Source organism: Ursus arctos, unplaced genomic scaffold (assembly GCF_023065955.2).
Source record: "Ursus arctos isolate Adak ecotype North America unplaced genomic scaffold, UrsArc2.0 scaffold_5, whole genome shotgun sequence".
NCBI classification, from domain to species: domain Eukaryota; kingdom Metazoa; phylum Chordata; class Mammalia; order Carnivora; family Ursidae; genus Ursus; species Ursus arctos.
Window position 1 is genome coordinate 37,117,684 of NW_026623067.1, and position 121,896 is coordinate 37,239,579.

Sequence of the window (121,896 nt, forward strand, 5' to 3'; positions counted from 1 at the left end):
TGGTGTTGACAGGTCCCCAGTGCCCTCCCAGTTAACAAGGACCACCTTTCCCTTCCCCCACCACCCTTAGGGCTCTAGAGGGACTCCACCTACTCTGATACTGGGGGGTGGGGGGAGCTAGTCAATCAGCAGACACCTGCCCTGCACCCAGTGATTAGTTCAGGGATGGACACATGACCTGCACGTGGCCAATTCGGTTGAATCCCAGGGTTTGGGTTGGAATTATTGAGGGGGGGGGCGGGGGAGTCTGATCTGGTAGTTCTCACCACCACTGAGAACTATCCATGAATGAATCCACCAAAGGGAAACTGACCCTTGTATTTGAAGCCAAATCCTCCTTGACCCACAGAATGAACCAGTAGGTTCTAATTTTGCTTCAGCAAGTGTGTGTTGGGTTTCTGTCACGTGCCACCTGAAGTCCTTACCATTTAGCACATGCCTTGCCCATTTCTGCCTTGATGACTTTGCTCCTGCATTTTTTTGTTTGGAATGCCTTCCTCGTGCCCTCTCCTGACTAGTCATGCCTCTGTGTCAAGGTCCAGCTCACCTCTTCTTCCCTGGATAACTCACTTCCATTCTCTACCCATTCTAGCCCATCTGAGTGATCTTCGAACCAGTCCCTCCACCTCTGAGCCTTAGTTTCGTGTTCTATAAAATGGGGATGTTGTGAGGATTGAATGAGTCTGCATGAAAAAAAAGTTACTTAGCACAGTCAGTTCAGAAGTGTTTACTGCACACCCACTCTGTGCCCAGAACTGAGGTTCAGCTGTGAAACACCCCCAGTTACGGCATGGTCTCTTGCCCTCAGAGCAGCTGAGGCTGGAAGTTGGGGCAGCGGCCCCAGCTGCAGTGGCCAGTCAGGAGAGTGGGGGCCGCCCTCCCCAGTCTGTGGGCACTTCTTTCTGTGCACAGCACCGCCCCCCCCCCCAGTCCCTCTTCCTTCCAGGGCACTGGGGGCCCTGGGGCAGGGGGAGGCCTGGTCATCCCCTCCCCCTTCTTCTCCTCTCCCTGTTGTCCCTTGGAGCCAGTACCGCTCAGAGTTAATCTCCTCGCCCGTCAGGGGGTGACAGGAGGTGTCTGTCATTGGGAGCCGAGGCCGTCAGCCTTGCTGGCTAATTGGGGCGCAGGCGCCGGGAGCACGGGAAATGGCCGGAGGGAAGGAGCGGGAATGAGGGAAGGGAGGCTGCCCTCACCTCCTTCCCGCCAGGCTTGGGGCTGATACACACAGGGCTCCTCAGGGGAGGGGAAGGCCAATCAAAGGAGGAAGGGGCTGTGGGATGGGGACTCTGTGACCTTGGGCATATTGCTATTCCTCTCTGGGCTCTTATTATTCATAATGACAACAGCTCGCCTTTATTGAGCAATTACTGTGTAAATCACTTCCCAGCATGCCTGCCAGAAACCTCCACTGGTTTTCTATGGCGCTTGGAATTAAAGCCAGACTCCTTCCAAGGTCCTTGAGGACCCCCATACCCAAACCTTTGCCCTCCCTGCTCCCTCTCTGTAGCCACAACAGCCTCCCCACAGGGCAAGCTCTTCCTGCCTCAGGGCCTTTGCACTTGCTGTTTCTGCTCCATGGAACACCCTTCCTCTGCCTCTTAGCGTGATAGACTCCTCCTCATCATTCAGTTCTTGGCTCAAGCATTACCTCAGAGACAAGGTTCCCGAGCACCTTATCCAAAACCCACCCTCCCCTATCTCCTTTTACACCGTCACCCTATTACATTATCCTAGTTATACTTTCACGGTATTTGTGATGATGTGAAATTCTGTCATTTATGTATTTGTGGTTTATATTCATTCTCCCTCTCTAGAATGGAAAACCCTGAGAACAGGGGACCTTGTCTCTGAGATTTACTGCTGAAACCCCAGTGCCTAGAACAATACCTGGCACATGGAAGGCACTCAATAGTGAATAAGTAAATGAAATTCAGGCATTTTATTAAGGACTTCGTTCAACTTACTTCTCCCCAGAATTGTAGAAAGTGGATATTATTTCCATCTGAGGTGAGGAAACCGAGGCTCAAAGAGATTCTGTGACTGTAAGTTCTGAGAACTGGAGTTGCCCCAGGACTGTGACCCTAGAGGTATAAGGATCGTGGGGATGATTTTGAGGGGCTCTGCCCGCCCAGCCCCTCGGCTGAGCATAGGCCAGTGATGGGGGCATGCACAAGGAGAAGAGGCCAGGGGCCAGGAGAGGCCACACCAGCCTGGAAAGTTCTGTTCAGCTGAGGCCAGCCTTGGGCACCTCTCCTGGGTATGGGGACTTACTCCATTCAGGCAGCTATAACAAAAATACCCCAGACTGGGTGGCTGAAACAACAATCATTTTATTCCTCACAGTTATGGGGACCAGGAAGTCCAAGATCAAGGTGCTGGCAGACTCGGTGCCCAGTGAAGACTGCTTCTCCGTTCGTAGCTGGCTGTCTTCTTATTATGTCCTCCTGTGGTGAAAGGGACCAGGCAGCTCTCTGGGGTTCTTTTCATAAAAGCACAAATCCCATTCATGAAGGTTCTACCCTCATGACCTAAACACCTCCCAAAGCCCCTACTCCCTAATACCATCACTGGGGCTTAGGATTTCAACATATCAAGTTTGGGGGGACACACACATTCAGTTTATTACAGAAGTAGAGCCCAACATGCTGTGCAGTGAGGTGGGTACAAGGAGTTGGTGGTGCATGGGAGACCATCTCACAGTACTAACATTCCCCTGCCGCGGGGCAGGGGTGAGGTGTGAGCTGTGAGTTAGGGTGGCAGGCCAGGCCTCTCAAAGTCTCTTTCTCCCATCCTCCCTTGTAAGCCCCTTCCTACCTGGCAGAGTGCCAGCTGCTGGGCCTGGCATTCAAGGCCCTCGCCTACCTTTCCCTTCTCTTCCCCTGCTGTCCCCGACACCTTGAAACAGTCCCTGCCCACCTGCCTTTAGTCACAAGTCTTGTCACTTTCTCTACCAATCCTTTGAAGCCCAGCCCCTTACGCTGCCTTCTCCAGGAAGGGCTCCCAGGGGAGTGTTTGTGCACGGTTGCTGTCGGTCTAATGCCTGCCAGGCTATCAGCACCCTGTAGCATCCTCAGCGCCCATTACATGCCTGGCACAGAGCCACCCAGTAAGTACCCGCGGCCTCCTATCCATCCATGGATCCCAGGTGAGCCCACCATTCTAAGTTCCCTGGTCTCTGGTTCCTCTTGAGCTTCTAGGTGCCTCCAAGCCTGAAATCTCAACCTGGAGTGGGGGCAGGGACACATTTGGACTGTAAGATGTCTCTGCAAATCAGTCCTCAACTGCTGACACCTCATAGCCAATCAGACCCCAAGACACTCCTTACAATGATGTCTGGGTCCAATGAGGGCAGGTTATTGGCCTCTATTAACTCATGTGGGTCATGCCTCCAGAGCCAATCACAGCAGCTCCCTCCTCCTGTGTTTCCATGTCAGGATCTCTCAGGAGGTCCTGACCTGGTTAAAGGTCCAGGCTGAGGCTGGGCTGTGCACACTCTCCCCTCCTCCTCCACGATCAGAGCCACAGCTTCCTTCTGTCCAGTCCTGGCATCAGTTCTTCCTGTCCCTGGCCTCCCATCTACAGCCCAAGTAGCCGTATCAGGAAAGTGTATAGGTGTGAGGTGGGCTGTCAGAGAGGCAGGCTGGCCCTGTGTGAGGGGAGGCTGGGTGTGAGGATCCCACCGGGGCGGCAGCAACAGCAGCAAAGCCTCCTTTCCCTTCTTCTCCACCTCTGTCACCACGTGGCAGGCACCCGACCCCAGATGTTTCCTGCTGCCTGGCTCTGTGTGTGTGTGTGTCTGCGTTCGTCATGTGCGTGCACACTGGTGTCTGCCACTGGCTCCCCTGCCCTGACCCACTACTCTCCCCAGGAAGGGATGGAAGGGAGGTGGGGGTGAGGGCAGGCAGGAATCTTCCCACTCCTGGCCCCACAGCACTGGAAATAGGCAAGCATAGGTGGACTCTAAATGGGAACCCTCAAACCGCCCCCCTTCTGGATCAGTGGGTGTGTGGGGGGGACAGCAAGAGGGGGAATAAGGTACCAGGGCCTGGCCTCTGTGCCTTTTAATGTAATGTGAACAGCATGCAAAGCAGATGCAAATATTATGCAAACTAGAACTTTTCTTTTTCTAGTCAACAGCTCTGACAGACTCTGAAATGGGCTACGGGGGGCCCAGAACCCAAGGGGAGGTGTGGAAGTGAGGGCAGCCATCATCTCTGTTTTGTCAAGAGCATGCTCTGTTCAAGCAGTACCCGAGCACCTACTGTATACCAGGCAGCAGGGTACATGGTATACTGGGCTCCTGAGGATTCAGATGAAGACTAAGGCATACAGGGAAGTTTAGGGAAGTGAGACAAAATCCAGCTCCACAGGAATTTGATTGAAGGCCTTTCAGAGACATTCTAGCACTTTTAAATTTATTTATATTTTTCAGAGGGGGCAGGGGCAGAGGGAGGAGGAGAGAGAGAATCTTAAGGAGGCTCCATGCCCAGCGTGGAGCCCAACACAGAGCTGGATCCCACAACCCTGAGATCATGACCTGAGCCAAAACCAAGAGTTGGATGCTCAACCAACTGAGCCCCCCAGGCACCCCGAGACAGCCTAGCATTTAATAGCATGTGAGACCAGATAGCAGAATGGTTAAATTCTCCTGTTCCGACCTCAGGTAGGCCTGGGTTTGATTCCCAGCTCCACCGCTTAACTTCTCTGTGATCTCAGGCAAGGCACTTTACCTCTGTAAATTTGCTTATTTGCTCATGAATTGAGAACAGTAATAGTATAGACCTCATTGGGTGGTCGTGAGGACTCAGTGACATGTATGGACCAGGGCATGGTGCCTGGCCATGTTCCCTGGGAAAGTGTCCCTAAAGGGGAGCTGTGATTATAGGAACTGCTTCCCCAAGGGAGCCTCCCACCCCTTCACCCTCTCCTGCCCTGCTGAGCTCCTAGAACACAAACCCCCATGACCAAGCATCTGTCTGGGGGCAGGGCTTAGGTTTGCTTTTCTCTGTCCACAGCGCAGCCTTGTCTGGAGGGTCACTCAGCTGATTGAACGAATGATAACTGAACGGTCTCAACTCCTCTGGCACGCAGGGAGGGCAGGCCAGGATTGAGACCATTGAGGGGTTCAGAGGGTCATCCCAGGGTGGTGGGTTGGGGTCCTGCGATGCAAAGGGATCCCAGCAATAACTTTAGTGAAAGACCACTAGGTGAGTCTCTTTTTAACGATCCCCACCCCCTCAACTTCCCTCCAAACAAAGGTGTTGGGGGGAAATGGGAGGAGGCGGAGCTCCTGCTTTCAGCAAATGAAAACAAGGTCAGAGGTTGGGTGGAAGGCCAGGGGATGGTTCTGGTACACAGAGGTAGGTGTATGTGTGTGTTGCAGGGTGGGCCTGGGGTGGTGTGGGGGGTCAGGGCAGAGCTGGTAGAGTAGGAACAACACCCGTAGTAAGAGCCAAATTTATTGAGAACCTAACATCCAGTAACCTGTCCTCTACCCCTTTGCTCCCCTCCAACTCCATCCTCTTTTTCCTCCTCCCCGCTTCTACTTTTGCCTTCCTCTGATCTATACAGTAGCCAGAGGGATCTTTTAAAAATTTAAGTCAGACTGCGTCACTCCCAGCTTAGAACCCACCAAAGGCGCCCGTTGTACTTTGCATAAACCCTGACCTCTCACCTGGGTGCCAAATCCTGCTCCCTTTTGGTTCCCCTTCGGCCTAAGGTCATGTGCAGAGGGATATGTTCCACACCCCCGCCTTTGCCTGGCTGGCTCCGGCCGATCTTTCAGGCCTCAGTTCAGACGTCACCTCCTCAGAGAGGCCCTTTTGACGACCATAGCTAATATGGTCCCCTCCCCACGTCAGTCTCACATGACCTATTTTAATATCTTCATGGCTCTTCAGACTCTTTGAAATGATCTTGTTCAACTGTTTGTTTACTTGATTATGGTCTGTCTCCTTGAATTAGAATGTAAGTTCTGCGAGACTGTTTTCTGGGACCCCCCTAAACAGTGCCGAGCACTTAGTAGGCACTCAAAAACAAAACAAAACAAAACAAAACAAAACAAAACAAAACAAAACAAAACCCATGTGAAAGGATGTGTGCTCCGGATCAAGAAGTCCAGGCCCCTCTCTACCTCAGTTTCCTTTTTCTGTTGGGTTCTGCCTCACTTGGCTCAGCCTCCCCAGGAGCGCTCTGGATGAGATCAGAGATGGCAAAAGGCTCCCTCCCGGGGAGGGAGGGCACGATGCCCGCCTGAGGATGAGGTCAGCGCGGCGGGCACTTCCCCGCTGTGCAGGAGGCCAGCAGAGCCGGAAAGATCCTCTTGGCTAGACCCCTGCCCCGGCCAGGGATCCTTCGACGGGCAGGGGAGGGCCCGCAACCCCTTCCTCCGTTGGGAAGCTCCTCCCGGTGGGGCCTCCTCTTTCCCCCCCTCCCCGGGGAGGCAGGTGGAGCTGCGTCTTCATCTTTGTTCCCATCTGGAGCGCGTTTGGCGCGGCGTGGCGGGGGCGGGGCTGCGCCCCCGCGGTGCCCGGAGAGACGGGCCCGCCCGCTTATCTGATCTGCGGCTAATTGAAACTCCCTGCTCGCGAAGGTCAGCTCGGTCCCCTGACAGCTGCCGAGCCGAGCCGGGCCGGATGGAAAACCCGGGCTGTGCAGGGCCCGGCGGGGCGCGGTGGGGAGGGGTTATGGGGGGCTGCTTCTGCGGCAAAGTAGACAAAGGCGGCCCCTCCCTCCTCGTGCGCGCTGCTGGGGGTCCCAGAGGTAGCGGCCTTCGCCCTCACCCAGCGGGGCGCTCCGGCCGGGTCACATGGCCAAAGGCCACAGAGGAAGGGGGGCGCCCTTAATCCCTCCGCGCCCGCCCACCCCGCTCCCACGCCGGGGCCCCGTCTGGGGTCTCTGGGAGAGTCACCCCCAACTTCCTGCCCCTACCCCGCCTCCACGCCCCGGCTCTGAGACTTCCTGCCTCCCCGGCTCCGGGCAGCTCAGGCTGTGGGAAGCCGGCGGGGCGGGGGCGGCCCGGTCCCCTCCCCCTGAGCGCTCGACGGGGCGCTGGGGGTCCGGGAGGAAGTGTGCGCGGTGGGGGGCACGGCCTGGCCCCGGGGAGGCCATCCGGTGGGGCAGGTGCGGTCTTAGCCCTGGGAGGGAGGGCAGGCAGGCTTGTTGTTAATGGTGCTGCTACGGGGGGAGGGCACGGCGGGGAGCCCCGTTTCCAGGGTTCCGGGTGCGGATGTGGCTAGCTTAGGAGACTCCAACCCCGCCCGCCGCGCCCTAGGCGGGCCCAGGCCTTGCGCAGCCTGCACGCGTCCCCTCACCTCCCACCTTGTGCGTCTAGGCTGAGGTGCTGGGAGCTTCCAAGGTGTAACTCCCAGCCTCCTGGCCGACCGCGCCCTTGAGCAAAGCCTTTCGGGCCTCGGCTTTCCGAGCCTGAAAAAAAATAACCCCAACCACAGTTACCATTTTTCAGAACATCTTGCCAAGCATAGTGTTAAGCGTTTAACGTACTTTGTCTCAAGGCTCACAATTCCATTTTGCTGATGAGCAAGCTGAGAGGCAGAGAGGTTGTGACTTGCCCGAAGTCACATAGCTAGTAAGTTACCCAGGAGGGACTCGGCTGACTCCAGAGTTCTTAACCACGGGTGGTCTCGTTTTAGCAAGAGCTTTGGAGTTGTGCGCCTATATAGGTCGATCCCCCAGGGTATTCACAAGCTCAGTGAGCCCCTCGGCGGCGTTTTGCCGCACACGTTCCCGTCTTGGAGCTAGGCACGTGTTTCTTGGCGCATTCCCGCGTGCTAGAGCCCGGGGACAGAGGCACAACAGCCTAGCGCGCTGGTGCCCAGGTGCGCGGTTCCCGGTTGGGACCCGGCAGAGTCATATGGCCTGAGCCGCGGGCTGACTGGAGCGGGGGCGGGGAACTCGGAGTAGAGTCCACGCGGGCCGCGGCGCCTGGGAGGCCGCAATCCGGGCGCCTGCAGCCGGCGAGGCGCGGGGTGACGCGCGGGGGCCCAGCTACCGTGACCTCCTCCGCGGTTTCCATGGAGACGGTGCACTATAAATAAAAAAAAAAAGAGGAGGAATTTCAAACCCGTTTTCTACGGCGCTTGGCGGGAGGGGGGAGGAAAGCTCTCTTTGAATCGAGTTTCCCATTTCACCTTCCCAGGCGGTGGGAGCGCTTCCCCCGCAGCCCAGCCGGGAAATTGCCGCCCCTCACGCCGCGTGGCGCCCCCCGAGGAAGCTAATTAGCGCTGCCCGGGGAGCTGGGGACTGGGGACCTGGCCCCGGGGGGCCGGGTCCCGCCTCTTGGGGGGGGGCGCCTACAAATTGCCACCCCCCCATCTCTCCAGGCACGCACGCAGCCCGGCGCGGGCCAGGGCACAGGGCGCAGGCGGGAGGTCGCATCTGCAGCTTTGGCGCAATGAATCAGGCGCGGCCGCCGCCGCCGCCGCGGAGCGCGTCTGGCATCCGGAGTCTCCCGGGATCGAAAATAATTTGGGCAAAGCGGTGGGAGGTGTGTGCGCGCGCGCTCCGAGGGGAGGGCGGGGGAGCAGGCCGGGCGGGGTGCGCGGGGCGGGGGGAGGTGCCATCCGACAGCCCCGCTGTGGTGAGAACAGAGTTGACACTTCTTTCCTTTCCACTTACTGCGGCAAGTACGAAGAGGAAGCTTAACCCTCTCGCTGCTTGGAAGATTAGAGACGCCGCGAGCGCCCTCATGAGGGCGCGCCAGGGTTGGGGGCAGGTGTGTAGGCTCTTTTGAGACCCGTCCTTGCTGCCTCTCGGGTTGAGCATTCTGGGTCCTTAGACAGGCGTCCCCACCTGAACATTCCTCAAGGCATCCTCCCCGGGGCTTTTCTCGACCCTCCTTTTATCTTCTCCAGATCTGGCTAGTGTCAGCGCTATGGCCTCAGTTTCCCAACCTATGCCAAAGGGTGGGGGTTCTTCTGTAGCAGTTTCCCTGTCTGGCGATCTGTTTTGTGACCCTCTGGGTTGGGCACTGGGCAGAGGCAGGGGTAGGCGGTTAGGGCAACGGGTGCAGGAGTGGGAACCCCACCCTCCTACATCTCCCGCTCGCACTCTAGGCGCCCTTCATCAAAATGGCCGGGTTCCTGTTTTTGCTTCTGACGGCAGAAATGTCACCGCCGCCGCTGCATTAAGCACACTCGGTGGGAACTCGGTTTGGCTCCAGGAGCTGGCGCTCAGCCCTGCCAAGCTGCCTGCTGCAGGGGGTTGGGTGGGCCCGCTGGCCAGTTGGCCTGGCTGGGGTCAGCCTTTGTGTGGATTCCCACCTTCCTGCCTCTCCAGCATCCCCAGGCTTCCCCTCCCTCAGCTGTGCTCACGTTTCTTGGGGGAGGGGCGCATGGGTTAAGACCCTTGAGGCTGTTTGGCTTAAAGGTGGCAGGGACAGATGATTGTGGCAGAACTCCCTTCTTCCTCCCCATCATCCCCATGGTGGGAAGCCCCTCTGGAATTCAGTCATCCGCCCACTGGAGGAGGTTTGCCCATGGATGAGAAAGGGATAGCCAGGCCTCAGCATCCTCAGCCTTGTGACCTGAAGTTCCCCCTGCAGGACCTAAGCAGGGGTGCTTTCCACTTTCCTCTACCTACTTTCCAGCCAAGAGATCCCTTGAGAATCCAGGGATTCTCAAGCCTTGGTGCACAACAGACCATTTGGCCTTGGGAGCTTGTAGATATGGGGAAGGAGGAGATGTGGGGAGTGTGTAGAGAGTCTGATCCGTTGGTGTGCGGTGGTCCTGTCACTGCATGCTTCACAAGACCCCGGGGGAGGCCTTGGCTCTCACTTTGAGGCTTGACCCCTTATGACCTCACCCAGGAGTCAGAGCTGGGAGTCCCACAGAGATCAGAGGTCATGGCAATTAGCACCCTCACTGCACAGACTGGGAGATTGAGAGAGGAGAAGGGACTGTCTAGGGTCACCCCATAAGGTAGGGGCTTCACAGTTAAGAGTATGGGCTCTTGGGGCGCCTGGGTGGCTCAGTCGGTCAAGCATTTGCCTTCAGCTCAGATCATGATCCCAGGGTTCTGGGATCGATCCCCACATCTGGCTCCATGCTCCGTAGGGAGTCTGCCTGTCCCCCAGCTCATGTCCTCTGTCACTCTCCCTCAAATAAATAAATAAAAATCTTTAAAAAAACAAAAAAGTACGGGCTCTCATGGCTCAGCCGCTAATCAGCTGCGCGCTGGAGGACAGACGAGCTGAACTGCCTGTGCCTTGGTTTCCTCAGTTGTAAAATGCACGCTGACGGTTACAACACATCGAAACGACATGTAGCTTCCGAGGGGCACCGCGTGGCAAGTGCTGAGTGCCGGTCCAGCTGCCTAGAAACTGCATGATAAAGGTGAGCCTTGATTATCATTGTTAGCTCTGTTAGAACCAGGACTGGAACTCAGGTCTGCGGTTCAGATAGTAGTTTAGGGGCACAGAGCCGGGCCCAGCTGTCTCTGGTTCCCCAAGTCTGGTCGTTCAGGGACTCCACCGGGTCCTGGGCAAGGAAGAGTGGGTGTGGGGTAGGAGGCAGTCCCCTGGGGGCGGTCTCATCTGTGGGTTTCCACCCCCCGCCCCACTCCCAAGCCCTAGTGCCTGTGCACGTGGCTATCCTTTTCCAGTCTCGGGAAGTCTTCCCGTCCCACAGCTCTAGCAGTTACAGATGCCCATCTGCTGAGTGCTCGAAGCCTTGCCCCTGCTGGACCCACGTCCAGCTACACTACTCCCTCCTCCTCCCCCCTCTTCCTCCTCCTTCTTTTTTCAAGTTTATTTCTTTATTTACTTATTTATTTAGGTAATCTCTACACCCATCGTGGGGCTTGAACTTACACCCCCAAGATCGCATGTTCTGAATGGGCCAGCCAGGCGACCCCCAGCTATACTTCTTTGTTGGATTCTGTGCTGGTGGGGAAGAGGCCAGGTAGCTGAGCCACTTCCCAAGGGATGGTGGTGGGACAGGGAGTGTTGATGTTGGGCATTTTGGGGGCAGGAACAGGATGGGAAGAAGGTGCCCAAGTTGGAAAGGCCTTTGGGGATGTGGGATCCCACCTCCCTTTGGAGCTGAATGAGGATGTTGGACAAAAATGTGCCCAGAACATAGGGCTAATGTCTGCTTCATTCAGGGCCTTTGGGCCTCCTGGTTTCTGAAGTAGGGATTGTGGTCAGAATGCTAGAAGGACTTCCTGTAAACCAGGGCTGTGTTCTGGAGAGGGTCCTCAGGTGGTCCCTGGACATAAGAGGATTCAAGTCTGACTTTGGGAAGGGGGTGTATGTTTACCTGAGGCTGGGGGATGGTTGAGATGAGCTCTCAGAGCTCCTTCTTGGGCCGTAGTCAACAGAGGGCATTAGCTTTGGGCCCTGCTGTGCTCACACACAACTGCCGACACATCTACCCCTGCTCATCCATACTCATCCAGTTTCACAGCAGCCCGTATATGCTCATGCATCCGCATGCACATCTGCACACACACGTGAGAACCCCACACGTGTGACACACGCATGTGCACCTGTGCAGGAACACACACAGGCGTGCACCCAGATGCACAGGAACTAACATGCCTATGCTCGTGGGTGTCCCGATGTCCCCATGCACACATCAACACCTATGTGCACACGGACGCCTACCTTAACACCCATGTGCGGACGCGTGAGCGCGCCTGTGCAAACGCCTGGGCATTTGCTCTCCCATCGGCTAATTCGTGTGTATGTGGATTGTCTGTTTCCCACAAGGACATGGCTTCTTTGCCAAGTGTCCCGGAGGACAGAGATTTGTTCAACCGTGCCTAGTGCTCAGAAGGTGTGCAATACAGTGTTATTGGGAACAGGTGAGTAAATGGATGTGTGGACGGGAACATGTGCGTCAATAATAACCAGATAGTAAACGCAGCCGCCCTTTACTGAGCATGCGCTTTGTGTCTCATCCTGGGCTAAGTGCTGTCTTCACAGATACCGTCTCATGTAAGCCTTGTAGCGTCCCAGGAAGCAAGTACTATTATAATTTCTCTGTAGGCCTATGGGAACTGAGGCTCTGGGAAAGGGTCGTTGCCGGTATTGGTGTCCCAGGGCCCCCTGACAAAGTACCACATGCCGGGTGGCTTCACCCACAGACCTCTACTGTCTCACAGTTCTGGAGATGAGAAGTTCAAATCAAGATATTGGCAGCCTCCTCTTAAGGACTGTGAGGGAAGGAACTGTTCCAGTCCTCTGTCCTTGACTCGTAGATGGCCGTCTTCTCTCTGTCTCTTCAAATCGTCTTTCCTGTGTGCGCGTCTGGCCAAATTACCCCTTCTTGTAAAGACACCAGTTGGATTGGATGAGGGCCCACCCCAATGACCTCATTTTAACCCTATTATCTCTGTAAGGACTCTTTCTCCAAATAAGGTCACATTCTGAGGTCCTGGGGGTTAGGGACATCAGCATATGAATTTTGGGGAGGACACAATTCAACCCATAACACTACGCAAGGTCACATATCGAGGAAGTAGGGTAAGCAGGATTCGATCCCAGGTCTGGAGGGGCGGAGCGCGTGGTTTCTCCTAGTCTGTGCGGCAGTGAGCGCGTGTGTGCGTGTCCTAGTGGCCGCTCTGTAGTGCTCCATCTCCCACCAGCACGTGGGCATCCAGTGCCTGCTGGCACGAAGGGGTCGGCCCCTCGAGGCGCTGCCTCACTGGCTTGCCAGTAGCTTTAATGCTCCTTTGGCCATGATGTGGGCACCCAAAGCTATCCCCCGCGACCCTGGTGGCCACCTGCTGCCTGCCAAGTCCACATTGACAGGAGTGCTTGGAGATGCTCACAGGGGGCCAGGGGCTGCCTGACTCCCCCCACCAGCTGCCATCTCAGATGCTGCGGCCTCATTTCAGAGGCTGCTGGCTTTGAAGTGCTCAGCCCAGTCAGGCGGGAAGCTGGAGCCAGTGTGGGGGCAGGGGGCAGTCACGAGGCTTTCCTGCGTCAGCTGGGGCAGCTAGGACCCGGCGGGCCCTGCGCCGACCTTTGTCCACAGCCTGAACCTTTCCTCACCCCCTCCTGCTCCTCTGAGCTTGGCTGGAGGTGCTGAATAAGAAACCCGGCCCTCGCCCTCGGGCCAAATGAAGGAGAAAAAGCCCCCAGGCTGATGGGGGGGGTGGTGGTGTAGCCTCAATCCTACAAGGACCCCAGACTTGGGAGGCATGGCCTCTGCCTTCAGGGATTTTTCAGTCTGAAAAGTCCTAGTTTGAATTTCTGAGTCTCAGTTTGCCCATCGGGGGAGTAAGGGTGATAGTCCAGTTTGCTCTGAAGGTTCTGGGCGTTACTGTGGTACAGAGGGACCAGGATTAACATGGGCATCTTACCCCCTGCATAGCTAGAGCTTTTGGGGGGGGGGTAGTGATGATGATGACGATGACGATATGGTGATGGGTAATAGTGAGCACTGACCGCGCCTCGAGCTAAATGCAAACTGCATTCTTTGCTGAACTATCTCATTTAATCCTTTTGAGAAGTCCAGGAGGCAGCTGCCGTTGCCATGGCCATTTGCTAGGTGAAGAACCTGAGGTTCGGTGAGGTGGACTTGCCCGAAGTCGCACAGTGAAGGGAGTAGACGTTCAACCCTGCTCTTATGGTTTCACAGGCGGTCCTGCAATTGCTTGAAGTTGGGGGTCCCCAGATGGAAGGCCTGGGCTGAGACTCGACCTTGGCTGGTAATGGTTCTGGTTTTGGGGTCCCCACTCTCTGAGCCCTACCTCACCTTGGTGGGGGTAGGGCTGAGGTATGCTCATAATGATGGTGATATGTATCCTTCATCAAGGCGAACCAAGCACCTGCCTCCACACCTTTGACCTTGGTCCTCGCAGCAGTCCTGTGGGAATTATTCCTTCTTTACAGATGGTGATAGAGTTGGAGTCAGTCTCCAGAGCAAGTCAGAAGGGGTGTGCGGGTCTCAAACTCAGGTCTCCTGACTCCGTAGGGATATTCTCTCTGCTAGAGGCAGGCAAGTGTCTTTGGGTCGTTTCAGACAAAGTGTTCCCAGTTACCTTCCGTACCCTGCGTTGCTGGAATTGTGTCTGAAGGTAGAGGCAGGTAAGGAGAACTTGTGGGTTCCCAGGAACCAACTCCCAGTAGCAACCCCGATGTTAATAGTTGACATGTAACGAACCCACACTCCGTGGCAAGTGTGATGCTTACGTGCATTTTCTCAGCCTCAGGATCCTTCTTAACAGATCCTTCAGGTGGCCCCTGCCAGCCAAGATGAGTAGACACACGAATTCAATTCAAATAAGCCAATATTAGGGAGCACCTGCCATGAGCTAGGCACTGGGCTGGGCCCAAGGGCTGTAGGTGAGATCAAGGGCAACATCTGGGAGGCAGATGTGAGACATTGTGATAATATAGGGGAACAGCAAGACTGTGGGGGCACAGACACTGGGGCTAGGAAAGAGTCCCCAGAGGAAGTCATGTTGAAGCTGAGAACTGAGAGTTAATAGGATTTAGTCAGGCAAGAAAGGGTTGGGGGGAGGGGGAGAGTTCTAGGCTGAGAGAACAGCCTAGAACCAGAGGTCTGAAGGTGGCAAGAGAACAGCCCATCTGATGAATTTAAGGAGCCTCACGGTGGCCTAGGGGGGAGTGGAAGAGGGTAGCAGGGGCTGCCTAGGGGCATTGATTCGGGCACTGCAGGCCAGGGTAAGAGGTCTGGTTTCCCCTGTGTGGTGTGGGATCCCCTGACCCAGATTCCGTTCCGGCTTCCACATGGCACGTTCCTATCTCCAAGACCCTGGCTCATCAGTCAGATCTGCCGATACTCTGAGCAGTAGGTGGAGTAGGGGTCCCTGTGCCCCTTTTATAGATGAAGAAACTGAATCTTAGGGGTGAAGGATTGGTCCATTTTACCTGGTAAGGCCGGTAAGAGGGGCACTGGGCCCGGGCCCCAGACGCCTTCAGGCCGGTACTGAGCCAAGGGCCTAGACTATTTGTAGGACATCATTGTGGATTCTGGGGTGATGGTTGTGGTGTGGGGTAGGGGCACAGTCCGGTTTGGGGAAGCCCTGGGGCTGTAGAGGCAGGGCGGGGATTCTTTCCCCCCCGAAGTTCCAGGCCGGAGCGGGCTGCCGCCACCTCCCTCTTGCCGTCCATCCCCAGTGGCTGGCGGCGGGTGAGTCAGCCTGGATGAAGTCACCCGCTTCCACGCAGCCTGCGCCCCCTGACCTGGGAGGCGCCTGCCAGGGGCACCAGCCGAGCCAGAGGACAAGCTGGGCAGCTCTCCAGGTCGCTCCCTTGCTGTTGATTTAGGGGGGCTTGGAGGTGTCCGGAGCCATCAGAAGCAGCTGGATGTCTGGGGCTGCGAGGCCCATAAGTCATGCAGCCACCCGCCGTTCCCTGCAGTGCTCCCCGAGAGGTCTATGATGAATCGCCGGGGACTGGGCTCATCAAAATCAGTTTATGCCAAAGGGAAATTAATTTCTGTTTCTCTGAGATGGGGTGCGGGGAAGGGAAGGGCAGCTCCAGAGGCAGGCCTGTGACAATGCTGCAGGGAGGGAATGGAATCCTAGCGTGGCCACCGTGGTCCCTGGGCTAGAGGCCCCGCCCATTCCACAGAGCGGGTAACTGAGTCTTCAAAGGAGCCTCTCAGTCTTGGGAACAAGAACCCAGATTTTGTTCTTTATTCATTCTTTCTCTCCTCCTCCCTTCTCTATTTCTGTATTTATCGAGCGCCTCCTGTGTGCCAGGCGCTGCTCTGTGGCGGAAACACAGCAGTGCATAGGACTAAGTCCTGCTTTCCTGGAGCATTCCTTCTGGTTGGGTAGGACACACAGACTGGTAACAGACATATGGACAGTGTAAGGGGAGAGTGCTTGGCCAGCATTAAAATAAGGTGACGTGACCGACTTTCCCAGCTGATCCAGTGTCAGGGAAGACCTCTCTGAAAAGTTAGGTAAGCTGATACTTGAGTTTGGGGACGAAGGTAGCCCAATAGTCGTTAAGCAAATTTTCTCGAAATCCAGCTCTGTTGCAGCTGGGGCTGCGGTAGGAGGAGAGTGCGTTTCAGAGGAAGGAACCAACTCTTGTAAAGGCAGGGATCTTCCAGCCAAGCCCTCCCCTGTGAGGCCATGTGCTCAGCCTGGGGCCTGGCTGTGTCGGTGGCTGGGGGGCAGGCTGTGTACATGGCTCCGCTTCCTGGAATGTCTGTTTTACTAGGAGGAGGTGCAGTAATTGAATACATTATTTTTATTAGAAACAAGCATGGATTGCTCATAGGGAAATTCATAAAATTCTTTAAAGATGAAAGAGGAGATGTCAAAGAAACATTGGGTGGGACAGCTGGCCAGGGCCCAGCGATCTGTTTTCACTGTTCGTGAGCCCTGGGGCTGATCTGTGGTAAGTTATGAGCCGTGGTGCCAGTCTTTTCCTCGCCCAGCTTTGCTGGAGTCCCTCTCCCTGTTAGGAGCCCTCAGTGGCTCCCCAAGGCCCAGTACCAGGAACAGCAGTTGTCAGCTTTTAGGCTGGGCAGAGTGCCTGTCTGAGTTCTCAGAACAACGCTATTAAGTGGTTCCTTTGATTATTTCCATTTTGCAGATAAGGAAACTGAGCCTCAGGGAAGGGGAGAGACTTTTCTAAGGTCCCCAGCTGGTCAGTGGCAAAGTCAGGATTCAAACTCACAGCCTGAGTCATTCTCTCTGCGGCTTTGCCCGTAGCTGCATCCTTCTCTTCCTTGGTCTTGACCCACTTTCCCATGATCCTCTGCTCCACCACCTGAGCACATGGCCCCTCGACTGCTCCCCAAACATGCTGCACAGGTTCCCACCTGGGAGCCTTTGCATGTGCTGTTCCTTCCGCCTGGAGTCCCTTCCCTCTCCATCTCTTTGTTGTAACCCTAACCATTCTTCACGGTTTAGGTCAGCTTCTTCCTCACCCCCCCAAGTCACGTGTTTATTCTCACAAACACAGAGGCTGCCCTTTATCTCTTATGTCCCTCAGTCCTATTGGGCTATTCTCTGGGCCCTTCTCACACGTGGTTTGTGTGCCCAGGGATTGGAGTATGACAGTCCAGGATTTAGATTCTCGTCTCATTTCTGTCACGTATTGACTCTGTAATCTTGGGCGGAAAACAACCTTTGTAAGCCTCAGTTTCTTCATTAGGAAAGCGGGGCTATAGTGGGGATCACAGAGAGGATGAATTAGAAGCTCAGCTCAGGGTCCAGTTAGCACTGAATAAATGGTGACTGTTGCTACGTAGCCGTTCCCAGCCTCAGTTTCTTCTTCTGTAAAGTGGGGGAAATAGGGAAAATACAGTAATTCAATGCTCCCTTGTAAGGTGGTCGTCCTAAAAGGGCATCGCGAGCGTCTGCCCCGCAGCCAGTTGGCGCTCAACCAGAGAGGGCAGGTCTAGCGACTCACCACGTCTCTTTCCCTCCCAGGCGCAGCCCAGGGCTCTGTGGCTTGGAGAATATTTTTTTCAGTAGAAGTTGAGGTAAGCTTACGTTTCCGAGGGCTATGGCCTCCCTCAGTCCAGGCAGCCCTCATACACAGCCTGGTGGGAGAAGGGGAAATGACTTGGTGCCCACAACATCTCTATCATCCCCGTCATCCTCATCATCATTACTTTTTTGATATGGGCAACTGGTATTTTCTTCATTCGATGTAAAGCGCTTGGGGCGAACTGCTGCTCTCGGTCTGTAACCTAGTATTTAAGTACAGTTAGTGGCTGCACGTGCAGCTTCAAGCAAAAGCCTCCAGTTCCTTCCAAACAGACGGCTGCCTGGAGTCCTTCCTAAGTTGCAATTTGGGGATGCCCTCTATCAAGCCACCCCACTACCCCCAGCCTTCCTTGGTTATGAAGCAAATTCTCTGGAAACTGCGTTTTTGGTGGCTGGGGGTGGGAGTGAGGGAAGACCCCAGCTCCTCACAGAAGGAGGCCTTGTCTTCAGCCACCTTCGCAGGGGAGACCAGGTGTGAATGACATTAGCAGAAAGCTGGGCTGACCCAGGGGCAGGCTGGGAAATCTACTTTGAGGTGGGGGAAGGGGCTCTCCTTAGAAGGCCAGTGGGGCCTCCTTTCCTAAAGGACTGCAACCTTTCCTACCCATTCTTCGGGGCACCTGTCAGTTCCCTTTCAGAGCTGGGACGACTGAGTGCCAGTGGTCCTCATCTTGGGGCTATTTCTCTAGGGAGCACGACTGATGTGACTTCAGAAGTACAGAGACAGCCAATGGCAGGCGTGATTGTGTCTCCTTTTTGGGCCACAACCAATGGAAATGGAGCTTTTCAGAGAAAGAGGCTCTGTCCAGAGGGCACCTCTTGAGTGTGGAGGTCTCTGAAGACTGGCTGGTCCCCTGGCTGCCCAGGTGTCCCTCTCTACTAGTTGGGGTCTGAGCATCAGTTTGTAAACATTGGCGAGGAGCTGGGGAAACTACCCAATAGTTCAGAAAATCGGATTCAGTTGAGAGAAAGGGGGCAGCAGACCCTGTGAAGACTCTATCTTTTTGGTTCATGGTGCCTGAGAATTTTAACGGATCCTTTGCCCGGAGGGACATGGAGATGTGGGAGCAGCTAGGCCTCCAGGAAGCCGGTAGCCTCTTCCTCCCCTCTCCAGTGTTCCATAGCCCCACGTACCTGAGGACGACCCAGGCTTTGCAGTGAGTGACAAAGCAGATGGTGTGTGGTGTCAGGAGGGGAGAGAACTCCTGGGGCCTTTATGGGCAGTCTCTACTGCCTCTGCCCTTGGGCATTGGGGGTCCAGCCATCCTTACTGTGTATTCAGTTATTTAGTCAACAGTGTTTTTTGAGATCCCCCATTGATCAGGTATTGTGCTAGGTGCTGGACTGCTTGACCGCCACCGCCCCCCCACCCCAAAATATGTCCTCAGGAAAGCTCTTAAGGGGCTCACCAACAAGAAAGATAGGTCTGAGGTTGGCGATGCTCCCACAAAGGCCCCTAATCTGGTTACGAAGCAACAGTGGACTGCCTGGGTTCCTGTTATGAGCACCACTACTTACTAGCTGTGTGACCTTGATAAAGTTCCTTAACCTTGCTGTGCTTTACTTTCCTCATCTTTAAAATGGGAAGAATAAGAGGTGCCTGGCTGGCTCAGTCGTAGAGCACGCAGCTCTCCATCTCAGGGATGCGGCCCCACGTTGGGTGTAGAGATGACTTAAAAGTAAAATCTTAAAAAAAAAAAAAAAGAAAGAAAATGGAAATAATAATAGGACCTACCTCAAAAGGTTGTTGTGAGGATTTAATGAGTTAATTCCTGTAAATATCCCTTAGAATAGTGCCAACCACGCAGTAAGTATTCTGTAAGTATTAAATAAAAAATAAAAACTGCTGCCACTTAATGAGTAAGACTTGGCAAACAGACAGATGGGAAAGAGTGTCTTCGGCAAAGAGAACAAAGGCCTGGATGTGAGAAAGTAGGCTCCTCCAAGAACTCTGCTCTCTGTCACCTGGTGGGGGTGACTGATGGCTGGTTGAAAGCTGGGGCTGGTCACTCCTCTCCCATCCCGTCCACTGCCACGGTGTGGTCTTGGGGCTGGTCAGGCTTGGCTGGAGGTGCGGCTGCGTCCACTGTCCCGGCCACACCCTCTCACCAGGCCTCTGGCGGCCCTGCCTGCCTGCGAGCTCGCTCTGGCTAGGCCCTGCTGGGCATTCCTTGTGGGCATCTGGAGCTCCCTGTTTGTAGGGAAGCCCCTGGGGCAGGAGGTTGGGGGGAGGTGCTCTCTGAACAACAGCCTAAAGGGAAATGAAAACTTGCCCAGACTAGGAGAGGAGGGAGGACGTTCCAGGCCCAGGGAACAACCTGAGGGAGAGAACCCCACTCAGAGGAGAAACAAAGACTTTGGGGTCCAGCTTAAGCTCTGGGCTTAGGGGGCCCTCTTTGGATCCGTTTTATCAGGACGTTTGGATTGTCCTCACCTTGCCCTCTGGCCCCGGCATGGGTGGTGGCCTCCGAGGTTAAAGTCCAGTCTTGTTCCAGGGCCAGCCCAGAAGCCGGGGGTAGGGGTGCCAGTTGCCTGGGTTCCTCCCTCCCACTCCAGAGCCAGGAGGGTTTGGCAAAGCAACAAGGCAGCTTTTGTGTCCCTCCATGGGTCTAGGCAGGTCTGGCCCAGCCTAGGCTGCCGCTGGTTTCAGTGCCCTGTGATCCTGTCCAGGCGGTGCAGGGCGGGGCTGGCCGGGCGTCCTCAGGGTTCCCAATGTGGCTGCCTTGTGTCCCCTGCACCCCGCCAGGGCTCCCCAGGGGAGGATACCTGTGCCATGGAGTACAGGGGTGTGGGGGGGCTGGCAGCGAGGACCAGAGCAGGTAGTGGGTGGGTGGGAGATGTGCACAGAGGCGGGGGGTGGGAACTGAGTGCATGGGAAGGCTCCCGTGTGCCACGGCATGTGCCTGGGGGGTACCCCGGGGTGAGTCCGTGAGTGCACCCTGGGGTGAGGATGTGCTTCTGAGTGTGAGGGTCTGGGCCGCGGCACATGAGCAGCCCCCAGCCTGCTTAGAACAGAGCACTGCTGTCTCGCAGCAGCGGCAACAACGAGGCCTCTCTCTTGGCACATAATGTCCCCTCTGTATTGTCTGCTGTGCAGTGGTGACGATAATTTTAAGGCCTAAATCCTTTTCGTGGGGGTGGGGCGGGGGTGGGGGAGGATGGAGGCGTCTGGGGAGGGCTGGAGCTTCTAGGCGGGTTTCAGCCTGTGTGCAGGGAGGTCTGTTGTATGTTTGAGGCCTCTCCCAACATACTGACAACCCCTACAGGGGCAGCAGAGAGAAGCAGGGACTCCCAGAAGCCTCTGCCAGACCCCCCCCCCCCCCCCCCCCCCCCCCCGCCAAGTCACAGCCTTCCCGCTCTTCTGCTTAGACTTCAAGGCCTGGGGCTGGGACCTCTTCAAAGGAGCTAGTTCTGATAGCCCCTTTCCCTCACTGCCTGTGTCTGCTGATCCAGATTTTCTTCATGTCTACCCCTAGTCTCTCCTGCTGTGGAAGCACTAGGCCAGCAATTGTCAATCTTTTTGTTGTCAGCACGCCTTTACAGGCTTAAAAATATCGAGGACCCCAAAGAACTTTTGTTTACGTGGGTTATATCTGTCAAGATTTACCATATTAGTGGGGGGCCTGGGTGGCTCAGTCAGTTAAGTGTCTGTCTTTGGCTCAGGTCGTGATCCCAGGGTCCTGGGATGGAGCCCGCTCCTCTTCTCTCCCTCTGCCCCCCCCTTCATTCTCTCTCTCTCTCTCAAATAAATAAAATCTTAAAAAAAAAAAAGATTTACCATATTAGAAATTAAAACTAAGAAAATTTAAGAATGCGTATTCATTTATTTTAAAGTAACGGTAGTGGTTCATTCCATGTTAATGTAGATAATATACTTTCATGAAAAATAACTTTATTTTCCAGAACAAAACAAAATTAGCAGGAAGAGTGGCATTGTTTTTTCATTTTTTGCAATCTCATTAGTATCTGCCTTAATAGAACAAACAGCCCCCTTGGGGTTGGAGTCTAGTATCTGCTCTTGCTTTCAATTTATTGTAGTATGTTGTTTTCCTGTTGTTGAAGTATAGGAAGAAAATCTGGCCTCACACACGTCTCTGGCTGGAAAAGTGAGGAGTATTTTCGTAGCCTTTTCAGATAATTTGATACTACACCAAAACTTGACAAGTGGCGGTTTCTTAAAGGTTAGTTGCCATGTAGAATCTGAAACCCTGTCAGTGAACTTTTCATATTCTGTTACATGAAGGTCCATTTGTCCATCTTGCACTTTAAAGGATCTCTTGCCCACGCATGATTTTATAACACCATGCACTGGTCATTTAGAGAACATTAGTTCATTGAGTTATGCAAACCTCTCAAATGTTAACCCAGTTCATTATGTATAATATTTAATAATCGCATCTATCCATAGCACCACGAATTTCATCAGAAATGATTCAGGTGGGGCGCCTGGTTGGCTCAGTCATTAAGCATCTGCCTTCGGCTCAGGTCATCATCCCAGGGTCCTGGGCTCGACCTGGCATTGGGCTCCCTGCTCGGCGGGGAGCCTGCTTCTCCTCCTTCCTCTGCCTGCTGCTCCCTTTGCTTGTGCCCACTCTATCTCTGTCAAATAAATAAAAATAAAATCTTAAAAAAAAATGTATCAGGAAGCAGTCAAGCTTTTGGTGACCTCTATACGTACCCCCAAATTCAAAATTTTGCTCCAAGAAATAGAATTTTATCATTGGTAATAAGTACTGTAGTTATTTTCCTTGAAGTGACAGGCTCACTTGATTACTTTAGAGAGAATATCTGCAAATACCCAAGTCTAAAGTTTGTCCGACTTTCTTTATGGGGTTCCATAAAAAAAGCAGCTAGTTCAGCTTGTAACTCAAACAACTGCACAAGCGCTTTTCCTGGAGGCCACGATCACACTCTGCTATGTTACAGAAGTGCTTTGTGTGAATTTCCCACACACAACATTAAAGAGATGTGTGCCCAAGGGTTGAGATTTAATACAGTTACTAATTCTATTGCTTCACTTCAACATTCTCCTCCTCCTCTTCTTCTTCTTCTTCTTCTCCTTCTTTTTTTTTTTTTTAATATTTTATTTATTTATTTGACAGAGATAGAGACAGCCAGCGAGAGAGGGAACACAAGCAGGGGGAGTGGGAGAGGAAGAAGCAGGCTTATAGCAGAGGAGCCCGATGTGGGGCTCGATCCCATAACGCCGGGATCACGCCCTGAGCTGAAGGCAGAGGCTTAACCGCTGTGCCACCCAGGCGCCCCTCTTCTTCTTCTTTTTTAAGTAGACTCCATGCCCAACGTGGAGCTCAAACTCACGACTCCAAGATCAAGAGTCACATGCTCTATCGACTGAGCCAGCCAGGCGCCCCAACAAGGACATTCCTAAGTGAAACGAGCTATTTTTTGTTTTTTTAATGGCACCACTGACAAATATTATGACTCCTGGTGTATCTTGGTGTTACCCTCTTGGTTTGTGCTAAGGCACCAGTGGTTTTACCCAGCATTGCTTTTGCAGCATCAGTGCAAATCTCCACATGGTAAAAAGGTCAACTAATGTCTTAGTATTATTAGTAAAATAATTTTGACTTCACCTACCCCTGAGAAGATCTTGGAGACTCCCAGGGGCCCGTGGGCCCTGCTTTGAGAACTGCTGCACTAGGTTATCTGGCCTCACTTTGTTCCTCAGTGGTGATGACTGCGTCTTGTGTATATGTCACTGACTAGGCCACTGAGGTCCAGTGGAAGCCCACAGGGGGCCTCATCTCTCATTCCAGCACTGGAGTGAAATTTTTTTTTCCTGGCAGGCACTGGGGGGACTTCTCAAGGGAGGCGGCATGGATCTGATGAATGAGCAGAATGCCAGAATGTGGGGGGTGGGCACCTGGGAGTGCATTCTCAGGGAAGGGAACAGCATTGGCAAAGGCCTAGGGAAAAGAACACAGGATGAGGCCCCATAACAAGGGCCTCGAATGCCAGCCCCAGGCAACGGCGCCATGGAACCCTGTTGACAGGTGAAGCAGCCGATGAGATGTGCCCAGAGATAAGGAGGGCCCTGGTCCTCACCAGCTGGCTTTCCCAAGCCAGCTGGCCTCAGGGTTGTGTCCTTAGGGTAGGGTTAGCATAGGGCTATTCAGATAGACTTACCTTTCGTGAGCATGACTGGATGAGTGTGGTCTCCTGACTAGAATTCTCTGCTGGAAGGTGTCTCCACGGGTTTCTGCACTGACTGTCAGTTTCTCTTTTCCTTTGTTTTGGCTTTTGTGGTGAGAGTGCCTAGCCTCACCCAGCTTCTGGAGCCACGCACGAACGTGCCGGTGACTTGGGCAGAAGTGGCTGCGGAAGGGAGGGATTGGCAGTGCGGGGGTGTCTGTGTGTTACGAGGGCCTTGGCCCCCATGCCGTGAAAGTGGGGTCTTCAGAGCTGACCCTGAACAAGGGACTGCCTCCTCTCTCCACTCCAGGCCCGGCCTGCCCTTCTCCTCCTCCAGCGGGCCTGTGTCCCTGCCCTCCCTTGTCCCCCTGAGCTGCGAAAACTCAGGTCCCGGCCAGGTCTGACACGAGGAGCCAGACCTCAGTTTCTTGCAGGACAGGCCTCTACGTCCTGCCGTGCACATCTGTGCTCCTGGGCTAGGGGCCTGGGCCTCTGTGGGCGTGCCACACACGTGTCCACGGCTGTGCTGTGGGAGCGTGTAGGTGTGTCTTGTGCCGTGTGTTTGTGACTGTCGCACATGATGTGCTGTGTGGCACACGTCTGTGAGCTTGTACGCTCTGCCGTGTACGCTGAGTCGTGCGTGTGTTTGCTTTTGTGTCTTTCGTTGGGTGGCACGTATGTATACAGTTTTGTATATCTTTGGGGGGTGCGAGGGTCACTGTGGTGGGTGTGATTTTGTGTGATGGTTTGTCAGTGTCGATCTTGGCCCAGCCCCAGAAGAAGGCCTGCTGAGGCGCTGGGGGTGGGGACTGTGCCCTGACAGGGAGCCCACAACCAGGAGGTCTGACTGGGAAAGGACATGTCCTCACTGGCCCAGAGAGCACTGCAAGCCCTCAAAGAGCCCCTGTCCAGCTTTCCTGCCCCTGGCCAGGCAGGATGGGTGGCTAGGAAAGGGGCGTGAGGGAACGCAAACAACCTTGGCCCACCTCCCACACCTTGCTGGCGCTTGAGCCTGGTGGTGGTGGCCCGGTGCCCTGGGCCTGCCCTCCCGAGGCTCCAAGCCCTGTGTGTTGTGGGGGCTGGGCGGGGGCCAGAGACACACTCAGGTTGGCCCTTGTGGCCAGCTTCAGCTCATAATGGACCACAGAGGCAAAGCTGGTCCTGGGCATTGTTGGGCCCGGGGCTGGGGCTGCGGGGAGGACCAGCCCCACTGAGCCAGCCCTGACCCTAAGTTCATTACGTGTGTCATTCATTCAACAGATATTTATCGTACGTGTGCTGTGTTCCGGGCCTGGCTTTAGGTGTTGGGAATACAGCAGTCACCTCGCCGAATCAGCCGGGAGAGGAGAGACTGCTGCTGTGTGTCTCACAAATGGAGAAACAGATTCCAAGAAGTTAAGTGAGTTGCCCAAAGTCACAGCGACGCTGAGGTTTGAATCCAGGCCTGTCTCCTGCCAGAGCACCCCTCCCCCTGCCCTTGATTCTCACAGTTACAGTCTGTGTGTCCACTGAGCTAGGACCAGCAGGGTGAGGGGCTGGGCAGGGGATGCTTGGCTAGCCTCGAGCTCCAGGCCGTATTGGCTGACGCAGAAGAGTGGGTACGGCAACTGAATCGGCTCCTAGGCGCTCTGCGGGGAAGGCGGTCTGCCTGGCGTGGTCCCTGCAGGTGGTGCCTAAAGGTGATCGGGTAGAGATTCAGGTGTGGGAAGGAAGGGGAGGGTACACCCTGTGTCTCTAGGATGCATGGGACCCGAGGGAACACCTCGTCGCTGGCTGTGTGACCTGGGATGCTTCACTCTGAGCCTCAGCTTCCTTATCTGTGAAGTGGGCCCAATAATCGGCCCTCCTAGTGGTACAATGCTCGTGGCCTGGTGCCTGGTGCACAGTAGGGCAGCTGGGGGGATTGGGCAGAGCTGGAAGTCGGCGGGGCCTCCCCAGGGCTCTCTGCTCAGTCCCAGGAAATGGGTAGGGGGTAGGGAGGAGGAGGAGCAGATGTGCCCACGGCTCACAAGAGCAGCCACATTTAGCCACCGAGTCGGGATTGAAATATTCCTGAGGGAGAAGAACCCTCAGGCTTCAGGGCTGCAACAGCTCGTCAGTGGGGAGCGGGGAAGGGATGTTGTCACCATCTGCCTCGTGTCTGTCTGCGACTAAAATAATACTGGGGTGAGACTCGCCGCAGGCACGGGCCCAGCCGCAAGGTTCCCCGGAAGAGGGAGGGGCCAGGGGGTGCTGGCAGGCTCCTGGGGTGGGGGATCAGCCTCCTGAGCGCAGGGCCAGGGGACCCCCAGGACCTGGCTGTGGTCTGCTCCAGAGGGGAGACAGAGCGTGTGCTGAGATCCCAGGAAGCAGGGGCAACAACAGAAACAAAACAGGAGGGACAGACAAATCGCCTGATTCAGCTTCCATGAACTGATCCAGAATATTGAAACCAGAAAACGTAGCAAGAATCTATTTTAATTTCAGCCGACGTATAAGTTTTGGGTCTATGGTTTACTGTGGTTTTTATTTTGAATCAAATATGGAGAATGTTCCATAATCTCCTCAGAGCTCAGGGCTCTGGGGACTGAGTGCCTGCCTTTCCCACTGGGCACACGAGTCACGTGCCAACTGCCTCTGGGCGTTGGTACCCCCGGGCCTGGGCAGGTGCCCCCATAGATGGGGACCTGGCCGGGAGCCTGATGCTCGGCCTCTGGGCGGTGAAGCAGTCACGTCTGGTCTTTTGCTGCGGGTCTCGCCAGACACGAGCAGTTGGATATTTTTGTTTTTACAGAGAGAACAGACCCATGACCTCAGAGGTTTATTTTAACAGCGGAAACACCCTAACTGCGGGTTGCTGTGTGCTGACACCGTGCGGGGCTGTCCGGTCAGCATGCAACACTTGAGCACCTACTGTGTGCCGGCCGAGAGCTGGGATAGCCGGGGCTGCTCTCGCACACGAGGCCAGCCACCTGAGTGCCTGGGCGGGGGCGGGGGATGTTACCGAGGGGGGCATGATATGGCATGAAACCATGCTGTTGTCCTAGAGAGGTGACAGATGCACTCCGCCTTGAAGAGGAGAAAGGTGGTGACAGCAGAGGGGAGAGGGGAAGATGCCCCAGGCAGAGGGAACCTCGAATACACAGACCACCACCCCTCCGTGGCTGTCTCTGTGGCAAGGGTTTGCATGTCTTCGCTGCGACGTGGAGCCTGTCCTGTGGGTCTGCTTTACATGTGTTTCCCAGTCAGTCCTTACCAGCTTCTCAGGAGGTCGGTACGCTTAGTGCCCATCTTGAGGGGAGGACATTGAGGCTCAGAGATGTCTCTTGCCTGGCCTCGAGTTACAGTGTGCCAGCCCTGCACAGTGCCTACTGTGCCCTGAGCCAGGGTGCTTCCTGGACGCACACTCCAGAATGTCCCCGGATGGCTGGGGTCTCTCATCTCCATCTGGGTAGAGTGACCAAAGGAAACTCTCCAGGCTGTGTGAGTGTGTGTGTACGTGGGGAGAGGGTTGCAGGGGGGAGCCTGGAGACCCCTGCTTTACAACCTTTCATAAATCTCTTTAGCCTCTGAGCCTCAGTTTCCTCATCTGCGAAATGGGGCTGTAGCTGCTGTGCAGGCTCCTGGAGAGGATTAAAAGGGAAAGCAGGTATGAGAAGTCCTCTGTGAGCTCAGTGAGACTCCACTCGGGACTGATTCTCCTCCAAACACCAGGAGCTGTCTTCCCAGAACAATCCAGCCACCAAGATTTCCCTGCAGCTGACAGGCTCCCGCCACCACAGCAGCCACCACCGTGAATTATTCAGGACCCTCCAGGCCTCCGTGGCAGCCCCTCCCCTCCCCCTGCACACCAGGCTGTCAGCACCAGCCTCTGAGCCTCTGCCAGGGCTCTGCTGACTCAGGGCCCCAGAACTTCAGCTTGTTCAGGTGTGGCAGTGAGTGTGACACGCTTCGAGAGTGTGAGCGTGGCTGAGCATGAGAGAAGGATAGTGAGTGAGTGGTTGCGCACGAGCGTGCAAGCATGCAGGTGTGAGCATGTGCTGGAGTGTGTGATTCACCTGGCGTGGGCGAGGCTAGCAGTATCTGGAACTGGGCCCTCCTCAGGGGCGGGGAAGCCAGGCTCAGGGCTGGGGTCCCTCTGGCTAAGAGCACACAGTGACCTGGGGGTCAAATTCCAGCCTAGAGTTGGAGGGGGCAGCTCCCCTCTGCTTTCAGAGTCCCTTAAGGGTTGGGGATGGGGTGGGGGAGGTTTGGGAGAGGGCGGATCACGGGCTGGGGCTAGAGTCCACTACCTTGTGGGGCTCAGACCATTGTCAGACTATGCCTGGTGTGTTTCATTTCCTGATGACTTGAGACCCTCAGAGGACAGGCAGTTCCGTCTCGCTGTCCCTTTCCTCCCTCTGAGCCAGGGGAAGCTGAGAGTCCCTGGGGGTGAGAGGTGGGCGACTGGTCTCTTAGATCTGTGGCCAGATGGCTGCCCTCCAAGTCTTAGGGGGACTGGCAAGGGGGCAGGTGTGCACTGACACTCTTGCTGGAGGGCCCCCACCCAGAGGCAGGAAAGACAGAGCAGACTTCTGTCTGCTTGACCTCCACTTCTCCCTCCGCACTGGCCTTCCAGGAAGGTTACTCTCTGGCAAGATGGGGCCCCTGGGGGGGTAGGAGTGGGACTGAGGAACTAGGAGCCTGCAGTGTGGAGGTTGGGGGTGGTCTGTGCGCGAGCTTTGCTGTGAGTGGTGAGGTCTGTGTGTTGGTGTGAGGATGTGGGTGGCTGTCTGAGTTTGTGTTTGTATCTGAGAGTTTGTATGTGTATAAGCACTGTGTGTGTGACTGCTTATGTTTACCTACCCGTTTGTGTGTGAGTACCTGCTTGTGTGGCATGCGTGTGTGTGGAGGGGGGTGAGAGCTGATCGACAGAAGGCCAGGTGGGGGGCCACACTCAACCGCACAGCTTCATCCTTCCTCGGGCCCTGGTTGGTGTGGCCTCACATCCTGTCTGACTGGCTGGGACCGCGTCCCTGGGAAAGTGATCGCCCGGCTTGGGCTGGAAGAATCTCAGGGCTGCATGGGGGCCGAGCTGCAGGTAGGGTAGTTGAGGCAAGTGAGAGACTTGATGGCTGCAGGGGACAGATACAGATAAAACTGGGAAGAGAGGGAGGGTTGCTGGAGTCTGATGCCTGGGTCCATGTACAAGCTCCTCCCCTCACTGGAGTGAGTTGGGCAAGTCCCTTCCTTCTCTGAGCCTCAATTTCCTCATGAAAACAATGGGGATCATGGTGGTCAGGAGACCTTGGGGTGCAGGGCCCACACACTAAGCATTACCCACCAAATATCCTATAAGCCTCTCTTGTGGCTCTGGGAAGTTGGTAACTGGGAGGCCTGGACACCGGCCTGTCAAAGGCTGGGGAGATGGTCCCTCCTCCCTTCCCCAGGCCCAGAAGGCCTGACTTGTCCCTAATGCACCCTTTCCATCAGAGGGACATGTATGCATGTACATTTGGAGGGCTCATAGAAGCATAAGTCCGTAGGTCACCCTGTCCATCCCCCTGCATTTTGGGAGGGTCAGTCCCCAGCCCCCAGACCAGGGAGTATTTTCTCTTCCCCTACTCCTCCCGTGGTCTGAAGCAGGAATGGAGCAAGTCCTTTCCGTCCCCTCTCTGGCCTCACTTTCTCCCCTCTGTAGAGTCAGGCAGGTAAGGTGGAGTGAGTGAGGTGATGGAGCGGGAGGACCGAGTATGCCTGCTGCCAGGGCCTGAGAGCGAGCTAGCTCCCCTAGCGCCCCGCACCCGCTCCTCTGTGGAGCTGTGGCCCGGGCAGCTGTCCACTGGGCTGAGCGGGTTAGCAACACAAGACAGATGGCGAGGGATTATCTCCGCTTCTCAGAGTGCAATGGCGGCCGTGGTTGGGGGGGATGGAGGGGGGAGGCTCTCACACTCTCCCTGTGTGCGTATACATGCACACTCACAAATGCACGCAAGCACGTACAGTTCCCCACTCCTGCCGCAGACACAGCCTGGCCTCCTGATATTTATGAGGTGGGCAGGGAGATAGGAGGAGAGATGAGATTCCGAGAATTGGTGAGAACCGTGGGACTTGGCAGTTTTGTCCTTATCCCACTTGACTCCTGGACCAGCAGGGCCTCTGAGTACGCCCTCCCAGGCCCCGCCTGGACTCTGCCCTGCTTTCAGGGTTTCTCTGTAACTGCCTCCACTAAGAATGGTATGTTTAGGAAAGCACAGACTTACAGAAAAGCCTGAGGCTCAGAGATGTGTGAGCTGTGCCCAGAGTCACACAGTAAGGTTGGCATGTTAGTAGGCTGAGCTCTGCAGCTTGACAGGTGTCTGGGCACTGGCTCTTCGGTCCCTGGGTCTTCTGCAAACCAGCACTTGGTGCTGCCCAAGGCCCAACAAGGGTGTGTGCATAACCTGTCGTAGGAGCAGCGGCTACACTGGGGACTCAGGCATGACCTCTCCTTCACATATAATTCAGGCTCTGGTGAAGGCTATTTGGAGTTGAGTGACAGAGTTGGGTCTCCAGGATATGTCACTGGGAAAGAAGTAAGGTGGGGTTAGGGCCCTACAAGAGTGAATTCTCCCACCTGTCCCCCAATTTGCCATAGGCAGACAGTGGTGGGGCTTTCTCTTTAGCTTCAGCCACAGATTCAGTTCCCCCACCCCATCCTCTCTTAGATGCCCTCCCCTCCCCCCAAGTCTGAGTCATCTGTGCTGGGCCCCAGGGAGGGGTGTGCGCTGTGAGGCTGGGCTGGATTTGCACATGGTAACCCCAGGGGACCCTTTTCCCAGCATGGGCAGGAGGAGGAGGGCAGAGCAGAGGCCTCAGGACAGAAACTGGTTCTCCTCTCATAGCTGCCAAAGTCCAGACCTCTTCTCCCTCCCCTAGAGTGACTCAGGGCCTATTGGGCCCAGGAGTGTGGATTAGGGGCAGTGCAAGGCGGCCAGGGTGGCCTGGTCCCACTCTCTGCAGAGTGAACCCACTCCTCTGGGCCTCCCAGGCTTCAGCCTGTCATAGGGCTCACATGGGTTCGTGTGTGCCTGTCTAGGATTCAAGGTCAGTCTGGCCTGGGGGTCAGCCGGGGAACCAACTCGTCCTACCTTTGAAGCTCCATTATTTGAGAACCTGCAGAGCTTGGTGACACAATCCACACTGTTCCTGTCACAGACAAAACTCTCTGCACCACAGGCTTCCCACTCCCAAGCCAAGCCAGGCCTTCCTCCTTCCCGCTTCCAGTCTGAAATGACCTCTGACCACACAACTGGGTATCTGGAGGTGGGCACATGGAAGCGTGCGGGGTGGAGCCCAGGCGCTGGGTTCAGGCCAAGCCCCACCTCTCTGACCATACAGCCTCAAGCTGATTATATGTATCGTGAGGCTTGGGCGACAGACACCATGTCTAAACTCCCTACCTCTCCTTAGAGATTGGTCTGGGGCGCCCTACATGAACCCGAGGGTTCTGAGCTTCCCCCTATCTCTCATCAGTGGGATTTTTCTCTTCGTTTTCTTAAGGTTTCAAAGTAACATTCTAAAGAGGCACCGTGAGAGCCAATCAGAGAGCCTATGTAAATGAAGGCTCGCTGATTGGCTGTCTCCTTCACGCCCTTTACGAAACTTCAACTTCATCAACTCAGCAAAGATTTTTGTCCTCTGGCCTCTCGTGCCCCGCAGGAGGTGGGGGTGGGGGTGGTCACCCGGGCCATCCCCCTGCTGCAGGGAGCCCGGCCCGCCAAGTCGGGCCGCTTAGGGCCAGGAGGAGGCGAGTGCGCTGCTCCGGCGGGGCTCTCGGGGGTTTATTCCGGCACAGAATCTCCGCGGGGGCGGCACGGGGAGTGAGCCCCCTCCTCTTTGTAGGACCGCTGCAGAGCGGGCTGCAGGGCGCGGGTATCGAGCTTGGCTGGACCGGATCGATATCCGCCTGCTGGACTGATGCGCCGGGGAGTCGGCTCGACAGGGTGGGCTCTGCGGCAGAGTGATGGCTGTGCAGGCCTCCTCCTTCCGCCATCCTCTTCACCCGCACTCCTGGGGAAACCGAGGCGAGAAAGAGGTGTTGGGATGGAGGGTGCGGCCTGGGGCAGCGACTGTCGTTCTGGGTCGCAACCCTCACGGTGGGGGCGGAGTTAGCCCGGGGCCGCGCCCCGCTCCCCAACTCCTCTCTTCTCCTACCCCCACGATCGCCCACGGCTAGAGGCGGTCCCCGCCTGTATCTCGTCCCCTCGTCCTATCCTTCGCTTTCCTCCCACTCTCTTTGTGTGTCTCCTCTCTGGCTCTGAGGTCTCTCCCTCCCTTCTCTCTCTGTGGGTGTCTCTGTGTCTATCTCTACATCTCAGTCTCCATTTCTTTCTCTGCCTGTCTGTCTCTGTCCCTCGGTCTGAGCGTAGGTCTCTCTCGCATCTTGCTCATTTTCGCTTTCTCTCTTTGTCTGTCTTTTCTCCCTCCCTTCAGTCCCCCCTCCGCCCCCCCAACACACACCTCACATCCCTGTTTACGACATCCCCAGGGTTGGCAGGTGGGCGGGGCTGCAGCAGAGAGGGGGTGAGGGAGGGAGACGCAGCCTCCCCTCCAGCTGTTAACCTTCACGCTTCAGGCCTCTGCGGATGGCAGAGGAGGGGGAAAGCCCAGCTGCCAGCTTGGCGGAGGTGACCAGGCGGGGGCTGGGGGCTGCCCCTCCCTCTGGGCTCGTCTCTGGGGAGATCTAGGGCCGGAAGGAGTGCAACGGAGGGCGCCTCCGGCATAGAGAGGCTATTGGCTGATGAGTGGCCTCCCGAAGGCTTTTGCTGGCCGGGCGGGTGCCCAAAGGGGGCTCAGAGCGGCGCCGGCCCTGCCCGCGGCCGGGCCGGACGTGGGGGCCGGCGTGAGAATCCCGCCCATCTGTGAGCCGGCCTCACGCCGTCAGACCCAATTTATCTCGCCGCCAAAGTTTCACAGCCATCTGCTCGAGTGGAACGGCTTCCAGCGCTGGCCCCACCGGGCCCCCCAGCCAGCGCGGGGATGTTTTCCAATACGGCAGTATCGCAGCCCCCCCACCCCAAAGCAAGGAGGGGGTGTAGGGGGAGGCGGCAGAGCGCGGTACGTGGGGCTGGCAGGCAGCCCTCTCCGGCGAGCAAGCCGACCCTGAATTTTAAGCGATTGATCAGGAAGCGCAGGCCGTTCCCATCACTTAGAGCAGCCAAATGCGACGGCGCAGGGATTTCAAGGGGCCTTTGCGGAGGCAGTAATGAGGTCACCGTCACCGCGCCAGCCGGCGGGAGGCGCGGGCGGGGGGGGGGCGCCTGCGGGGGCACATGCCTGTGAACACAGCCACACCTGTATCCACATAACCCCTGAGGCCCCAGTACTGACCCAGGAGAACTCAGCCTTTGGATATGAGCTGATCACTAGCCCCCCTAACCTCACTAGCACCGTCAGAGAGACCAAGCTAGGACCTAGTCCCTGTCCCATTCATGATCACCTCAGACAGCTTCAGCATAGGAACCCCAGACCTCCTCCCCTCCCCGCTATGTGACTAAAATACAAACGTTTGGGCACCTGCCCATCGCACTTCTGAACAAGCCTGCAGAGACAGGTGTACCCCGGGATCCAGGTAATCACACAGGTGCATACATTCCGATTACACACCTGACCTCAATGCTCACGCCGTGGTACAGTCCTACCCACCCCCCCCCCGCCCCAACACACACACAAACACGCACACAGGAGCTCCACCATTCTCAGCCAGTACCAAGGGACATAGGAGCCCACACACACCCCTCCCCAGGACATGCACATGTGCACACTGGCTCCCACGACCCCCCAAGCTTGCTGCTGTGTCCGCAGGGTGGGCGCCTTCACTGCCTGCCAGGCAGCTCGGGTGCAGACCTCAAAGAGAACAAAGGCCGGGCGGGTGGGAGGGAGGGGGGCTGAGCCCCCGGCCTCGTCCTCCTTGGCGATGCTCGTCTGTCTCAGCTCCGTGGCCACTGCATCGAGCGGCTCTGATTGCCGAGTAAATCACCGCGATGATCTGAATAATTATCGTCTCCTGAAAAGGGGGGAAAAAAAAAAAACCAACAACACAACACAAAAACAAAACAAAACAAAAAAAAAAACACAGGGGAATAAATAAACAGAGGAGAGAGCAGCCACCTGATTTCTCAGAGCCCTGGGTGGGGGGGGGGAATACATTGGGGTGGGTGTCACTGGTTCCCTGCAGATCCTAAGGGCTTTCTTGGGATGCAGAGCAGGTGTGGATGGGGTGGGCCCCAGGGAAGAGTCCTTCCACAGAGGTGGCATGGGATACCATACCCTCTTTTCATTCTTCTCCTCAGGCCAGCTCCCATGCCCACCCCACCCCATCTGGCCTGTCTCTGCTTCTCACAAAATCAGGCCCGCTTTCCCTGCAGAGCTCCCTCTCTTCTGCAGGGCTTGGCTGAAGCCCATCTGCCCCCTGGGACACCCTCTCCCTTCCACTTCAGTTTGCCTGACTCTCCCATTTCTGAAGGATGAACCCTGTGCCACTTCTTCTGGGAGGTTCTTCCTGACTGTCCAGCCCTCCAGCCTCCTCCCCTCCTAATGTTCCAGTGTCTGACTCCATATAGCCTGACTGATTTGGGGGTGCTCACCCAGTCTCCTCAGCTGGATGGAGCGCTTTGGTAGGAAGCAGCTAGGTTTTAAACAAAATGACGATAATGACAAGAGCAGCTCCTGCCCTGTCCTGAGCATTGTTTATGAGCTGGCCTCATGCTAAAACATCCTTTCACCATGGATCCTCCCCGGAATCCTGTGTGTACTAGTCCCATTGGGGAAACTGAGGCTTAGCTAGAGTAAAACTTGGCCCTGCCCTTTTCTCCAGGATTAAAATGCTCTTCATTGGGGCCCTGGCTGCCTCAGTTGGTAGAGCACAGTTGGCGATTCTTGATCTCAGGGTTGTGAGTTCAAGCCCCATGCTGGGAATAAAGCTTACTTTAAAAATAAAGAAAGAAATTAAATAAAATGCTCATCATCTTCTGGATCCTTCCCGGAGTCCCCCGATCCTACATGTTGGAGGAGCACCATGACATGAATACCTCAACCCCATCCTGCCCATTCCTTCTCCCCCCCTTGCCCCCATTTTCCTGTCTTCAGGAGGTGTGCCATCCATGCATTGTGACCCCCGACCTCCCAAAGGGCACAACCCTTCCCCACAGCCCCAGCATCAAAGCAGGGGCAGCTCAGTCCTATGCTTCTCCTGCCCGAAATGGTTCCAGATGTGGGGCCTGCAGGGGCCTGCCGAAGACGCAGGATGATGTTTGGCACACGGTGAAGTTTCTTCCTGGAGGCTGCCCGAGGGAGGCCCATCTACCTCTCTCTCCTGGCACCTGGTCAGTAAATGGGAGCAGAACGTGGTTTAGGGAGGAGGTCTCCCAGGAGGCTGGGGCAGGAGAGAAGCTGAGCCCATTGTGAGTTTCATTCTACCCTCCATGGGGGGCAGGCTGTTGGATCTGGGACCTGGGGGCCATATCCATAGCTGGTTCTCCAAGCTGGACAAAGAGGCCCAGAACTTAATGGTTTAGCTCCCCCACACTCAGAGCAATGCCCTTATAGATGGGGGAAACTTTTTTGAGTCAGGGGTCCCAAATTGGCTCCTGGCTAAGGGTGCTGTGCAGACCTCTCCCACAGGGGTCCTGATTCAGGGACCCAAGTGTTGCGAGGGGAAAGGGGAGGGGGATGAAAATCTTTGTCCCTGGGTTGGGTACAGAAGAGACAAGTGAGACATGGTGTCGACCTAGAGAGATATCCAGGTAGTCCTACTTCTGTGTGTGGGAGAAGATGAGGCAGGGCCCACCCTGGCTCTGGGAAACCTCAGCCTCAACTCCGCAGCTTCTCTGGAGCCAAGGTCAGTCCCTCCTCCCTGGGGGGAAGGAAGAGGTGGCCAGTGTCCATGGTGTGGTTCATAGGTAGCCCCACCCAAACACCTCTGTCAGCTACTCTTAGCCTCAGAACAAAACAGGATGTCTTGGCTCCCTGCTTCCTCCAACAAATAGATATTTCTTTGGCATTTGCTATGTTCTGGGCCCTGGGAGCACAGTAACCTGGGCATCAGAGAGTACTCAGTAGACGGGCAGGCATACTCACCCACCCAACACATACACACTCTCCTCCCCTTTTCCCCCGGAGTGTGACCACTGGGAACTCTGGGAGAGGCAATAATGAATGTGTTAAGACCTCTGGAATTAGACAAACCTAGATTCAGAGTCTGGCTCTACTACTTGTTCGCCGTGAACATGTCAATGAGCCTCAGTTTCCATCTCTGCAAAGTGGGAATTCTAGTAGCCCATGTTTCCTAGCATGTCTGTGAGGGTTCAGGGAGATAATCAGGCTGAAGGCTGTAGCACAGAAGTCAGGCCATGGTGACTACTCCGGGTCCTTAGTCATTAGAGAGGGAGGGAGGGGGGAACTTCAGGTCGCTCCTTGGCCACACTAGGGCACCCCCTCCATGGCATGGTTGGCGTCCAGCCTTGCTGTTCAGGGTTGGAGGTTGTTGGTCTTGGAAGGTCATCTGAACTGCACGGACCCCCACTCTCCTGAAAGCTTAGTTCTCCTATCCGTTCCAGCTTCTCCCTCCTGGCCTGGCCTGGCTCTGGCTTACTCTCTGCCTGCCCCTAATTCCCTTTCTCTGTGTGTCCCCCCATAGAGCTCTGCCCCACACAGGAACATCCCTCTGCCCCCACCCCCATGTCCAGCTCAGCTCATCAGGCCAACCACACGACAGTCGCAGATACACGCACTCACACCCGGGTGCACCCAGGCAAGGGGACATGAACAGCCACGAAGTGGCGGAGAGACACAGCCACGCACACCCTCGTGCTCGAGAGCACACAGGCACGAGGGCATCTGCCCCCACACACAGGTGTACACACAGCGCGAGTAGGTACAAGCAGGTCCGTACAGACACGCTCAGTGGCAAACGCCCAAAGACACGCGAGCATATAGCACACGCACGAATTCACAGGCATATGTGCTCATCACCACGCACATGGAACAGACAGGCACAAACAGGTACATAGGGACACACACACAAGGACACACAAGCATGTCTGCACAGTATGTCACACACACGCATGTACACACACATAGGCACACACCAGCTCTCTCGCCCCCGCCCCCCGCAGGGAGCTGGCTGCCCGCCAAGCTCGGAGCTTTCTGCTGGGTGTGCACAACCTTTCACAGGCTCTAATTGAGTCGAGGGTGATTTATAACACGGCAGCACCCCTGCCCGAGTGGATTACCCCCTCCTGCTGCAGCCCTGGCCAGAGCCTTCGGCCACCCCCACCCCAATCCTCCTCACACTGGGTCACACACACGGGCCCCTTAGAGGGAGAAGGGGACCTTCCCTTCTAGCCACCAGCTCCTTTCTTTATTCTTGCCTTGCTCCTGGGCCAGGCACTGGGCTCTGAGAGGTTTTGCGCCCCACCCCCCAAACCTGTTACACGGGCCAGCTACTGGGAGACTGGCCACAGCCTCTCTAACCTGCCTGTTTAAGGACAGCCAGGACCTTGACTGCAGATTCCATGTGCTTCCTGAGCTACAGCAAGAGAGACTGGATTTAGATATGAGAAGGGACTTCCCCAGTGAGCTGGGTGTGTGGGGGGGCTTTGGTCACAGAAGCTGGGGGAGCCTGGATTGAGGGTGGTGGGGGAGGCAGAAGCCACTGAGAATCTTGTTTCCTGCTTCCCCATCCTTTTGGGTAACTGAGCTGACTGTCACCCCCCTCCCAGCTGTCCCCATGGCCTGTGCGGCTGGGCTTGTGATTAATCGCATTAATTAGGCCTTGAGGTTTGGCTCATAAAGTCCCCATGTCCACCTAAGAAGAAGCTGCAGGGAAGGTCTTTGTCCTGGTGTGTGGAGGGGAGTATGAACCCTGACCCCTCACCTCTAACCCCAACATGGACTAGCAGCTTTACCTTGGCCTATTAGCTCAGCCTGAGAGCTATTTCATTCATCCTCCCACAGTCTCCTGTGTTGGATGCTGATGTTGTTAACCCATTTGACAGTGAAGGCACCCAAGACTCAGGGCAACTCCTTGCCCAAGTTATACACTTGGTTCATGGTGGAACTGGGATTTGAAATCAGACAACAGAGCAAAGAATGCCTGACCCAGAGCCTGACTTTATGATGAAGCCCTATTCAGCCCCCACCAGGACTCCTGGTGCTCAGTGTGCTGGGTTTTGGAGCACGAGAGGCTTCTTGGAAGGGCTAGCCCTCTCCATTCTCAGAACTGGAGTTAGCTTACAGCATGAGGGACTCAGATTAGATTTAAGAGGGACCTTCCTGGCAGTAAAGTGATTGGGAGCCAAGAGAAGTGTGTGTGTGTGTGCGCACACACATGCGCCCGTTTCCTGGGGAGATGTGCGGTGGAGAGTCTGGGCTGGCCCTAAGGGAGTCCACGTGGTAATGGCATTCAACATTTAGTACTTGCCTATTGCCTATTGACTCACACAATCCCTTGGAGAGGAGTTGAACCCCATTTTAGAGATGAATAACACTGATATTCTGACAGTTTAAACCATCTGCCCTAGCCTCGTGGATTCAAGGCAGCTGCACCCCCACCCCTTCCCCCACTGCCATGTTGTCTGGCTTCTGTGGCCCCGTGACCCCACTTCATCTCTGTCTCTGCTATGGGTCAACCCAGCCCCTGGCCCTCCTGAACCTACTTGAATACATTTGAACAGTTGTTAGTGAAGGTGTGAGATGGGTGGCCTTGAGGGCATGGGGTGTGTTTCAGGGACTCCGTGCTTGGATGCATGTGTCACTGTGTGTGCTTAATGTGACCCAGGTCTATTTGTGTGTTTTGGGATGCCGTGTGGCTGTGTATCGATGCATGTTTGTATTTGTCTGTAGATCTCAGTGCATATCAGTGTGTCTCTCTGCATGGCTTGTGTCATGTGTTTGTCTATCTCTGTGAGTTTCCTCGCCGTTCCTTCAGTGTGTGTGTGTGTGCACGCGTGTGCGTGTGTGTGTCTTTGTATGTCTGTCTCAGTTCCAGCTTTTGTGTGTGTCTCTAGGTGAGTCTCTGTAGGCCCTGCTGGGTGTGTGTCTGTGTGGTTCCGTGTTGGTTTCTGCAAGTGACTTTAGGTGTGACACTGTGTCCGTGTGTCTGTATCTCTGTGTGTGACTGTCTTTACTGTATCTGTGTGTATGAGGCACAGTGTGTGCGTGTCACTGTCTGTGACTGTGTTTCAGAGCTGGGACTTGGGTGGGCACAAAATTTCTCAGTAATCAGGAAAATTATTTTAGGGTAATATTTTTCAAAAATCACAATTAATGCAAAAAATCCATGATGAAAAAATATACAGCTAGTGAAGACAGGATCGGTATGTGTTCACGTCTGCGTGACTGTGTGTGGCTGTGACTGTGTGTCCTCCCTCCCGCTCCCCGCCAGGTGAGCCCACCCCCCCTCCAGTCACGCTGCGCTGGGCTGAGCCGCGGTAATTTCCGAGTCGGCGGCGGCTTTGTGTGCACTGGCCGCTGTCTTGGGGGCGGGGATGGAAGGGAGGGTTATTTCTCCCCCCTCTTCCTTTTTATTGGGTCATTAACAACGGCCCGGACTGCCGCTGCGCCCCCCCTTTCATGTCTGCCGCGCCTCCCGCCATTATCTCCCTCCGCCGCGCGGCGTAATTCGATGCCAATCAGGTTTGGGGCGCGGAGGCAGCCGGATCAAAGACCCGGCCGCGGCGCTGGAGGGAGTGGGGTGGGGGGCAGGCTTTGCTCCCCGAGGTCGCGGCACCCACCGTGGGTCCCGCCCCAGCGTCCAGGGTCAGACGGAGGAGGCCCCGCCCAACCTGGGGGGGGGTGTCAGAAAACCGCGTAGGGTGACGAGGTGGTGGGTGGCCGGACCGGAACCGCCTGGACTCGTTGAGGGGCATCCGGGGCGGCCCGTGGGCTGCAGGTTGAGGGTCCCTCCCTGGAGGGCGTGGCCTTTAGGCGGAGCCTTGGAGGAGTTCGGTAACAATTGAGGAGCTAGTAGAGAAATGTTATTCGAGGCGGAGGGACCAGCTTGGGCAAAGGCTGGAAGGCAGGAACCAGCAGGGTTTAGGAACAGAGAATTCTTCCGTCTGGGCATGTGTGCTGTGTTCCATGGACACGGAGCAACGGAGGGTGCTTGAGAGGGGAGGCACAGAATCTTAGGTGGCCTTCAGGATAATTTATCTGATGATGTCTTCTGCTCGCTGGAAGCTCTGCCCACTTCGTTTCTTCCTCTGGGAAATGGGAAATGGGGAAGCTATCAGCTCCGCCGCCCCCGCCCCCTCTTCCACAAGAGATTAGTGAGAAGGTGAACATGATAAAACAAACGCACCTCACATTTATTGAGCACTTACTGTTTGCCAGGCTGGGGGCCTCAGTCTGGATGCATCTGCATAACCAGCTCTACAAGGCTGTAATTCACTTTACAGAAATGCAAATTGAGGCACAGAGAGCTAAAGTAACCTGCCCAAGGTTCTATAGCTGGTGAAGGGCATGGTTGAGAGTTGAACCAGGCTTATAGATCCAGAGCTTACAGGAAGAGGGTCTTCCCCTGGGAGGGTCCCTGCCCCAACCATCTGCCCTATGCCCATCCCACCCATGCCTTGGGGAAGGATGGGGGCAAAAGTTTTTGAGCCGCCTGCCACCTGTGTGGGAGACAATGGTTCCACAGTGGGCTGGGTGAGGAGTGGGACGAGAATCACAGCCACTTCCGTTGCTTACAGCCCTAGACCTGGGGCAAGTCACTTGTCACCTCCCCCAAGTCGGCTTCATCTGTAAAATGGGGTTAACAGATTTCTTTTGTCCCTGAGGAATCAGTGAATGAATGCAGCAAAGGGTGCTTTGAAAGTAAGATGCAGAATAAATCAGAGTTTTCATTATCACCATCAGCCAAAGACTTGGAGGGTGGGTGTCTGCCAGACAGTCCTGACAGAGGGTGGAAAGTCCCCTTCTCCCCCTAAGAAAATGCCAGCATTTAGTTCTTGGTTCTGGAGAGAGTGTTCCCCTACCATGACACCCGAGACACAGGGAAATAGATTCTTCTCTCCCAAATAGTACTGGGTCTTCACAACTCTAAGTATATATCAGACCTGAGAATGTTCTGAGCAAACTGCAGTATACATAACACATGCTTCTGCTCTGAACGGAGCACAAGGGTGCCAGCCAGCAAGGGTCTCCACCTCTGTCCTCTACCTCTCAACCCTCAGATCTGGGGTCCGGTAAGTGGGTACTGGGAGTTGGGGGGAGTGGGGAGTCAGGGCCCTGAGTCCTTGGCGCCTTCTAAGTAGTTTCCCCGAGTAGCTGCTTGGGCTGGGTGAGCGCAGGCACTGGGGAGGTAGATGTGGAAGGCCCACAGCGAGAGGCTGTTCTGGTGCGGGAGGCCTGTGAGGGCACAGTTCCTGCACACGGGAGCACCCTCTTTTCCTAGAGGGACAAACAGTTGGATTGAGAAGAATGCATAGAAGTTTACCAGAGGAGGGCTGGGGACAGGAAACACATTTCGGACCGTGCAGAGCCTGGAGCCTGAAAGAATAGTGCACAGTGAGGTTTTCTGGAGGTGGGGAGGATGAGCGGGGGGGGGGGGGGTGCTGGACTGAAAAGGGCAGAGCCTGAAGGAACTTGATAGTAATCCTGAGGGTATTGGGGACCCAGGGCAGCTTCAGGGCAGAAAGCCCCCCTACCTCAGCCTCTTCATCTGTGCTGTGGGTACAAGACACTTGTCTCCACTGCCCGCCCCCTCCAGGCCCCGATGGAGGGTAAATGAAAGAGAGGAAGGGGAGGCACTTGTGCTTTCATATCCCTTCCCATTCAGGGATGTAAGTGTTGGGCAGGGGGTGGGGTGGGGTGAGGAGATGGGGATGGGGGGCTCTGTCCCCACTGTTCGCCATGCACAAGGAGACAGACTGGGGATCCGGGGCCCCCTCCCGGACCTGATGTAGACTGCCAGCCGGAGGTGGCCGTGATTAGCAGCCCCAGGTGACATGGGCATGTGATTTTGGCAGTGTCTACTGCTGAGGAAACGGGATCTCGGTTCTAGCTCTTGGGTCAGGAAAGCTGCTCTCACTGGGAGGCTCTGCAGGGCCGGCCTCAGACCTGACCACGTTCTTTCTGCCTCCTCTTGCTTCTACGTCTCCTACCTTCCTGAAGGAGGGCCACGGCCCCCCATCCTCCACCCTTGTTGGGGAGTCCCTGCCTGGCTGGAACTGGGTGCCTGTGTGTGTTGGGGAAGGGGGTGGTGACTGCGCCGCACACCGCAGATCCCAGCTGCCTCTGGACGCTGAAAAATCCAATTTTCTTCCTAATTGCCACCGCCCGCGCTCTCTCTCCCCTCACAGCCTACTTCTGCTCGGCGGCGCCTGGTCCCCCACGCTCCCCCTACTCCTGCCTCCCGCTGCCCACCCCACGGCGGCCGCTGCCCCCCCTCGCGGTCACCCGTGTCGGGACGCACCATATATCATGTCCGCAGCCGGGAGGGGCCGGGGGAGCGGACGGGCACCCGCCCTGGGCTCCCTGACGAAATCGTCCTTTTCCGCGGCGGCGGATGACAGGTTGTGGGAACAACAGCTTGAATTACGGAAAGAAGTTTCCCCACTGAGTTAATCTGCAGTGGCTGGAGGTGACCTTCTGGAGACGGCGATTAATCACGGGCCGTGGCGGGCGCCGCGCCACGCCGGGCCCTTTGGGGGAATACTAATTCCACTACAAGATAAATCATAATTTGACAATAATCATCTGCCCTAATCACTCCAATTCTTCTGTTTAATTATTTGTATACACCGTGTTTCTTCAGCGAGGACCCCTTGTGCCTGTGGGTGGGGAGAGGACGGCCTCCTGGGCACAGACCCCTCTTTGGCCCCTTGGCCTCTTGTCCCTGCTGGTATGCCTGGGGAGGCCCGACTCAGAACTGCTAGGGAGAAAACATTGGAGCTTAGAGCTACGATAGCACGACTGGGGAAACTGAGACTCAGAGAGAGGCCAGGCCTCGCCCAGGGTCCCACTGTAAGCTTCAGGGGAGCCGGGCTGAAGACTAAGGCTTCAGTGTTCCTAGGCTGCACCCCATGGCCCCCCCTGTCCCCGCTGAAGAATGGCTCAGAGCGCCTCCCTTCCCCTGCCCTACTCCCCGACCTCTGCACCCAGTCTCCTGTGAAACCTGGTCCCACCCTCCATCTGCCAGCGTGGACTGGGTTGCTGCCTGCTTCCGTTCCCCTTTCCCAAGCTCCGGGCCTGCTGGTCCACTGAGGACACGGGGATGAAGGGTTGTGGACATCTGAGCAGGCGTGGCCTGCCCCCATCTACCGGGTACTGTGTGACCACTGCAGTTGATGGGACCTCCCTGTAGTAGCCTGTAGCCTTCATCTGTGAATTGGGTGGGGCTCTCTCTCCCAGGGACACCTGGCTCCATGCCAGGTCCATAGGGTTTCTCACAGATGCTTCCTGCTGCCCCTTCCTGTTCTGCCAGGGCCCAGCCACCAGTGTCCTATATTTTCTACCTCCACCCACCTCCCAAATCTGGCTCCTGGTGCCGCCACGTTCACCCATTGGTTTGGGCTGCCAGGAGAGTTCCAGGGGCCTAAGTCTGCCCCTGCCATTCCCCCTTGGAGGGGCTGGCTGGGCTGCTGCCAGCTCTGGCTCCCTGAAGCAGGAATCAGAATGACTCAGTGTCTTTCTTTTTCCAGGCCAGCTCCTGGCACCCCTCGATGAGGGGTATCAGTGAAAAGGATACAATGGGGGCTGTTGGACCCAGCGTGGCCCCCCGAGCTGGGGCTCACGTGGGAACTTTGGTGTGCCTTTGTGGCAATGTGGGGGGGAATGACTTCCTTAAACAAAAGCCAAGAGCCTAGCTGGGTGTGGGCTGCTGGGGCTGCAGCCGTAGAGAGTGATATACTGATGATAATGAAAGTCCTGATAACGGCAGTGAATGTTCATTCCCGACAGCAGCCTGCCCGGGTACCTTCTGGTCCCAAGGACAGTTGATGAAAGGCTGATGGTAGAAACAAAGCCCTTATCCTCAGGATGCCCCAGTCTCAGGGAAGAGGTGTGGCCCCTTTGCTCAGATCAGAGAGAAAAGAAAGAAGCAGGAAAAAATACAAACCTGCCTGCGTTTGTGGAGCTCCTGCCATGTGTCAGGCCCCGTGCTCTGTCCTCTGTCTGTTTCACAGCTCTAAGTTCTCGTGACCACCTGTGAGTGGGGTGTGATGTTGGCCCAGTTTACGGACAGGGAAACCGAGTCTCAGGGAGGCAGAGTCACTTGCCTTGTGTCACCAAGCTTATGAGCACAAGGCTGGGATTTGAACTCGGTCTCCTGTTCCATCCCCTCCTGTCTCCTGACAGAAATCCTGACAAAGCCACTTCATCAGTATGGTAGAATTTCTGGTCAGAAGATCTGGGAGAAGCTGAGCTCATCTCTTCACTTGTCAGAGTCTGTCTTCCCAGCTGTGAAAAGGAGCCTGGGGCAGTTGAGAAACCGGGGATGTGGAAGGGCAGCTGGTCCCTGCCTTGGCCCTCCATACCTGTAAGTCCCTCATGGAGTCTGACTTCCCTCCCTTCTGCTGCAGTTTCCCTTCACTCATCCTCTGTAGTCACAGGGTTCCCTTCTTCTCTGTCTTGGGCTGCCTTTGTGCCCTCCCACTCCAGTTCCTCAGTGACCCCTGCCTGGAGGAGGGGACGGATGTGTGTGATCTGGACAGCGTCTTGGACCTAGTGGCCTCCCTCTGATGCTCTTCCCTGACAACCCCTGGGCAGATCAGCCACGGCTCGGGACCAGCAGGGACACAGCTGGCTTTCTGAGAGGTGTCAGGCAACCCCTAGCTATCCTGTGGGCCTTACTACCCAAACTGCCTTTTGGGGTATTCCTGCACACCAGGCGGGGCTCTGGAGGGTGGCTGTGCAGGAGCACCCCACCTCAGCTGTAGAGATCTGAGGGGGGTCGTTTAACCTTTCTGAGCCTCAGTTTCCTTATCTGCAAACCAGAAGTAATAATACCTGGCACACATTAAGTACTCAGTAATTGTGACCTATTGTTAGTGGAAGTATCAGACTGCATGGTGAGATCACAGAGGCACTCTCCCTTGGCCTGGCCCCTAAGTTGGCTTTTGGGGGTGTTCAAGAAGGGGGGCATCCCCCTGCAGACAGTTCTCCACTCAGAAAGCTGCTGGGTCAGCCCCCTCCCACCTGGGCTGCCTCTCTTCTCTGCCGCTGCTGCCTGGGGACTGACAAGTGAGGGGAGGGCTGGCGGGGAGGTGGTGGAGCTGTGGCAGAGGAGAGGGGAGCCAAAGGTTGGCCGAGTGGGGGAGAGATGGCCTGGGGGGAGAGCGGCTGAGTCGCTGGGGAGGGTGGGAGGCTGTCGTGCTATAAATACCTCCCAGGTAACAGGACCCGTAAATGAAGGGAGGGAATTAGTCACATTCCGCGGCGCCTGGGAGAGAGGACAGGGAGCAATGACCTGAATCCATGGAAGGGAAAAAATTAGGCTAACCTTGAGGGGGGGTGGTGGTTAGGGCTGGATACCGGGCCTCCTCAGAGGGGTGCCCTGGACTCCATATGCTGGACAGGGTCCAGGAAGGAATAATCTTGGTGGGAGGGGTCTGGAAGGGACAGCTTGTCTACCCCATGTCCAGATGTGTGAGGGGCTCTTTTCTTCACAAGGATTCCCTGGCCTCTCTCACAAACTCAGTCCTCCTCCTCTTGGAAGTTCTTCCTGGGGTCTAGCCTTGGTCTTTCCCCATGTCCCTCTGAAGCGTGTTCCCATTTGCTGCCCTCCTGAAGCCCCTACTTTATCATGCATCTACCTCTGCCATTCCCTGAGTTCCCCGTTCAGGCAGAAGGTTCTTTGCTTGGGAAGGCAAGAAGGATGTGTCCTGCTTCCTCTCTGGATACCACTGTGGGGCTGGGTCCACCTGTCCCTCACTGGGCTGATGACCATGGCCTGCTCTCCAGTCCCCCAGTCCCCCCCCCCATGGTTGCCAGAGCAACAGTCCATACATGGCCTCCCTTGCTCACACCTTCCCTACTCCCTTGGCTTGCACACGGGGCCTGCTGGACCCGCGTCCATGCAGCTTGCTAAGCACATCTGCACTTGCTCTCCCTCACCCCAGCTGCTCTCAGTCCTGCAGGTCTTTGCAAGGCCTGGCCTTGCAGTTGAGGGTCTCTCCCCTGGCTCTGCCTGGCACACTTGCATTTGCTCCCAGGTCGCAAGTTCTGAAATTCTCCCGGCTGCCTCCCTCACTGAGTTGGGTCCTCCCTCATCTATGCTCTGGAAACACTTCTGGCAGGGGGAGTGTGGGAAAGTGGGTAGGATCCAAACTGGAAGGCCAGCCCTGCCTCATACGATGTGGCCTCTGGTGAATAAATGAACTCTCCTGGGCCTCAGTTTCCTCATCTGTAAAAAGGGGTTCTCCTGGTGGCTTCCCAAGGGTGGTAAACTTCGGGTGAGCCCCTGCATGAGGAGGGCTTAGCACACAGTCAGCGGGTGGCTGTTGTTGGGGTCACAGTATTGATCACACGGTTTCTGTGTCTGTCTCCTCTGTGGGCTGTGAGATGGGGGGGTGGTGGCGCTGCGTCCCTGTGTGACTCGTCGCCGCAGCCGCAGTGGCCAGCTCGCGCCTGGCACTGAGACGGTCGGCAAATGTTTGCTGAATTAATGAGTGGGGGCTGCAGGGAGGGCTTGGGCTGCAGTTCCGCCTGGGCTGCTGCAGCTGGGGCGCCTGTGTACATGTGTGTGCGGTGGGAGCGTGAGCGAGGGGTGTCTGTGGGTGGGGGAGCCGTATCCGTGTCCCGTCCCGGGGGTCTGGCGGCGCCGTGGGCAGCCTGGCGCGCCCGCTCCCTGGGGTCCCCGCCCAGCGCCTGCCTGGCTGCGGGACCCCGTTGCCAGGAGCAGTCAGGATGCGGCAGCGTCTCCATGGCAACGCGGCATCTCGAGCCGCGCGCCGCCCTCCCCCGGCGCCCCGCTGTGGGCAGGAGGCCGAGCCTGGCAGCCCCTCCCGGCCCAGCAGCCAGCAAGCTGGGCCAGGAGGCCGAAGCCTGGTGGGAGGGACTGAGGAGGGGGCTCCTTATTTTTCTAGAGATGAGAGGCTGACCTGTCTTTACTTCCCTCTCCATCTGGGGGAGGTAGATAGTATGAGGGCTCTGTCCTCTGTCCATGTGCAGCGCCCCTCCCCCCCCCCACTTCTGGCCAGGAAATCAGGAACAGGTCCTGGTCAGGGCAGGAGAGGCAAGGGACATCTCTGATCTAAGTCCTGGCTGTGAACATGACACAATGATCCAGGCTCAAGGGGCTGTTGTGAGGGGGCACTGAGGTTCTGCTGGGGAAGTGCCATCCTGGTCCATGGTATGAGTGTAAACCTGGTGACTTCCAATACCCACCCTATGTCCACCAGTATCCCCACTTCTCACCGATAATGCCCAAGTGCCCAGTACCTGCCAAGAACTGTCTTAATGGCCTTTTATCTTCTCGGTCATGCCATATTCCTGAAACCCACTCAGAGCTTCCCACTGTGGGCTCAGTGACACCCCCAGTTCCCATCCAGTGCCATTTGTACTCCTCCAACATCTTTCCAGTGTGCCCCAGTACTTCCAAGTACCCACTTGCTGTCTAATTGTTGCCCACTCTCCCTTATGGTTACTTAGTATTTCCAAATATCCGTTTAGCACCCCCCCCCCCAATTAATATCCAGTAACCATATGGTGCTTTTCTTCCAGTTAGGCTTGGTGCCCCTTAATATTCCCCGGAGTGACCCACTGCCCCTAGTGGCTCCTAGTGCCCTTCTGTTATTCACCCAGTACCTTGCACATCCAATATAGATCTCAGTACCTTCCTAGTACTCCTGTTCACCCAGTGCCACTACAACCTCAGTCTGCCCAGTACCTACCCCACTCTCTGCTTCCTAGTAAATCCCCCTTTACGCTCCTGCTCCCCCACTCCCCAGCCCCAGCTCCGCCAGACCGCAGTGCTCACTGAGGCCAGGAGGGGGCGCATGAACTGTCAGCCAAAGACGGAAGCTCGGGGCGCGGCCAGGGTGGAGGTCGAGGGGCTGCATCCGAGGCTCTTGTCTTACGGAGCCTAAGTCCAAGCCCAGGACGGGGCTGCATTTCGGGGTAGTCCTGCCAGGAGTGTCGCACCCCTTCATCCTCTGTTAGCCCCGCTGGGTCCATCGCCACAGCCGTCGTGGCTTCGGCTCTGGGAGGGGGCGCGCGCCCTCTGGTGGCCACGAAGCGGCACAGCTCTCCGGGCTGCTGCGTGGGGACAGGGAGATGCGTTCCTTCCCTCCCTCTCCCACGTCCTAGTTTATTGGGCCTGTCCTTGAGCTGGTACGCAGAGGGGTTGGCGCGGGGCGGAGCAGAGCGATGGGGTTGTTGGCAGTCCAACCCCCTCTCTGGGGGCAAGACAGAGGGACTGGAGGCTGGGATGAAGGGAGAATATTGGCTAGGGAGCTTGGGAATGAAGGTCCCGGAAAGGGACTGTGGGAGAAGAATGGTGGGGGGTGGGGGGAGCACCAAGTCTGCCAAGAAATGGATCTCTACTCATGGATCAAGCAGTTTGGGCTTTTATCCCTGTGTGCTGCTTGCATAAGGGTGGGGGGATCCTATGGGCGTGGTGGTAGGGTGAGGTGTCTCTGTTCCAAGCCTGGCAGCTCCTGCCTGGCCCTAAACCCTTAGCATTGGCATCTGCTTTGGACCATTCCCAAATGACCCCATTATGGCCTCTGCCTACCTGTCTGGGCCTGTTCCCTAGTCTTCGGCAGTCTTGGAGGAGTGGGGGCACCCTCTCCCCCTCCCACAATGTGAGGTTTCCTCTCCTCTATGTATTGCAGAAATAGCTGGAGTTACAGCCAGAGGGACGAAGGTTAGACTCCTGCAGTCTGTACTGGATTGGGGTGACCTTGGCCTGTAGGACCACCCACCGTCATGGTCTGTCATCTCGTGCCCATATGTGGCCTGGCATTAGGACAGCATTCAGTGAGCCTCTGCTCAATGGATTAGTGACTGAAGTCCTTAGAGATGCCTCCTCCATCGTCCTCCTCATTGCGTGGATGAGGAAACTGAGGCACAGAGGAAGTAAAGAATTATTCCAGGATCACCAAGAACAGAGGGTTTGGTGGTGAAGTGATGAAGGGCACTGGCCTGGTCTGGGTTTGGTCTCAGTTCTGATACTTGCTGAAGGAGCTTGACCTATCCCTTCTTTCTAAGCTCAGTTCCCTCATTTATAAATGGAGAATAACCACTCCGTCTACTTCCCAGGATCGTTGTGAGGAGTCTGACGATGCTGCTGCTGGGGGGCGTTGTGATGGTTATAGGCACCGGTGGCCGCATGCTTTGTGCTGGGGGGTCTCGTAAATGGACTCAGCACATGAGATCCAAGACATTATTTTCCTAGGTTGACAAAGGCTCAGCGCCTTCCTGAAGAGGCACTCGGTAATGCCCGCTCACAGGCAGTGACAAAGCCCCTACCAGGCCTGGTGCCAGACTCCAGGCCTCCAGGATGAGGTTCAGAGCTTCTCCGCTAGTGCTTGCGCTGGAGGCAGGGAGAGGGACAAGATGACCTTGGGCTGTCTCCTGTGCCGTCCTCCCATGTTCCCTAGGCCTGGATCAGATTTCCGGCCCCCGGGAGGGCAGAGGAGGCTAGCTGATGGAAGAAGCATGTGTCCTGGCCTGGGCAGCTGGACCTAGGGGCCTTGCCCCGGAACCTGGGGCCTTTCCTGCAGAGGGAATATCCAAGAGCAGGAAGGAAGGAAGCGGGGAGGGGGAGGAAGGAGGGGAGGGAGAAAGGATGGGACAGGCCCCAGCTGGGAGCGAGTTTTCTCTGAGACCGGCCAAGGAAAGAGGCCATCTGCATTGGCCCAGCTGAGGCTGTTGGGCTGGTCACCCTGGCTGGGGCTTGGATGTGTGCGTGGTGGGGGCAAGAAAAGAGGCTGAGTCTCCTTGTCTGTGTCACAGGTAGAAGAACGTGGCCTTCCTGGGCTGCTGGCCTTCCTGGGCTGGCTGGGAGTGACTGATAAGGTCAGACTGTAAAGGAGGCGGGGCCTGGAACGGAGCAGGTGCCTCACGTCTGTCCATCTGTCCGTCAGCTCCTTCTGGCTGCCTAATCTGGGAGACCATAGAGAGCTCAGACAGAGTCCAGGGTCTCCACTGCCTGTGGACCACGCATCCATTCAGCAACCACTACTGAACACCTACTGTGTGCTGTGTCCAGGGCTCTTAACCTGAATCAAAGTCAGTCCCTGTCTTAGAGAGCCCACTGGTAGGTAGTGAGGGAAGGGATGTGATGGGGGGAGGGGCACGGGGCCTGTGACAGGCCAGGGGAAGTGCCTGACCCAGCCTGGGAGGTGAGAGAAGGCTTCGTGGAGGATGTAGAACCCAAAGGATAAGTTTGCATTAGTCAGAAGGGGCATGGTGGGGAAGAGGGTTCTAGATAGAGAGAAGGGCAGGTCCTGAGCCCATGGTTCAGGGAGAACAGGGCTATGGCTGCAGCAGAATGTGTGGCAATGAGCAGTGGTGGGAGGGAGGCAGGGCCTTGGTGCTCAGGGATAGGGCTGGGGATTTCACCCTGAGGGCACTGGGGAGCCACAGAATGTTCTAGTCAGGCATGGCATCGTGAGAGTTGGAATAAGGCCCAATGGAGGGCACTCAGGGCCTCCGTGTTGTGACCTGCCAACTCCGTGCCCCCACCTCTCATGGCTCCTTTATGGGGAGCAGGCAGGCAGGAGCATCATCCCCCATAGTAACTCCTCAGGTTTTCCTACCTGCTTCTTTGCCAAGGCTCCTCCCCACCTGGATAATGTATCTCTGGATAAGCCAACACCTTACTCTGACCACGGAGCCACAGCACAGGGAAAGATCCAGCAACCCACAGTTCCTTTCCTTTTCAGTCCTTCTTACTTATCAGCCAGCCAAAGGTAGAGTGTGTTGGTAGAATGTGCGCGAATCAAGTGAAATAAAATCAATTGAGTTCGTTTGTGCAGTGTTTCCACTGCTCAGGTAAGAATGAAATACGCGTGTATGCATAAACTTCAGAATACAAACTGCATAATTTTGATGACGCTGCATACGAGTGCAATGCCTTTATATTTGCATTTTATTTTATTTTCTTATTATTTTTTAAAGATTTTATTTATTTATTCGACAGATAGAGACAGCCAGCGAGAGAGGGAACACAAGCAGGGGGAGTGGGAGAGGAAGAAGCAGGCTCCTAGCGGAGGAGCCTGATGTGGGGCTCGATCCCAGAACGCCGGGATCACGCCCTGAGCCGAAGGCAGACTCTTAACTGCTGTGCCACCCAGGCGCCCCTATATCTGCATTTTAAAACTGGCATTGCACAGTCTATAGATGAACGGTAAAATTCATGTTAATTGTTTAAATTTTTGATTTTTCTTTACTTAGAATGACATTATATAGCAAATTAAAAAACATCATGGCAAATTGAGAGAACACATAGGAAAGGAAAAAGCTTTATATATATTTAGGTTTTTTTTTTTTTGAAGATTTGATTTATTTATTTGAAATAAAGAGAGAGAGCACGAGCAGGAGGAGAGATAGGAGGAGGGGAAGAGGGGCAGGGGAGGGGCAGAGGGGTAGGGGAGGGGCAGAGGGAGAGGGAGAAGCATACTCTCCATCAATCAGGCTCTGTGGGGGACTCGATCCCAGGACCCTGGGATCATGACCTGAGCTGAAAGCAGATGCTCAACTGACCGAGCCACCCAGGCGCCCCTATATTGAGTTCTATGTTGGAGTGCCTTGAGTGCATTCCCTTGCTCTCTGGACAAGGGGCTCTGTATCTGCATTTTGTGTGGGTCCTGCAATGTAATGGTCCTGGGTGGAAGATGCCTCACGTCCGCCTTAGGGTGTGGACCTGTAGGATGGGACCTGGGACTGCCCACCCCGGGGCATTCCCTCTCTGGTGCAGGCGGCGTGGTGGGTCGGGCCCTCAATTCCCGGAGCCCAGGCCTGCAGGTTGGAATGCATGTGCCTCCTTCTGTACAACATGCTTCCCAGCTGGTGAGGACCTGAGGCCTCCCCGGGTCCTACTCTCTCCTGGTGTGTCACAATCCAGGGTTTGGGGCAGTGAAGGCATTTGGGGGAGGCCAGCCCCTCAGGCCTGAAGGTGATGCCGTCTCTGGCCTTGGAGGGCATCTTCACTGACCACCAAGCTGCCCTCCAGCCTGGCAAGCCCCATGGGTTCCCGGTTCCCTCCCCTTGAGGTGGGGCTCCCCAAGGACAGGGCCTATGGATGGGCCTCAGAAGTAGGCTGTGAAGAAGCTGGAGATGGGTTTCTGTCCCCAGCTGGGTGAGGGAGAGGGGCTGGGTTCTATCTACTTGGCTTGCTTTTGAGGGACAGAGAAGGGAGGAAGGAGAACCCCTTGGCAGGGATCCGTCAGCAAGCTGCTGCCCGTAGCAGGCCCTCACACCTGGGGCAGAGGGGATGGTGGTGGGAGCGTAGCTAGTGAGAAGAAAGAGACCCCTCCGACTGGGTCCTTGAGGAAGGCAGGGGAGGAGTAGGCATCCCAGGGTGGTTAAGACTCTTTCGGTGTGAACATTCTCTGGCTGATCTGTAGAAAGCATTTAATGCACTTCGAGGTTGCCATTCACAGAAGCCCACCGGTGGAGGAGGAAGAGGCTGGTGAACCGGTGGGGCTTCCTTTCTCTGCCACCAGGATGCCCTCCATCCCCCTTCCTGTCCCAGGTCTTCCTTCTTTCCTCTCTACCCTGTGTCGCCCTTCCTCTCGCTGTTGTCTAGCACACCAGGCTCACGCTCACCTCAGGGTCTTTGCACGTGCTTTTCATTCTGTCTGCAACCTTGGTCTCCCAGATACTCGATGACCGACTTGATTGTTTCTTGGGTCTTTGCCTAAATGTCACCTCCTCCAGGATGGCGTGCCCCCGCCCAGCTGACCTGTCTCTGGACATTTCACGGTTTGGTTTTTCCTCACGGTACTTGAGAGATGGTGATTTTTTTTTTTTAAGGTTTTATTTATTTATTTGACAGAGAGAGAGAGAGACAGCCAGTGAGAGAGGGAACACAAGCAGGGGGAGTGGGAGAGGGAGAAGCAGGCTCCCAGCAGAGCAGGGAGCCATGCGGGGCTCGATCCCAGCACCCTGGGATCACGCCCTGAGCGGAAGGCAGACGCTTAACTACTGAGCCACCCAGGTGCCCCAGAGAGATGGTGATTTTGTTTACTTGTTTGTTCAGTGTCTTTCTCCCCTCCCGGAAGGCTGCGAGCCTTAAGCCTTCACCTTGACCGTCTGGCTCCCCATCGTCAGTGAGTGGCAGCACATAGTACGTGTATGACACAGACAGAGCCCTGCTTTGATGGAGTTCCCAGTTTAATGAGTGAGGTGGGATTGAACAAGCAAACACAGGTTTGCTACATATTTTTTGTTATTTTTAATTGTGGTGAGATACAACATAACATAAAATTTGCCATGTTGGGGGGCCTGGGTGGCTCAGTCGGTTAAGCATCTGCCTTTGGCTCAGGTCATGATCCCGGGGTCCTGGGATCGAGCCAGCCCTGCATCAGGCTCCCAGCTCAGTGGGGAGCCTTCCTCTCCCGCTCCCTCTGCTGCTCCCCCTGCTTGTGCGCGTTCTCCCTCGCTCTCTCAAGAAAATAAATAAAATCTTAAAAAAAAATTTACATCTTAACAAGTATTTTTTTTAAATCTTAACTGGTTTTCAGTGTGTAGTTCAGCTGTATTAAGTATATTCACATTGTTATGCAAACATCATTAACATCCACCCCCAGAACTTTTCATTTTGCAAAATTGAAACTCTGTCCCCCTTAAACAATAACTCCCCATTCCTTCCACTTCTTCCCCAGCCCCTGGCAACCACCATTCTACTTTTTGTCTCTATGAGTTTGACTATTCTATTTTTTTTTAAAGATTATTTATTTATTTATTTGACAGCGATAGACAGCCAGCGAGAGAGGGAATACAAGCAGGGGGAGTGGGAGAGGAAGAAACAGGCTCCCAGCGGAGGAGCCCGATGTGGGACTCGATCCCAGAACACCAGGATCACGCCCTGAGCCGAAGGCAGTTGGCTAATGACTGCGCTACCTAGGCGCCCCTGACTATTCTATTTTTTTAAAAAATCTTTTATTTTTTGGCTCAGTCAGTTGGGCTTCTGCCTTTGGCTCAGGTCATGATCCTGGAGTCCTGGAATCGAGTCCCGCATCAGGCTCCCTGATCAGCAGGAAGTCCGTTTCTCCCTCTATTCCTCACCCTGCTCATGCTCTCTCTCAAATAAATAAATAAAATCTTAAAAAAAAAATAAAACATTTTATTTTTAAATACTCTCTATATGCAATGTGGGGCTGGAACGCACAACCCTGAGATCAAGCGTCCCATGCTCCACCGACTGAGCCAGCCAGGCACCCCAAATTTGACTATTCTAGATAGTTCATATAAGTGGAATTATACAGTATTTATATTTTGTGACTGGCTTATTTCACTTAGCATAATGTCTTCAAGGTTCATCCCTGTTGTAGCCTATATGAGAATTCCCTTCCTTTTTAAGACTGAATAATATATGCATTTTCTGTATGTGCCCCATTTCCTCTATCCATTCATCCATCGATGGACACTTGGGTTGCTTCCACCTCTTGGCTATGGCGAATAATGCTGCTATGAACGTGGGCATACAAAAATCTCTTCAAGACCTTGCTTTCAATTCTTTTGTGTCAATACCCAGAAGTGGGTATTGTTGGATTGTATGGTAATTTTATTTTTAGCTTTTTGAGGAACCGCCATACTGTTTTCTCAGCAGCTGCACACTCTTACATTCCTACCAATGGTGCACAAGGGTCCCATTTTTTCCCGCATCCTTGCCAACACTTGTTTTTCTCTTTCTTTCTTTTTTTTAAATAGTAGTCACACCCTAATGGTGGTGAGGTGGTATCTGTGGTTTTGATCTGCATTTCTCTAACGATCAGGATACACATTTTGAAGTAAACATGTTTTGAGAGATGAAGGGAGCCTCTTAACTCTGGCGGTCTGGAAGAAGGTGGCATTTAAATTAAGAAGGGAAGGAGGCAGCCAGAGGAGGGTCTGGAGGAAGAACATTTCAGGGAGAGGGTACTGTCTGTGCAGACGACCTGAAGTGTGAGTGGGTGCTGCGTATTTTTACTGGAGAAATAGGGAATAAAAAATGGGTGAGGGGATGGTGGTGGGAGATGTGGTCTGAGGGGTCGGAAGGGCTTCAGGCCATGGAGAGGAGTTTATATTTGCAATTTATCGTATGGGCCGTTTGTTTCCTCAAGTCATGGGGGAGAAGGGGAGACACAGGGGCAGAGGGATGGATGGACGGAAAAATGGGCTGACTGGGCGGTGATGTTGCCGCGTGCCTCCGCGGACAGTGTGCGTACACGGGTGCGCGGTGCTTGTGGCTGTGTGCACATGTGTGCACATGGAGGCCTGACGGATGTGGGTGCGTGTACGTGTGTGTGTGGACACCCCCAGAAGCTTCGGATCATTAGGTGGTCTGTCTCAAGAATGTGCTGTGTCCCCTTCCCTCCTGCCCACAATGGACGTCCCAGACAGCGGGGCGCAGTGCGGTTTCCCAGGCTCCTACCGCTGGCCTGGAACCAGCAAGAAGGATGTGGAGCCATACCTAGGGGTTGAGGCTAGTCTCTGAGAATGGCTACCAGTCTTTGACATTTTGAAGGGGAGGGCCTGGCTGCCGGAGACCTTGGCGAGGCAGCAAGGGGCACGCGGGCCAAGGCCTGGGCAAGCCAGGCCGGCTGCTGCAATACCGAGGAGGGCCGCATGGGGGCAGCCGAGGACGCCGAGGTGAGGCGGGTGGGTAAAGGTTGTGGGAGGAAGGGTAGGGTGGGCAGAGGGGCGGGGCTCTGCGGTTTGTTTCCAGGTGGCCGGGTGTGAGTGGATAAAATGAAGCCAGGAGCTCATCAAGGGCGTTGCAGTTTATCCTCACGGGCCCAGAGAAGTGGAGTCACTTGCCCAGGGTCTCTCAGCACAGGGATTCAGACCAAGCCTGCCTGACCGCTCTGTCCGGGCTCTAACCAGTGCTCCACCCTGAATGAGTTCATCCGTAGGTGCGGTGTCGGTTTGTTCATCTGTCTCCTGGCCTCACCTGGCCCTCACCACTCCTCGCCTCATCAGAGCACCCTCCCGCTTTGGGCAGGGTCATGCAGGCTGGGGAGGGGGGCTGGGGCTTGAGACCCGACCCTGAGGCCCCTGGGGAGGAGGGGTTCAGGGGCTCTAGGGTGAGCTCAGAGGTATGCCCCATCACCAAAGTAACAATGGCAGAGTAACATCGGGTCCCTTCCTGACCTTCCCCCTATGCTTTGAGCTGGGGACAAAGTTTAGAAAACCTGGCTGAACCCCTGGCCTGCCTCTGGAGCCCCTGCCACCTTTGCTGAATCTCCTCTGAGCACTAGACCAAAGAAATCCCAAGGACTGTAAGCTGGGATACAACCGGAGTCCACCTCAAAAAAATACACCAACCAGGGGCATCTGGGTGGCTCAGTCAGTTAAGTGTCCGACTCTTGATCTCGGCTCAGGTCATGATCTCAAGGTCAAGATATTGAGCCCCACCTTGGGCTCTGTGCTCTTTGCTTGGGGCTTTCTCTCTCCCTCTCCCTCTGCCAACCCCCCACTCACATGCGTGTGCTCTCTTGCAATCTCTCTCTCTAAAAAAAACCACACCAACCCCCACTCTCCTTCTTTCATGTAAGTGTGTGACTAGCAGTTTGGCCATCCCTGAAGAAAAAAATATGGATGGTTCCCTTGAGACCATTGAACTGAGGGGCAGACTGAGGCCCAGAGAGGGACAAGGAGTCATCCAGGATCATGTAACAAGGCAACAACTGAGGCCCTATTCATTTTTATCCAGAAAGGACTAAAGGACTCCAGACAAGGGAGTCAGTAAAATATATCCCCACAGGTTGGAGTTTGAGGGGCCAGAAGGACAGTGACCTGGTCTTCTCCTCCAGAAAATCAGCCCTGACCACCTCCTGTGCCACCAATATGAGAAATGGCCTCCAGGTTCCCTTGACACTTTGTTTTGTTAGGGTGGCTGACAAGCTTGTCTGAATTGCTTTAAGGGACCTCGGAGATCTTCAGGCCGTTCTCTTGGTCGGCCTAGAAATTCCCTCGCTAGCCCTCCTAGCAGACAGCTGCCCATCTTGCTTGCATGCCTCATACGACAGGGAGCTCACTGCCTTAAAAGGTAGCCTGTTCCATTGTAGGACAGTTCTTTTCAATGAGAACTGGCCTGGGGCATCTGGGTGGCTCAGTTGGTTAAGCGTCTGCCTTTGGCTCAGGTCATGACCCCAGGGTCCTGGGACTGAGCCCCGCATCGGGCTCTCTGCTCAGGGGGGAGCCTGCTTCTCCTTCTCCCTCTGCTGCTCCCCCTGCTTGTGCTCACTTGCGCTCTCCCTCTGTCAAATAAATAAATAAAATCTTAAAAAAAAATAAAATAATCAATGAGAACTGGCCTTGTGCCGTCCAGCTGTTGGAACTAGCTACCCCGCGGGAGCACAGAGCATGTGGCTCTGCTGTTGTAAGCTCCTGCTGGCCCTCTCCTCCCAGCCCCGCGCTGGCCTTCTCTCCAGCTTAAATGGGCCCAGCCCCCCATACACACCTTTTCCAGGTCTGCGTCCCCTGAGCAACTCTCCCCTGGGTATACTCTGGGTGGGTATTCTGTGGTGACTGTTTTTTCGTCAGTACAGAAGAGAACATGTGTTTGTTACGGGGCAATTAGAAAATACACACAAGGAAAAATTGCTCTCAATCTCACCACCCAAAGGCAGCCCCTTTGAACTCCTCGGAGACTTTCCTTCCAGACTGCTGCCAGTGTGTGCTAATAAAGTGGGAGGCAAAAGCTGGTGGGAGGTGGGCCCTTTAGGGGAGGAAGGTAGTTTCTGTTTAACTTAACACCTTCCAGGGTCATTTGGTTGTGAAGACAGGTTTTCTCTGGAAGGCTAAGGGAAGGGACAAAGAGAATGAAATCATTCTGATAATAAGGAAGAATTTCGAGTTTCTGAGGGCCATGCTAGAGGGGCGGGGAAAGTTTCCTGGAGGACTGCCCTCCCCACAAGTTCCCAACAGCCATTTGCTTCCCCTTCAGTCACCTTCCTCCTCCCAGATCCTGGGGCAGGTGTCATGGGAGCAAGGCAAGTCCAGGTTCCAGTTGGCAGCTGCCCCCTTCAGAATGGAGGAGTAAAGTCTGCAGTCCTGAACCCCCAGTAAGGCCCCTGCAAGATCCAGCTACACCACGAACTCTCCCCTTACTCCTGTCTCAACCGGTGGCATTAGAGGAGTGAAGGAATAAGGGGGTGTATCCCCAGAGAACCACAAGGGGAAATGCGACAGTATGTGGGGAGGTGAGGGGCAGATGGGAAATGGAGATTTCCATGGAAAAAGGAGAGCAGAGCCTTCTGTGATAAGGAGAAACTAAAGCCCCCAAGACCTCCAGGGATTCGGATGGGGTGGTGCATCGAGTACCCTATGTCCCTGGATGGGGCCTCTAGTGAAGGACAGGGTAACCCCAGAGTTCTGCATTTCCTTCTCAACTATATCTGTAGAGACAATGTCTTCCCATTTCAGCAAATCTGTGTGATGTACCGTTTTAACTGCTGCATAATACTCCGGGGCGTAAAGACACCATGATTTCTCCAACCAATGGCCTATTTTAGGACATAGAAGTTGTTTACAACTTTTGCCATTGTAATCAATTTTGTAGTGAACATCCTTATAGCTACATCTTTGCCCACGTCTTTCTTTTCTTATTTAAAGATTTTATTTATTTACTAGAGAGAGAGCAAGAGCACATGCATGCATGCATGGGGGGGGGGCAAAGGGAAAGGGAGAAGCAGGCCCCCCGCTGAGCAGGAAGTCTGACATGTGGGACTTGATCCCAGGACCCCGGGATCATGACCTGGGCCGAAGGCAGACGCTTAACCGACTGAACCCCCCAGGCACCCAGTAGTTCGTTCCTTTCTATTGTGAGTAGAATTCTATTGTACGGATGTGTAACAGTTGTTAATCCCGTTTGCCTCTGGATGGACCCCTGGGCTGGTTTCAGTTTGGGGCCATTGTAAATAAAGCGCCAGGAACATTCCTGTACAAGTCTTTGTTGTGAACATATGTTTTCATTTCTCTTGAAATAGAAGTGGAATTGCTGGGTCATAGGGTAGTTGTATGTTTAGTTTTATAAGAAACTGTTCAACTTTTCTACAAAATGGTCGGACACGCCCCCCGACAAAGGGTGATCTCCACCACTGCGTTCGAAGCTCATAACACGATGGGGTTGTCACCTCCTTGGTTCTGGGCGTTGTATCTCAGTGCATACCACTGCGGGTCATAATAACAGGGGTGGCTGCCGATGCCCTGGAAATCACTTGACACCTTGGGCTGTTTCTCATGGACAGATGAGCGGATGGATGCCCAGCCAAGTCTTCTTGACCCTGAAACTGTACGCTTGCTTTGTTGGAATCTGAATGTCAGCTTTTCCATTTGTCCTCATGAAATTCCATCTTGTTAGTTTTGACTTAACCCTCCAGCCTGGCCTGATAAGGATGAGAGTAGCAAACCCCCCTACACTCACCGCGTGCCGGGCACTGAGCTCCCTCACTCAGACTTCAGAACAACCCTACCCGGGAGCTGCTATGAGCCCCATTTTTGAAGTGAGGAAATGGAAGCACGGAGAAGTTCAGTGACTTCCCAAGTTGACTGAGTCTTAAATGAGCTAGGATTAGAACCCAGAGAGTGCGGAGCCAGACCCTGTGATCTTTTTTTTTTTTTTTTTTTAAAGCATGCCTTTTTATTTTTTATAGATTTTTTAAATTTATTTATTTGACAGAGATAGAGACAGCCAGCGAGAGAGGGAACACAAGCAGGGAGTGGGAGAGGAAGAAGCAGGCTCATAGCAGAGGAGCCTGACATGGGGCTCGATCCTACAACGCCAGGATCACGCCCTGAGCCGAAGGCAGACGCTTAACCGCTGTGCCACCCAGGTGCCCCCAGACCCTGTGATCTTAACCACTCACTCTGCGGCCCCTCTCTGCCTTCTCGGGTCATCTCCCTCCATCTTCCAGTTTCTGCAAACAAGCCGAGCGTGCCTCTAGGTCTTCATCCAAGTTATTGGTTAGAAAAACAGAAACAAAAACGAAAAACCCATGGACCAGGTAAGTCCAGGGCCAAGGACAGAGCTTGGTGGCATGCTTCTAAAGATCTCCTTTTGTGCTTGCCCTCTTTTATTTCCCCATAATCTCTGATGGTGATGACTCTACCAGCTGCAAAGCCACGGAACTTGGACCCAGCTGTGGCTTTCCACCATGGTTTCAGGCCAGCATCCACCAGATAGCCTCCGGAATCCCCACACAGCCAGCATTTCAAGTCAGTCCCCAGAGGCTTGCCCAGGGGCCCAGAGAACAAAGGGAACAAAGGTGGGGCTGGGACAGTACTTGTTCGAGCCCATGTGGGCACCCAGTGGCCCTTTGCAGCTCCCAGGTCTTGGCCCAGTGTCTAGCATAGACTAGGTGCTTAACAAATTCTTTTTGATTATTCTTTTGAAGGCCACCTTATTTTTTATTATGGTAAAATATACATAACATAAAAGTTAACATTTTAACCATTTTTAAGTGTGCAGTTCGGTGGTATTAGGTGTGTTAAAAATGCGCAGCCATCACCACTGTTTCCAGAACGTTTTCATCACCCCAACAAAAATTCTGTACCCCCTAGATAATAACTCTCCATTCTCTCTCCCCCAGCTCCTGGTAACCTCTGTTTTACTTCCTGTTTCTGTGAATTTGCCTATTCTAGACATTTCTTATAAGTGGAAACATACACTATCTGTCCTTTGGTGTCTGGCTTCTTTCACTTCACATAACGTTTTCAAGGTTCATCTTTGTCTTAGCATGTGTCAGAATTTCCTTCCTTTTTTTAAAAAAAGATTTTATTTATTTGACAGAGAGCAAGCGAGCACAAGCAGGAGGAGCTTCAGAGGGTGAGGGAGAAGCAGGCTGCCCACTGAGCAGGGAACCCGATCTGGGGCTCCATCCCAGGACTCTGGGATCATGACCTGAGCCCAAGGCAGGCGCTTAACCGACTGAGCCACCCAGGCGCCCCAGAATTTCCTTCCTTTTTAAGGCTGGATAATATCCCCTTGTGTTAGCCACATTTGTTGACCCATTCATCTGTCACTGGACACTTAAGTTGTTTCCACCTTTTGGCTGCTGTGAATAAGGCTGCTATGAAGCTTGTTAATTGTTCTTTCATAGTGTCTTTCCAATCAGGTTGCCCCCAACCCTTCCCATTCAGGCAGCTCTTGTAGAGGCCCCCATGACTTCCACGTTGCTAAATCCAATGGTCATCTTTCAGTCCTCCCCCCACTCCATCCATCAGGACCATTTGACCTGGCCCCTCTGCCTTCGGCTTACAGGATCCCACATTCTCCTGCTTTCCCTCCGTCTCTAGAAGCTTCCTTTCAGTCTTCCTTCTTGCTTCTCCCCTTTCTCCTCCCCAACCTCTGAATGTGGGAGGCTCTTAGGGCTCCATTCTTGGCCCTCTGACACAAGCATCCCTGCTCTTGGGTGGCCTCATTACTCCTCCCGAATGTTCACCTAGCCCAGACCTTTGACACGTCTCTACCTGGCTACCTGACATCTCCACTTGGGTGACCAACTGAGACCTCAAACTCCACCTGTCCAAAACTGAGCACTTGCTTTTCCTTCTGGGACATAGTCTTCCCACTTTCACACCTGAATTCCTGGTAATGCTCTCTTTCCCATTGTTCAGGCCCTCGAATTTTGCTTCACCCTTGACTTCTCTTTCTCTTAGACCCCATACCCAATCCCTCAACTCATCTTATTGGGTTTACCTTCAAAATACATCTAGAATCTGCTTACTTCTCCCCAGTTCCACGGCTCCCACCCCGGTCCTGGAATTTGGTAGTAACCTCCTAACCGGTCTCTAGGCTCAGCCCTGACCCCTCCAGTCTATCACCAATACAGCGGCCAAAGGGACCCCTTAAAAATACAAGTCCGATCAGATCAGATCTTTGCCCCAGATTTTGGGTGGTTCCTCCTGTCACTAAGAGTCCAAGCCACAGCCCTTACATGGCCGACAAGACTCTGCATCCTTGGGTCCCCACTATCTCTGTGCCTCCTCTCCTGCTCTCTCGGCTTGTTCCCTTTGCTCCTTGCTGTTCCAAGAACATGCCAGGTGCACTCCCAGCTCAGATCATTTGTGCTGGCTATTCTTGGTCCTTGGAAATCCACCCCCCACACCTACATGCAAATCCCTTTACCCCTTTCTTGTCTTTGCTCAAATTCACCTTCTCAAAGCCTTCTGGTAGCTGTAGTGTTCTATTTGAAGTTGCGATACCTGTCACCCTGTCTGTCCTCCTTATCCCCTTTATGCTGCCCTATTTCCCCCTGTAGTACTTGTCACTGTCTCTTTTACTTATGTTACTTATTTCTTGTGTTTATTGTTTCTTTTCTACTCTTACCCCCACTAGAAATGATCCCGGAGGTCATGGATTTCCCTCTCTTTTGTTTACTGATATGATTCACTTAGAATGGTGCTCGGTACATGTAGGACCTCAACAAAAATTGGTCGAAAGGATGAATGAAGGAAGAAAGTGTGATAATTTGGGAAGGGGTCTGCAATCTAAAAAGGCGTTGGAGCCAAGAAAGGGTGGGCTTCTGGCGTGGCTGGGTGTCGTGGACATTAGTGCCGTTCGCTGTGCCATGGGCCGTCCTCCTGCTCCGGGTAACTCTCCCCTTGTTTGCCTTTGGGATTATCTGCTCCCCCCACCAGTCCACATGGATCTCCTGGGCTGACTCCACTCCTCACTCCCAGGGGGGCAGGGACTCGGCAGGCCACACTGATTGGTTCAGGGCTAGGACATATTTCACTGGCTGGGTCAATGAGACTGAAGTTTGAGACGTTTGTTTATATTATTGGGATAGGAAAGGCTTCTTTCCTCAAAGGTAGACATAAGCTCAGAGCTGCCTTACCCATGTTGTTACTTTGTCGGAAGAGCCTGCCTGGAAATGGAGTCAACACAGAGGAATACTGGGCTACAGTCTTGGAGAAGGACGTCTGGGAGCCTAGATTCAGTACTACCTGCTCTGCTCCCGGACTTCTCATTTCCTTGAGCCTCTTTCCATGGAAGCTGGTTTCTGGCCCTTGCAAGCATCTGCACCGTACTTGCCTCAGCTCATGAACGGGGAGGTGATGAAGGGGCTGAGGAGGGCCTGCAGCATGTGTGGGTCAGTGACAGTCTCAAGTGAGGGGGGTTGGGCATTCAGTTATTAGTGCTGGAAGGAGGGAACAAGCGATCAGATTTGCCTGGGCCCTGCACTCTGTCGGGGGAGGGGGGCTTGGGCCCTACTGGGGTAAATCAGACTGAGGGATCCTGCTGGGCCAGCTGCACGCTAGGCTGAGACGGATTGTGCCCGAGGGTGGGTGGGAAGTAGGAAGGGGGAGATCTTCCCCATAGAGCTCACTCCTGCTCTGCCATTTCCCTCCCGCCCCAGTGCACGCGAAAGAGGCCAGCTAAAGTATGCACTATGGCTTGCCACTTACTAGAGGTGTGTCCTTCTAGCTTCAGGGATCTCACAGGTAAGATGGAATGAATGTTGTCCACCTCATCGGGTTTCTGTGTGGATGAAATGAGATAATGTGTGAAATGAGATAATGCCAAGAACTCAGTATGAACCTGGCTCATGGAACACTCTTAATAAAAATCAGCTGCTATGATTATTATCGGAGGTCTTTGCTGGCCTGTGATTGTGCCTGGCGGGGCAGGTGCAGTTCTTGCAGCCACCAGCAGGTGGAGCTCTGACCCCAAAAGAGCTCATTCTTGGGAAGACTGCTTTAAGCAGGGCTCCGGAAGGGGTTGGGCGGGGCGGCCTGTTGGATCTCGGCCAGTTACACTCCTGCCTTCCCGGCTGCGGTGGGGAGAGGTAGCTGCCTTCCCCTCAGTTCCAAAGAGGAGCGGGCCTGGGTCTCCATGGGATAGTCAGTGGAGCCTCAGTTTTCCATCCGTATTTTGGAAGAGCGTGGCTTTCGGAGACAGCCTGGGTCAAGTTGAGAAAATACTCAGGTTGGACCAGGTAAAAGACTGCCAGAAGGAGCGAGCATCCCAGCACGGAGGCTGGTCAGAGAGGGCCTGCGGCTGGACCTCGGGGCACGGCTGGGCCTGGTGCTGAGGCAGGGGGATGACCCATATGACCTCTGGTCTCTTCCTTCTTAAAGAAAGACTGAGAGGGGGGCTGCCCTCCGCGGAGCACCCAGGACGCGGCTTGGCCTGGTGACGCGGGACCCTCTGGTAGTTCTGGATACGGCCAGCAGAGGGAAGCAGAGAGCCTCCTGGGCTTCGCACGGCTCCGCTCGCCGCCCCGAGCTCGCCCTCCCGGGAACTTGCCGCTTGAGGCGCCTCGCAGGCCGGCAGTCCGCGTGTTTCGGGTCTCTTCGCTCGTCCTCCTTTCTCCCGCCGGGCTTCCTGAGGGCGGGCGGAGAGGAACGCTGGGTGAGGGGAGCGTCAGCTTCAACCCGAACTTTGTGCGTCCTCTAGCAGAGCTGCACCTTCCCTGGGCCTCAGTAACCAGGCTGGGATCCGCGGGCCGCTCTAATGCTAGGTGCCCCCACTTCCTGGGATGGGGTGATGCGCGCTCCCCAAGCATAAGGATTTGGGCGGCAGACGGGGATCCTCTTTCTAACCCCCGTAACCCAGGCCTGGAGGATCAGCGGGACCTCCGGAAGCAGGACAGTACTCACCTCATAGCACCCTAGCCAGTTCCCGGCATCCTCCTGGACAGGCTCCCAGAGGCCCACAAAGGCCTTCAGACAAAGTTCTGGGCCAGGCTTTGCCTGTGCCCTGGGCCCGCAGCCGGCTGGCTCTAGGTACTCCAAGTCCCTGGCACTGCTTATGGGGTTTTGTCCACTAGCCCTGGACCAGTGCTGGCAGGGCTCTGTTTGCTGGGGGGTGGGGGTGGGACAGGCAACTCTCTCCCTTCTCCTTTCCCTCCTGCCCCTGGCCTTGCTGTCCTCCCAGAGTCCTTCCCAGATCTCAGGCCCGCTCAGTTGTGTGGCCTTTCCCCCACGTGTCCTTCAAATCTTTGCCATCCTCAGGTCCTGGTTATATTCTCCCACTCATTTCTTCATTCATCCGTGTATTCAGCAAGTATTTATTGAGCTCCTACAATGCTCCAGGCCCTTGCTAGGTGCTGGGGATCCAGCAATAACAAGACCCAGTTCCTGTCCTCTTTGGAGTTCACAGTCCAGGGAGGTAGTAGGTAGGAGACTAGTAAACTCATACTTAAAATTTGATATCATTTTCTGATAACTGGGGTGAAGCAGAGAAGTTGGCTGTTCCGGGAAGCTCTGCCTGTAGGGATGTTTCCTCTGGGAAATCATCCCATAGGCTGTGAGCTGTGGGGGGAGGGGCTTTGCCTGGGCCCTGCCCACACTCCTCCCATGGCCAAGCACAGGGCATGCAGTAGTTGCTCAGTAAATATTTGTTGAACAAATGGATGAACCATCATCCTCATGGCCACGGGACGGCCAGTGAGAATGGCTTTTCCTTCCCACATGCCCTCTCAGCTAACATAGGAGTCATAGGTAATGCGGGGGATTATACAGAGAAGACGCCGAGGTTCCAAGGATTCCATCCTGGGCCTCTGTGGCTTCCTGCCTAGCGCCTCACTGCATAGCTTCCCTACCTTGGGCTCTGTCAGAGTCCTGTGGCTCATGCATGGATTTGTCCATGACCTCTCATCCATCCATTCTTTGGCTTTATCACCCTTTGGGTGCCTACTGTATGCTGACCCTGGGCTCTGGAGGAAGTGGGGACCCAGAGAAGAGTGGGAAGGGTCCTTGCCCTCATGGGCTATCCAGTCCAGACAGTAATGGCACAGCGTGATGTGTGCTGTGATGGGGCAAGATGGTGGTCTGTGTGAGCCCGGGGGGTGTGTGCCTAGTCGGGGACCTGTCCTCAGGGAGGCCTCCTCTGGCCACCTGGCTGAAGGCACTCCCACCTAGCTATTTCTAGCTAAGGGCTGTCACATCCCCATTTTTTTCTTTTCAGAGTACATTTTAGTATCTGTAGTTATTTTCTTTCTTTATCTGCTGGTGTGTTCATTATCTGAGCGCTTACTGAGTACCTGACATGTGCCAGGCAATGTTCTAGGCCCTGGGCATACAGAAGTGAACAAATTTCCAGCTTTCCTGGATCTTATGGTCTAGTGATGATAGTGGTGGTAGGAAGACAGACAATAACCAGAATAAGCAAGTAGGCATGTAGCATATAAATATGTCTTCTGGAGGAAAAGCAAGCCGGCCAAGGGGAGGCTGGTAGTATTTTAGGTAGAGAGCTGAACGGGGTGAGGGCTAAGCCCTGCGGCCACCTGGGGGAGGAGTTTCAGGCAGAGGCATAGCCAGTGCAAAGGCCCTGAGGTGGGAATGTGCCTGACGTGTTACAGAATCAGTGAGGAGGCCCCTGTGGCTGGAGAGGAGTGAGGTCAGACAGGTGGCAGGGCCCAGATCATGTAGGAACTTGTAACCATTGTAAGGCTTTGCTTTAACTCTTAGTGACATAAGAGCCATTCGAAAATTTTGAGCAGAGGAGTGACACAATCTGGCTGGCATTGAACAGGATCCCTCTGGCTGCTGTGTTGGGAATGTCGGTAGTGGGGCTGGGTGCATCACGGGGACCAGTGAGGAGGCGATGGTAACAATCCAGGTGAGAGGTTGCAGCCAGGTGGTGGCAGTGGAGCTGATGAACAGTGGCCAATTGGAGACGCGTTTTGAAAGTAGATCCCACAGGGTGTGCTGAGGGATTGCATGTGGGGTGTGAGAGGCGAGGACAGCGCCTGCCTTTCGGCCTGAGCTGATTAAAAGAGGGTGGTGGCATCTACTGCGGCGACGAAGAGGTCACTTCTGGTTGAGGTGAGTCGGAGCTGCTCTTTGCATATCCTCGCGGAGAACTCAGGTCAGCTGTTGGGTCTGAGGGTCTGACCTGAGAGGGAAGAGGTTTGGGCTGGAGAACCACACAGAAGGATCCTTGTTTAGGTGGGCTTTGAGGCCAGGTGGGATCACCACGGGAGAGGGAGCTGGAAAAGAAGACAGAGGGCCGACACCTGGGGCCTTTGGTACTTGTTGGTCAGGGAGTGGAGGGAGAATCAGCAAAGGAGGGTGGAAAGGTTCAGCCAGGGATATAGGAGGGCAGCGGGAGTCCTGCAAGTCAGCGGGAGGAACTGTTTCAAGGAGGAAGAGTGATCAAGTGTGACAGATGCCGCCAATAAGTTAAGATGAGGTGTGAGAATTGACTTTTGGATTTGACATTACAGTGGTCACTAGGGACTAGGCCCCAGTCTATCTAGGTCCCTTTGTACAAATAGGAGAAAGCGGCGGCTCCTCTAGGTGGACCCAGTGTACAGAGCACGCAGAAGGGAGATACCTTGGTATAAAGGAAAAGGTGTCTGTTCCCAGCCCGGTGTGGCCTTGCACCAGGCATAGCATGGTGAGGGGACAGCAAACTGGATTTCAGCTCCTTTTCCACCCCTTGTGCACGTGAAGTGCCTTTGTGCAGTGCCCAACCTGTGCATATGTACTCATTAGCTGTGTTGGTGACCTTGATGAGCAGTGTCAGTGGAATAACTGTGGGTGAAGGGATGAGAGTCAGATGGGAGTGAGTTCAAGAGAGAATGGGAGAGAAATTGGAGAGCATGGACAACTTCTTCAAGGAGCTTTGCTATAATGGGGGACAAGAAATGGCACAATAGGGGGCTGGAGGATTGAGAGGAATTAGCAAGAGAGTGAGTGAAGAGAAGGGATCCTAGGGGGGTGACCAGCATAAGCGAAGTGAGGCTGTTAGGAATGGTGGGCGTGTATAAGTGTGGGTGGGGTCCTAGAGCATCACATTTGAAGTGTGAGGTGTCAGGACACTGGACAGGTGGGCTGGGGCCTTTGTCTTGGGGGCAAAGGGGCAAGGGCAAGGTTGGAGCATGGCTGGGCACACAGTGGTGCTCACTGAGTACTGCAGGATTGGCCTGGGGAGATCCCTACACAGCCTCTCATCCCCTGGCCTCAGTCCACCAGCTGGAAGCTGGGAGCATTGGGTGTTGCAGATGCTCTCTGGGCCAAGCCTCCTCTGGATCCATATGCCTTCCTCCAGGTGGTGGGTCTCCAGGCCTGGCCTCCTCTTCTCCCTGGAAGCCCCACTCTGCTCGGGCTGAGGAAGAGGAGGAGGCCCTGCCTGGGTCTGGGGAGGCAGAAGGTTAGGTAGAGGCCTCACCGTGGCAGGGGCTGTGCTGGGCTAAGTGGGCTGGGAACTGGGCCCCATGCTCCTGTCCAGCCTCCAGCACCTGCCTTCCTGAGACTCACCTTCGGGTGCGCCGGGAAAGGTGGGGGAGGAGGAAAGGGAAGTCACTTGGAGGAAGGGGGAGAAGCTCCTGGTTTTTCTTTTTCCCTTGGGGGGATGCTGAGAAATGTAGTGCATTTTGGCTGCTGGCTGGGGAGATGCCGACCCTGTACTCTTGCAGGATGCAAAAGTAGCTACACGGAATTGTAATGATAACTCTGTCTCCTGTGTCCAGTGCACCCCAAGCACTGTCTCCCATGGAGGCCGTCTGTGGCCTTGTGACAGCCCTTCGAGCCCTTTGCACTTTACACGGTTAAGTGAGATTCAGGGAGGGGATCTAGCTGCGCTACCACAGGCAGCTGGGTTAGATTAGAACCTGGGGCTCTGGCCCCGGCCAGCCCATGCCCAGGGCAAGAGGCTCCCAGAGCTGCCAGTGATGGGGAGCAGCCCCAGGCCAGGGACTAGATCCTGTGTGCCAGATTAAGCGGGGAGACAGCTCTATCTTCCTCCCTGCCTCCATTCTTTCCTTCTGCATGCAGTTACCGCCTTAGGTCCTGAGGGTCCATTGTAACAAGAAAGGCCTGGCCTTCAGGGGGCTCACAGTCCAACTAGGTGGACAGCGAGTAAGTGATTCATACCATCAGTAAGTCTCCCATTACAGGTGCAATCCCCACGGCCTGCTGAGTGCATCGGGTGCCAGGCTTGGGTGGGTGGGCCCTGAGCCCTACAGCTCCTTTCATCCCACCCCAGCCCACAAGAGAGGGGCTCTTCCCATCCTTACTGGGTAGTTGAGGAAGTGGAGGCTTAGAAAGGTTGTCCAGCTGTGACTTGAGGTCATGGATCCTGAGCAGGGGGATGTGGAAGCAAAGCCCTGTCACCTCTCCTTCACCCACGGCTCCTGTTGCTTGTCACCCATCCCCGCCTACAGGTAGCAGAGGGGGGAAGGTTAGAGGGCAGGACGGCAGGACAACCATGTTCCTTCTTCTTCCAAGAAGATCCTGGGCACTTGCAGTACAGTAGCCCCCTTGTTTCTGGGCTCTGTGGAAATCTCCTTGGGTTTGATGGGCAGGAAGGGGTATGGCCCGAGTGCCCTCTCAACTGCCCAGCTGTGTCCACAGGATCAGACCTCCTGGGACCCTAAGCAAGTGGCCAGTGCTTTGGGGCCTCAGTTTTCTCATCTGTAAAATGGGTTGTAGGATTGTTCTGAGGGTTAAATATAACAGATGGTAGGCATTTACTGTGGGCTCTGGCACATGGTGGATGTACAGTTAACACAAGTGTCGCCATGGTTGATGAAACCTCATGTGGCCCAGCTTGAAGAAGGAGGAGACTAATCACAGCTCACACCCCGCATCTTGCATTATTCCATCCTGCACAGCTTAGACACCCCTAACGGGTCAGCAAATCCTCTCCCTTCTCTCACCCTCTGCTCCTAAAAAGAGGGCCTGTAACTCTGTGTGTGTATAGGTAGAAAGAAGGTCAGGGAAAGCTTCTTGGAGGAATGGGCATTTAAGCAGGGATTTGAGGGCTGAGTAGGAGTTCATCGAGCATAGCAGGATCAAGGCCTCACCTGGCAGGGGATGGAACACCTGCAAAGATCTGGAGACAGGAAGGAGCCCAGGCAGTGAACAGCCCCTGGGGCCTGGCGTGGAAGAAAATTGTGGAAAGTGGCTTTCTGTGGTAGGGCTGATTCTACCCTGAGCTCCCCTTTAGTGGAACTGGACCTGCTCACCCTCCCCTGCTCCCCTGAGCCTCTGTCTCCATAGATCCCTACAGGTGGGGGCCCATTATTACCTATGTGAGAGGTGGAATCTTGCCCTGTAGGAGCCTCAAGGCTAGGAAGCTCTTCTGGGTGTCTGTTCCTGTCACCCTTCTTCAGAGCTAGGGTCCTGGGTGGGGGGAGGTCTTCAAGGTGGTGACCAGCATGGGGAGAACTGTGGGGCAGTTCCCTTGGGAGATGGTTTTCATAGCCCACAGCATCTGTATCTCTCTGCCTCGGCAGTTTCCCCTGACCTGGCTCTGGGAGTCTGCATTCTTGATTGGATCCACCCTTCCCCTCTCCCTCCCTCAGGGTCTCTCTCCTTTGTCTGATCTTCTGTCCTGAGCCCCCCTTCTCACCCCGTACCCAGGTCTGTCTATCCCTCTGTCTGTCTCAGTAGGTAGGTATGTATGTAGGTAGGTAGGGCAGGCTCAGTTTACCTATCTCGGAGATGGCCCACCTTGTCACCCATCCTGGTAGGGTCTCTCTGGGCTTGTGTGGGGAAAGGAGGGCAAAGAGTTAGTGGAGGAACAGACCTTTGGAGCAGGGCAAGAACCTGTTCCCTCCTTCACCTGGAGGAGGGCTAAGCGGAGCCTGAGGGCTCAGGGTCTGAGGCTAAGGGTCCTGCCTCGGGGGTTGGGGGGGGGCGGTGGCTGGATCTGACCCAGGGTTAGACGACAGCCGGCCCGGCTGGGGGGGTAGGGGGTGCGGAACATAGCTGCGCTCCCCTCCCCCACTTTCTTAAAGGGCCGGCTCAGGGCTGTGCGGGAAGGGGCTGGCCGCACCCTCCCTGGCCGGGTGGGGGCACACAGTGGGGACCTGGGAGCGGAGGCTTGGCGGGCGGGCTAGCCCGAGTGGCTGCGGTCGCCTCCGGCTCCCGCTACCCACCCGCCTGCAGTCCCCCCGCCCTTCCCCGCCCTTCCCGCTCCTCCCTCCCTCCCTCCTTCTCTCCTTCCTTCCCTCCCTCCTGCCGTCCGTCCCCCCATCTCTGCTCAGCTTCTCCACAGCCGCGGCTCTGACACCTGAAGGGACTGAAGCGGGCGCGGGGTGTCCCGACAGGCGGCGGCGGAGCGGGACGGTCAGTCCAGCGGAGGCCTCCGCATGGCCCCGCCGTGAGCGGCTGGACCCAGCGACGGGGACCAGGAGCGGTGAGTGGGGCCGCGGGGCTACCTGGTCCCCAGGGCCCTCGTTCCCCGGGACCCCGCCTCTCCCGAAGTCGGGTCGGGGGCCAGGAGGGGACGCTGGGGGGGAACGCATGCTGGAGGGCGCCGCCCTCCGCCCTCCATGCCCGCCGGGGTCTGCTAACAAAGCTACATTTTGAGATCAATTCCGTGGCGGCTGGAGCATCCGAAGGATACGGTTGTCATGGAGATGGGGCCGTGAGAGGAAGCCCGGGGATGGCCGGGTCTCGGCCAGGGAGTGGGGGCGCCCCCAGAGCACCCCAGGCCATCCTGCAGGGCCAGCCAGGGCCAGCCGGCCGGATTGCCTTCTGGGCTCTGCCTCCCTGTCCCCCACCCTTTTGTATAATCTGAGGTACATGTGTGCATTGATGGGGTGCCAGTGGCAGCTTGGTGGCAGGGGACCCAGGGTGTTGGGTGGTTGCCGGGGCCTGCTGGCAGCTACCTTTACCACAGAGCAGCTTTGAGGATTTATTTCTGTTTCCAGTTTCCTAACTTTGACAGCCTGGCTTGGCGGCCAGGCCTTCCCAGCTCTGGACTCTGCTGCTAGAACAGGGGCTTGCATGGGGGCGTGGCAGGCAGCGGGCAAGGCTGAGAAGGCACATAATGGCCGTAGCAGCTGCAGGGTGGGAGGGGTCCTTAAAGCCCGCTGCGGGGGCTAGGGTGGAGCAGGGAATCCAGATGTGGCGACCACCCTGCCCAGCTGGCCCCCTCCCTAAGAGGAGGTATTCTGACTGTTGCTGTCCCTGGAGGATCTGGGGACTTTCTGAATCAGACCTGGGGACATTGTCTCCACACAGTCCCTGGGGGCCACTGCCCCAGCCTACCCTTTTGTCTTGGGGCCATCCTGGGGGGACCCTGGAAGGGAACTAGGGACAGAAGCACTAGCCACAATGGAAGTGGGGCTGAAATTCCTGGCAGGCTCAGGATAAGCCAGGCTGAGCTTGATGGGTGGGTGAATGGGGAGCGGGGAGAGGGCACAGCATTTGGCCAAGGCAGATGGGCAGCCTAGGTCTAAGGAGAGGAATTTGAACTTTCTTAGGTTCCCTAGCTCCTTCCTCCAGACCCTGGAAGCAAGAGCAACTTAATGGGGTTACTCAGGCAGCTTGAGGGAGAGTGGGTAAGAGGCATTGCGACTACGTCCAAGCCCAACCCCTATCCCCGGGCAAATACAGTCATTCTCCACCCCCTTCCCCAGAAGGCTAGGAGCTCTAACCTTCCAGGGAAGCTACAAGTTCTGTGACCCGGGATCTCTGAATCAGTAAAATGGGCCGGCTGCCCTCCCCTACTCACCTCCTCTCGCTGGAGGAGAGACCTGCCCACCCAAGAACCCTCTTTTCCCATTGAATAGGGAAATATGTTGACAGCACTGAGAGGGAGGGACTCCGAACGGGGGCATTACCTCCCAAGCCTCTGTACGGGGAGCACTACCACCGGCTAAGTACTCTCCTACAACCACCTGTAGAGGGAGGTACTACTAGTATTTCCGTTTTGGGGAGGTGGATACTGAAGCTCAGGGAGAAGTTGCTGGTTCAGACATCACTTAGTAAGTGTCAGAATCAGGATTTGTACCTGGGCAGAGCTGTCTGCTGCTTGGACCTCTGTCCCCAGTCTCATTCTCTTCTTCTCGGAGATGCAAGTTAGGAGGGAGGTGACTGTGTGCCTTTCCATCTGGGAGCAAACGGAGGCACTAAGCTAGAGTCTTCTAGAGAGGTGGGATTGAGGCATTCCCATTCAGGACATTTGCTTGCAGGAAAATGACACTGCCTCCCATGACGGAAGATGTTCTAGACATCCTTTGCCAGATGGTCTTTTCCAGGAAAATCTGTTTTGAGCGGCATCTTATGTCTGGGGCTCCATATTTAGCCTGGCTCCTCACACAGGAGGATACACTCAGACTGTCGCCCCTTGAGGGGTGTTCGGAGGGGAGTGGTGAGCCTGGGATGGACCTGGCTGCTTGCCACAGCTCAGGCAGAGGTAGGGCAGGGCTGCCTTGCCGGTCCCCCCGGGAGCTGGCTGTTTCCTGCAGAGCCCTCGTCCTTCTAAGTGGGTTTGCTCACAGGTAAGTCTTCCTTGGGATCTCATCCTTTTTAGGTAGTGAGCACACCAGGGCTGTGTCTGCCTGGCCTCGATTGCCTCCAGCATCCAGCTGTGGCCTGCTGGGGTGCAGGGCTGCCTCTCTGACGCGTGCCCAGGCAAGCAGGGCCTTGAACTCCCCCCTTTGGAGTGCCTTCCTCCACTCCTTTCCTTCCCCCCTAACTTTTTGTCTTGTCACACCTGGCAGTACAATGAACACCCACGTATATCCCCTTCACCTAGAGACCTAGATTTGCCAATTGTTGACATTTTACCCACATTTGTGTTTCTCTTGCTGAACCTTTTGAAAGTAAGTTGCAGACATCATAACACTTACCCCCGAATAATTCAGCATGAATTTCCTGAGACAAGGACGTTTTCCTACATAATGACTATATATTGTCATACTCAAGAAGTTTAACAATGACACAGTTTAACCTAGTACGTAATCCGTATTCAAATTTCTCTCATTGTACCAGTAATAGCCCTTATAGCTGTTTTAAAAACAAGTTTTGTTCAAGGATCACACATTGCATTTAGTTCTGTCTCCTTTAATCTGGAACAATCGCCCTGTCTTTTTTTTTTTTTTTTTAAGTCTTTTATAACATTGTCAATTTTAAAGAGCCCCGGTCACTATTCCTGTGGAATGTCCCACATTCTGAGATTGTCTTGTATCTTGCTCATGAGTAGAGCCACCTTAAACATTTCTTGGCAAGAATATCCCATAGGTGATGTTTGCCTCCTTCTCAGTGCTTCTCCTCAGGAGGCAGATGTCCTCAGCTTGTCCTGTAATAGGTGGTCAGCTAAGTGAGGTCACTTGGCTAAGGAATCCCTTTGTTTCACGCCATTCCTCTCTCTTTCCACTTCCAGAAGCTTCATCCACCTGGTCATCCACGCACCAGGTCAGCAAAACTGATTGAACCCGTACTTCAGACAACATACTGGTGATTCAGTAGACGCTGAGGAGGTCTTCAAGAAACTCCCAACCTCAGGGGTGGTATGGGGGTGAGCCACAACTAGGGGCAGGAAGTAGTGAGGGGAGAGGGGATGGAGGGGGCCAAGACAGGCAGAAAGGGGGTGGGGCCTGGAATATGGGCTGATGAGCTGGCCCTTTCTCCAAAGACACTGGGAGCCACCAAGGGCTTTAAAGAGGAGAGTAATGGGACAGGTGTGTGTGAGGAGGATGGAGGGGGATTGGCAGGGCCAGTGTGGTGGACAAGGACCGGTCAACTGCCGTGATGTGGCCCAGTATGCGAGGCTGGGCACCGGATTCGGGGCTGCCGCGTATGGCACGGTGGGAGTGGAGTCGATGGGGTGGTGACCCTGCTGGGACCGGGGTGTGGCAGGTGGGAGGTGGAGAGCAGGAGAAGGGGAGATGGAGGAGGCAGAACGGATAGGCCCTGGCATCTGACTAGAGTGGGGGAGAGCTGTCTTGGACGGCCTCGGAAGGGCGATGGGGGATGCAGTTCTGAGTGTGTGGACCAGTTACCTTCCACGTTACCTTCCAGGTTAGAGGAACGGTGTGTGGGAAGCTTGTTTCTCAGGTGTTGGTGGCCACCTGTGGCCTCTCCGAACCTCATTTCGGGACCAGCGCAGAGGGAAGGCCACTCATGACTCACAGCAGGAAACAGGTGGTGGGCTGTCAGGCCCAGCAGGGGAAGGAGTTTGAGCACGGGCCAGGGGCCGCTATAAAGCTCAGGATAATCTCTCTTATGCAGACCCCCAACTCCCTTACCTCATTTGCTTCTTCATACTTTCTTGGCTAAACCCCAGCCCTGGTTAAATCCAACACCCAGCCCGCTCTGCATCGGCACCTGTGCGGCCGGACGGGGCTAAGAAAACCACTATCCTGACTGGTCTCACTTGAAGTTCAAAACTGTGAACTTCAGGCGAGTCCTTAGTGATGTCCTGCACGCCCACCATGGGTCCTGAGTCCATCTCCTCTCCCCCTACCTGCTGACTATTTCACACTTTGTCTTCTACCCTCAATCCTTGCCCCTCTTTCCCCATCCTCCATCTCAGCTGATGAAACTGCTTCTTTGAGAAAATAGAAGCAATCAGGACTTTCTCAGACTCGCAGTGCTGCGTTCACCCATCTCCCAGCACCTGCACCCACGGCTCTGCCTTCCTCCTGTCTCTGGGGATGAGGCATTCCTGTCCCTGGTTAAGGCTACCCCTCTCCTTCCCCTGTGCCTGCTTGTAGGCATTGCTGCAGCTACTGCCCCCACCCCCCCCACGTTGTAAGTTCCTCCTGTGCTGGATCATTCCACCAGAAGACACTTGCTCTGGTTTCTCCTGTCCTACAAGGCAGCTCTCTTGTTCTCCATCCAGCTGCCGCCACGTCGCTGCTCTCCTTCACAGCAGAACTCCCTAGAAGGGTTGTTGGGACTCATTATCCTCTGGTCCTCTCCTGCCACTCTCTTGACTCCACTCCAAACGGGCTTTCAGCCCCTTCCACCGACTACTCTTCTCAAGGTCACCACTGACCTCCATGTTGCTACACTCAGTGGCCAAGTCTCCGTCCTCATCTGAAGGATCTGACACATTCAGTTTCTCCCAATTCTTGAAATACTCTCTTTGACTTCTAGGACATCCATTCTTGTTTGCCTCTGGCCTTGTGGTTGATCCTACTCAGTTTCCTTCTGCCCACTCTCCCCGCCCCCACCTCTGCACGTTGCAGTGTCCCAGGACTCAGCCCCTGCACGGCTGGTCTTCCTCATCAACACCCACTGCTGTGCCGATTTCGTCCAATCCTGTGGCTTTAAGTACACCTACCTACGTGCTGCCGGTTCCCACATCTATACCCCCAATTCTGAGCCCTCTCCTGAGCCCCCATGGCTCTTTTAACATCTCAACTGTGGTGTCTACTAGACCCTTCAAACTCAACTTGTCCGAAGCAGAGTTCCTGGTCTTCCTCCCCAGACCTGCTCCACCCAGACTTCCGCGTCTCAGGAATGGCAGCTCCACCCTTCCAGGGGCTCAGGGCCCAAATGCTGTCTTCGTTCCCGACTCTTCTCTTTCTCTCCTCCCCCATGTACTGTCCATGAAGGGGTGAGGCTGTTTACCAGGCACCAGATCTTCTGGCAGTGGGCTATGGCGGAATAGAAGGGGCTCTCTCCGCGATGGGCATGGGCGGCAAGAGTGCAGTGGCCCACTGCAGCCCGGTTCCCACCTGCCGGCTTCATGCACATGCTGCTTGCCTTCATCCGGCCTCAAGGAGACCACAACCTTAGTCACACCCTGTGCTGTATTCCTAAAGCAGAGACAGGAGCAGGCAGGGGAAGAGGGGGAGATGGGGGTGAGGCAGTACTCTGCGGGGGAGGGGGTGTCAAGCGGGGCAACAGCATCAAGAGGTTGTGGGGGTGTGGGAAAGGTCAGAGGGGAAGATGCAGAGAGGTAGAGGGGTTTTAGGGAATGGGGGGCAGACAGAGAATGTGAGGATCTAGGGAGTAAGGGGTAAGTAAAACTTGGGCAGAGTGAAGGGAGGTTGAAATTTCTTGGTTCATCTCTCCTTGTTGTTGAGCCCGACTGGGGGGCGGCGGCTGCTCAGAGATGAAGACCCTCAGATCCGCCCTCCATCAGGCATGTTAGCTGAGGCAGGGCTGACGGGGAGGACTTGCATTTGCTCAGTCCGTTATAGATCTTGGTATTCAACTCTCAGTCTGCAGGCTCATGGGTCAAATGGGGCTCAAGAAGCAGAGTGAGAGTCCCAGGTATGCTGTGAAGCTCCAGGAAGACAGAGCACTGGCCAGTCACTTAGCTAGAATAGCCGAGTCCCTTGCGGTCCCAGATAACGGAGGGCTCACCCTGTACGCAAGTAAGCTGGGGGAAGCCCAGCTCTAAGCACGGCTTGAGATTTGACAGCAGACGTGAGCGTCGTCAGGGTCGAGGCCCTCCAAATCCACTTGCAGAAGTACGCAGATGCTGAGTGAAGGAGGGGCCGAGTGGCTGGGGGGAGGGGAGAGAAGTACTCCAGGAGATGTCAAGGAATGACCTTTGCAGAGCTGGGCCCAGGGGCCCCTGAAAGTTCCAGCAGGCTGAGGGGTACATGCAGATAAGATGCAAATGTGCACCCAGCCCTGGGGACCTCCTCCTGCCCAACCATGAGAAAGAGAAGGCCGTCCAGATCCCACAACCCGAGGCAAAGCTGGTTCCCCAAGGGCCAAACTGAGCGGGAGAACGCAGGGTGATGCTGGGCTCCTTAATAACCCCTGGACTGGCACCGCCTGAAGGGCCTGGGCCCCTTTTCAGGAAAGCCCGGGGCCCTGGCCTTTGCCCTGCACCTAGTGTTGCTCTTCTGCCTTGAGGTGGAAACGAGGAGGGAGCCTGGCCTCGGGTGGGAGTGTTGGTGGGGTCAGGACTGTAGGGTCCTCACCTGCCTCAGGAAAGGGTGGGGCCCTCTCTCTGGCCCACTGTCCTGGGCCCCGAGGGAGCCTTTGTCCTGCCTCCACCCTCAGGCTGGGCCCCTGAAGCCCTTGCCTTGGGAGCCATTGACAGGCTGCCAGGGACCAATGTGTGCAGGGCCCCCTGAACGTCCTGTGCGTCCTGTGCTGCTCTCCTGCGCATGCCATCCCCAGCGGGGGCAGCCCGCCCTTTCCCCTGCAGGCCTGAGAGAGGGTTCTGGGAAGCAGTAGCTGCCGCCCTTCCCTGAGCACTTGCACCCGGCTCTGAGCTCAGCACTGCACCCACACCATGTCCTTCAGTCCTCCCTGCAGCCCTGTGAGGCAGATGCTCTTAGCACCCCACATTTTACAGAGGACGGCGCTGAGGCTCTGAGAGGTGGGCAGCTTTCCCGAGGTCACATAGCCTGTGGGTAGCAGAGCTGGAATTTGAAGGCAGGTCTTCCTGACCATACAGTTAGCGCACTGACCCACCGTCCTGGACTCCCAGTCTGAGACCCTTGTTGCTGTATGAGATGCTCCAAGTTGGGCAGACCCGGTAGGTTTGGAGGGATTAGGGTCACCTTGGGGAATGGGGGCAGGGAGGTTCCAAAGGGTCCTGGGTGCACAACTCCTTCCTATTATCCTGGTTACTCCCCCTGCCCCAAGCAGTTGGGACATTGAAGGGGCACGTGACCAGGCTGGTCGGTGCCTAGAGACAGCTCTTGGAGCTCTGACCTCCAGACTCCTTGGCAGAGGTTTGTGGGGAGCATGGTGGGTATGGGGGACCAGGGTCTCCACTGAGGGGTCTGCTTGTGAACTTCCTGTTGTCAGGGGCCCAGCCCTTTCCTGGGAGAGTCCTGGGGCACAACCGGCCAAAGTCTGTTCTAAGCACTTACTACACGCCAGCTCTTTTCACTGATCATCTTATTCAACTCTTCATGTATGTGTGACGATCCCAGTCCATGGCAAAAATCTGGGCGAGCTAGGAAGGCCATGTAGTAGGAGTTTGGGGAAGGGCATTGGGACGAATGTGGGTGTCCAGAGTGGGCTCCCAAGGGGCAGGGAATAGCTCTGACAATGAAAGGCATCCATCATTTTCTTTGTCTTGCAAGTAGCCTTATGGAACTCTCTGTGAGTGTCCAGTGTCAGAGGTGGGAGGTCTGTGAAGATTGTCCCATTTGTGGAGTTCAGACCCAAGGTATATGGATGGACTTCAGGGGTCCTTGAGCCTCTCAAAAATACTCAAAAGTGTTGTGTACCTATGTGAGAGTCTGGGTGGGATCCACAGAGCCATCAAGTGTTCAAAGTCCAAGTCTTGGAAATGGTTTGGAATCTCTGACGTATATGGGGAAATAAGGCCAGAGAGGGGTTCATTTCCCCAAACTCCGCTAGCCCGTTGGAGGCCAAACAGGAGTTTCAGATTTGCCTCTATAATGACATTCCAGAATGATTTTCTCTGATCTCCCTCCCTTCTACATATAACCTGCCTGGCTTCCAAGTACCCTTGGACGTCCCATAGGCTCTTAGATTTTGCCTGTTCTAGGTAGTACTCAGCACCGTGGGTTCCCCACCTCAGCTCTGCCTCCTGTGTCCCCATTTCCACCAAGTGGGCCTGTATTCCCCCATCTCCTTCCAAACCCACCCAGCTACCTGATGCTACTGGGTATGGCTGTGGTCACTGTGGGTGCCTATCTTCCCCATCCCCCACCCTAACTTGAAGCACTGAGTTGTCCCTTTCTGGCTCCTTGCTTCTCCCAAAGCAGAATGATTTTAGTCCCAGCTGCCCATTGACATCTGTCTAGCTGGCCTGAACCTTGCCCCTAGGCCTCATCTCTACCTCATCACCTAGGGGGACTGCCTCTGAGTGGCTGGCCAGCTCCCTTCATGTGTGTGTGTGTGTGTGGGTGGGTGTGGGTGTGGGTGTGGGTGTGGGTGTGGGTGTGTGTGCGCGCGCCCAGAAATGCCTGCACCATATGCTTGCTCACAGACATGCACACAGGCCTCAGTACCTGTGCATTCTCCCCTCTATCTTATAGAGCATGTCGGGCCCTGGAACCCTCTTTGTTGGGCCCCCTTCTCCAGACCTTTCCTTGGGCTTCCCATAGTCCCGGGCTTGAATCTCTGCATGGAAGTCACATACAAGGTATTCCTATGACAGTCCAACCTCATTGTAAGCGGAATACCAGCCTTGCTGCTTTCCAGCTTTGTGACCCTAAGCATGTTCTGCAACCTCTCTTAACCCCCGCCTACAACAGTGATGATGACAATCGCCAGGTTATTCATTCATCAGACATTTAAAACTGCCCACTGTTTGCCAGGCTTGGTGCTAGGCTCCGGGGGAGACAGTGAATGTGACATAGCCCCCACCCTCCTGCACTTACATCCTACTGAGGGAGATGGGCAGGAAATAAGGAATCACATAGAAAAAGGAGTTTTCAGTTCTAAGTGATGCTTAGCAGATCTGATGCTTGGTGGAGGAGTGTGAGAGTGCAGGGTGGTGAGAGAGGGCCTCTTTGAGGAGGCAGCACTGGAGTGGAACCCTAAGTGGCAGGAGAGGCAGTCATTTCGAGATCTAGGGAAAGAGCATTCTAGGCCAAGGGTACAGCTGGTGCAAAGGCCCTGAGGTGGGAATGAGCTCAGGGAGCAGAAAGAAGGCCAGTGTGGCTGATGGGGTGGGGGATGGGATGAGGGCAGTGAACCAGCTTAGACAAGGCCTTTTTAGGCCATGCTAAGGAGAATGAATTCTAATCGAAGGGCAGTGGGAGACATTGGAGGGTTATGAGTGAGAGAAGGTTATAATGTGATTTGTGTTTTCACGGTTCATTCCAGCTGCCGTGGGGAGAGTGAGGCGGGGGATAGGGTTGTCTTAGGCACAGCTGAGACCCAGAAAGTGGCTGGTTTGGCATTTAGCCCTGGCCCTGCCAGTGTTCCATTATCATCCTGGGTGCACCTGAGTTGGAGCTGAAAAAGATGTCACTGAGTCCAAGGTCATCTCAAGGGCAATGGGTAGCAGGAGCCCCTGCTTGGAGCAGGGCCTGGTTTATGCTGAGAGAGAATGCAGGGGATCTAACCACTGCCAGCCTGTCATTTGTAGGCTTCTGCTTGGGATCAGTGCCCTGTGGCCCAGCTGTACTTCCTCCCTTGCTCTTGCCAGCAGGGTTGGAGGGGGTAGGGTCACTGCTTCAGGTAGAGTCTCCTGGTTGAAGATTTGAGCCCTTGATCTTGTGGGAGGATCTGATGGGTTCATCTTGCACCTCCAGCCCATCCAGGTTCAGAAGGAACCTATTCCTGAGTTCTAGAGCCAGCTCCTCAACTGTGTGACCTCGGGCACAGCCTTTCCTGGTTCTGTGCCTCAGTCTCCCCATTTGTCAAATGCAGTGGTGGAAAAAGTGGACCATAGCTGCCTTTTCCCTTGATCTCTGTAGGAGTTTGTTCTTCCTTGGATTTCTGCTTTCTTCGCATTCATGATCTCAAATTCTCCCACCAGCCCTGGGGAAGAACAGAGGTGATGCTCCCATTCTGCAGATGGGTTCATAAAGGCAAGAGGGGACAGCGATGCATCTCAGGGTACATGATGGTTCAGAGTGAAGGCTTGGGGTATTGTTTCACACCTCTGATCTGAAGCCCCCCCCCAGTGCACCCCTCTCTTGGGCTCAGAAAGAGAGGGGGTGTCCTGGCTCAGCTATTTCTGGGCTCAGCTGGCCCTCAGCCCAGGCAGGGACTCTGGGCCCCCCGCCCAGAGTGGAGCTCAATGCTGCCTCTTGTCTGCCCACCCCCAGAAACTGAGGACACGGCCCAGTGCCCGGTGTTGGCAGAACCTCTATCCCCACTTCCAGCTGCAGGAGGACAAGGCAGGGCAGGTAGGGCTGGAGCCAGCCCGAGGCAGCTGCTGGAAGTTGGGGGATGAGGTAGGGGCCTCCCAAGATGTCCTTGATTTGTTCATAACCTTGGCTTTGGGGTTGGTGTAGCATGAGCATAAGGGGAAACCGCTTATGCTTTGAAATCTCAGGCTTCACTGGGACCTCAGAGCCCTGACCAAAACGGAGGCACTTCGTCCTTCTGGGCTCAGCCTCCATGTGTGGGTGTGGGAGTTTGAGGCACCCCGGTGGAATTGGGTTGGAGCCCTGTGCCCCAGATCCAATGGGCATCCAGGCTCCTGGACTAGAAAGCAGGCCAGAGGACTAGAACTCAGGCAGTAAGCCAAAAGTCCCCATTTCCCCTCCTCTTTTCTTTAGAAATGCACCCCCCCACCCCAGAAGTCTCAGTTGAGGAGATGACCTCCTGTTCTCCCCCTCCGAGTACACAACCGGAGGGAACAGATTGAAATAGCAACTGCAGCAGCAGGGATTTAGGGCAGACCAGAAAGGAACCCTCAGTGCCAAGCCCCTTGGGGTCCCCGGTGTCCTAGGATCAGGGCCCAGATAGTCTACAGCCTGGATCTTCACGTTTTTTTTGAATCTGTAGACGTTTTTGTTGTTGTTATTTTGTTTTGTTTGTTTTTTTAAGTAAAATCTTACACTTGTGCAGTCTTCAAAACTCTAGGAGAAATGCTCAGGGTGGGTGGCCTGAGGCCCCAGATCCCTGTCTACCCTGCCCTCTTCTCTCCATGTGTGAAAACCAAGGGTTAAATGAATCTTAAGTGGTCCTGCGGTGGCAGATCTCCCCTCCAGGCCCTGGAAGCCCCCAGAGAGGTAGACTGACCTTCCTATCCAGGCTCATCTTCTCTAAGTGGGAAGTTCCTCTTGGAGTCTAACTCATTGTTTACTCAACTTTTTAAAAACAATGACAGAGTGCTGTATCCGATCCCTGTAGATTCTGGTTTAGGAGGTTTGGGGGAAGGCCTCATAATCTGTTTTTTAACAAGTCCCTCAGGTGACATTTCAGACCAGGCAAGTAGAAGAAGGATGGGTCTCACTTAGATTCTTTTTTTTTTTTTTTTAAGATTTTATTTGTTCATTTGACAGAGAGAGAGAGACAGCCAGTGAGAGAGGGAACACAAGCAGGGGGAGTGGGAGAGGAAGAAGCAGGCTCCCAGCGGAGGAGCCTGACGTGGGGCTCAATCCCAGAACGCCGGGATCACGTCCTGAGCCGAAGGCAGACGCCTAACGACTGAGCCACCCAGGCGCCCCAGGTCTCACTTAGATTCTTTTTTTTTTTTTTTAAAGATTTTATTTATTTATTCGACAGAGATAGAGACAGCCAGCGAGAGAGGGAACACAAGCAGGGGGAGTGGGAGAGGAAGAAGCAGGCTCCCAGCAGAGGAGCCTGATGTGGGGCTCGATCCCGCAACGCCAGGATCACTCCCTGAGCCGAAGGCAGACGCTTAACCGCTGTGCCACCCAGGCGCCCCTCACTTAGATTCTTATTGCTGTCCTTGCAACTTGTTCTACTGCAGCCCGGAAGGCTGACCAGTCCCTCTCCTCCAGACTTTCCTGAACCTGCAGGACCCTTTCTCCAGAAGAGCGTGGGGGTACTGGGGGAAGCTGAGTCCCGAAGAAGGAAGGAAGGAAGGAAGTTTTTTGGAGGGGCTGTTCTGTATCCCTGGTAACAAAGGTCAGGGGCGGGGTGGGGTGATGCAGAAATAGCCTGCTCTAGGTGGGGCCAGGGACAGAGACAGGGTTGAGGGGGAGCCAGGACGCAGCCCATTGCGTCTGTCCTCTCATCTGAGATTAGATTGGGCAGGAAGCCTCTGGGAAATGCGGGCTGGTTTTGATCAACTTTAAAAGGGGGCAGGGATGGGGATGGCAAGTGAAACAGGTCTCCTCATTTTAAGAAGAGGTACAGACCCAAAACAGGGCAGAGGGGAGTGGGGCTGGCCTGGCTGCGGCAGTAAGGAGGCCCAACCTAGCCCCACACATGGTCACACAGTGAGTTGGGCAGAGCAGGGCCCAGCTCCCCTTCCGGTGCTCTCCCCAGAATGCTCCATGGCATCCCTCCTCAAGGCTGGGTGAGCTCTGGGGGTCCTGGTGTGGAGGGGAACCCTGGCCCCCCTTCTCCTTTCTTGTTGCACAGCCAGGGCTTTGGGAGCTGGGCAGCGAAGGCAGGCTGACTGTAGGCAAGGGTCCTGGGTGGCGCCTCACCGCCCAGCACCCTGGACAGCGCCTCACGCTGGGCCTGGGGATGGCTGCCGTGGGGCCTCAGGTTGGTTTCTCTGGGTTGGCGTCTGGTCTGATGAAGCTGCACTTCTGATGGCTTCCTTTCCTCCTTTCTTAAATCTCCCTCTGAAGGCAGCCCCAGCTCAGTTCCCTCCGTTCACCCACAGAGTCACTCTTTTCTGGCTCCTGGAGTCAGGGTGAGAAGATGGAAAGAAACAAGGGCACTGGCTGCTGTCAGCCTGGAGTTTTGTTTACCTTATACACCAGCAGGAAAGGGAGGGAGTTTGGAGAAGTCCTGGGCCCTTCCCTAGTTTCTCCCAACCTGGATCTTTCTTACAGGGCTTGGTGGGTTCTGGAAGGCACAACAGAGACATGTAAGAGGTAACAGGGAAGGCAGGACTGGGGCACACAGGGTGAACGCGGGTCAGGGGAACGGTGAGTGGGACTGGCCTGAGCAGGGCTACTGCCTGAGGATGCCACAGCCCAAACCCATATTCCAGCCAGGAGGTCCTGAGAAGATCATCTCTGCCATCCTCCTGTCCCCAGGCAGGCTGCCTGGTGCTGGTTCTGCTGGGCTTTAGACCCCTCAGTACCTGCCCTGTCTGACTCACCTCCTTATCTCTTCATTCACCTCCAGGTCTAGGGGAGTCCCAGGAGCAGTCAGCGCAGGGAGGACGTAGTGGCTGCCATGGATGAGGATAAGGTTCCATCTGTACTACGTGGGGAAGGTGGTGCTGCCTGGGACCCCAGCTTGGAGCCTGAGGAAGAACCTGGGGTCCAGAATGGAATGGCACACAGTCAGGACCTGAACAGTAGCTATAACAGCCCAGGGCATGAGATGAGGGGCGCTCTGGTGGACGCTGAGGAGCCTACACAGGGCCTGGACATGGCTCTCCATGGCCTCAGCCTTGGCCTTCCCTTCACCAATGGCCTAGTCCTGGGGCCAGACTCAAATATTCTGGAAGATTCTGCAGAGTCCAGGCCCTGGAGGGCTGGTGGGCCGGCAGAGGGGGACAGTGCTTCCAGGAACCTCTGTCTGGATACTGAGGACCCTCAGCTGGGGTAAGTGGGTGTCTTGGCTTGGGGGCTCACTACGTTTGCCTGCTCCAGTGCTATGTGGTCCGGGTCTAGCCCCTTAGCCTCTCTGGTTCTTGTTTTTCTCCTCCATAAAATGGGAATTTCATGTCCTTTTTTGCCCAGCTTCTGGGTGTTTTGGAAGGATAGAACCATTAGATTTCAAAGGCTAGCAGGCCTATTGTGCCTCCCAACCCCAAAGCCCCCCAAATCATCATGGGCTGTATCCGTGTGGGGCTGGAGGGTCACACACCCTCTGTCCCAGGCTGGGCAGTAGAGTTCCAAAGTGCTTTGATGTGGAAGGTCATCTGGTCCATCCATCTGTTTCCTGGAGATGAAGATCTCCCAATTCTGTAACTGACCTCAGAAGAGTAGGCTTTGTGGATTGATCCCAGCCAGCTCCCCTCACTTGAGTGCCCTCTGGAGGTTCTACCAGGAATCTCACCTCAGTCCTACTGCCTGGAGTGACAGCCTCCTTTCTATTATCCTCTGTAGGAGGTGGAGAGACCAGCGTGTCTTGGGAGGTGCCAGTTGGATGAGGAGGGGGGATGGAACAGGAGAATGTCTAGAAGACCTCAGGGTGGGCTGAGAAAAGAAAGTGTGTAGAAGCCTTAGTGTGCACAGCTGTGGGCTCTGGCCTGGAGAAGCAAGTGTGAGTGGGTGGCATGCGTGTGTGTGTCTGCTCTGTGCGCTGTTGTGGGCATAGGAATGTGTGAACACGTGGCTATGCATGGGTCTGTGTGGTTGTGTGTGGGGGGTTGTGTATGCCTGGCCTGTGGATCTGTGGGTACATACCTGGGCTGCATGGCAAGGTCTAGGGCTGAGTGTGGCTAGCTAGCTCTGCAAATAGGAATGTGAATACGTGAGGTCGGGTGCTGGTGTGTACCAGGTGTCCCGTGGCCGTGAGTGTTTCTGTCCGACAGGTCCTAGGGCAGCCACCTGGCTGGCAGTGGGGTGCAGACGAGGGTCTGGGGCTTCTTGGAGCATACCATTTGGGTTTAGGGGGCCTATTTATTGGGGATGGCCAAAGGTGAGGGGGCAGATGGAAGTTTGGAGATTGGGCTAATGGTCTTTAAGCCTCTATCAGGACCAGCTCTAAGGTCTGCTGAGGTGCATGAGAGGGTGGGAGATAGTGGCGTGGGGGAGACCATTCATGGCTCTGACAGTGAGATGAGAGCTCCCCCAAGGGCCAAGATCTGTATTATTCAGGTGTCTCTGGAACCTAGCACAGGCCTGGCAGAGGTCCCTTTGCTGGGCAGATTTCTGGCATCTGATCTGGTAACCAGGACAGTGACCCTTCCGTTCCCTCCCTTCCTCCTGGAGGTCACCAGCGGCAACTCCATCCCAGCTCACTGCCAGGTGTCCTGCGACTTCTTAGATTTCTGTCCCCCCACCCCACTTCCTTCTCCAGCAACAGAAGGCCTAATAAGGCTATGGTCTCAGCTCTTGCTGGAACTGAGCAGGGGGCAGCTGGCTGTGACTCCAGCTTTTTCTCTCTCAGGTCAGTATGCTTCTCTGGGGAGCACACTAGGACCACATCTCAGACCTGGGGTCCAAGGAGGTGTTTGAGGAGAGGGGTAGTTCCCAGTCCTCCAAATACAGCTCAGTCTCTCGGAGGCTGCAGGGGCTGGGGGGAGAAGCAGGATGTGGCCGATCCTCGGGGGGAATGAGGGGTGCACTGCTTTGCAAATGGCGGACCTTGATTTATCTGATATGGGCTGGGCTCAGCCTGCTTCTTTCTTTGTGTCTCTTCCCCTTGCTATCTCTATGTTTCTGTCTCTCTCTCTGTCTCTCTGTTTCTCTTAGTCTATTTCTTGTCTCTCTTATTTTTCTTCCTCTCTCTCTGTCTTCTTGTCTCTCTTTTGTCCCATCTCTCTTGATCTCGCTGTTTTTCAGTGTCTCCTCTTCCTTACCTGTCCTCCCTGTGCATCTCCCCAGCAGATAAGAATCCTCCTGGGATGCCTCAGTTTATCTCTGTGTGATGTTCTATTCTAGGTGCTGGGGATACATCAGAAAACAGAACATACAAAAATTCGTACTATCATGGAGCTTAGGGTCTAGGGGGGAGATAGATAATAAATCAGAGAAGTAATTATGTAGTATGTAGGAAGGGGGGGTAAGTGCTTTGGGAAAAATGAAGTAGGAAAAAGGGGCTGAGGTGTTTGGAGGCGGGTCCTGGTTATAAATAGGGCGCTCAGGGCGGACCTCATTGAGAAAGGGATGAGGAAGGAGGGCTTCAACGTGAGGGAAGAGGAACTGCCAGCCTGAGGTCTCTTGCAGGGACAGGACAGGGCCCTGCAGTGGCTTTGGCAGTGTGGTAGGCCAGGGGGCTGACAAACATCTGTGTGTTCACCCAGTGCACCATTCAGCAGGTTTGCTAAGCACGAACTGTGTCGTGGGTGTTCTCTGGCCTTGTGGGAGGTGAGACTGGGGAACAGATGGGAACCGGGAGCACACGGTGTGACATGCTGACCGGGCCTGGGAGGAAGTGAGGACATACCCGGAGGATGGAGAATAAGGAGCGGGGCCAGTGGGCTGGGTGATGTGCTCCTGCCTTTCTCAGTCTCTCTGGGGAGGTGACATTTAGGCCAGGCCTGAGAGCTGCAGTGTGGTGGGCCAAGCTGAGAGCCTCCCAGGCTTTGGGGACGGCAACATTTTGACCCAGCATGACTCTAGCTGTGCTGGGAGATAGCCACATGGCTCTGGGAAGCCTGCGGGCAGCAGCCCCTGGGCCACCGTGGAGGAAGAGGTCTCCCATTCATTCATTTAGACAAATGCCCAGTGCCTGCTCTGGGCCAGGCGTGGGGTGGGCACTGGGCAGGACCATGCCTGTCCTGTTTCATTGCTGCACCTTAGTACCCAGCCCAGCATCTGGCACCCAGCGCTTAGTAAGTATTGGCTGACAGAATAAACAGGACACGTCCCACGCCTGCTCCTGCCCCCGTGGAGCTCCCAGACACAGACTGGTGCAGTCCTAGCCCCTGTAAAGGGGGACCCCATAGCAGGATGGTGACTGGTCCTTGCATCCCACAGGCTGGGTGGCCCCGGGGAGCCAGATGTGCGGGATGGCTTCAGTGCCACGTTTGAGAAGATCGTGGAGTCCGAGCTGCTGCGGGGCACCCAGTACAGCAGCCTTGACTCCCTGGACGTGCTGAGCCTCACGGACGAGAGCGACAGCTGCGTCAGCTTCGAGGCCCCCCTGACACCCCTCATCCAGCAGCGGGCCCGTGAGAGCCCTGAGCCGGGGGCTGGCTTGGGCACTGGGGACATGGGGCCTGAGGGGGACCCAGGAGCAGCTGGTGGTGATGGGGAGCTGGGCAGCCCCCTGCGGTGCTCCATCTCCAGCAGCCGATCAGAGAACGTCCTGAGCCGCCTGTCTCTCACAGCCGTGCCCAATGGCTTCCATGAAGACGGACCCCAGGGTCCAGGTGGGGACGAGGAGGAGGAGGAGGAGGAGGAGGAGGAGGAGGAGGAGGAGGAGGAGGACACAGACAAGTTGCTGAACTCAGCCAGGTGAGGCAGAGCCTAGGTTGGGAACTGGGAGAACCATTGAGCAGATGGGGAAACTGAGACCCAGAGGAGGCAAAGCAGGTGAGGGCAACCCAGTGCCCAGAGTGAACAAGCCCTCTCCAAGGTCATGGTGTTCTTCCTTTGCACCCAGACTTCCCACCCCAGTCCTGAGGTTCAGTTCTGCCCTTCCAGGCCTTTCCAGCCCTGGTGGGTCCAGGGAGCTGTGCTGCGTGGGTTGTGTAGCTTCTAGTGATTTCGTCGAGGGGCTCCCCTAAAAGTCTGACTTGATTCCCTCCTGATGCACTGGAGTCTCTTCTCCTGCTCTGGAAGACGTCCCAGCCTCTTCCCAGGCCTCGGACCCTGGGCCTCTGATCCCCTTCTCTCTGCCCCCACTTTCATTGTGCAGTGACCCCAGCCTGAAGGACGGCTTCTCGGACTCGGACTCGGAGCTGAGCAGCTCAGAGGGGCTGGAGCCTGGCAGCACAGACGCACTGGCCAACGGGTGCCAGGGGGTCAGTGAAGCTGCTCGCCGGCTGGCCCGCCGCCTCTACCACCTGGAGGGCTTTCAGCGCTGCGACGTCGCCCGGCAGCTGGGCAAGAAGTGAGTTATCACCTGTACCCCCACTCCGGGCAAACCCAGGGTCTTCCTCAGCCTGAAGGAGGTGTGGGTGACTTCTGTCAGGGGTGTCTGGTGCTTGGGGGGTTCCCAGTAGTCCCCGAGAGCTCCTCCTCCTGCCACTGTCCTCATTCCTGGCCTTGCCCTAAATCTGTTTCCTTTCTGGGCTGCCTGGGCGAAGGCCTGTGCTCTTGGGGAGGGGAGGAGGTGGCGGGGCGGTCCCTCGGGGCTGGGGAGCGTAGTGTGGCCTGCAGTTATGGGACCATGACGATGGTAGGGAGGACAGAGTAGGGGGGCGGGGCCAAGGAGAGGAGAACCTGGGCCTGGGCTGGGACTGCCTGGGACCCAGAAACTGGGTTCCTGGCTCATTAAGCCCCACTCTCAGTCCGCTGGGACTGGCTAAGGGGGCCAAAGCTGCCAAAGCACAGCCCTGGCCTTGGGACTGGGGAAAGGAAACTAGCCAGATGGCAGTCCGGGGGCAGGGGTGGGGGGTGCGGGGTGCGGGGACCGCCAGGGGCTCTGAGACTGAGGGATCAGCTGGCACATCCCGAGTGTTTCTGTCAGCATGGCCGCCTGCCTTTGCCCTTCCTCCAGGGGGCCTCCCATACCCACATTTAGGCTCTGAGATGGGGAGGCAGTCCTAGGTCTCAGGGCAAAGGGGCAGTGCAGCCCCTAGGCCCCAAGTTGGAGCTGACTGAAAGAGCTGAGGCCAGCTGGGCTTGGGATCCTTCCCTAGTTTCTCTCCTGCCTTCCTCTTCTACCCTTCTCAGCCTCCACATTGCTCTGGGCCTGCCTCCCAGCCCCAGCCCGGACATCACAGCTGACTTAAAGCCCCACCTCTCCCACTGGGCTGAGGCCCCCACCCCCAACCTAATGACATTCTCCAGGATTCCGTCCTTCAGCCCCTCCTCTGCAAGAGTTTCCCTCCGCACTCCACTGCGCCTAAGTCTCTCCCATCTGAAAACAAAAATTCTTCCTCAAAGGCACTTCCTCCCACAGCCTCTTGGCAGCCAGAATTCTCGAGTTTTCTAACCTGGGTGGCCTCGGTCCACTCCCCCTCTCCATATCCAGCCCCTGGGGCAGGCTTCTCCCCCACCCTCTGCCTTTGGCTGCCCATCCAGGCCAGGGCCAAGTTAGCAGCCTTTGTCTTTGAATCCAGTGGCTGCTACCTGGCCTCAACTTACCCCTCCTCAACATCACAGACACACCCCACTCCTTTCTTTTTCCTTAACTAAAATTTTTATTATGCAAATTTCAACCATACACAAAAACAGAGAAAATAACATATTAAACCTCCACATACCCATTACTCAGCTTCAAAGTTAATAGCATCCCCCCCCCCCATTTTGCTGGACTATTTTAAGGTGTATTTTAGATACTCTATCATTTAATCCATAAATACTTCAGTATGTGCCTCTAACTGATAAGGATTTTTAAATATAGTCATCATTCCATTATAATTTTTTTTTAAAGATTTTATTTATTTAACAGAGATAGAGACAGCCAGCGAGAGAGGGAACACAAGCAGGGGGAGTGGGAGAGGAAGAAGCAGGCTCATAGTGGAGGAGCCTGATGTGGGGCTCGATCCCATAACGCCGGGATCACGCCCTGAGCTGAAGGCAGACGCTTAACCGCTGTGCCACCCAGGCGCTCCATTCCATTATAATTTTTAACAAAACTAACCAAAATTCCATACAATCTCTAACATTTAGTCTTAGTTTAATTTTCTGTCTCAGAAATGCTTCTTCGTATCAGAATGCAAATAAGGTCCATGCTTTACATTTGGCCAAAACGTTTCTCTCTCTCTCTCTCTTTTTCCTCTTAAGTCTCTTAATCAATAGTCTGCCGGGCTGCCTCCTTTTTCTTAAGGCCATGTATCTGTTGAAGAAATAGAGCCTTTGTCAGGAAGAATTTTCCATGATTTGGATTTGGTGTCCCCATGGAGTTATGTCATGCTTTCCCTATTTCCCCAGTCCTAAGTCTCCTGCAAATGGGAGGGAGAGCTCGGGGCTTGGGTAGGTTCAGGTGGTTCAGGTGGAAATTTGTTCTCTTTTCCGACAAGAATTCATCACTCCAGTCTTCTCGAAACACATTCTCTCTCTCTCTCTCTCTCTCTCTCTCTCTCTCTCTCTCTCTCTCGGCTTCCAGGACGCCGCATTCCTAGCTCTCTCGGGCTGCTCTTTCTCAGTATCCTTCAGTGGCTCCCTCTCTCTCCTCAGTCGGCCTCTGCCCTTAAGAGGGGCTTCCTCTGATATCTGTCCTGAGTCTGCACCCTCCTCTCGCTTGCGCTCATCCCTGTCCTCCATCCAGGCCATTAACCAGCTGACATCTCTCATGTGGGTACATCCAGCCCCACCGGATGTCCAGCTCTGGAGAACTCCCCTCCAGGCCCACCTCCGGGTTATGCTTTGCACCATTCCATTGCCCATGGATTCTGCCTCTGAAATCTCTCTCCTCCCCAAACTCTCCGTCTCTCTGGGAACCAGCCCCTAGAGCGCCCAGGGGTCTTCGCTCGGCGGGTGTAGCCGCTATCATAGTGTATAACCCAACCCTAATAATCCTCAACCTAACAATTTACATCATAATAACCCTTGGGTGTTCCACACAAGGCTTTGACCTGCTCACTCAACCCCTCCCTTCACACCCTTCTGAACACTACCAATCCTTCCCTTGGCCCTCGGGCCCTGCTCCCTACCTCATCTCTTGCTGACAGGTTCCTGCTCTCTGGTTCTGGCCACATGGCCCTGCTGATAGCTACTTGGACATGTCGTGCAGTTTCCTCTACTGGGGACACTTTGCGTCATCCCTCCCCCTAGTCCCTTCGCCTCACTGGCTCTTACTTTCCTATAGGTCTGCCGTCTTCACAGAGACACCATCTCCTTTAGGAAGCCTTCCTGACCCCCCAACCTAAGGATGGACTATCAGAGCCCAACTGGCCTGGAGGGGGAGGCAGTCTAGGGACGGGCAGATCGGGTGGGGGGGTCAGGGTATGCTAGGACTCACTGCCCACATGCCTCTTATTGGTGGCTGTGCCCTCTCCTAACGGACACCTCATGCTCTCTCAACAGCAACGAGTTCAGCAGGCTGGTGGCCGGGGAGTATCTCAGCTTCTTCGACTTCTCGGGCCTGACTCTGGACCGAGCGCTCAGGTCAGTGGGGCTGGGATGGGGTGGTGTCCACAGGGCTACAGGCCACACATCTGGATTCTCATGGCAGCTCTGTCCTAAACTTGCTGTGCAACCTTGGACAGTCTCTGGACCCTCCCTGGGAAGGCTGTGGAGAAGGGGCCCTGAGCACAGCAGCCCCCCAGCGCCTCAGTGAGGGCCGGCTCTGTGGTGGGCTGAGCATGTGAAGGTGGGAATGCGGTCTTGAGGTTTTGGGAGCGCAGGGCAAAGGGCTTGCCTGTATTGAGCACTTCCTGTTTGCTGAGGCAGTAGGTCTTTGCACCCCCTGCCACTTCATCCTGACCACACCCCTGGAGGGCAGGTGTTATCGGGGCTGTTCACAAAGGAAGAACCAGCCCTTAGGTCAAATGATCCCCCACCGTCACTGAGGGGGGAGAGGGCAAAAGTGGGATTTGACCACTGGTCCTCTTGGCGTTTAGATGCAGACAGTGGCCTTCCGGACGGTCAGGTGCAGGCCCCAGGCGGTGGAAGGCATGGAATAGAGTGCCGCCCAGTGTCTAGCGGCCCCTGGTGACAGGCCCACAGGGCGACAGCAGGCTGCAGCCCTCTGGCTGTGGGCACCAACGATCTCTGAGATAACTGGGGGGTGGTCCCCAAATGTTAGATCTTCTCACTGTGTCCCACACGTCCCTTACATGTAAAAAAATGTATTTTCCATTCTTTTTTCTCTACTTCACTTGGGATATTTTCTGTTGACCTGCTTTTAGTTCACTTAGCCTTTTTTCTGGGCCTAATATACTGTTAAATCCATTTATTGAGTTTTTTACTTTTTATTATTACATTTTTCAGTTCTAGAATTTTCATTTTGTTAAATTAAAAAAAATAGGTTCTAACGCTCTGGGGGAATTTCTCATCTTTTCACTCATTTGCTCCAACTGTCCCTTTCCTTTTACACATATTAATCCTTATTTCAAAGCCTCCTCATCCCAGTATCTGTATCACTGGAATCATCAATATCTGTTTCTCTTGTCTCTTCTTTTTCTCTCGGTTTTCTGTCATGCATCCTGTCTCTCTGCACACTCAGTAATTTTTTATTAGATGTTGTGCGTTTTGTATAGAATTAGGCTCTGGATTATTATATGTTCCTCCCGCGAGGGTTTACTTTGTCCTTTACTAGGCAGGTAGAGGGGGGCAGGGGGTGCACTCCTAATCCGACCACGGCTGAGCTGAGGAAAGGCTGCACCAGTTTGGTGAACTCAGGGATCCCCCACCACAGGGTGGAGGCCCGCACGGCTTTCCACTAGAAGCCTAGTGTGTTCACTGGGGCCTCTCCCTTTGGTGGGTCCTGAATCCTAATTGTGTTTCCTCAATATGGCTAGAGTGTCAAAAACAAAACAAAACAAAACAAAACAAAACAAAACAAAACAAAACACCCCAGTCCTTCTACTTCTTAGAGGATTTCTGCTTAGGTTCGTAGCATCCCGTCCCTCACCTCTTCAGACTTTAGCAGATGTCTCCAAGGGAAAAGTGGCTGTATATTCACAGCCCCTCAGATCTCCAGGTCTGTGTCTTCAGCTCTGTGAAGCCACGAAGTGTTCTGCCTCTTGCCTTTGCCCAGCATCAGCAATGCCCCCAAGAGAAGAGCCCCTGTAGATGAACCCCTCACCTCAGCTCTCTCCTCTCTGGAAGTCTGGCCCTGTGGTCCTTGTGACACCAGTGGCTTCCTGAGAGCTTAAGAGAGATGTATTCTGTCTGGCTTGTCTCAGGTTCTCAGGGGAAGTGTTGGTCTGCTGCAAGGTGCTCTAGCCTGAGCTGAGTCTGAAGTTTGCATTGGGATGAGGAAGAGTGGTAGGAGAAGATGTTCAGTGGGTCAGGTCACGATCCGAGGCCCGGGTGCTGCACTGGAGAACCTTGCATGCCAGCCCAGTAGATTTAGGCTCAACTGCAAAGGCACTGGGGAGCCACAGAAGGTGCTGGGTATAAAGCAGTATTTTGGGGGGTAGTGCTGGTAGCCTTTGATCTCGAGGCATGCAGGCTTCTGAAGAGGGTCTGGTGGGAGAGGATAGGCCTGAGGTGGGCAGTGGGGCTAAAGGAAAGATTGGTGCGAGGGGTCATCCAGAGGATTGAGTAGAGGGATGGATGGTGCCAAAGTGCAAGGGAGAGGGTAGGCAGTGTTGAGGCTGACCCTGGGGGCCGCCTGAGAGTTTGGTGGTGGCTGTGTTGGGTTGGGGCTTAGTGAGGACACCTGGGGAAGGAGTGTTTGGACTAGGGAGTGGGAGCTGGGTTGGATGGCTTGTAGATAGGACAGGTCAAGGCTGGGATGGGAAATGGATTTTACAAGGTCTTAGTGGAGTGTGGTTAGAGGAGGGAGAGGCAGAGATGGGTGCCAGATGGGAGGAAGAGAACAGGGAACAAAAGAGACCAGGGCGGGGAAGGGGAGACTAGACTGCAAACACCGTGTTTCTGTATGGCCGTTGACTGACTGGGATTGAAGAGGAGTGTGGTCTGTAGTTTTGGATGCCTTGAGAGGCCTCAGAAGGTAAGGGCTGGCCAAGATGGGCTCACAGGTCCCAGGGTGCCTTAGGAGCAACATGAGAGAGCATAAAGCAAAGTGGACTTTCCAGAAACCAAATGAACCATAGCAAAATTAGGAATGAACTAGTCTTAGGAACTCTGGATAGAAGCTCAAATTTGCTCAGTTTACAGTTTTGCTTCCCAAGAAGAGGTATCCCTAGGCTCCATCTCCCAGCCCCTGTGATTTTGGGATCAACTCCCAGGGCCCCTGAGAGCCCGTGGCTTTTGAAGTGGGCCAGGAGAAGGAGGCAGAGCCACACAGGAGAGGAGGGAAGGTCCTTGCAGACAGCTTCAGCCTCCCCAGAGGCATGAAGCAGCGAAAGTGCCTGTCGGCCCAGGGTGTGAATGTGTGTGGGAGGCGGGTGGGTTGAGGCTGGAGGGACAGGAGGGAGGTGGAAACACGTCCTGGGAAGGCCAGAACATGAGGAGCTTGGCTGTTACCTGAGCGCTCTGGGGAGCCAGTGACAGGTTCTAAGCAGGGGTGCAGCTCACCTGCATGTGTGTTTAGAAAGGCCAGTCGGGGTCTGCGGGGAGGATGTCTCGGGGAGGTGCAGGGGTGCCCCCTTCTGGAGGCTGCTGTGAGTGTCCTGGGCATATGATGAGGGCAGAGGAGGGGGAGAGTTTGAGATCAAGGGTGAAGAACAAGTCATTGGGACTTGACAGTTTGGACTTGTCTGAGGACAGGGGAAGAGTGAGGGAGGCCAAGGCCAAGGTGGGGCTTGGGGCTCGGCTGGTGGCACATCCAGTGAGGAGCAGGAATGATTGAGGAGGGACGGTCTGGGGAGGGGGCAGGTATGGCCCCTGCAGGCCTCGCCAGAGAGGAGGGAGAGGGAAGTGGGCATTTATCCTGAAGAAGGGCCGATGGCACCACTGAGGGGCTCCTCTGCCTTTGTTCTTCATACTCTGTCCCCTGCCTACTTCCTGGAGGGCATAGAAGGCTGAAATTCTAAAGTCCCCTAGCCCCCACACTCCGGAAGCTGTCCTGGGGAAGATGCTGGGGCACTGGAGCCCTGGCCCCCTCCAGCGGGTTTATGTGGTGCGTGTGCATGTGTGTGTGTATGCCTGTGTGTGTTTGGGGGGAATTCTTGCCCCGGGTGAGGATCCATACTGACTCAGGGACTCTAGAGGTCTTCAGCTTCCTTGAATTGCCCTCCAGAACCTTCCTGAAGGCCTTCCCGCTGATGGGGGAGACGCAGGAGCGTGAGCGGGTCCTGACGCACTTCTCCCGCCGGTACTGCCAGTGCAACCCGGAGGACAGCACGTCGGAAGGTATGGCCGCCTGCCCTACCTACTGCTGGGCAGGGCCCCGGCTTCCTCCGCCCCGCCCGCCCCCCAACAGCCACTTCTGTCCTGCTCACTAAACATGGAATACAGGAACTATGGCACCTGGAACGGGTCTGCTTGCTGGACAAGAGACCTTCCAAATGTCTTGCCTGTGGTCATTCTCCGTGCCTGGAAGTCCTCTGTCCGAGATTTGGTCTTGGGTTTCCTTCTCACTGGTCCCTGTCGCGGTGTGGATTCTCGGTGCGGTGGGAGTCCCCGTGTGGAGTCCCGGGGTGGGGCCCTCTTAGTCCACTTAGCGGCAGGACTTTCCCTGTGGATGGACCCGAGTTCCAGGACCTGGGGGATGAGGCCAGTTATTGGAGGAGACACAGGGCATGGTAGGGACGTAGTCCAGGACCCAGAGCCGCCCCTGGGTCTGAGTGTCAAGATGAGTTCGGTCACAGGAGTCAGGAGTCTGGCCTATAGCAGGCCCAGGGTGCTCAGGTCCGCTCTGAGGGGGGGGGTTGGCCGTGACCTGGGGCAGGCCAGTGACTCTGGTGCTGTGAGAGGGGTGGGACAGGGAGCAGGTCCTGGGCCCTGAGGTGCATTTGGTTGGTGGCGGGCCTCTTCCTGTCTCCAAGGCCACCAGGTTGGCTCTGTCAGGAGACAGTTGGGTGGCTGGGTTTGGAAAACAACGGGGTCCTCACACTGAGGGTGACACCATCTCTGATTTAGATGGGATCCACACACTCACCTGTGCTCTGATGCTGCTCAACACGGATCTGCATGGACATGTGAGTCGGGGAGGCAGGAAAGGGGTGTGTCCTCCCGCTGACCCACTGCACATTGTCCTGGGGCTCGCCCTTTCTCCAGCCCCCTTCCCGACACCTGCTTGCTGGCCATGGTTCTTTAAGCAGACCTGGGAGTTGGGAGACTTGGCTTCTAGACTTGGCCCTGTCTTTATCTATCTGAGATCTGCCTGGGTCCTTGCCCCCAAGCTGGACAGTGAGAACAGCTGAGGCACAGGGGAATTAGGGTTTGCTAGATAAGATGTGCCATCCAGCTGTGTTGACTCCAGGCATTGCTAAAAGACCTCGTGCTCTTCCTACCCCTGTCCCGTAAGTCCGAATGTGGCCCTGCCGCCTTGTCTCGCCCCAGGCAGCCTCCACCCGTCAAATGGTAGGTTGCCTTCAAGAGGCATTCTCGTCATCCCTCCCACCACCAGGCAAACAGTGACGTGACAGGTGGGTGCCCCAGGCTGGGAGCCTGTGCTCTCTCAGCCCTGGGCTTTCTCGCTGTTGCCTGTGGCTCAGTAACTCCTTCTTCTTTCCTCCATCTGCTCCGGGGACCCCCCCTCTTTGGGCTCTCTTGCCCTTCTTCAGGTGGTAAGTGGAGCTGGTGGTATGCATGCCCTGTGAGCCTAGACCCCCCCATCTCCATGTTCCCCTTCTGTGTTCCCCATCATTCATCCGGCCCTACCAGTCATTGCCCCGTCATTGCTCACCTACCGGTGCTCAGAGCCCCTCTGTTGGGTTGGGGATCTTTCATTAATTCCTGGGGACAAGAGACCAGCAAGTTTGGTTCTGGAGTTAACCAGGAAAGTCCAGGGCATAGAGTGGAAGGAAGAGTGAGGACAGACCCAACTTCAGATCCTACTCTTGCCTCCATGTGGAAGCTCTGTGACGCTGGGCAAGACACTGGGCCTCTCTGCGTATTAGGTTCTGCATCTGTGAGGTGGGGATAGTGATTTCCTGACAAGTGTCCCGGGCAGACGGGAGAGAATTAATACTCATGACACCGGTGTCAGGGTCTGGCACCCAGTGAGGATTTTATTATGAATAATGTCATGACATATTATGACAGTAATAACAATGGTATTCATTACTGATATTAAAGTTTGAATGATGGAGAGCCCCAAGGCCTAGCCTGCGGGTCCCTGGAGGGTCGTGAATATGAAGACTGCAGCCCGATGGCAGCCTGAGCAGGCGTGGGCACACTGGGGCACCTGGCCTGGGAAGGGTGATGGTCTTGGTGACCTTGCCATAAAGAGTTGTCATGAGACGACTTCCATTCCTCTGCCTGGGCTGGCAGCCTGAGCGTGAAACATTCCCACTCCATGGGAATGTCACCAGAGCTAATTGCCTACGAACCAGTTAATATTCCCCAAGATGGCTCACTCTGTTTATGGAAAGCAGGTGTTGTGAGCATACCTTAAAAGGAACCCTAAACCTGCCCCACCCTTGGCCGAGCCTGAGGGCCACCTCAAGACCTGGTTACTGCAGGGCCAAATTCTGGAAGGCCTGCTCCATGGTTAAGAACGGCAGTAGCCACTATTCAGTGACCCCCTCAGGCTGCGGATACCCCTGAGCTGGGTGGGCCTTAGCTCCCCCCCCTCCCCCCACCAGTGCCCGTGGCTGAAGAGAAACATCAACCCCTTCCCCGAGCAGAAGCGGGTGGGACAGGACGGTGCTATCTGCAGCCAGTAGACCTTGAGGATCCCGGCGTTCTCTCTTGAGGCAGTATTGCAAAAGCATCAGGAGAAAGGGTTCTGGGTAGAGTCCCCTGTATTTCTCCACACGACAGCTGTACAGCCTGGGGCAAGTTATTAACCTCCCTAAATCTCGGATTCCCCATCCTGCGCCTCCTGTGGCTTCAGGAGCCCACACTCAGCCCAGGGCCTGGCTGCAGTCCCTGTGAGCTCTGCAGAGGCCTCTGCGGGAGCGGCTTCCCCTGCTCCCAGCTTTCCCCCTGCTGCTCGGCGGCTCTTCGGAGAGCGGGTGGGTGCGGGCATCTCAGGAACATGGGGCCTGCGAGGGCCCCCGGAAAGAGCTCCGGGCGGAGAGGGGGGCAGTAAAGCGGCCGGCAGAGGGCTGCGTGCGTGTTCTTCAGATGGACAATTGTAGTAGCTGCTCCATGTGGGCTTGCAAAGAAAGTCCGTTCTGCAGTTGGTGGCTGTCACGTTCTGTATGTGTCGATAAGGTCAAGTGTTTTCATTGTGTCGTGCAAGTCTTGTGGTAAAGTACACATAACATGCCATTTTAGCCATTTTGGAGTGTGCAGTTCAGTGGAATTAAGTACCTTCCCATGGTGTGCCGTCATCGCCACTCCGTACTTCCAGAATGTTTTCATCACTCCAAAAGGAACCCTGTGCCCATTAGCAGTCACACCCCATTCTCTCCTCCCTCCAGCTCCTGGCAACCACTCATTTGCTTTCTGTTTCTATGGATCTGCCTACTCTGTGTATTTCATGTGAATTCAGTCATACAATACGTGGCCTTTTGTGCCTGGCTTCTTTGCCTTAGCCTATGTTTTCGAGGTTCGTCCGTGTTCTAGCGTGCGTCAGTGCCTCATTCCTTTTTAGGGCCAGATAGCGCTCCACTGCACGGATGGCCCACAGTTTGCTTATCTGTTTACCTGCTCATGGTATTTGGGTTGTTCCGCCTTCTGTGTGTTGTGAATCGTGCTGCTGGGAACATTTGCGTACAATTTATTTATTTTTTTTGAACACCTATTTTCAATTCCTAAGAATAGACTACCTCCCTCACATGCGAATTCTGTGCTCAACTTTTTGAGGAACTGCAAAAATGTTTTCCATAGTGGCTGAGCCCTTTTAAATTCCCACTGCCCGTGTATGAAGGTTTCGGTTTTTCCACATCCTCGTTAACACTCCTTTTCCTTTTTAATGATCGATGTCCTGGTGGGTACGAGGCGGTATCTCATTGTGGTTTCGGTCTGCATTTCCCTGATGACTAGTGACATTGGAACATCTTTTCCTGTTTTTGTTGGCCATCTGTACATCTTCTTTGGAAAAATGTCTATTTGAGTCCTTTGCCCATTTTTTTTTTGGATTTTAGAAAATTTATTTAACAGTTGTAGTAAAAAATTTTTTTTAGTTGTGGTAAAATACATGTAGCATCAAAGTTACATCTTATGTGGTTTAGTTCCGTAGTGTTACGTGTATCTCGGTGCTGTGCAACTAATCTCCAGAACTTTTTCATCTTCCCCACCTGAAACTCTCCGCACAGTAAACAACTACTCCTCACCGCCCCCCTCCACCTCGTCCCTGGCAACTCAGTACCACTTGATGCTTCTGTGAATTTGGCTACTCTAGATTCCTCAAACAAGAGGAATCAGAGAGAATTTATATTTTTGTGACTGATTCATGCCACTTAGCGTCATGTCCTCGTGGTTCATCCATGTTGTAGCCTGAGACAGAATTTCTTTCCTTTTTTTTTTTTAAAGATTTTATTTATTTGTTTGACAGAGATAGAGACAGCCAGCGAGAGAGGGAACACAAGCAGGGGGAGTGGGAGAGGAAGAAGCAGGTTCATAGCGGAGGAGCCTGACGCGGGGCCCGATCCCAGAATGAGAATTTCTTTCCTTTTTAAGGCTGAGTGATAGTCCATTGTCCGCATATATCACATTGAGTTTATCCTTTCATCTGCTCACGGACACTTGGATTGCTTCTACCTTTTGGGTTCTGTGAATAATACGTCTGTGGGCAGATGGACGTGCAGATATTTCTTTGAGGCCCTGCTTTAAATTCCGTTTGGGTGTATGCCCAGGAGTGGTACTGCTGGATCATGTGGTAATATTATTTTTCACTTTCTGAAAAACAGCCATACTGTTTTCCCTAGTGACTGAACCTTTTTATGTTCCCACCAGCAGTGCACACATTTTTAATTTCTCCACATCCTTGCCAGCACTTGTTTTCTGTGTTTTGATAGTAGCCATCTTACTATCTCATTGTGGTTTTGATTTTTGCATTTCCCAAATGATTAGTGATGTTGAGTGTCTTTTCATGTGCTCATTGATCATTTGTATATCTTCTTTGGAGGAATGTCTGTTTAAATCCTTTGGGGGCGCCTGGGTGGCTCAGTTGGTTAAGCCTCTGACTCTTGGTTTTGGCTTAGGTCATGATCCCAGGGTCGTGAGATCAAGCCCTGTGTCAGGCTCTGTGTTCCATGGGGAGTCTGCTTGAGATTCTGTCTCCCTCTTCCCCTCTCCCTACCCCCCGTGTGCATGCTCGCTCTCTCAAATAAGTAAATTCTTAAATCCTTTACTCATTTTTATTTTTTATTTTTCAAAGATTTGAATAAAATTCTTTTCAATTAAAAAAAATTTTTTAGAGAGCATATGCATGTGGGGAACAGCTGGGGGTGGAGATTGGGGGAGGGCAGAGGGGGGGAGAGAGAGAGAATCCTAAGCAGGCTCCACACTCAGCACAGAGCTCAACGTGTGGCTCAGTCTCGTGACCCTGAGATCATGATCTGAGCCGAAATCAAGGGTCCTACACTTAACCAACCGAGTCACTCAGGTGCCCCGTAAAGATTTTATTTTTAAGTAATCTCCACACCCATCATGGGGCTTGAACTCACAGCCCTGAGATCTAGAGTTGCAGTTTCCACCAACCGAGCTAGCCAGCTGTCTCAAAGGATTTGCTCATTTTCAATTACATTGTTTGTGTTTTTGTCGTTGAGTTTATATATTCTGGATACGGTGCCCTTATCAGGTATATGCTTAGCAGAAATTTTAGCCATCTGTGGGTTGTCTTTTTACTCTCTTGATACATCTTTTGATGCACAGAAATTTTTAATTTGATGAAGTCCAATTTATCTGCTTCCCCCCCCCCTTTTTGCTTGTGCTTTTGGGTCATTTAAGAAACCATTGCCAAATCCAAGGTTATGAAAATTTACTCTTGTTTTCTTCTAAGACTTTTATGGTGTTGGCTCTTATGTGTAGGTCTTTGAGTCAATTTTTATATATGGAGTAAGGTAGGGGTCCAGTTTCATTCTTCGGCTGTGGATATCCAGTTGTCCCTGCACCATTTGTTAGAGAGACCATTCTTTCCTCATTAGATGGTCTTGGCCATATTAATTGACCATAATATTACGTAAATGTATCAAATTAACATACTGTGTACCTTAAACAGATGCAGTGTTTTACGTCACATTTATTCAATAAAAACCAGTTGATCGTCCATAGATGTTTGGTTTTATTTAGGGACTCGTAATTTAGTGCCACTGATTTATATGTCTATACTAATGCCAGTGTCACTCTGTCTTGATTACGTAAGTCTTTAGTAAGTTTCGATATCAGGAAGTGTGAGTCTTCTAACTTCTTTTCCAAGATTGTTTTGGGTATGGGGAACCCTTACAATTATATATGAATTTAACTATAAGGTTTTACATTTCTATAAAAAAGGCCATTGGGATTTTGATAGGGATTGTGTTGGCTCTATAGACCCGTTTGGGGAGTATTACCATTGTAGCTACATTAAGTCTTCCAATCCATGAACACCCGAGGTCTTTCTGTTTATTCAGGTCTTTAATTTCTTTTAGCAATCTTTTGTAGTTTTCAGTATACAAGTCTTTTATCTCCTTGGTTAAATTTATTTCTAACTTTTTACTTCTTTTTGATGTTATTGTAAATGAAATTGTTTTCTTGATTTCGGTTTATGATTGTTCTTTACTAACATTGATTTTTATGCGCTGATCTTGTATTCTGCAACTTTGCTGAATGTGTTCATGTTTTTGGTGTATCCTTTAGGATTTTCTATATACAAGATCATGTCATCTATGAATAGAGATAGTTTTACTTCTTCCTTTCTAATTTGGATTCCTTTTACTTCTTTTGCTCGCCTAATTGCTGCTCTGACTAGAACTTCTGGTACAGTGTTGAAGAGAATTGGGGAAGGCGGGCTTTCTTGCCTTTTCCTAATCTCAGGGGGAAAGTTTTTAGTCTTTCCCCACGGAGTATGATGTTAGCTGAGTTTTTCATAAATGCCTTTAATACTGAGGAAGTTCTCTACTAGTCCTAGTTTGTTCAGTGTGTTTTTTTTTTTCTCATGAAAGGAGTGTTGAATTTTGTGAAATGTTTTTTCTGCATCAATTGAGATGAACATGTGACATCCCCTCCCCCTTCATTCTATTAATATGGTATATTGTTAGATTTCTAATCGAATCTAATCGAATCCCTTGCATTACAGGGATACATTCCATTTGATCATGCTATATAATCCTTTCCAAATGCTGCTGGATTCTGTTTGCTAGTATTTTGTTTAGGGTTTTTGCATTCATATTCCCAAGGGATATTGTAATGTAGTTTTCTTCTGATGTCTTTTTTCTGGTTTTGTTATCAAGGTAATGTTGGCCCAATAGAATGAGTTAGGTAGTTTTCCCGTTTTGTCAATTTTTGGGAAGAATTTGAGAGGTTATTGGTGTTCATTTTTCTTTTAATGTTTGGTAAAGTTTGCTACTGAAGCCATCTGGTTTTGGGCTTTTCTTTTGTGAGGTTTTCGATTAGTGGTTCAATCTTTTTCCTTCTTTTTGTTTTTTAAAGGTTTTATTTATTTATTTGAGCACGTGCATGCGAGAGAGAGAGCGAGAGAGAGAGCAAGAACACAAGCAGGGTGAGGGGCAGAGGGAGAAGCAGTCTCCCTGCTGAGCAGGGAGTCCGATGTGGAGCTCTGTCCTGGGACTCGAGCATCATGACCTGAGCCGAAAGCAGATGCTTAAGCGACTGGGCCACCCAGGTGCCCCTCAGTCTTTTTACTTCTTATAAATCTATTCAGATTTCCTATTTCTGCTTGAGCACTTTTAATAGTTTGTGTGTTTCTGGAATTTGTTCATTTTATCTAATTGTTGCTAATGAATTGTTTAGATTTTTGTTCTTCTGTTACTGAGAGAGCAGTGTTAAAATTTCCAACCAAGATTGTGAATGTGTCTTTCTCTTTTTGGTTCTAACACTTTGTGTTTTTTATTTTTTGGGACTATGTTATTAGGTGCATACACATTTAGGATGCTTATGTCATGTGGTAAATTGGCCCTTTTATCACTATGAAATGTCTCTTTTTATCCCTAGTAAGGCTTCTTCTCTTCAAGTCTATTTTGTCAGATATTAGTATGGCTATACTGGAATTCTTTTGTTAGTGTTTGCATGTGTATCTCTTTCTATCCTTCGTTTGTAAGATTTCTGTCCCCTTATATTTAAGAGGTTTGTCTTGTATGATACACTTTTTAAAAAAAAATCAAGTCTGATAATCTTTGCCTCTTAATCTTATCATTTAATGAATTACTAATATAATTAAACATACCAGGATAAATTTGTTTTCTCTGACTTATCAGTTCTATGTTCCTTTTTTTCTCCTTTCTTGCCTACTTTTGGATTATTTAAGCATTTTTTAGAATTCCCTTTTATCCTATTAGCCTGTTGTTCATTCTTTATGAATTCTTTTTGTTGTTTGCAGTGTACATCCTAACTTATTAATGTAGTTTTTCCAGTTTCTGGGCAATGAAATCACCTTAAAACACTTAAGCTCCATTTCTCCATTTATTGCCCTCTCCACTTATATATTATTGTTGTCATCTTTTTTTTAAAAGGTTTTATTTATTTATTTGACAGAGAGAGAGAGCAAGCATGACTAGGGGAGCAGCAGGCAGAGGGAGAAGGAGGCTCCCTGCTGAGTAGGGAGCCCGCTGGTTGTGGGACTTGATCTCAGGACCCTGGGAACATGACCTGAGCTGAAGGCAGGTGCTTAACGACTGAGCCACCCAGGGGCCCCCTTATTTTTATTCTTATTCTTCTGTAGACTCCATGCTCAGCGTGGACCCCAATACAACCTTGAGACCTTGAACTCACAAACCCTAAGATCAAGACCTGAACTGAGATCCAGAGTCAGACACTCAACCGGTTGAGCTACCCAGGTGCCCTTCCCCCGAAAACTCTCTTATTATTGTTTTATACAATCAATATTCATTTAGATTTGGCCACCCTTTTTGTTGCTCTTCATTCCTTTCTGCTTCTTCATGCTTCCATCTGGGATACTTTTCCTTCTGCCAGAAGAAGTCCCGTTAGTATTTCCTTTCTTAATTTCAACATTTGTGTTGAAGTATGACTGGGGTGTTTCCCCAGGGCCCCTTGTCCTTGGTGGGCCTGAATTCCAATTTTCACTCTCCAGTCCTACTGACTGCTCAGTTGCTCAGCCTTTTGGCCACTGCTTGTGAATGGCAAATGCTTCAGGTAGGAAAGCTGCTCCTTATGGGGCTCACATCTTCCTGCTTCCTTTCTTGCGGGATCTTTACCCTTGAAGTCGTCACTGCTCTTATATTTCTCCAGTGCCTTCACACAGATGTTTTAATATTTTGACCAACACTTGTTTCTGTTAGGAAGATTCATTTGCAACAGGATAACCTGTCATTTCTGGGATTGAAAATCTTGCCTGGTTATTTTTTGATTTTGAACTGACTGGTGGCTGGAGAATGTTCCGTGTGTGGAACCCAGACATTATCGCCTCATATCCCTCTATTATGAATGCACACATAAGTGGCTGTGTACGTATTTACATATATGTATATGTAAAATATACACATAAACATATGAAACATACTCTATCAAGGCACATCTCTCTCTCTCTTTTTTTTAAAGATTTTATTTATTTATTTGACAGAGACACAGTGAGCAAGAGAGGGAACACAAGCACGGGGAGTGGGAGAGGGAGAAGCAGGCTTCCCGCTGAGCAGGGAGCCCGAAGTGGGGCTCAATCCCAGAACGCTGGGATCATGACCTGAGCTGAAGGCAGACGCTTAGCGACTGAGCCACCCAGGTGCCCCAAGGCACATATATCTCTTTAACTTTTTGGAAAGGTGTAGAAAATTCTTGCTTGTCAGCTACTTATAAAGCCTTATATCCTTGTTTCCTGGATTTTTTGTGGTATGTGAATGTCCCACATGATGTTCATAGATTTTCTTTGTTAAAATGCTGACAAGGTCAATGAGTTTGGGAGGCTGTACATGGAATCCTTCCTTTGGAGACTCTGAACACACAAAAGCCTATTAAAGACTCCGAAACATGTAAATAAACTTTATTTGATTATGAAGTCTTTTCGTGGGGGAATACCTGTTCCCATCTGTAGGTAAGTCTTGGAAAACACTGTCTTATAGCCAACCTAAATCCACAAAATCCTACACCAATAAGTATCTGGTGTTCAAGGGTCTTTGTCTTCACGAAGGTGAAGTGCCACCCAGTGTGTCCTCCAACAGGCATATTGCAAGAAGAGTCTGAAAGTATGCACATCAGGTGTTGGGTCTGGAGGGCTGGAGCCCCTCTGCTATTCAGTGGTTTAAAAAAGGCAGAACTTGGGGTACAGTCATTTCCAGCCTTTTGTCTTTTTGTGCCTTCTGTAATGAGACCATCTGCTTGGGGTCCCTTGGTCCCAGCCCAGCTCAGCACGGGGTACCCATGTGTATTGGTGGCAGTTGATTTTTGATTCTCTTAAGACCAACCTCTCCCTCACTTCACCTACCTCTTGGAGGTCTTGCCGCCCCTCTGTACAGGTGAGAGGGTGAGACAGTTGTGACGGAATACACAGAGCTTCTGCTCAGCAGCCAAGAGGACTGGGTTCAAGTCCTGGTGCTGTGTGACCTTGGGAGAGTTAACCATGGAGTAGCGGGTGAGAGCATGGGCTTTGGTGTCAGACACACTCAGCCCTTCCACTTCCTTGCTGTGTAATCATGGGCACGTCACTTCACCTTCCTGCACCTCAGTTTCCTTACCTGTCAAATGGGGATAATAATAATACCCACCTCACTTTCTCCTTGTCATGAGAAGGAAATAAAATAATGCATGTCAAGTACAATACCTGAAACATACTAGGCACCTGGCAAATGTCATCTATTATGTTATTTAATCCAACCTGACTCCATCTGGGTTTGAGGAAAAACTCCCAACTTCTCATTGAGGATCACATAGAATCTTAAAAGTGAAAAAGGGTTTTGTAAACTCTGGGACACAAGGGAACTCTAGGCAGTATTTTTCATTACTACCCTTGATGCTGCTTCATCCCTTCTGGCTGGGCAGGGCAGGGTGTGGGGATCTTACCAGCCTCCATCCCTACTCTCAGGCAGAACCATTTCTCCATTACAGAACATTGGCAAAAAGATGTCCTGCCAGCAATTCATTGCCAACTTGGACCAGCTGAATGATGGCCAAGACTTTGCCAAAGACCTGCTGAAGGTAATACCTGTTACGGGTTCCCATGCCCCCATCTGTACCTGGAGTGGGTGGGGATGAGAGAGGTCTCTACTCCACTAAATCCTGACGGTATAGATAAAAAAAAAAAATCTCTACACCAGGGGCACCTGGGTGTCTGACTCTTGATTTTGGCTCAGGTTGTGATCTCAGGGTCATGAGATAGAGCCCTGCTTTGGGCTCCACGCCTAGCAGGGATTTTCTCATTCCCTTTCCCTCTGCCCCTCCCCTCCCCAAATAAATAAATAAATCTTAAAAAAAAAAGTAATCTCTACACCCAACATGGGGCTCGGACTCATGACCCCAAGATTCAGAGTCTCATGCTCTACTGACTGGGCTGGCCAGGCCCTCTGACAGTCTACATTTTTAATACTGGGGTCAGGGCCCCCATGACTTTGGCGTAGAGTTAGTGACCATCCAGTTCAACATTTGACTGTTACATGGTCCCTGAGTTAGGCAGAGAGGTAAGCTTTCTGAGATTTGTTTTTAGCACTCCATTCTCTTCATTGCCGTCACAGTAACCCTCAAAGCTACAACAGTTGTCATAGCTGCCACTGCCATCACCAGTACCTTTATCTCCCCCACCGCCATCACCGCAACTGTCATTGTCATCACCACAGGGAAAAACCCACCCATTTCTCCAATATCACCAGGAATGAAGGCATTCTAGTTTTCTCCTGAGGCTGAAGCCCAGGGTGGAACTCTGGCCTTTCAAGCCTGGTCAGTTTTCTGCCTTGGAGGAAGAGGAGCATGTTTTGGGGGAGTAAATGAGGAGTTCAGTTTTATTTTTTATTTTTTATTTTTTAATGATTTATTTATTTGAGGGGTGCCAGGGTGGCTCAGTCAGTTAAGCGTCTGCCTTTGGCTCAGGTCATGATCCCAGGGTCCTGGGTTCGAGCCCTGCATCGGGTTCTCTGCTCAGTGGAGAGCCTGCTTCTCCCTCTCCCTCTGCCTGCTGCTCCCCCTGCTTGTGTTCTCTCTCTCCCTCTTTCTCTCTTCCTCTTTTTAATAAAAGATTTATTTATTTGAGAGAGAGAGAGTGCGAGAGTGAGCAGGGGGAGGGGCAGAGAGAGAGAGAGAGAATCTTAAGCAGGCTCCACGCGCAGAGCCTGATGCAGGGGTCCGTCTTACTACCCCGAGATCATGACCTGAGCTGAAATCAAGAGTTGGATGCTTGGGTGTTCTACGCAAGTAATGAATCATGGAACTTTACATCAAAAACTAGGGATGTACTGTATGGTGACTAATAATAATAATAATAATAATAATAATAATAATAATAATAAGAGTTGGATGCTTAACCGACTGAGCCACCCAGGTGTCCTGATGAGTTCAGTTTTAGATAGTGGGTTTGAAGGTTATGCTGATACCAGGTATGTAGTTGGCTAGTGAGTGTGGAGGCCAAAAAATAGAACATTGTCTCCATCACTCTTCTTAACATAATTTTCTTTTTTTTTTTTTACCACCAAGAAGGGCTGTTAATAATGTATTTATAAGTGAGATTAAATAATCCCAGTCACAACACCCACCTATCCATTTCTCCCCATCTACCCATTTACCCAGCCTCCCGTGCCCCCATCCTTTTATTGATTCACCTACCCAGAAACTCATTCGCCTGCCCCTACCCCCACCCATTCACCCATCATCCACACATACACCTCTTATACCCTTGCACACTCACCCACCCACTTATTTCCCCACCCAGCCACCTACCCACCAACCTATCTACCCAACTCTTCCTCAAATCTATACACCCATTCATCTAAACAATCATCTACCCACCCATCCCTCATTCATTCACCCAACCAACAAACAGCTATGAGTCAAATACCCATTTTGCCCCACTGGCTGAAAAGATGCTTCCTCATTGCATCCACATTACTAAAGGTAGATGGAAATTTCTTTGACTCTTGATCTGAACTCCTCTCTTTCTCTTTTCCCCTGTCCCAGACCCTTTACAACTCCATCAAGAATGAAAAGCTGGAATGGGCCATGTGAGTAGTGCCCATGGGCATGGGTATGGGGAAAATGAATCACTGGGAAGGGAAAGGGGGAGTGTCTGACGGTGCAGGGAAGTCACTCCTGCCACTCTCCATGGTGCTGATTTCTCCCAAACCACAGCTCCGGTGACCCCAGTCCAGCTGGCCAGAGCCAGGTGTTGAGCTCCCCTTTGGGTACATTTTCTGTCTTGATAAAAAGTGTACAATGTTAAACGGGTATGGAATTGATTAAACTGTGACTTTAGTTTCATAATCTCCACAACTTATTTTCTGTTCTGTGCTATTGCCACTATTCCCAATGATGATAGCTCTTCCCCTTTTGGGAGGTAGGCACACAGGAGGCAAGAATCCCCCTATAAGACCAAGAATATGACCATGTTGAGGTAGTGACTGCTCTTGGCAGTGGAGAGAGGTTACTTCCCCCTAACTTCTTCCCCTGCAAAGGCGGTGAGACCTGGAGGTGCCCAGCCATCTGGAAAGAGGTGTGGAGACCTTGCGGGGTGGGGAGATTAAGAAGCTCCAGGGGAAATTGGCTCCCTCACCCTCCTGTGCTCCCCAGGGCAGCTTTGGTCTTTGGGTCCATGTAGAGATCATAGGTAAGGATTGTTAGGAACCCCAACAGTCTGGGAAGAGCTGGCATTCTTCTCCCAGGGCTCTATTGGGAAGCCTAGACTTTAGGGCCCTCATCTACTGGCCCAGTGTGTCTGTGGGGCTTGGGCAGCTGCTTCAGTCTGGCCATGGGTCACTGTTCCCTGAAGCTGGGATTTCAGGGTTGGAGAGAGGAGAAGAAAGACCAGGAATAAAACTAGTAAGGTCTCCAACTTTGTGGTCAGTGGTGAGGATTAGAGCTTGGAGGAAAAAAATCACAGCTCAGAGGACAGGGGTCAGAACTGAAGACTGAGGGCCAGCGTCAAAGATCTGGATCTGTGATCTGGAACTGGAACCTCCTCATCTCTGTTCTTCACCTCTGACTGCTTCCCTGAGAGGGGTTGGAGGGGAGAGAACATGTCCATGTGGGGCTAAGGCTTCCATGGAGGTGGTGCTCAGGTCTAGCATTTTCCTAGTGATGAGGACGAGCTGAGGAAATCACTGTCTGAGCTGGTGGATGACAAGTTTGGGACAGGCACCAAGAAAGTGACACGGATCCTGGATGGTGGCAACCCCTTCCTGGATGTCCCGCAGGCTCTCAGCGCTACCACCTACAAGCATGGTGTGCTGACTCGGAAGACTCACGCCGACATGGATGGCAAGAGGAGTGGGTGTCAGGCAGGGAAGGGGCATGGGGAGGGATGCTAGTTCGGGGGAGAGGGTCTGGCTCCCATGGTCACTCCTCTGGGGTTGCACATCCCAGTAGACATGTAGGGGCATGCAGGGGAGGCGATATTGGGGTGGGTGGTGGTGGCCACACTACCCATACCCCCATCCCTAGCACCCCGTGGGAGGCGTGGCTGGAAGAAATTCTACGCGGTGCTCAAAGGGACCATCCTGTATCTGCAGAAGGTGAGAGTCCTCATCCAGGAAGAGCCGGTGCGGTCCTCCAACTGGCCTCTGTCTTGTGGCGCCCAGAGGGTCCCTGGCAGGACCTGGGGCTTAGGCAGATGCTGGGTCCTTCCACTCGGGCTTACAGAGCTTTGGGTTCTCAGGGAGGGGTCTTGCAAATGTCCAGGGGCTCAGAAGATATGCAGTGGAAACTCTTTCTGGGCCTTGGGACAAACCAGGGTGTGAAGAGGAGTGGCTGGTGTGCTTTGTTGGGGTGGGCATGGCATCACAGTGGCAAGAGCTGAAGAATGGAGGGAGCAGAGGGACAGGAGGGACAGCAAGAGGGAGGGATGGTGAGGGTCGAGGAAGTGTGGGTTAGCGAGCCAGCGTCTGGTGATGACAGAGGCTTGCGTGCCCCTGCTCCACCTGTCCAGGATGAGTACAGGCCCGACAAAGCTCTGTCTGAGGGCGACTTGAAGAATGCCATTCGCGTGCACCATGCTCTGGCCACCAGGGCCTCCGACTACAGCAAGAAGTCCAATGTGCTCAAGCTGAAGACGGCTGACTGGAGGGTCTTCCTCTTCCAGGCACCGTAAGTAGGAATGGGAGCCCCCTCCGTCCCACCCTGGGCCCAGGGCCCGCAGTATCGAGCCTGGACTGCCCCCTGCTCCTCGTCTGCCTCAGGGGGGTGCTGTCGGCTTGCCCTGCACAGTCAGCCGTATGAGTGAGTGTATCTGCCTGGCACAGACCGACCGCGGGGGTCCCCTGAAGTACAGGTCCTCCAGTGAGGTCCTCTCAGCATCTCCTGGAAACGTGTTAGAAATGCAGTTTCTCTGGCCCCACGATAGACCTACCGAACCCGAAACTCTGGGGCTGGGCCAGCAGTTGTATTCTAACGCGTCCTCCAGGTGATTCTGTTGTGCACCGAAGTCCCCGAATCCAGGGCAGATGGAGCCTTGATGAGTCATCCTTGACTGTAAATCGGGGTGGGGGACGGATGGGAAAGACTCGTCTTACAGTTTCCCTGGAGGGCCTTCTGTCCACTCCTCTACACCCTATCCTGTGACTTGAGACTGGAGTTTCATGTGTCAAATGAGCTTAAAAGGAGGAAGGCTGGTAGGTGACCTCTCAGGATGCGAGTGTGCATTGTGGGCGAGGTAGTGGGGCATGGACAGGAGGCCTGGGTGGGGATACTGCTTGCCTGTTACCTCTAGGATCCAGAGATCCAGGCATCAGCCTGGGCCCACTGGCTCTAGGGCCTGTTACTCCATGGCTATTGACTCTGGACCTGGACAGCTTTATTTTCATGTGAAATTCCAGGTCTTGCCTAGAAGCTGGGACAGAGGCGAGCTCCCTACGCAGACTTGACCAGGCCCATCCAGCCCCCTTCCTGCCATCCTCCCTCATTCCTTTGTCCCCCTTTGTGAAGGGAGGGGCACCCTCCTGTGCCAGGCTAGTGGTGGGTCCTGGGTCTCCGGTGGGGGCCAGGGAGTCCTATTGTGAGGAGCTGGTGCCCTCTCCCCTCCCCTCCTGTCCCTAGGAGCAAGGAGGAAATGCTGTCCTGGATCCTTAGGATCAACCTGGTGGCCGCCATCTTCTCAGCGCCATCCTTCCCCGCTGCTGTCAGCTCCATGAAGAAGTTCTGTCGGCCCCTGCTGCCCTCCTGCACCACTCGCCTCTGCCAGGTATGAGCTCCTGGGACCCCAGTGCCGCCTCCTCAGGCTGCGTCCAGCCAGGCACCCCCAACCCCGTTCAACAGTCTCTACTTCAGCTCCTATGTGGTGCCCAGTCTTGGGCTAAGAGACAAGGTGAAGAGACAGAGCTTCTCCATCCCCATGGCACCCCATCGCCATTTGCAGATGGGCCACACACCACACAGAGGCCTGCTTCTTCTCTGCCAATGGTGTGCTATCCTGTGGATGTCATTGTGGGTCTGTGGGTATGGTGCGTGTCTGAGCACGAATGCAAGAGAATGCGTGTGTCACAGGAAGCCAGGGAAGGGCGAGACTTGGCTGGCCCTTCAGTGCTCTTTTGCTGTCCTTACGTACCCTTAAGTATTTTATTTCTAATCCTAAAAAAACTCTTTGTCATCAAAACTTGAGTTTTTCAGGGTTTTTTTGGAGAGGAGAGGATAAATGGGGGACCACCACTTGGGAGGTGGAGTGCAGGGGGAGCTCCGTACTTCCTGTGTTTGGCAGGGCCCCTTTCATCCTGGGCCCCTGTCCTGGGTCTCTCCACTGAGCTCCTAGGCTGCAGCTTCTGCCCAGAGCCCCTGTGCGTGTACGCACACCCCATGCACGCATATACCTTACAGGCACACCCGTGTGCGTGCCTGCACACACACATGCTGTGCACCCACACCCTCACTGCTCACATGCGTCACGCACACGCACACACATGCAGCTCATTGCCTGCACGGCACCGAGTGGTCTGGCTCTACTTCGGTGGGTGGGACGTACGTGCGCGCTTGTCTGTGAGTGACAGTGTCTCTGACTGTCCGGGTAAGATCCCGAGTCTGTGACCATCCTACGTGCCTGGGCAAGAATCCGAGACAATCCACAGCGAATATCATTCTCAATGGTGAGAAACTGAGGGCTTTTCGCCTAAGGTCAGGAACACGGCAGGGATGTCCACTCTCACCACTGCTGTTCCACATAGTACTAGAAGTCCTAGCCTCAGCAATCGGACAACAAAAAGAAATAAAGTCATCCAAATCGGCAAAGAAGAAGTCAAACTCTCACTCTTTGCAGATGATATGATACTTTATGTGGAAAACCCAAAGACCCCCCCCCCCCCAAACTGCTAGAACTCATACAGGAATTCAGCAAAGGGGCAGGATATCAAATCTATGCACAGAAATCAGATGCATTTCTATGGACCAACAATGAGACAAGAAAGAGAAATTAAGGAGTTGATCCCACTTACAACTGCACCCAAAACCATGAGATATCTAGGAATAAACCTAATGGAAGAGGCAAAGAACCTGTACCCAGAAAACTATAGAACACTCCTGAAAGAAACTGAGGAAGACACAAAGAAATGGAAAAATGTTCCATGCTCATGGATTGAAAGAACAAATATTGTGAAAACGTCTTTGTTACCGAGAGCGATCTACACATTTAATGCAATCTCTATCAAAATACCATCAACTTTTTTCACAGAAATGGAACAAATAATCCTAAAATTTGTATGGAAGCAGAAAAGACCTCGAATAGCTAGAGGAATGTTGAAAAAGGCAAAGCTGGGGGCATCACAATGCCGGACTTCAAGCTCTATTACAAAGCTGTAATCATCCAGACAGTATGGTACTGGCACAAAAACAGACACATAGATCCATGGAACAGAACAGAAACTCCAGAAATGGACCTACGACTCTATGGTCAACAAATCTTCGACAAAGCAGGAAAGAATGTCCAATGGGAAAACGACAGTCTCTTCAACAAGTGCTGTTGGGAAAATTGGACAGCCACATGCAGAAGAAAGAAACTGGACCATTTCCTTACACCACACACAAAAGTAGACTCAAAGTGGATGAAAGACCTAAATGTGATACAGGAATCCATCAAAATCCTTGAGGAAAACACAGGCAGCAACCTCTTCGACCTCAGCCGCAGCAACTTCTCCCTAGACACATCGCCAAAGGCAAGGGAAGCAAGGGCAAAAATGAACTATTGGGACTTTATCAAGATAAAAAGCTTTTGCACAGCAAAGGAAACGGTCAACAAAACCAAACGACAACCAACAGAATGGGAGAAGATATTTGCAAATGATATATCAGATAAGGGGCTAGTATCCAAAATCTATGAAGAACTTATCAAACTCAACACTCAAAGAACGAATAATCCAATCAAGAAATGGGCAGAAAATATGAACAGACATTTCTGCAGAGAAGATGTACAAATGGGCAACAGACACATGAAAAAGTGCTCAACGTCAGTCGGCATCAGGGAAATTCAAATCAAAACCCCAATGAGATACCACCTCATACGGGTCAGAATGGCTAAAATTAACAAGTCAGGAAACACAGGGATTGGTGAGGATGTGGAGAAAGGGGAACCCTCCTACACTGTTGGTGGGAATGCAAGCTGGTGCAGCCACTCTCGAAAACAGTTCCTCAAAAAGTTGAAAATAGAGCTACCCTATGACCCAGCAATTGTACTACAGGGTATTTACCCCAAAGATACAAATGCAGTGATCCGAAGGGGCACCTGCAAAGTCCACAATAGCCAAACTATGGAAAGAGCCCCGATGTCCACTGACAGATGAATGGATTAAGAAGATGTGGTGTATATATACAATGGAATATTACGCAGCCATCAAAAATGAAATCTTGCCATTCGCAATGAAGTGGATGGAACTAGAGGGTATTATGCTAAGCGAAATAAGTCAATTAGAGAAAGAGAATTATCATATGATCTCACTGATATGTGGAATTTGAGAAACAAGGAAGAGGATCATAGGGGAAGAGAGGAAAGAATGAGACAAGATGAAACCAGAGAGGGAGACAAACCGTAAGAGACTCTTAATCTCAGGAAACAATCTGAGGGTTACTGCAGTGGGGGGGTGTGTGTGGGAGGGATGGGTGGCTGGGTGATGGACACTGGGGAGGGTATGTATTGTGAACGCTGTGAATTGTGTAAGACTGATGAATCACAGACCTGTACCCCTGAGACAAATAATCCATTAGATGTTAATGAAAAAAAAAAAAAGAATCCGAGAGAATGTGTGCATTGTATGGAGCCAGGGGTAGCCGAGGCCAGACTGTCCCTTGGTCCATTGTGTGTGTGTGTATGTGTGAGTCCACCTGAGCCGGTGGGGGGGCGTTTCCGGTGGGATTGTGAGTCTGTGTCAGGGAATGTCTGTGTGTATTTTAGTGTGAGGGGGTCTCATCTCCTGAGCCTGCCGTGGATTTATCTCAGAGGGCTGATGCCAGTGAAAGCAAGGCAGGGAGGAGGAGGGTGGAGGGGCACTCCCTCAGGTCTCCCACATACTTGAGGACCCCGGCCAGGCCTCAGTTTCCCTTGCTGAAGCAGATCCAGCACGACAGGTTTAGACCCACGCCTATGACGTCTTGAAAGCGGGACCTCCCAGCCCAGCACTTGTCTTTGCAGGAGGAGCAGCTGCGTTCTCATGAGAATAAGTTGAGGCAGGTGACCGCGGAGCTGGCTGAGCACAGGTGTCACCCCATCGAGAAGGGCGTCAAGTCCAAGGAGGCCGAGGAGAACCGGCTGAAGGAGCATTATCTCACTTTCGAGGTGGGTTCTCCTCGGGGCTGATTGCGAAGGACGGGGCTGGGGCAGAAGGAGGAAGCCAGCTCTTCCCCCTCCTGTCACCAACTTCGTTCTGCAGCCAGGGGCTCCTGGTTTGGGGTTCTCCATTTTGGGGGCTCCCCTGAGGCAGCCATAAGCCATGCGTGGCCTCCTGTGGGCCAATCTCTGCACAGTCCGGCTGCCAATTGCTGAACAGTCATGTCCTCGCTTGCGTCTCTCAAAGAGCACCAGGTGGGCCGCACCCTTCTCCAAGCCCCTCCTCACCTCCACTCCCCCCAGGACCAGCTTCTCGGGGAGCTGTTACACCCAAACCATAGACAGCTCAAGCCCACCTGCGTGACCTACCCTGCTTTCGTCTCCTTTTCCTCTTCCACAGATGTTTATCAAGCACAGCGCCTGAGTTCTCCCTTCTCTCCATCTTGTCTCTCCCTGCCCCCCCCATTCTGCCTCATGACGCTCTGTGAGTGGGGCTGACGGAGCATCGCCTTCATTGGGTGAAGGAGAGGGGGGCGGCTTTGGGGAGGCAGGCAGGAACCACTGTCCCTTTGGGACAGGCCTTTGCATTGACCTGCTGGCGCGGGTGGACACTGTAGAGGCTGAGACGGAGCCTTTGGGGCAGGAAAGGCAGGAAGTCGCTGATCTCAGCGTCTGGATTTTTACATTGATTTTCTACTGAGGTGTGAGAAAGAGAGGAGAGTTCCCAGGAGAGATCCTGACCTTCTGAAAAACAAAGCTGTACAGCTTTCAAAGTCTTCTCAGACCCACTCTCTCTGCAATGTAAAAAAAAAAAAAAGGGGTGGCAAAAGCTACAGTGGGCTGATCTCCTGCCAGTTGTCAGGCATGATGGCCTTCACTCCCTTGTACTCATTGATTTAATCCTCTTGTCAACTCTATGGAAATGGGTTCTGTTATTATCCCCATTTTACAGATGGAAAAATTGAGGCTTGGAGAGGGCAGATCACTTGCCTGAGGTGACAGTTAAGAAATGGAGGAGCCAGGATCCTAACCCAGGCGATTGATTGTAACTCTGGCACTCTGGTCTTTCTCACATCCCCCCTGGCTTAGCTGGGGGGCGGGGAGGCGAAGCCCAGCAGCGAAGGGTCTTTCTGCTCACTTGGCCGAGTCGTGTGAGAATAGCGTGTCCTGACCTTTAGTCTTCACTTCCCTTAGCACCTCAGCCTCTCCTGACTGGTGAGGGCTGGAAGCTCAGAGTCAGGCTCTCAGGCATGGCCGGCCACATTTCCCTCCTAAATGTTTACCAATTTATAACACTTTTTTTTTTTTTTTTTTGAGAGAGAGAGGGAGAGTGCAAGCGAGCGTGGAGGGGCAGAGGGAGAGAGAGAATCTTTTTTTTTTTTTTAATTTAAATTCCGCTAGCCAACATATAGTACATTATTAGTTTCAGATGTAGCGTTCAGTAATTCATCAGTTACCTATAACGGCCAGTGCTCATCGTGTCATGTGCCCTCCTAATGCCCGTCACCCAGTTACCCCATCCCCCACCCGCCTCCTCGGGAGACAGAATCTTAAGCAGGCTGTACACCCAGCACGGAGCCCGACATGGGGCTCGATCTCACAACCCTGAGATCATGACCTGAGCCGAAATCAAGAGTCTGACGGTTCACCACTGAGCCACCCAGGTGCCCCCCTCCACCCACCAATTTATAACACTTTAGCTTAGGAATATACTTCTCTGCTCATGCCCTCACCAACGCCGAACATTACTGAATGTTTTAATCATCATCAATCTGATGGGTTTAACAAAGGGTATCTCACTGCTATTTTAATGTGGATTAAAAAGTCTTTAATTGTGTGGGGCACCTGGGTGGCTCAGGGGGTTAAGCATCTGCCTTCGGCTTAGGTCATGATCCCCGGGTCTTGGGATCGAGCCCCGCGTAGGGTTCCCTGCTCGGCGGGGAGTCTGCTTCTCCCTCTCCTCCCTGCTTGTGCTTTCTCTCTTGGTATCTCTTTCTCTCTCTCTCTCTCAAATAAATAAATAAAATCTTAAAATTTTTAAAATTGTGGTAAATACACATAGCATAAAATTTATCATCTTAACCATTTTTAAGTGTATAATTCAGTTCACTGTTGTGCATCCAATCTCAGAACTTTTTCATCTTCCCAAACTGGAGCTCTACACCCATCAAACAGCAGCTCCGTCCCACCTCCCCCTGCCCCAGCCCTGGCAACCACTGTTCTAGTTTCTGTCTGCGAATCTGACTACTCTAGTCATTGCGTATTAGAGGAAAAATACAGAATTTGTGTTTTTGCGACTGGCTTATGCTCAAGTTTATCCATGTTATGGCCCGTGTTAGAATTTCCTTCCTTTTTTTTTTTTTTTTAAAGATTTTATTTATTTATTCGACAGAGAGAGACAGCCAGCGAGAGAGGGAACACAAGCAGGGGGAGTGGGAGAGGAAGAAGCAGGCTCATAGCAAAAGAGCCTGATGTGGGGCTCGATCCCATAACGCCGGGATCACGCCCTGAGCCGAAGGCAGACGATTAACCGCTGTGCCACCCAGGCGCCCCAGAATTTCCTTCCTTTTTAAGGCTGAATACTGTTCCGCTGTATGTAGATACCGCACCTTCTTTATCTTTTCCTCTGCTGTTGGATGTTTGGGTTGCTTTCATCTTCTGGCTTTGGTAAATGGTGCTGTTGTGAACGTGGGTATGCAAATATTTCTGAGACCCTGCCTTAAATTCTTTTGGGTATATGCCCAGAAATGGTATTGCTGCAGCACAAGGTTATATTATTTTTAACTTGCCGAAGAACAGCCATACTGTTTCCTTTTTCTTTTTTTTTGTAAAGATTTATTTATTATTAGAGCGTGGCGGAGAGAGAGGGAGAGGGAGAGAATCTTAAGCAGATTTCCCGCTGAGCATGGAGCCCTACTCGGGGCGTGATCTCGTGACCCTGAGATCATGACCTGATCCGAAACCAAGAGTCCGATGCTCAGCTGACGGGGCCCCCAGGCGCCCCCGGACTGTCTTCTGCGGCGGTGTGCCATGGTTCCCACCAGCAGTGCGTGAGGGCTCTGCTCCCCCTACATCTTCGCCAATACTTGCTCTGGTTTTTCTTTGCGAGTAGATGTTCCCGCAGGCGTGAGGCGGTAGCTCACTGTGGTTTTGATGTGCATGTCCCCGGTGAGGAGTGATGTGGGACGTCGTTTTGTGAGCTTATCGACTACTTGTATGTCTTCTTTGGAGAAATGTCTATTTAAGACATTTGCCCTTTTTAAATTGGGTTGTTCGTGTTTTTTGTTGTTGAATTGTAGGAGTTTTCATAAATTCTAGATACTAGACTCTTATCAGATATAGGATTTGCCAATATTTTTTCCATTCTGTGGATTGCCTTTTCATTCTATTGATTGTGTCCTTTGATACACATGACTTATTTTGAAGATTTTATTTAGGGGCACCTTGGTGTCCCAGTCAGTTAAGCATCTGCCTTCGGCTCAGGTCATGATCCCCGGGTCCCAGGATCAAGCCCCTTGTTGGGCTCCTTGCTCAGTGGGGAGTCTGCTTCTCCCTCTCCCTCTGCCCCTCCCTCCACTCGTGCTTTCTCTCTCTCTCTCTCAATTGCCCTCTCAAATAAATAAAATATTAATTTTATTTAAAGATTATTTATTTATGAGAGAGAGAAAGAGAGAGCACAAGCAGGGGGAGGGGCAGAGGGAGAGGGAGAAGCAGACTCCCCAATGAAGCAGGGAGCCTAACAGGGATGGGGGGTGGTGGGGTGGCTCAATCCCAGGACTCTGGGATCATGACCTGAGTTGAAGGCAGATGCTTAACCGACTGAGCCACCCAGGCGCCCCTGATACACATGAGTTTTAAATTTTGTAATCCCAGTTGTCAATTTTTATTTTGGTTGTTTGTACTTTTGTGTCATACTCAAGAAATCATGGCCACTTCACTTGAATTTTTAAAATTATGAATAAAATTTCTGTGTATGTCCCTTGCCTATTTTTAAATTGTATTGTTTATCTCCTTTTTATTGATTGGTGAGAGCTCTCTGAATATTAAGGAAATTAGTCTTTTGTCACACAAGGTCCAAATCCTTTTTTTTTTTTTTTCATTTTGTTGTTTGTCCTTTGACTTTGTTTTTGGCCTTTCTCTGCCTTTTTTCTAGAAAAGCCGTTATGAGACCTATATCCACCTCCTGGCTGTGAAAATCAAAGTGGGCTCAGATGACCTGGAGCGGATCGAGGCCCGGCTGGCCACTCTGGAAGGCGATGATCCTTCTCTCCGCAAGACACACTCAAGCCCCGCCCTCAGCCAGGGCCACGGGACTGTGACTGGCAGCAAAGCTATGAAGGATCCCACCGGGCCTGCTACTTAGCTGGCACAGATGGGCAGGCCCCAGAGGCAGGCAAATGTCCCCAGAGGGGTCAGTGAGCACAATTCCAGCCAGGGGCTACTTGCGCCCGCTCCAGGCAGTTGACAGGCAGCCAGAGGGGTGCGAAGAGCCCCGTGGGCCAAGGAGATGGAGATGCTATTCATGGCCTTGATCTTCTTGCATCCTGGGGTTTATCTGGGCCTCAGACCTTCTCCCAGCCCTCACATTCCTCTCCACCGTGGAGCCTCATTTTGTAGGCCAGTTACGTGCATGCTCTAGACACGATCTCACTGGAGGAGGAGGAAGGGCAGCTGGCTTCCCAGGCCCTCCCCTTCTCACAAGTTCCTTCCCTCATCTCCCTTGTTTCCAAGGGCAGCTCTTGACTCCAGCTGGCAGCTTGGACCACCCCCCCCCCCCCGCCGTTCTCCTCCTCCTTCCTCAGACTTGACCAGCAGCAGGTCTGCAGACCACCAGCACCATCCCCTCCTCCCTCCACCCAGTAGCTTCTGGAACCAGGCCCTGTTCTCCTGCTTCCCTTTGCAATAATCCAAGACCCAGGCCTGCTCCCTTGATGTCAAGCTGTCTACTCATTCGTGCGTCCACCTCACCTTGCATTTATGGAGGCCACTCCTGCTTTCTTTTATATGGACAAAAATGTATATATATAAGAATTATATATATATATAAGGAACCTCTTAAAAGATGATTTTGGAATTGGTATCAAGATGAAATAAGATGAAGGAGAAGCCTATTCCAGAACTCCACCTGTTAGCAAGGAGGGCTGCTACCTGGCCCCTTGGTGACCCAGACACTCTGGGAGAGAAGGTGGAGATATGCTGACCTCCTCTTGCCCCCTTGTCCCCTCTTCCGGCTGACCTGTGACTTACGCTGCTCTTACAGTTGATGCTTTGGAATAGACGGTGTGTGCGCCACCCCAGCTGGCCCACAGGCGTTCTAGGGTGTGAGTGGGATGGGACCATGGCCCTGTTTATATTTTGGTCTTTATGTTGGTGCTGCCAGGTCTCTGAGCTCGAGGTGGCCTCTTGAACAGAGCTGCTGCTGCAGGAATAAAAGACACTGCCTTGCCAACAGCCACTTGTCAACAAGCCCAAAGATGTTCGGTGGAGGAAGGTTATGGAAGCCAGTAATTCCTGGTCTTGGGAAAAGGCGGAGTACGAAGTTGCTGATTGGTTTTTAAGTTGATATTTCTTTCATTCTTCTAGTGATTCAGAAATGCTAGCTAAGGACCTGCCTGGGGGGGGGGGGGGTAGAAGAATTTGCCACGTGGTGATCACAGACTAGTATCCTGTAAACCCCGAATTCCTCCGACTGACAAGCGGAGGGGTGACGGGACCTTCCATGAGCTATGACGAGCAGACCCTTTATATTTTTGAAATCGATTAGCTTGGGAGCAATTTGATCTCAGTGGTAACGTAGTTAGTTAGTGGCAAGGTTGGCTTATCTTATTAAGTACCTAACATTTATTAAGCACGCTCACGTTTGGTGCCAGGGACGGAGGAGTCTGTGGAAGTATGTAGTGATCTAAAGCCAGACGACTTGATTTGGATCAGCTGAAGTGTATTTTGTACCCACGCCATCTGGCCCCTTTGTTTTGCTGAAGGGAAGTCAATGTTCACTTAACTGAAATTGAAAGAGCGATGTAACATGCAAGAGCTCCCTGTACTTTTCCCACGCTGGCTCAAAGGTCTTTGATTTTGGGGGTCAGCTTCCCCCCCTCCACCTCACGAGGGCGGGTGAGTGAAAGCAGAGGAGCAAGCTTCTGTCTGCTGCAGATAGGCTTCCCTGAGCACTAGTGATGTCTCCCATCAGTAAAAAAATCTTTAGTTCACTTTCTTAATTGTATAATTATTTATTGTAAATTATATACATGTACTACTGTACTAAAATATTATGTACATTATAAAACATACACAAAAATAGAAATTTAAAAAGATGAGATGAAAATAAATCTAAGTCAAAGTTCTAATATTTTTTTTTCCTGCATTCTAATGGACCATCATATCCCCCCCCCCCCTTCTGCCCTTAATATACCCATTTTCCAGGACTGTCCAAATCCAGGGGCTGGAAGACCACAGGGGAGACGCAATGAGTGGTTTGCGCCACCTGGTGGTCCTGGGAAGTGGTTGCGGGCTCAGGGACTTCTGGGGACTGACCCTTGACCACAGTGTTTCTTGAAGTTTCATTTTCTCATTCAGTGACGGTCACCAGGGCTGCACACTGTGCTGCTA

General features: G+C 53.6%; 1 protein-coding gene across 1 annotated transcript; it reads left to right on the forward strand.

The window, feature by feature from the left end:
* The first annotated feature begins 73,664 nt into the window (after positions 1-73,664).
* On the forward strand, positions 73,665-121,631 carry PSD2 (pleckstrin and Sec7 domain containing 2). The gene is made up of 15 exons (XM_026508120.4): positions 73,665-73,900; positions 84,010-84,434; positions 87,480-87,959; positions 88,363-88,557; positions 91,641-91,721; positions 95,428-95,540; positions 96,270-96,328; positions 106,458-106,547; positions 108,513-108,556; positions 109,627-109,817; positions 109,992-110,062; positions 110,476-110,633; positions 111,582-111,726; positions 115,153-115,296; positions 119,441-121,631. Exons 2-15 carry the CDS (start codon positions 84,061-84,063, stop codon positions 119,648-119,650), a joined length of 2,355 nt encoding a protein of 784 aa, XP_026363905.2. The 5' UTR covers positions 73,665-73,900; positions 84,010-84,060; the 3' UTR covers positions 119,651-121,631.
* Positions 121,632-121,896: the final 265 nt, after the last annotated feature.

Coding starts and splice junctions, on each gene's coding strand:
- PSD2 (XM_026508120.4), top strand. CDS start 84,061: ATGGATGAGGATAAGGTTCCATCTGTACTACGTGGGGAAGGTGGTGCT. Junction 87,960..88,362: donor AAGTTGCTGAACTCAGCCAG/GTGAGGCAGAGC, acceptor TTCATTGTGCAG/TGACCCCAGCCTGAAGGACG. Junction 95,541..96,269: donor GGAGGACAGCACGTCGGAAG/GTATGGCCGCCT, acceptor TCTCTGATTTAG/ATGGGATCCACACACTCACC.